Below are 113429 nucleotides of genomic sequence, written 5' to 3'. Positions count from 1 at the left end.
CTGCAGGACTTTGCAGGAGAAAAGGAACTGAGATTACTTTGAAAAGACCTATTGCAATATTAACTGGCTCCAACCTGTTGCAAATTACACCACTGACCTGTTGCATAAATGGCAACTTAAACCAATTAAATTTCGGGTCTTCAAATTTGTCTTCTGAATCCTGAGCCTTTCCCTCACACGGCACATGACTCATGTTTCACAATACTAAAAGCTGTGATGAGCAAGTGATCTGAGACATGATGGAACCATGCAAAAGTGTCAACCATGTAGCACTGCAACCACACACACACACAAAAACCCCCACCAAAAAACAAAACCCCCCAATCAACCAAAAAAACCCAAAACAAACAAAAAAAAAACCAAAACAACAACAGCTTTATCCATCTGAATTAAGAAGGATGAAGTTTGGACTGATGGTAGAATGGTATTGAGCAGGATTGTGAAAAATTCTGGACAGCTTTTTCTGTTTTTTCAGCTTCTGAAGGGTGATCCCAATCTCTGCAAGTTCCCTACCTGGGATGCCAGAGAGGGTTGAGAAAGAGATGGAGCCTGTGAAAGGAATGGTAGTGAATGGGTTCATATGTTGACGGAGGCTCGTAAAGAAATCCTGTTTATTCTTTGCTGTTTGGATTGCTGCCTGAAGGTATGGATGCATGTGGTCTTCCGAGCAGAAAATATGAATAGATACATAAAAACTGCTGGACTGAGACAGGCTAAGGAAAAAAATTGTCCTGATGGAAATTATGTGGTTTTTTTGCAGATTTGCTCTGCGCCTTTCTTCTCTGTAGGTGTGAATATTTACAGCAAAAAAGGCATGTTTCAATTCTCCAGCAGATTACCAATGGTATTTTAGAATATTAATTTGTAGTAATATTACCAGCTTTGAGAAATCAGCCTCTCACTGGGAAACATCCTCTGTTCTTACTTGACAGAGCAGCTTATTCTCCAAGCCAACAAGAATCCCAAACCCTCAGATGCTCCCCTCCCATACACACACAAACATAAACTGATGTCTTTCACATTCTTGAATGTTTGTGGCTGGCAGCACTGAAGGTCTCTGTTCCTTCAGACCACAGGGCTGTGTGAACTCTGTGTGTTGCCCCCATTTTTCCAACAGACTTTCATACCCTCTCCTCTTTTCCCCTCACTTCTGTTTTCTGAATAATATCTCTTCGCACAGACTCAGGCTCCATTTCTCCTTACCATGATGCTTCATATGTGAGAGGCAATGCCCACTATGTGCCATCTTCTCAGCTGGCTACCAGCCTCACTGCAAGAACCAGCACCAGGCTGTCAGTGGCATTTGACTCAGATTATTTATTTTCCCTCCCTCTCACTGCCCTGGCTTCTTATATTTTCACATTCCTTACAGCAGGGACTTGTGCCAAGCAAATGTTTAGTGGGACCAAGCATGACCTAAATCTAGCTCATAAATGGAGCCTCCTTCTTCCACTCCTTGGCAGCCGTGCCCTTTTTGGCAACTGGGGAAAGCCTCTGCAACTTGTGGTATGCTGGGAATCTCCTGCAAGGACTCTCCCTGTAATCTCAGGCATCTATCTTCAGGACATCCATCTGCATGAGGAGCTGAGGATGATTGCTGAAGGTTTATTCTCAACAGCAAGAAAAAAAAGGTGTTTCTGACTATGTTAGTTGCACGTGAGGTGAAATTCCAGCACAGACAAGGTCATCTGCAGTTCTTGCACATTGACTATTTGAGATAAACTTCAAGAGCTAAATGATGAGCAATGAGCTGCACTGGCTACCCAGGTCTGCTACTGACTGTGAGGAGATGCAGGACTGAAAACCTTCCCTGTGTATTTTTCACAAGGCAGTGCTTAGACTTAGCAGGGTACTGGGGCTAGCACAGAGGCTGGAGAAGTTAAAGCCAAGCCACTTCAAATCATATCTGCTAATAACCAGCCCAGCATTTTCACATCCCTCTTCTACTTCCATTCTACTCCAAAGTCTAATCCACAGCATTTTAAAGCAAGTTGTCTCACAAAGCCAATTGTGAGCACCTGCTTTTTCTGATCCAAACTTCTACCTGCCTCTTATGAGGGAGGATGGAAAGAAGAAATTATTTTTCAGGTAGGCTCAATGCTATCTTATAGATGTGTTTGGGTTTGGGGGGCTTAAGTGGTTTTTTGTTGTTTGGGGGGGGGGTTTGGTTTTGTTGGGGGGTTTTTTTGTCTGGTTTGGGATTTTTTTGATGTGGTTTTTTGGGTTTTTTGGGTTTTTTTGTTTCACTTATCTAGAGACTTTCCCTGTTTAATAACCATCATGTGTGTTATTCTTCTTTTTCCAGCTTTTGTTGTTCCCATGTTCCTGATCATTGTGGCTCATTCTTAAGCAGCTACTAAGTTTTCTTTGAAATCATTTCCTCTCACTGAATTCTGGTATTTCCTGGTCTTTTCAGATAAGGAGGCTACATGATAGAGAGATATGTGTTCCCTGCAGCAGACATGACATTGGAAGAAAAGATGAATCTGGGCCCAAAGTGCATAACAGAGTTTTTATGAATGTTCTAGGTTTGCAAAATGGGGTCCATCTCACTTTGCAGCTTGCAAATAAGTCATGAAAAAATAGCTACTTTTTTTATTATGGAGTGAACCAAACCTTCCTTTTTTAAGTCTCATACTATATCTAATTCTTGGAGACATCACGAGCTGGCCAGCCCTTAGCTTTGCATTTCCTCCCATTCATTTCTAATCCTTAACTCTGAAACTCTCCATCTTTTAACCTTGTGGTGAGGCGTGTGCTTTGAAAAGTTTATACTGCTATGGTGGAAATTAACTCAGAAATCTCGCTGCCTTTCTCTATCTTGACCATTATGATCCTATTCTTATTGCTGTTGTTGATGTCTTGTGCCAGCTGGGCCTAAATCTTTTTCACTGGGCTAAATTTCTTTCCCTGAACTGCCTGTCTTCCCCTTGCACTTAGCTGACCTTCCAGGTCCATCCAGTGGGACACCATGTCTGGTAGCCCAGAGCTGCTGGAACTCCCTGCTACAAGAAGGATGCATGAAACACCAATATCAAATGCTCTTTGGTGATAGGTTAGGTTGTTTCCTGGTTAACAGCCAGTCTGGAAATTGTTTAACCCTGGTTTTGGTTTGTCTTAAAGTAACCAAGATGTAATAGCTGGTGCTTCAAACATCCTACAGACGTATTTGTCCTGAGTCCCACTTTCAAACTCAGTGGGAAAGCAGGCAAAAGGAATTGACTGAAATTGTGTTCACATACTTCCACATGTTTAAACACCCTGACTTAGGGCACAGTGCTGAGTGGAGCATGAGCAGTTCTCCTGTGTGCCTTTTGCTTGGTTTTCATAACCATGGAAATGCTGAGGCCAGCTTGAAATTCTCCTCTTGTGTTATGGCCAAGTCATTGCTAGACTTTGAGGCACAAGGAATACAAAAATACTGTTTCTTGTACAGTGTTAATGATTGGCTATGGCTAACAACAATTCCAGAGTTCAACATACATGGCTTTCTCTCTCACTTTGTGTGCCAGTTGCCATGGTAAGCAGGAAGCACAACCCAAGCATTTTCCTAAAGGGAAATTGAAGTAATGAAAGAGGTAGGAAAGGGAGTCAAGCCCTGAGTTCAGTTGCTGAGTAGGAAAAAGAAAAAAAAGCATATTTCATTTAACCTAATAATTCATCAGGTCTCAGGCAGAACAAAGAACAGACTGAAATGCAGTTATGTCCACTGAAACTAAAGCCACAAGAACTCTTCTTTGGGGGGCTGGGGCTTTTTTTGATTTTTGGGGTTTTTTTTTGTGTGTGTGTGTCTCCAGGGTAGAGCAATGGACAGATGCTAATAATATTCACTCCCATGATACAGCTCAGAAACTCAATCAATGAGGGCACTGCAAGAATCCTGAGAATCAGAGACTTTAATTCATACTTTTTTTTTTTTGAGTTCTTGCTTGTAACTTCTCTTGTTCCATCTTGGCTTCCCCTCTACAAGCACTGGGACCCCAAAATGTTCTCTACTCTACTCTACTCTACTCTACTCTACTCTACTCTACTCTACTCTACTCTACTCTACTCTACTCTACTCTACTCTGTGTTGCTCTACATTATCACAGGCAAGGCAGAATTCTGCAGGAGAAGTGCTAAATGGGAGGACATCATGTGCATCACTGGAACTTCAGCCCAGTAGAACTACAAATGGTAAGAAAAAAAGAATCTTACCCTTGGAAATTTTAAAGTATTTCAGACAATGGTAAGTCTACAGAAGTCAGCCTTTAAACTGTGACAGTCTCTAAGTCCTCACTTAATTTCAGAGACACAGAGCAGCTGCAGCCCTCATAAACTCCAATCAGAAAAGTGTGAACAGGCCCTAGTAAGCCTGATCAAGCCCTTCAGTCCCACAGTGAAAACCTAGACAAACACAGCCTAGTGCCCTGGCCACTCACACAACAAAAGAAGAGTTCAAACCCCATGTCAGAGAAGATAAATGCATTTTCTCTGCATTCATCAACAAAATACAGGAAAAAGAAAACATTCCAAAACATCAGTAGGGTACAGGTCTGTTTTTATAAAAACTCCAGTTTAATCTCATGGTTGAGACCTGGCAAAACATCTTTCTTTTATGGCTGTTGTTTTACTTTTTTTTTTTTTTTTTTTTTTTAAGCAATAAGGCACAAATGCAGGCAAGTCCACACAGAGATCAAAGCTTAACAAAAGTACAATCCATCAGAGCTAGTACGAGAAATAATCACAAACCAAGGCCAGTGGGATGGGTACAGTCCTTTTCACAGTGCCTGACTTCCAGCCCTTCCCTTGACCTGGCAGCAAATAATATTTCAAGGGGACCAGTGCCTGCAAGAACAAGATCTACAGTCTGGGCTGCTGCATAGAGCCCTAAGGAATTTCTTGGCTCCTGCCATTCCTCCTTTCCAAAGCTATTGAAGTCCTGCTCCAGCTCCAGTTTAACTCAGTGGCAAGTTTTCCATTCCTTGCTTGGAGCAGAATTAGTTATCACCAAGTCTTTATAGATTAGGAGCAAGCAAAAGCTAAATCAAATAGCAATTGGCTACAGCTCCTCCCTCAGCCTTAGACTTTTTTTTTTTTCTAGAGATGGAGAGAAGCAAAAACTGCAAAACCTGAGCATATCTGAAAGATAATATATGCTCCAATAGATTGTTTGCATTTTCAAGAACTGGGGAGAAGTTTGTGGTGAAAAGCTTAATCAATTTTTGCACTCCAGTCTTCCCTGATCTCATCCCTCCTCTTCCAAGACAAGATCCTTCTTGGGAAAGAAAATTTCAGGCCTTCTGCCCACCACAGATTAGCTAGAAGTAATTAGCTTTTCCTCTTGTGGGCAAAAAGCCAGTTGATCTCATACCTTTCATGCTACAACAGTTTCAGCAGAAAACAGTTCCATGCATCAGCCCAAGTTACAGAATTTTACAGGATTTAAGCAATTCCTTCATTTTAATTACATTTCCTTTTAATATATTTATATAGAATGTTTTTTATATATATATACATAAATTTAACACTACATTCACTGCTACAGGCATTTTAGAATTCACAAAGAAAAAGATTTTGATTGCACCATTTGGACTCTGAATGAGGGAAAATGTTGCAGGGCTTCATGGATGCTCTCTAATACAGATCTAAGTTCCTCTGAAGATCTAAAGGTGAAAAAAGAAGTGCTACAATCCTTCTGAAGTGATAGCAAGGGATGGACAGAGGAATGCGGTTTGAAAGGTAAAATAAACCCCTCATTTCTGTTCACTCTCTGGCCAATAAGGCAGTTCCCACATGAACTAACATGTCCCTCCTTTCCAAAAGGGATTTCTCATCTTTGCCAGCCCAACCATTTCATATTGAGCTACACATTGAGAAGGTGCACAACCATCTCCCATAAATCTGATCTATCCCTCTCCATAATGCAGCACAGAAAGAAACAAATTCAAAACCAAGCAGAAAACACAAAACCCTTTCTTAAAGACTCTAGTATGGCAGGGTTGTGATGGAGGGCAGGAGTCTGGTATCTGAACCGTATCACTGCAAAACCCTTACCTTCAAGAGACCTTCCAGCCTGAGGTTCAGTCTGCTACTGTGTGGTGGCAGAGGACAACCTAAGAGCTCTGAAACAAAGATTCCGTGGAGTCTGACCCTGAAGCTGACCTCAGGAATGGCTTGATAAAGCTGGATCTCACAAAGTTCCAACCACACTGTGAGAACCGTTCAATGGGAGATAACTTCTGACTCTGTCCAGCTATCAAGCTCTGGTTCTGGGAGCTGACTGCAACTCTCAGTGTCAGCATGGATCCCATCTTCAAACATTGCAGACTCTGCAGAAGTGTTATTCTGGAGTCAGGAATGGTGGCACCTGTGCAATTGTGCACCTTGGAACTAAGCAAGTACTCTCAGCCCTGCAAGATCTGGGGCTATATCTCAGTGCCCTTGATATGAAACCCACTTGTGATCATGGAGCTATAGTGATGTGCCTGCATGAAGCCCACTTGGCTAGGATCTTGGAAGTCCTATGCATCAGCAGAAGGCTGGAGATGAAATTGTAGGTATAGATGAGATCAAGCTACAAAATAGAGATGTCATGAATCTCTATTTCAGATGATGTCACAGAATCTCTGCTTAATTAAGTCCAGGACTTGGATCTGAGTTCAGGCTCTGAAACACCTTTAAAAAGTGTAGTCTGGATGCATATTTTATTTGAGACTGATCTTTAATATAATGTAAAGTTTTCTAATATTTTTCTCTTGTAGGAATTTCACCACTTTTGCCAAAAGCACTATTACTTACTGGAATGCTGTTGAGACAGTGTATTATATACAAATTGCCAGACTTCATTCCTTGTTCATAGATCACCTTATATGAAAATAAGGAGGTGAAAAAAAAAAGAAAAAAAAATTTTAAGGTGCCAAGATTTAATCACATTTTCTTTTTCTTTGGATACATTACTTTTTGAGCTTCACTGGCTCTATTCCAAATGCCTTGGCAGTCAAAGCTTCTAGGAACCTAGAAAATACAAATCTGTGCTCAACGTAAACTGTCTTGTTGATGCCAAAAAAGCCCAGGCATCATTTTCACAACTTTTACTTTCCACAAAGCCTCACCACAGTATCTCATATCACACCTTCCCAAGTCATTTGCCATTACCCCAGACATGATGGTGAAAAACCTTCCCATGAAGAAGCAAAAAAAAAAGACATTTGGGTGCCCTGTAAATATAGCAACGGGCTGTGTTAACTATGAGAAGCATGGTGGACTGGCAGTCCCCTACTTTTAATGAGAGGCTGCACAGGCATCTTAGGGCCTGAGAGGAGAATACTGCAATTTTCATGAAGCTGCATAATCTGGATCTGCTGTCTATGGTTTGCCCAGATAAAGCATAGACAGATATCTTTGAAAGAATGGACACAAAGAAGAACTCCAGGGTCTCATCTGGTTTAATAGTGTCCCTCAACAAAACTGACAGCACAGAGTCAGTTCTCTGCTCTACTCCCTCTCATATGGCACACCAATGAGGAGTACAATGAGAAGGATCAAAGGTGACAGGGAAAAGCCCTCTTGTTTTTTCACATTCCCTTTGAATACACCAGAGAATTCTGGTGAAGATACATTCCTTGCATTTGTGGGCCCAGAACTTCTTAAAATACTCTGACTCTTCCCTGTAGCAATCAAAGAGTGCAGAAAAAGCACTGTACATATTATGGACCCTCCAGCCACAATGACACATTCACTACAGACCAAGAGCTCATGGGTTGATCTTGCTCACAAAAAAAGCCCTAAACATACATCCATTGGGAAATTCTGACTGACATTCATTGTGGTGGCTACGGCTCTTCCTGCCAGATGCTTAGTTACTGCTTCATCTATAGCCCTTAACACCCATCCAAGGGCCCACAGACTCAGACATCTCCATGAATGGTGACTCCTGCAAACACCATTACAAGGACCATCTCAGTGCTGCCAGCAACACCTGTGTTCCTGTCCCCTCCACGGTCACTAGTGACATTCACATTGCAGAGACAGCATGATCTGTACCTGTCTTTGCAAGCACTCACAGACATATACTAGGCAATAGATGAGCCTGTGGTTAACAAAGAGTTAGAGACTTTATCAAAGAAGCTTTAATTCTATTCCCACAGCAGCTGTTGGTCACATGAATGGGTATTTGCCTCTAACAATAACAGCCCTTCAGGAGAGAGTTTAATTCATTACAAATCCCCCTCTCAGGATCTGTTCTGGGGTCCCACATCTCATCCTCTTTACCATACACTTTATCACTTTGAAAGCGCTGAGGGGCAGGAAGGTGACAACCAGCCATTTCCAAGGAGAGGAATTTTAAAGTAAGAAGCACCTGAGGACATGCCACACAGTGGCAATGAAAGACTGAGGGTCAAAGACATGTCAGCCAGAGAACAAGAGGGCAATAACCCAAGGACATGGAGACCAGAAGACCTTCTTGCTTTTCTCGCTGCTGACTGTGTGGAGCACAGCTGAAGACAGCTGGAGATGCTTTAAGCAACAATGAAAATAGTTGATACTGACCTTTATTAGGACTGTATCTTTGCTTTCATTGATACCAGTCTGAGAAGTCTCTACTGCTGGAAAGCCAGCTACACACTTATTCTCCTGTCACACAGATCTTGTCTGCCCAAGGAATGTGTGTCTGAGCACAACACAACTTATAAAAAGGACCTGGAAGATTTTAAAGAATAACTAGGCATTTCCTGTCCAGCTACTTTCATTCCAAACTCTGCACATGCTGGAAAGAGCACATCTTTGATGCAAGGACAGAGCTGGAGACATCACCTTCAGGTTGTGTTTGTCACTGGAATATCCTCAGGTGTTTCTCACCCTGTGTGACATGCACTTCACCATCCTTTTCAGCTATCCACAGTCTCCTTGCACTGTTTATTTACACTGTCTAAATCAGACAACAGACATGGCTAGGCATGTTCCTTCACTGGTGGCTGGGAAACAATGGAAGGAGGTCCCAAATATCTGGAACTATATCCTCAGCAGATGCTCTGCCCCTGCACCCTGGGCTGCAGTGCTTTGGAACAGTGTTTTCTCCCAGCCCTGTATTCTTTTTATGCGGAGAATTATTTTTCCTTTTTTCCATATAAAAATGAGACCTTCACTGGGCTTATTAGAGAATAAGTATCAGGAAATGTAAGTTCCCTGGGACTGGTTTACAAAGGAAAAAGCAGACAGTGAGGGACTAGGCGAGGGTGAGAAAGGGATGAAAAAGCAAGACAGAAAGACTATGACAATCCATAGCAAAATGCTTTGCAGGAAACCACAAAGGATTTGGGTCCATCTTGCACAAAACAGTTATAACACCAGCAAAATGGCAACAGAGTTGTCCTTGGACACCACCATCCCATCCACTACAGAAAAAAAAAAAAAAAACCAAAAAAAAGAGAAGTAGTTGCTATTCAATCTGCCTCCCACTTCGTCCATCCAGAATCACAGATCGCCTCTGGGGCTGGTAAAAGCAGCTCGTAGAGGTCTCCAGTCTCTGGCCATTCTTGGGGATGGTCATTTTGTTCCTCAGTGTCACCCCTTCAGGTGTTGTCCACGAAGTCTCGGACAGATCACCACAAATGGGGCTTGAGGAGGTGGTCTGAGTGGGGCTCCTTATGGGTGATAACAACACCCTGGAGTCTGCCGAAGAAGAAGGGTGGTCCATAATGGGGAAAGGGGGACTGAAGAGAATCAGACTCTGTGGCCTCCCAGGCCTAGATCTATAGGAAGGCTTGGAGAAGCCCGATGGCCTCTCCATCTTTGAGGACTGGGGGTTATCTCCAGCTGTCTCCCCCTCAGAGGTGCGCTTTCGACGCAGAACAGGGGCGTCCAGAGCTGAGTGATGACTGGAATGAGATGGCTCCAGCAGAGAGCTCAGGCTGCTGTGCCAAGCACAGGCTGAGTCCTTTTGAGCTGGGTTGCTGTTTTCTTTCTCCGCTTTGGCTTTCTGCTCTATCAGCGGGCTCTTGGGGGCCTCCAGGTGGCTCCATGCCACTCGCTGGGGCTGCTTGATAGTCTGTTTGGCTTCTTCTTCCTTCTTCTCAGCTGGTAGGGTGGTGTTCTGAGCCTGGAGGGGCTGGGGGATCTGGGTGTACTGAATCTTGGGTGGTATCACAGGCACTGCTCTAGCCTGGCACATCTTAATCATGAAGGAGGTCCTGACGGCTGACACGCTGACAGGGGCAGAGTTACGGCGGCCTGTGGTGGCATGGGCCACTGCCAGGTAGTCCAAGTCCAGATCCATGTGGGCATTGAAATGAGAGCCCCAGTCTTTACTGAAAGCAGGGCAGGCAGTCGGCAGGGAGGGGACAGAATCACTGCTTTTTACTTCCTTCTGCCCGCACAGGAAGCTCCCAGGAGCAGAGGGCATGGACAAGCTCTCAAAGGTGAAGAAATCTGGGGCTGGAAGGAGTGAATCCAAGTTGAGGGATGATGGCCTAGTCTTCACTTTGCGAGGTGTTTCTTCACCTTTATTACTCAGCTGTGACTCAGTGGCAGAGCACAAGGCTTTGGTAGCAGTCTCTCCTCCCACGGCAGTGTCCTGAGACATGGATAATTCCTCCTTTGTGTTCTTCACCTGTGAAGTACAGCCTGGGCTATTTTGGTATTGTAAAGACACTTGAAGCTTTGAGCTCCAAGGGTTTTCTTCGTTTACACCCACTTTGGTTTCATCAGGCTCTGAAAGAAGGACTCTGGAGGGTCCTTCTTCATCAGCTGGTGCTTCCTCTCTGCTAAGTGGACACCTCAGCTCCTCAGGTTTCAGAGATTCTTGTGGAGGACTTGTGCCCTTCTCATCTTGCTTACCTTTGCCAATGCTAGAGGGTGAGATGGGTTGCATTTTGGGCAGTTCACAACTCAGTGGCAGAATGTCACTGCATGGTTGCTGCTGGTCAGTGGCATCTATGAAAGAGAATGGGATAGTCCACAGACTCATCACTGTGTCTTTACTGTCCAGGGAGAGGCTGCGACTGAATCGTGGTCTAGAAGAAAGACCTGTCTCAGCTCTCCGGCTCTGTGGCTGAAATTCTTGCATCATCTTCTCCTGAATGCCCTTAAAGGTGGGGGAATGAAGTGGGCTTGTAACCCACTGGTGATCCTCCCATGGCTCCACAAGTTCTAAGCTCTGCACATTATCTATCCAGGTATCCTCATCATCCTGATCACCAGCATCATGGGCTCTGCTAATGGCACTGCCCTCCTTCAGCTCCTGGATTCCAGCTCCATTAAGCACCTTGGAGGAGAATGTGTCCCTTTCCTCAGCAGTCAGTATCTCTGGCTGCTCTGCCTGAGTCTGGACTCTGAAAAGACCATCCTTTTCCCTCCTCAGCTGGTAAGTGCTATTTTTTTCTCTTCCTGACTCTGGACATGCTCCTTTGGAACAAGAAAACTCATCATGTAAGGCAACCTCATTGCAATCTGATTGTCTATGAAGCTTCTGGTCTGGTGGAGGGGTGAAACATTCACTTCTGCTGTCCTCCACCACTGGGTGGTGGCTCTTTGAAGTGGCTGTGCCAGTGGGAAGAGCACTCAGTTTGGGTAGGGCTGAAGCACAGCTCTGCTGTGCAGCCCCATCAGACTGGCAGTTGTGAAGGCTGCCTTGTCGTTCTATGCCAAATACAGGCACCTGAGTTGTTGTCTGTGGTGTTCTGCTTGCAGATTTCTGCTCAGACAGTGTTGGACTCCACCCTGGGCCAGAGGAATTGCTTTCTGTTTGTACTGAAGAAGAGGGTTCAGAAATCAGGCCTGTCTTGGGGACAGATGCTGGCAAGAGCAAGAGCTCCTCTTCAGGTTCTATAATTTTCAGTTCCTGCTGCATCTCTGGCCAGAGAGGTTCTAGAATGGCTTTTGAAGGGTCCTCCTCAATCTGAAAAACAGAAGAAATGCCATGACCTGGCAGCTCACAGCTCACAAGCAAACAACCCTTCCTTTTCTTCAAACAGCCCTCTTACAATAGGCAGGCGCCTGGATGAGCACATTCACGAGCAGGAGTACACACATGCAAACTGCTACCAGTGCAGGGAAAGAAATACATCTATAAACAAGTGAGTTTATGGAGGAGAAGATCCAAGGTCCAGCCAAAATGAGGCCTGGAAGTTGTATTGAAAGAGTGAGGTGAATGAATAGCTGGAATGTCCCAGCCTGTTTCTCAGCTCTTCCCATTCAGGCTTGCTTGGCCTTGCCAGAGAATCTGCATTCCCAAATTGCACATGAACTGGAATGAATAATATACTCAAGGAGTTATGCCAACAAATCTTTAAATAGCTGTCCAGAAATGAGTATCGCTATAAGAAACTTGATGAAAAAGCTCTGATAGAGATACAAAGGAGCCAAAGAAATAATTAAAAAAATAAAATAAATAAAAATGTGTAGAGAATGGAAGAAAAAAGGACTGCTCAGGCTGTCCAGGACAAATTGGACAGGGAATTCAGAGACCATAGGTCAAACTGCTCAGACATCGGGGCAGTCTCACATCTGGAGAGTCTACAAGCAGACAGATTGTACTGACTGTAATGATATAGTTACAGGAAAAGAAGACCAAATGGGAACAGTAAGTAGTTGTGTAAAGATAAATCACCACAGAGTGGTATAGACAGAAGTGAAAAAAGTGCATGGTCAATTCTTGATTCTGCTTAGCCTTGGTTGTAGGCTGAGTTTTTCTGAGTACAGACACACAATGACACTTTAAACAACTTCCCAGTCACCACCATGACATTGTCCCCCATCGCTTTTCTCATGCCTTCTTCCTTACCACATCTCTTAAGTGTGACTCTTCTTCTGTCTTAGCTGCCTTGATCTCCTGCTGGCCACAGCTGCCTTCTGAGGAGACATCCTTTGTCTTGAGCTGTCCTTGCTCTGCTTTGTCTGTGGGGAGTGGCCCCATATGAACCTCTGAAGCTGGTGTTTGTTCCAAGATGGGACTCTGCTCTAAGGATGGCCGGGGGCTGCTGGTGCTGCTTGTGCAGCTGTTTTGCCCACATAACATCTCCTGATTTTCTGCTGCTGGCTGTGGAGTTTCTAAGGACTCAGATTTCCTGGCTGCCACCAGCTCCTCAGGGTGAGAGCCTGGATGAGAGACACAAATGAACAATGCAACTACTTGTGACTGAAAATATGTGCCCTGAGACAAAGCGGTGCTCTTTTAACAAAATGCCAACTAACAAAGCCTAAGAGCTCCTTCCCAGTGCAACAGGACATTGCAGAGACACCACCCACCTTCCCAGTCTCACTGCTGCAACAAGCACAAATCTGACCTATCAAACACCCACCCTGCTATAGCTTGGTGTCCTTACTGCCACAAGAGCAGGCTGACAAGAGCAGGCAACCTCCAGACCACTGAGCTGCAGGGCACCTCCTGTAGCCCAACAGAGGTCCCACACCACCCTCATTAACACAGTTTTACCTCTGGATGCTGCTGCTGCTGCTGCCAGGGTGGACCCCAGCTGTTTCTCCTTCCTCTCCTGCACCTGCTCTGTCCTGGTGTGGATTCCCACTTCTAGGGAAGAGAGGCTTGTGCTCTCGGACACCAGGGAAGACAGCTCCTCTAGGCTGGAGAGGGAAAGCTTCTCCCTGGCAGGCACACGGCAAGGGGTGCTGTTGGTGCTGATGACTGCGGATACCCGCAGAGGGACAGAGACAGCAAAGGGCTCTGAGATGTTCAGGGCTTTCCTCTGGTGACGAGGGGAGGCCTCCAATGGAAAGAGGCTGCTTGGGAAGCCTGACTTGGCATTTGTTTCAGAGGTGTAGAACATGCGGCTGCCTTTGCTGGAAATCTGCTCATTTTCAGCATCCTCCATTGCCCGGAAGACCTTCAACTGCTCAGGAGGTGACTTTGCTTGTGGTGTCCTGGGAGGACCTTTCTCCCCACTCAGCTCTGAGCTTCCTTTGGCCCCCATGGCAGATCCTTCCCGTTCCCACTCATTCTCCTTGCTGAGGTCATATGCGCTGCCTGTGCCTCCCGTCCGTATCTTCATCACCGGGACAAAAAACCCTCCAGTAGTCACTGCCCGTTTGAACCTGCTCTTTTCATCCTCCCCTAAAGGTGGGAAGAGAGGAATGGGTCAGTAGGAAGGAAAACACAAGGAAGCAACATTCCTCTGTGAGCAGTCTCCTCCAGGGATGTGTCCTGCACTGGCAAACACTCTTCAGTGCCAGCAGGCACTGAACACTTCCCAGGCTCCAGTTCTGTGGCCATCTTCAAGCTGGGAAGGCAGGCCAGGAGAGAATGCCCTCCAGTGGAAACCACCTGAAACTTTTTTATTACAGGCCCCTCTCAATCAGATGCTGCCAGCATGCACTTCACACAATGATCAGAGAGTTTGTGGGCTTATTGCAAAGGCTTCTCACTGCTTTTATACTTTTCCTTAAAAATGGGAATTTCATACTCAGTATAACCAAGAATGAAACAGAAGTGATTTGACTACCGGTAAAAATGCCACTAGGCATAGTGGTAACTCTCAAGTGCATGCACCAATACAAAAGGCTCAGAAAAGGGTTAAAAATTCATGCTCACAATGGTGGGGCACAAGCATACAAAGGTAAACAGAGAGAGGCAAGGAAACAAACCACCACACCCATGCAGGCACAGGGAGAAGCCCAGAGCACAGAGGTCCAGTGATACATCCTTACAGTGTAGGCTATTGATGTCTCACCTTCCACTGGCAGGGAACACAGGGAGTCCATGCTCTTTGCAGGCCGAATAGTTGCTTTTTCTGTGGAAAAAGAGTTTTAGAAACAGGCTTCAGATCCTGCAGTTTTGCAGGCTTCAGCCCAGAAAGACTAAAGGCTACATAGAGATGGGCATGCCAGACAATCATCAAAGTTATTTTCCAATTCCAAGCATTCCTCCTCTGTATCCACACCATGTGGCTTATTACCCACAACACTTGTCCACACAGCTGGGGATCTGCTGGTGCTAACAACAGCTTTGCACCTGCTGGACATGTGGAGAGCTATACTTAACCCAGCCAGTCAACACCATCTCCACTGTGAAGCAGTTAAGCATCCCCAAAGCTGTTAAATGCCACTGCACACACACCCCCTACCCCACCCCCATCAAGTCAGGCTAATAGTTGTGAGGACTTTTTAACGAAATTGACATATAAATGCCTTCTCACCTCTCATTTCTGATAGCAAATGTTAGGTTATTTTTATGTTGTACTCCCAAGCTCTGTGCTGGCATGAGCATACCCTGCCTCTAGCAAGTAATCTGGGAAATTTATGAGGGCTGTAAGCAACCTATTTGCCTGGTCATTCTCGATGGACATGCTTGTCCAGAAATGAGCTGTCACTTGTCACCAGACACTCTACAGGTCTGTTCCTGAGAGGTTTTGTAAGCATGTGACTGGTACCACACAGAAAAGGGGATATAGAAGGTAAGGTAGCCGGTGAAGAAGACAAGTTAGTCTCTGGCAGCCCAAAAAGGACCCATGGAGCTCTGGAAAATGTCTGGGAGCAAGGTTTGCTGTTTATAATGTTGCACATAGGAGGTAAGGCAGAAAATGAGCAGGCTTCTTGCACATCCTTTTTTTATACAATTCAGGCTGGGACTGACTTTCACATGCATATAGGAGAAACTCCAGCTACTTTTTGCATTTATATGGAGTCCTGACTACCTTTTACAATCACGTCATGATGTCTTGAGCACTGGCTCCACTTCCCAGGGAAACAGAATTCAGGCTGTGGAGCTCACGTTTTATGTTACCTACAGACTTGTGAGCATTGGACACAAACCGTGTCAGAGCATGTGCTGAGTTTCAACAGCAACTTCATCTGTTTCCTCACATTAGGTTGTAAGCAGAAAGCACACAAAAATACAACATGGCAGTGCTTCTCAAAACCACCACTTCAGTGCCTTGATCTCTGTGTGAAGTTGTGCATTTTTATGTCCTGCTGATGAAAATGTACAGCCTCCTGTCACTCAGTATCATGCTTGGAGCAAGGCTCGGCCCCCATGATCACTGAGCTCCCGTCATTCCTGGGCATTCTTGGGTTAGCACTATTCTGGGAGAGAGTATTCCTTATCAAAGTGAGAAGGTGATCCCATGATCAAAATAGGACGGAGAGCTATTTTGAGGTCTGCCATGGGCACCCTATGCGAGGCCATCTGTACATGAAAAACATGGGGGAAGGCAGGGGTCCAAAGAGAGCTAGAGCTGGCATTCGGCTTCGGACTCACTTCTGATCCAAATACAGCCTCTCTAATATGTGGTGGTAGGTAATTTTGCCAACATTAACTATTTTATTTTAAGTCTTGCAATGCTTGGTAGCTCTCATACAAACGCCAGATCCTGAAGTCATGAGATTATCTAAAAAATCCCACCCTTCACCTTCTTTTTAAAAAGTAGATTTCTTTTCTTGGAGATACTTGGACAAAAATCTAGGACATAAAAACCCCAAATACTTCTTCATTAGCTCAGGTAAAAAAAATTATATGCTCTCCTTTAAAAATTGTGCTTAGTCTCCAGCCAACTTCATGATTTTTACAACTTGAGTCATCATTTCTAAAACTGGGAATTGAAACTTCCATGTGATTTTCTAGGAAGCACAGTGTTTAAAAGATTGCAGCTCATGAGGGGCTAGAACTTGGGATTGCAGCCAGGAAAAAAAGATAATTTCTCTCTTGTAAATTCTGCAAAAGTAATAGCTTTCTTCAAAGTCCTGAGAGAGGGGAGCCATTGGAACTTCTGGCACCCTGTTTTTTCTCAAAGACTCTGAACACAGTTGGTTCTTTAATGTCCTTTAGTGGTAGGACACCCATTTGCTTAGTGCCATGTAAGGAACATTTGGAGCCAGCGGCTGGCTGGGCTGATGCAATATATACCTACATAGCATTTCCTAGTCCCTGAACTAGACAGCTGGATAACAAGAGCCTGTTTATTATGTACTAAAAAGTAATATTTAATGTAGCTGTCTGGCATACCCTCCTGAAAGGGCGCTTCTTGCCATCATGTGAAAATGAGATGTCCATGAAGCCTGGCAACAAACGTGACCCCATTAGACCATCTCAAGTCTAATAGTTCTAGTTTCCTGAGGATATAGGTTGCCCCGTGCTATCAATATCCCAGGCCAAAGATACAGAGAAGTGTGTACGTCACCAAGAAGTGTGTTCTTACCAGAAAGCTTCTGTGCTCTTACAAAGACACTCCCGTTTCGACTCAGTTTAGACTTTGATTCTGAGCCAGAACGGCCCAAGTTAAATATTGACTTCCATTTCTTGGACTTGGTGGATAATTTTCTCCTAGAAGGAAAAAAGGTTCAGAAGGTTACTGTACCCCAGAGACTTCTGTCATTTTAAGATCCCACAAATGCCACTGACCTCTGTCCCCTCAATACTCTCCTGTTTTTCTTCTCATATCTCTAAATTCTAAGGCATGCATGGCACAGCTACACAACTAACTCTTCCTTTTTCTGAGTGATTTATCTGTATTGATGATTTAACTGTGTCATGGATGGAAAGACACTTCAGCCAGCTCTTCAGAGAGACGGCTGTGGCATCACACTACAGCTACAGTGACCGACTAAACAATCAACCATGCCTGCCTCCAGAAAGGAAAGGTTTTTGAGGATAGACCTCTCCTTCAGTACAGTAAAGAGAAATTGGTCTTTAAAATGGGTTTTATGACAAAATGCAAGACAAATTCCAGAGAACTGATGGAATTGGAACTATCACCCAATGGATAAAGCTTTCCCTTAAAGTCCTCATGTCTTATAAGTATAATACACTTTCAAAAATAAAAGGATCTCTTACTACTAACACTTCTCAGGCCAATATGAATCATGGGTGCTACATGATCATTGTAATGTACTAACCAAAAGGAGGAGGCTTAAGAGAATAAAATAAAATTCTAGTAAATGTCAGAGGAAGTGGGTCACCAGTTGCCTGTGTCACTTTGAAAACCCCAGCTTCCAACAGAAAGAAGCTGCTACTCCTGATACCAGTTTTCTTCTATGCATATTGCTAAATGAAGCTGTTTCAGTTCCCTCACATACCCATTTTGATTTCTCTTTCAATCTCCCCTCTTCCAGAGCAAGAACCTTTTATCTCCCTATATTGCACTCCAAAATAGGAATACTACCCCCATAGTTCTGCTTTTCTTTCATATGAGTAATCAGAAGAGCACAAATCAGTCCTGAAAAGAGGATTAATATCTTGGGAATAGTTCAAGTGACAAAGGAAAAGACACTCTAGAGGGACAATACATCCTTTTGCCTTAAACTGGTAATCCTCCTGCCAGTATTCTGGTGGATGGCTCATTTTTGCTTTAATATATCATGTGTAAAGGAACATCTTTGGTACAGTGCTTTATGGGTCAATAGATTAATGAGCCTCCTGCTGCAGAGGCTATAAACTCTCAGAAGCAGGCAGTAGAATGCTAACAGATAGACAGACCAATAGAAAAATACTTCTGCTGGGCAGCACTTCCAAAAGCTGCAGCAGTCTCATCTGAAATTGGGCTTTCTTCCTGGCATATGCACAGGTGGCATAGGTGACACTGTATAAATATCTCTCCATACCAGGAATGAAAATTTGGCCTGTTGATTGGCTGTGAGTGCAGAGGAACCTTAAGAATGACAAAGATGAGCAGGTCAGTGTCACCAGGTGAGCCATGGACCAGCTGCCAGCAGGTGGGTGTAGTGGAACAAAGCAACCAGATGCCTCTAATTGCCGAGGAGTGGGTGTGAGCTGATATCAAGTCCACCTGTGCCTAGTTAGAGCAGGCCTCCTATTGAGCATGTACAGGACCAGGGGGCCAATAAAAGGTGAGGCTCACATCCACAGACTAGCTCACTCTTGGGCTAGGTAAGAGAGGCTGGTAGCTCTTTGAGCAACAGACTGATCTAGGCTAGTTCCATTTCGTGAGTGATAGACTTAGAGCACAGCTCATAAGTCTCTATTGCGACACCTAGTTAGACCTTGAGGCACCGATCCCTAAAGAAAGGTTCATCTCGCAACAGGTGGGACTCGCAGGAGAGCTGTGTCTGGACCTGCTTCAGGCAGAGCCCACTTTTAAACAAAACCTGACCCACGGATGCAAAGAAATTAATTCTTGCAAGAAGTCTGCGAGGCTCTGCCCTGATGGAGGGATGACGACTAATGGAACTATGAACACAGCAACTGCAATGCTTCTCAGGAGCAGCTGTGTCTCCTTTGAGAAGGGTGCAGAGTTTTTTCTCAATGTTGCCTATAGATTCAAGTGTGGTGGTATCACACTAACAGAAGTTTCACTCCCCGTCATGCCCGGAAACCTGCACTTTTTTTTTATTATTATTTGCACTTTACATTCCTCTTAACACTTACTTGGTGTCAGGGAGGTCAACAACTGTGTGGAAGAGGGACCCAGTTACAGGGACAATTTCAGGCAAGCTGTTCTCTCTCCTCTCCTTCCGAGCAGGGTGGGAGGCTGACAGACTCCGTGCCTGTGCTTCTTCCAGACTCACCAGTTTCATTGGCAGGGAGACTGAGGGGAGGGTCAGACTTTTCACAACTGATGTTCTCTCTGAAAAGGAAGAAAATGCATTCCAGCCTGGGTTGAAGAGAGATGAGAGCAAGAGATTCACGTCTTTGTTTGACTGGAACATCTCCTGCAGAGGGGGGAAAAGGAACAGCACGTGCAGGGAGAGAGGCTTTTTGTCAGATAAGTCCCCAGCAACCTTATCCATCTGAGTGAATTCCCAGTGGGGGTCATGCTTACCAGCCAAAGACTGCATTGCACAGACTTGCTGAAAACATCTCTGAAAACCACCATGATTCACATATTCTCCTTCCCCCTTCCCTCCCTTCCTCCCAAGATTCTGAAGTCCTTCTATTCCCCTTCTAAGCCTGGTGCCTAATTCTCTCTCTCACTTCCACACTTTTCTCCTCCTTGTTTTGTTCCTGGATGGTTAATATTCTATTATTCAGCATTACTTTACCTTCCTGATGCACTTCAGGGCTATGGAAAGAAGTGTGACAGACAGCCCTGGGAACTAAGGTCTCTGATTACCTGGGAAGTAGCAAAGCCAACTTCCCATATGCCAGTTCCAAACAGACTATCTGGAGGTGCACAAATGAACCTCAGCATCTGGAGCCCAGTCGATACTCAGCCCTGCTGCTGAAGCAGAGCCCAAGATCCTGCCTGTGGAGAGTGTCAAGGTGAAGGAGCATTTCCCCACTAGGAAATAAACTGGGCCCCTCAGCATGTTTGTCTCCTTACTCCACAAAGCTGTTAAAGGACAGAAGCGTTCAGCACTTATGCCAGTTTTGGGCCAGTGACCGAGAGTACAACCAGAAGTGTTGGAATTTACTAGTCAGTGTTTTGCTGCAATGCTTATGCACTACAGGTGCCTTCTGCCAGGGCATAAACAAGGGCATAGGAATGGCATCCACACCAGCAAAGCAGGGACATTACAAGTTTAGCAGAGCACCACCCTGAAATACCATGCACCAAGGACAGACTACAAGGGAATGCTACATGTTAAGGGAAGGGTGGATGGGACCAGCTGACACAGGGCTGAAAAGCAGGGTGTAAAACAGAACAATGCATGTTTTGGAAATTATATGAGGTCATCGTAGATACCTCTTGCTTCCCAGGTTTAAAAGCATTTGGACTACAAATATGTCACTAAATAACAAAAATCAGCATTTCTCAGGACGGTTAATGTCTCAGAAAGGAAGAAAAAAAATCTCTTTTTATAAAATGTCCCCAAGTACAAGACTTAAGTTCTTAAAACATAAGCTTAAGCTTTATTTTGGGAGCATGACTCCTGACTTGGGTGGACATGGTGGCTGCAGGGCAGGTATCATTGGTATGAGGAATTATAATTGGAGGAGCCTAAGAGAAGAATTGAGACTGGGACTGATGGGCTTAGAGAGAAATCTTAGGTGAGGATTGAGAAACAATCAGCCTGTCTTCTAAAAGACTTCAGCTGAATGAGATCATGCAAAAGATGAGCCATGGGGCAATCTGGGAGCATACTGAATGAGGTTAGTATTCAAAAAGAAGACACTGAAGATGGGGACTAAGAGTAAAAGAGTAACAAGGGATTGGGCTAAAGGTTTGTTTGGGGTAGTCTTTGAGCACTTGTAAGGGTTGGTGCGCTTCAAATATTAGTGGAAGGGGATAGAGTTAGAACTGGAACTACATGGCAAGTGACACATATAGTGGTTCAAGGAGGTTGTTACCAATGCTCTCTGCACAACTGGCTTTTCTGTTGTTGTTGAAGAGCTGATCCACATGATTCAGGATGAATTCAATCACCAACTGCTGCACCCGCACCTCCAGGAAAGCTGCATCCCCATTACAGCCAACTGCCTCAATCTCCTTCGACCTGCACCAGGAAAGAATTATACTGGTAGCCAGTATTGCCACACACAGCCAGTGGGGAAGAGAAGGAAGCTTTCTTCCTGCAACACTTGGAACAGGGATGTTTTTCCCACTCTTCTTATACCTCTTGCTCTCCTTCCCTCACAGGTCCTCATCCTCTGCTTTTTCACTCTCTTAAAAATATTTTTTCCTGTTTTCCCTGTCACCTTTGCTGCTTTCTTTCTTGCCTGTGCTATTTTTCCTACTTCACTTCTACATTCTTCAGCAGTAGATAAAACTATGACTCCCAAACTCCACTCTGCTGCCTCTGTGCTCCTCTGTCCAACCCAAATTATTCTATGATTCTATGATAATAGCTATCTAAAAGTTGAGCCAGAAGGACAATCCAGGACCTTCAAATACTGCTTCCAGATCACTACTTAATGTTTCAATCATCTCTTACTGAAATCTCTTAGAACCCTGCTCAGGAGTTCCCCATGCCAAACCTTTCATTTCTTTGCCATATGCCCCAGTACTCTCTCCTCTGCCCCCATCACTCCCACATTCTCACTCTTGCTCTCAGCAAAGGAACATTCCTTATCTTGACATGCCAAAGTGTAGCTGAAGAAATTATCTCTGGGCAATGGATCCTTTGTAAAGTTAATGACTGGTGTGTTAGATAATAGCCTGGGGCATTGCCAAGAGGATAACCCTGTAAGGAGGCTCTAGTTGCATTTCTTGCTCCTTTCTTATCCTCCCTAGGACTCACACTTACAAAAGATTGCAAAAGGAAACAGACATCAATTTTTTTTTTACAAGGACAGATGCTAGAATGAAAATGCCTGTAGTAAAGGTCCTCTTTGTGATATTCAATAGACTCATCATTTGATTCATTCTCAGAACCTCTCTGAGGTTCTGCCTGTTTGTGATTTAAACTTTTGTGATTTGTAAGTCAACTTTTCAGAGATTGCTTTCAGACCTCTATCTCTCTAGCCAATGTTTCTCCCTCCCATCCTCTGCCAGCCCTCAATCCCCCCACCAGACCTGCCAGCAACCCTCTCTCACCCCAATGCACTCCTGGAGTCTCCCTGCATAGTTCATTCCTCTCAGTTCATGGGTGTGGGGTGGATGGGAAAGGGAATTTCAGCAAGACATAATTTTTTATTCCCCAGATACTATTTTTTCTTGTTCTTCTTATCTCTACAATCTATCAGTCAAAGCTCTGCATCTTATCTGGGCCTCTTCCCATTAGAGTACCAGCCATAGCAAACATGATAAACTAGCTAGTAGCCTGGAGATGACACTAGCTTCTATCTTAAGCCCACTAAGCTCATCTCACTTATGCTCAAGCACATCTGGGCACAGGCCTGTAGTGCTATTGCCCTGTTGCACACCCTTCCAGGTCCTGCTGTGTCTCATCATCCCACTGCAGAAGCACTGACACTGTTAGAAATGTCAATTCCATTCCACAGTGATGAGCTAAGCCCTCATTTTTAAATTGATGTGCTCAACTTGCAAATAAGAGCTTTTTTTTTTTTTTCATAAGAAACACCAAACCACAAGCTTCCTTGGATGCTGGCAGTAGCACCTTGTCTTATTCAACCTGGAAGAATTTTTTCTTCTTTCAAAAGCTGTTTGCTCTGCTCTACAGTTCCCTTTCGTTGTGCTGCTTTTTCCTGTCTTTACATTTCCTTGATCTCCAGGCTCAGATGCTGGAGATCCCCTTGGGGCTCAGCATGGTGCTCTGGGTGAGAGGACTCTCTACTGTACCTGAGGAGATTGGGAGCCCACACCAGGGCCAGGTTTCTGGTGTGCATGTTGGTCATGTTGCTGAAGGAGGCCAGGTGAGTCAGGTGCTTGATCAGGTATTCCAGTGTTCTGCAGTGATTTCATAAGAAGAGAGAAAAATGTGTCAAGTGACCCATCCCCACCCACATCTGGCCTCAAAATTGTCCCATCCTCAAGGAAGACAGTCTTTGCAATGGCATAACAGGCCCCATAGGGCAGAGAAATTACAGCAACAGCGTTTACACAAGATAGCAGTGAACAACTCTGTTCTGGGGTGGCCAAGGATGGTACACAAACCAAACAATTCCTTGGGTGTGAAGAAGATGACAAGATGGGCAGGAGAGGGAGGGGGTTACTGCAAAGGCTGGGGGCTTAGCTCTTGTTCAAGCATCTCTGGCAGATCATCCCCTCACCAAACCCAAGACACTGTCCAAGGTTACCACAGGGGTCATGTGCAGGGAAGGAGGGCGACAGTCTGCAGCAGGGAGAGCTTGTTCAATCTCTAACAACAGTTTGTTCAATGATATTTAAATGCCAGATAGTTTGTTGTCATATTTGGAAATTATGAGTCAGCTTTTGGGAACTGACTGCTGGAAGTCAACTTCAGGCCATATTACCTGATGGTCAAGGTTACCGTACTGTTTCACAGTACCTTGTTGTACATGTTCTCACCTGTAATGCGATGGTGGGAGTTCCTGGATGACATTTTGGATTCGTGCCAACTGCTCGTCCTCGGGGAAGCGTGATACTGCTTCCTGCAGAGATATAACACCACTGTTCACCTTGGCACTGGACTCAGGGAAAAGGAAAAGGGATAAGGAGGAGGACAGGAGACAGTCAGTCTCAGAGGGAATGCTCTTTTGTTACCTTACAGAAGCTGCTTTGTGTTCTCCGCACAGCAGAGATTTGCTGTGCTGTTATTTTATGTCTCAGTACATTCCTTCCCACGTGTTAGGACAGGGTGGTCAATGTTTTGGGGAGAGGACCATTTAAGGACCGAGAGCTTCAATTAGGTCTTATGTTTCTTTTTAAAATTATTTTTCTCTTTAACTGGTACAATGATGGGTGGAATAGAAGGAAAGGGAAAGAGAGAAATTAAAATAATTTAAAAATAAAAAATATTGACACACTCATTGCCTAAACTGGTAATACCAAAATAGATCTTTCGATTTCTGTGCTATGAAAACAGCTGGGATATGTATGTTCCACAGTCATCAAAACATGCACTATCTTTGGTTGCTATATGAAATTAGCTATGGGGAATAGTGTGCATGATTTTGCATTTTTTATGATGGAAGGAGCCTTAGCAATATCACTGTCCAAGTAGATCAATAAATTCTTACTCTCAGGGTCAGAGCAGGTTAGACAGAATCAAGGTTACAAGGTTTGGTGTATTGATTGACAGCTGGCTAAATATGAGCCAGCAATGTTCCCAGGTGGCCAAGAAGGCTGTTGGCATTCTGGCTTGTATCAGAAAATGGTGTGACCAGCAGGACTAGGGAGGTAATCCTGCCCCTGTACTCAGCATTGGTGAGGCCCTACCTTGAGTACTGTCTTCAGTTTTGGACACCTCAATACAAAAGGGGCATTGAGGTGTTGGAGCAAGTCCAGAGAAGGGCAACAAAGCTACTGATGGGTTTGGAAACCATCTCTTGTGAGGAGAAACTGAGGGTGTTGGGGCTGTTTAGTCTGGGGAATGGAAGGCTGAGAGAAGACCTTATCACTCTTTACAAATACCTGAAAGGAGGTGGTAGGGAGAGTGGGGTTGGTCTCTTTTCACTGGTGAAAGAAGGGGAAATGGCTTCAAGCCTCATCAGGGGAGATGTAGGTTGGATATGAGAAGAAACTTCTTTACAGAAAGGGTTGTTAAGGATTGGAACAGGCTCCCCAGGGAGGTAGTTGAATCTCCATCCCTGAATGTGTTTAAAAATTGCCTGGATGTGGTGCCTGGGGAAATGGTTTAGTGGTGGGTCACCAGGAATAGGTTAATAGGGTTAGGACAAGGCTGAACTCAATGATATTGAAGGTCTTTTCCAACCTGAGCAATTCTATGATTCTACATACCTTAGTCCTGAGCAAGTCTCAATGGACCAAGAGAGTAGTGAGCCATGATAAGCTTTTGTATGCATTCTGAGGAGTTCACTACATTGGTATTCATCTGTTCAGCTTTTTTCCCTTTCAGTACTTGTGCCAGGGGAGGACAAACCACCAGTGAGTTCAAACAATGCCTGACTGTCTGGGAACCTCCCACCTACCCTACTGCCACTGGAGTTTGGAGCAAGTTCAGAGAATGATGCTGGGACCCACGCTGCCAGCAGAAGCTTTGCCTACAGACAGATGTCAGCACTGCTAGGAAAGGAAGGAAGTAACCCATAGCAAACCACCCCTCATTTAAACATAATGAACCTGAAATTATCAGCCACAACTGGAGAACTATCTTCTTGTCCTTGCAATTACTACTGCATCCACACTGCTGATGCTGCCATCTCTGTTCTGGTCACTGTCCTTTTCCCAGTAGACCAGTTCTCATATTCAACCACTGGCAACTAAAACATTGCCAATTTCAAGGCCAGATATGAATATCAACCTTGTTTTATTCCCTTAATTGAGATCTATTGCCTCTAGTTTGAGCTTACTCACTGGTGCGATGGCAAACAAAAGCAAGTGAGCTCACTAGTTGGGTGTATAGGGGATACAGATGCATTTATTTTGCCCAAATTGAAGGTAGGTTAACATCTTGTATTTTTACCCATAGCAACACCTCTTTTTAAAAAAAAAAAATAAGGTAAAAAGAAAAAAGCTGTCTATTATCATCAACCCAGAAATCCTAAGTATAAGACCTCTCTGATCTTCATACAAGTTTTCCAGGTATGGCCTTGTCCAAAGATGGATAAGGAGAGAAATACAAACTAACTGGTGCATTCAAAATGTTGTATTTCAACCAGATTGTACACAACATTTTCTCCCCCAGTGCTGATTTTCATTCGCATTTTTATCTTCCAGCTCTCAAAGACCTAATGGTTAGACAGCAAGTGAATAGACAGTGAGGCTTTCTCAGGTCATGACCCACTCAGACCTCCAAGTCACATTTCTGACCCGCATGTGTTGTGCCTTTGAAATCTGAGACCCTTCCCAAAACTCAGGATTACTGCAGAAGAATAGAGAATTCAAAGAAGAACAAATAACTCCATTTATTACATGACTGTTGAAGTTGAATTCATGTGTTTTAAATTTTCATCATACCAGGGAGAGGAGAACAGTGGGAGTATAGCAGGAGGCATGTAAAATGCAAATAAAAATCTGGGATATTTTTACTCCTATGGTGATTCTGGGAGTACACAGTTCATAAACCCTTGTTAGCAGGTGGAGTAGAGTCCTGAGAGAGAAAGCAGCCTTTGCCTCCTACAGCTGATTTGCTCTAAGGGAGTACTTGGTCATTCTAAGTCCAGGTTTGAACAAGCCAACCTAATTGAAGTTATCTATCCCAGGAAACAAGGATCCACCACCAGAATACAAAATAGCAAACTGAAGAGCATAAGAGTGCATAGTTTTGCCAAAGTTGATAGCCAGTGAGGTCATGACTGGGATGTTACATCTGTGAACTTGACAGTAAATAACCCAGAAGGCCAACCCCTCCCTAGTCATTAAGAATTTAACTTTCCTTAGCCACAGATGTCTGAATCACTCTGGTGACTCAAAGTGGAGCCTATCCCACCTCAGAGACAGCTCTGGCTGAGTCAGGCTGGGATTAAGATGCATCCTTCACTCCTACCAGAGCTCTTCTGCTAAGGCACAGCTGCCACCCTTCCCTCTCCAGACACCACACTCCCAGTGGTTTTTCTGCTCCTTGGGGAATTGCTCTTTTTTCTTTCTTTCTTTCCTCCTGGTATCTGACTGTGCTTCCTGTCAGCTGGGTTACCCATTATAAATCCCAACTGAGTAGACTTACGAGAATAATGGATTTCGTGGCTATGCAGGCAAACTGAAAAGCCGGAGATTAAAAAAGAAAAAAAAAATCCCTTTTAGGTCAATCCAAAATGATAATATTGGAGGGAGCTAGCACAAGTTTTAAAAAACAATTGTTCAAGGTTGACCAAAGCATCAAAACAAAAAAAAAAAAAACAACAAAAACAAAACAAAAAAAAAAACCCAAAAAAACGGTGAAAGAAACTACCATTTAAATTTGGGGCTATTTAACCCTTTTCTGAAATACGTTTTATTTACAAGTTAGATGTGTTGATTTAATGTTGAAAGATTTCTAAAAGAAACATTTAGACAGATACAGAAGTGTTTCCTCTGTTGGTTTTGAGTAAAAATATTTACTGAATGTATCTAACAAAAATCTGCAAGTCATCAACTCAAAACTGCACTTTTCAGCAAACATTTCTTCCTTAAAAAGTTTCCATCTAAATCTTCATGTTTCCTTTAGAGCATTTTTCTTTCATAAATCAGTACTGATAGCCAGAAAGACAACAGCCAAATAGCTTCAAGAAGAATGAGACTCATCTGTTACTGTGAATGGTGGAATAATATCATATATTTTCAAGGTCCAATCCATCTTGACTGTCCCTAGTTTAGAGATTCCATCCTATACCATCAGGATCCCTATACTGACCTACACATATGACAGTTTTTCAGATCTGCTCAGAATTTTGACTGAAGCTGTTACTATACATCACACCTTCAAACACAGGCCAATATTACATAAAATTTGGCATCTAAACAGCAAGATACCTAACAAAACTCTGTATGTTCCAGGCAGCACAGCCAGTCAGTTCCCACCCCATGTTTCCCAGCTCAGTTGTGGTCTTTAAGAGCTACTAAACTTCTCATAGCAGCTTGCTGCTTGGCTAGTCCCATGGAACTGCCCTGCAGCAAGTCCCCTTGCATGGCTGTGCCTGCCTCTTCCCACAGAGGGCAAGAGGGAGTCTTTGGAGGACATCATCTTCTTGCATAGACCTTGTACAAGACCTCTCCCAGTGCTTCTGGTGCCATGGCATTGCCACTTGGAAGTGCCTGATCCAGGACAGAGGCACTGCAGACCTCAGCTCCTGAAGCTAAGGTTGCTTGTCACTCTCTGCTTCGTTCTGATGTGATTTTGCAAAACTTCTCTTCTGCAACACCTGATAGTTCTGGCAATATCTGTCCCCTTCACCTCCCCACAAATGGGAAAGAGTAGGATGACAGAAATTCTTAACAAAGGACGGATGTTTCCAATACTGAGGAAACAGTCTTTCCCATCCTCCCACCCCAGTTGTTTTAAGAAGCTACTGAATGCTTTTAGCTGAAAATTCGCACCTCTGGCACATAAAACTTCAGCCTGAATGACTGGATTTAAATTCATTGGTGGCATAAACAACTGAAAGTAGATTTAGAGTGGTAAGAAGCAGGCAATCTTAAAAAGCATCGCTTGCTGTGCCACCTTTTAATAAAATATTATCTGTCATCAAAATTAGCCAACCCTCTTAAAAATTCAGGCTTTGTGGTCTTGTTTTTTTGCTCTCCTGCAGCCTGCTCCTAGGCTCCAACTGCATCCATGTATAATCTATGGTTGTTTTTTAGAATTGAGTTACTACTCTTTGAATTATAATCCTTTTAAACAAGGTTAGAGATTTCTTCTTGGCCAGCTGCCACTTTCCACTTCCATTTGTATTTATGACATGATCATGAGGGACCTGATATGCCATAACTGGTATAACTTGTGTCATCATTTGGGCTTTGACAAACTGTGTGAAAAATGCTACAGATGCAGAAAAGTCAGTGCTTTACACACAGGCTAAGCAATCAGTTTACACAGGTGTCAGAGACTGTCGGAGGGATAGGGAACAGGAAACCACACCTTGTGATTATGATCACAAGCCCCAGGTGACCCAGAAGACTCTTGGTGATTGACAGTAATGAGGAAAAGAAATAAAATTGGTAATTCTGGGAAGAGATACACAGCGGAGAGAAAGAGTAACAGCAGGGAAGCCACACTGTGGAAAAATGAGTAAGACAAAGGGAAGGGAACAACAGAAAAACTGAGAGAAATAAACATGAAATGGGGCAAAGAAACAAAGAGAGGGGGAAAGATTCAGCACAAGATGAGAAGGGAAGGGCTTATAGCAATACATGCACCAGCAGCCCAGACACTGGAGATAATCCCAAACATCTGTCGTGGGGGAACCTGTACCCCATCCAACTGTGAGTTAGTGGGGAGCTAGAACAGCAAGGAGTCTCACCGTGAATTTCTTGTAGAGCTCATAAGTGAGGAGAGGGTTGGGCAATTCCCTGAAATACAGCTTGCAGAGTGACCCCACACAATGGATGTCCTGGAGGTAAACTTCCCGTGTCAGATCTGGGCACTGGTCAGAAACAAACTCTTGTCTGTAACAATATGGAGATATAACAATGTAGACTGTTGCATCCCAATACTCCTCCCTAAGTATTCATTTACAACTAGAGAAAAAAACAAACTGGAAAACAAAGATTTCACTGCAGCCTGGCCTAGATTGTCTTCCAGGATCAGGCTCCAGGGTTTCAACTGGCCTCTGGCTTCCCTTACAGGGAAATCCTGGGAGTGGACCCCACACTGATGTAAAGAGATTGCATTGTCTTAAAGTGAGAGAGAACAACTCAGCACTCGTGCTGAGACTCCCCAGGCCTTTACCATTAGTACATGGAGAGGGAGAAAACTTTTTTCTTTGTCATGGACTAATCCCTGAAATGTTGTATTTCCCTGTTAGCAGCTTATCTCCTGCATCATCAGCACGGAGATCTGTTGGCCCTAGTCTATGGCTGAGGGACTAACAGCAGAAATATACCAAGCCATGTCACCAAGCTCTCTGGCACTCAGACAGGTTGCCCTTACCTCAGCTTTTGGATGTTGGATGTCACTCCCGAGAGCCGGTAGATCCCATCCACAATGCCATGAGTCTCAATGAACTCCGCACAGCTCTTCAGCACGTAGGGGACTAGGAGAAGAAAGCAAGGCAGGATGCCTAGTGAGTATACTCTAGGAATTTCCACAAGTCACCACAGTTTCATGAAACAACTGCAGATGTAGACAAGGGTACAGCAACAGGAGAAATACAGGGCAAACAAAGAAGAAACCCCACAGAGTGGCCGCAGCCAATTTGCAAAATGAGGATATGCTTCAGATGTGTCATGCCATGTTCATTGACATATGACAATGACTGATCCTGAAGTCCCAGAAACATTGTAGGAAGAAAGGTGGAAAGGTTTTCTCCCTCTCCCTTTTTTCATTTCTTCCCAGAAAAAGCAGCAATTTCATTCTAATTGAAAGCATGAGGTAAAGCATGAAGTCCTGGGAACCTCCCCCCTCCCCAAGATAGAGCTCCAGCCTCGCTGAATTGTGCCAAAAAGACTGATTGGCTTGGATAAAAATCAGAAAGGCATTCACACTTCCATATAAGCCTACATACCCACAGTTTAGTGCTCATAAACTCCCTCAGAGGGGGTATGAAGTTCAAATATTGACTAGATCTGCACACTGACAAAATCTGACATTGGCTTCAAAAGAACTCCATCAGCATATCCAGCCAAAGACTTAACCAGCCTTAAAGCCAAGCCTGAGGCACTACATTTACATCCAGACCTGGACCCAAAGCTTATGTTTATTTTTTCCCCATTATGTAGGTATAGGAAAAACCCATCCTCTTGGTCAGGCCAAGCCTCCCCATCCCCAGTACTATAACAAGCCCAGCTATAACAATAACAGTAAGAGAGCCCTTCCTTATTAGGTGCTAGAAACTACTGTATAGTTAATGCAGTGCTTCCCACAGCCACAAGCACTGAAGTCAGTAAATGCAGAAGTTAAAGTCCCCTGCTATAATTCTGACTCCTCAGCACTGTGTATTCGGAAACTTGTGTGGAAGAAGAAGACTAAGCCAAAAATTTGACTGGAAAGCCAGGCATAGCAATTGCTGCATCTTTGCATAACCACAGAGATAATGCTTCTGGCTGGGCTTTCCCTGAGTTGTCCTGCTTGAAGTTCAGGACCGCACTGACATGTGCTGCATCAGGTGGGATCCAAAGGCAGCACCCCTAGGATAGCCTGAACAAAAAAGAGCTGAGACATTATTCTATTTCTCATGGGTGCCACTGGGGCCAGTGGTGGAACCTCTTAGCAGCCCAGGGCACAGGCTCTGGTGAGGAGGGCTCTCAAGCTGTTACCTGGCTCAGCAACACACTGTTACTGAGCCCAGCCAGTCAAGGAACCCTTCTGCCTCCTAATTCATACTGAAGGAGGTAAAGAGGTCCTTCCTGTGTGCCCCTCTGTTCTCTTTTGAGCAACCCAAATGCAGAAATACACTGTGACAGTGATTACTTGGAAGCCTGAGTGATCCCAAGAGACTAATTCTGCTCAGTTAAAGAAGCCCCTGCAGAAGAACAGGGAAAAAATCACTTTATATACTTTTGAGCAGGTACTTTAGTCATGATGTGTCACTCAAAGGCCTTGGACTGATTTTTAAGACGCTCAAGATGTTGGGCTAAGACTAACAGCAGGGCTTTTGGCCAGGGCTCTAGCCTCCTACAACAATGTTCATGGGAAATCATGTCATTGACATAGAGATCAGGTGAAGTCTACAAAGCAAAAGCTTCATCCACAGCAGTCACAGTGTCACAGGATTCACTCCTCAAAGACTTGTGAGGAGAAGGCACATCACCACCTTCCAGAAGGAACATGGGAAACACTCCTTTCACTGCCTACAGCACCTACTTCCTACAAGGACTAGATGATGTGGAAAGAGACAGGGCAAAAGAGAAGTATGAAATTTCCTTAAAAGCCTTCCAAGAAAAGCCCAAGTGACAAATCAAGAAAAAGGACTTCCCTATCTCTGAGTAAGTAAGAGCTGATTATCTGTAACTGCAGCAGTCAACTCAGATCATATGATGGTGAGTATGCTAGAAATTAAAAAAAAAAAAAAAAAAAAAAAAGCAGGCTATACTGTCTTTGTGGCAGGAAATATGTATACATGGCATATGCAGATTTCAATTTTGGTAGCAGTCTCTGGGAATAAATCTAACGTAAATAATAAAAAATGAAAGCTATTCTGATACATGTGTATTTCACATCTAGTTGGGTATGAGAATGGGTGAAGAGCTCCATGCTACCTAGAAAAAGAAGACTTAATTTAACAGAAAACCTATTTGATCAAGACAGCCACATGACAAGGGTTGTTTAAAAATTGAACAGTCTTTCATATAGACAAACTTCATATGATGGTGCCTAGCTGACACAAAAAATGAATCCAAGTCCATGCCCACAGCAACTTATATTAGATGCTTATTAAAATCTGGGTGCTAAAATAATCACACCAACTTAAAATACGTCATTGATGTTTGTTGTGACTAATTTGACCTCTTGAAAGGAAGACCTATTAAATCACACTAATTTTTTTTTGCCTAATTTTACATTTCCTTGTGATAAATCAGGTCAAGAGGCCTCAAGCAGGTAAGCAAACCTCATACACAAACCTGAGAACACTAGATCCATTTGTTGAGGATGGGTAAGCAAAAAAAGGGGCCTGAGGTGAATAATCTGTAGCAAACAGGGTTGGACTTGATGATCTCAGAGGTCCCTTCCAACCCAACTGATTCTATGATTCTATGAAACATTTAGAATTAAACAAATTTTTTAAAGTGGGTGAAGACTTCATAGTAGAGACAACCTATAGACTGTAAATAGACAATATGCACCAAGCTCTGCCAGTAGCTCTTACTCCACCCCTGCAGTCTTCATGGATTTCCCAGCTCTTCTCACATATGGCCAGTGCCTTTCACTCATCATGTATATGATTTCCTGCAATACCAAGTCTTTAGTTCTTATGAAGAGAAACAGCAGTTACACCAAAATGTGTGTCGGTTTTGTGATGTCAGGAAAAAAAAAAAGCAAAACCAAACAAAAAAACCCCAAAAGCAAACAAATAACCAATGCAAACCACATAGGACACATTTCACTTACAACCAGAAATTACAGACTTTGACCTCAGATCCCTGGAGGTGAAGGGCCTGCATCAGCTTCCCGCAAAGCAAGCCCCTAAATGCAGAGCTTGTGTGAAACTGGAACACAATAAATGTTTTCTTTGAGCAGAACCTGCAGCTCTGAAATCAGCAGTTCTGATCTCCTACAAAGCTGAGTCTTTCGGTCATTTTGGGGGAGGTGAGGCTGGCATGGCAGTGAGCAGCTCCCTCCCACTGCCAGGCGTTTCTGAGGTGTTTGATTGTTTCAGACGTGGCTCCTGATGGACTAAAAAAGAGGTTCACCCTAAAAGAGGTGATCAACCCTGAACATGAGGAAGGACAGACTGTGGCATGTGCTTTACAGAAGGACTCTATCGGTGTTACAGAGCACACGTAAACCACAGAGCTGGGTCTCTGCCAAAAGAAGATCGGACAGGGATGGGGATTTGTAGCTGGGGCTGTGCATGTGCGTGCAAGCACAGAAAAAGGGGTGGGGGGGGGGGTTGGGGGGGTGTCCAATCTTGACACTTCTATAATTAAAACTGTGCTGGAGGCTTAGAAGTTGGAAGAGACAGCTGGTGTCACACAGACCCTGCTTGTTCTGCCAGACAGCCAAACTGTCCTCATTTAAAACTACAATAGAAACCAGATGGAGGAGGAGAAGAGAGTGTGGAACAAGGCACCAGTCAGAAAGGAAATTGAGTTATAAACATGCTGCACACAAAAGACAATACTTCTCTTCCCCTAGACAAAAATAAACCAGAAGGGCAGTGGCAGTAACTCGTTCTACTCTAATTGGATATGATCTCCAAGCTCAGTGTATGCAGACATTCACCTCCACCAGGGTCTTTTCTATGACCACAGCTCATGTCACCTCCTTTATCCATGTGCCCAGCTTCTGCTCGGTCAGAATCAGCCCCAGTCTCACTGATTTCCAATGCCAAAAATGTGCACTGAGCTTCTCACCTCCCAGCATTGCCAGGTGAGAAATCTCTCTCCCTTCTCTTTTTCCTTTCCAGCCATGGTGCTACCACCCACACAATCCCCCCACCAGCGAGCAGGGTGCTCACTCTTTGACTGCTTGACAGAGGGTTGAGCACAGGGTTGAGCATTTTGCATCAAAGACAGGGACATCTTTAAGCATACACCCAACCAAATCACCAAGCAGTCTTAGTAGGAGGGAACACTGAGAGGAGAAGGAGTCACTCCTTCTAATGATGGGTGGGAAGATGGCTTCCCGCTCTCTCACCAGAGCCTGGTCTAAGAGAAGTAACCAGCACCCTGTAGCCTCCAGTGCCACCTTCCAGAAGAAACATTTGGTCTGCAAAAGGCTACAGAAGGACCCTTGAGAGAAGTCTGCTAAGTCAGCTACCCAACTGACTGGCTACCCAGCCAGACTGACCTTAAAGCTACCTAACCCAGACTGGGTCATACATTCAGGGCACACTCTGTGGAGCTGGACTGAATAGCAGTGTCTTTATCCATCTGTTGTTCTCTCAGAGGGCTCTTTGCCAGGATTAAAATTAGTGACCAAGCTGCTAAGGTCCTCCATAGTGCTTGGTTTATGCCACATGGAAGAAGTTTCGTGTCCTCACTAATTTGTTGTTTTGGTTTGTTTTGGTTTTTTAGTTCAAGAAACATGACAATAAATGCAGACCTTTCTTTTCACCTGAAACACCAACTTTTTGATGTTTGACTTGGAGGAAATAGTTCGGGGCATGTTTTGTATTTATTTCTCCCCAAAATGAATGGTTTGTCATAATAAATAAGAAAGTTGTGGGCTTTTTTACTTCACAATTTTGGTTTTGTTACATATTAGTATTTTTTTAAATTGTTTTCTATTGCCCTTAATAGTAGTGCATGCTTCCTACCATGCTATGTCAATAAAGGTCAAAATAGAGTCTTATTTCAATCTAAATTACTAAATAAGGAAATATTTCCTCTATAAAAGTAGGTTTTTCAGTTTGTACTAAGCAAGAGCTGTTATTTTGTACAAAGAAAAGTAACAGAACAGTACACATTTTAGCCATACGAATATATTAACTTGGCCTCCTAATCACAGGAAAGGAACAGCATTGTATAAATGGCAACTTACTTGAGGCAGTATCTCTGATGTGACATTTTTCTGCATTTCCTGATGCTTCCTACTTTAAATCACGAGCTTAACCTCTGCAGGAGGTCATACTGTGCTCTCCTTCCCTCAGCTTGCCAAAACCCTGGTCCAGCAAGACACTCATGATTCCAGTTTGCTTCCTAAAGCAAAGCCTTAATCCATGTCAGCTAAGGATAAATCCTGTCTTGCCTCCAGGTATCATCTCCTTCAGCTTCCACTGTGTCCTTTCCAGTGGTGGCCAGGGGTGGAAGGGACCACAGAATCTGAAATCACTGCAGAGGATCTCTGCTGCTCAGAGATGAAGGGTGTTGGCAGAGCTGGAGATGGGGAGAGTTTGCGTGTCCCAGACCTAACAAGATTAGGCTTTAGGGTCCAGGGTGTCTATGCATACTTTTCACCAGCACTAAGTTCATTGTACAGAAGGTAAAAAACCCACATAAAACAAAACAAACAAACAAAACAAAAAACCAAAATAAAGCAAACTGTCTTAACATCAAATTCCAGTGTTTAGTTTGGCTGTGAGTGCTGAGCTACCACAGCTCCCACTCACACTCCCCTCCACCCCATGTGCATACACACACCTGTGTTTAAATAGCATGAGGTAGCTAAACACCACCAACCAGGTTTAAAAACAGATCACCTTGTTAGAATTCTCCTTTCCCCTTCCCCTTTAGCTAACATAGACAGAATTAAACAAAAAATAATAAAACCAAACCAAAACAAAAAAACCCAACCAAAACCAAACCAAAAACCAAAAAGCAAACAAACAAAAAAATCCAAACCATAGAAAAAGAGATGAGTAGCTGGCACTGAGGTGATCCTGTCTGCATGGACAGCATAACTGAATCACCATGTAAGTCACACGCTTCATTTTTATGGTATTTTTTCCCCCCTCTACTTCTGTAGGAAATGTCTCTGCAGTGTCATGAAGGTTAGCACAACAGTGCCCCTCTCTACCATGAAAGCACTATCCTGAAAGCAGTTGTGATTCTGGGGGGCAAAGACATAAGAAAAACAGATCCTGAATCTGTCAGATGCTGCAAGCCATCACCCTCTGTGGCCTGAGAGGGAACTGGAACAGCTGAGCACTGTTTTGGATGTGGCACACTGATTCCAAGCAAATGCATTTCAACTCAGCCCGCAGGCCCAGTGTGAGTTTGAATGAAGTCAATGGCACCACTAACAAGATTTTTTTTCCCCATTGATATTATTCCCAGCTTACATCTCACACATCCAAATAAGACATGTAGGAACACCTGATTTTTCAGAGCAGATCTGACAACTGTCATGTTCCAGGCAGAAATGAAAGAACCTGTGACACACCTGGCCAGCTCATTGACAACATGTATCAAAGAAAGCCTAAAAAAGCATCACACAAGCAGATGTTCAATGCTGACTCACAACCCCAGCAATCTCCATGCCCCTTTGAAACGTGACTAGCACCTTGACATAGCTGGCAAATTCTGTCATGCAGGCACTTTTGAAAAGAGACTGTACTAAGTACTAGAACAGCTTTGTTAGGAAAACATCCTGCTGTGGGTTTCCTGGGAAAAAAAAAAAAAAAAAAAAAAAAAAAGACCAGATAACTGAACAGGATATCTCCACTCCTAATTTTTATGACTCTGTAGTCCAGCCACCCCAGAAAACAGTGGCTTAGGTTCTGCAGGGCAGGTCATGTCTTAGCTATGCATGTCTTCAGCTAGCCATTTGAATCCTAACAACTCTGATCCACAGCAGATCAGGGTGGATATCATTCACCACTGCACTCAGGGCACTTAATTCTGGCATTAGCAGTAACAGGACAATTTATGTCATCTCAGAAAAGGGACTTGGGTATAAGTATAAAAAGGATCATAATATATTTGAAGCTGCACATAATGAATTGATATCCATCTCAGTTAATGCTTAGATACTATAAGCACTGTGAGACAGAAATTCTGCCAACAGCTTCATTTTTGATGACACATACTAAAAACATTACCAAATCCAAAGGCTGCATTAGCTCTGACAGAACACAGGAGTGAGTGGGGCAATGCATCAGCATCTCACAAAAGCCAAAAGAAGCAGCCTGCAAAGGAAGAGTGCAGGTAAGCATTGAGAGCTGGGAGGGACAGCCAGTGATATAGGCTCTATTTCACATCTCTTGCATTTCCTCTGTCTTTCATCCATGAACAAGCTTATGGTCTGCAGGTGTCACACAGTAGCGTATTTTCCTTCTTTTCTCCACGCTCCTCTTAAGCACAAGCACCAATGTAAGCCACACTAACCTACTTAACTTCTGGCAACTAAGTGAGGAAAATATATAGGCTTTCTAAGGTTTTTTTCCTTCTCTCAACAGATTTTGACCTATATGTTTTTGTTTACAAGAGTTTCAGGAGAAAGTGAGAAAACAAACACTGCACAGTCTTTATATTTTTCCTGGACCTGCTAGAGGATGCAGACTTGCTCAGTTTCTTACAGTTCCAGAATTACTCTATATGTAATTTGTATTCTATATACACCCATTTCTTGACTGTAAAAAGAGTGCACAAACCAACAACTCCCTTGACATGCGAAAACTCTTACACAAGACTGTTAGGATCTCAGAATCTGGAGAAAGGTAATTCAAGGGGATCCACATATACTTACTACTTGACTTTCGGTATTAGTTTGTTCTTTATTCCTTTTTGACACACACTTTAGTGTGCCAGAATAGGGATTAAAGGTTTCTCTTTATAAAGAATCTTTTTTGGGTTGTTAGAAAGAAATCCTGTGTGCTTGGATCTTGATGTGCACCTGAAAAAAATGCCAGCTACTAGGTAAATACTTTTGAAATGTACTGCACCTTTCACAAACACCACCTGAACACACTGAAGTCTACAGCAATCTCTACAGGATATAGGATTTGTCTGCAGTTTCTGGGCTGTTCTGTCATGCCATCTCACTGTCAGACAAATCCTGAGTCCACTTTCATAGTGATGACATACTGGTGGCAAAGTAAGCAATTAACTCCCAAATAGGTGGTGTTGCAAGACGAACCTTTCTTAAGGCACAGTGCTCTGAGGTCCAACAGGTGTCCCAGCAGAAGTGCACAAATAGTGGTCTGAGTCTGTCACCCTCAGGACTGGTTAGCCTGGCTCAGTGCTACTGCTCCAGATTCAACTAACCTCTCTGCTGGCTTGCTCAGGACTGAGCTGAGCCTGTGCTTCAAGCCTCACCTTTTATTGGCCCCCTAATCCTGCTCATGCGCAATTGGGGCCCACCTTAATCAGGCACAGGTGGGTTTAACACAAGCTCATGCCACTCCCTGGTAATTAGTGGCACCTGGTTGCCTCATTTCACTACAAGGTGGTCTTGAGAAGATTCAGGAAAAATTATAGAATTACAGAATGGTTTGGGTTGGAGAGGACCTTAAAGATTATGTAGTCCCACATACTCTGCCATGGTGAGGGATACCCCCCACAAGATCAGGTTGCTCACAGCCCCATCCAGCCTGGTCTTGAACACCTCTAGGGAGGGGGCAGCCACAACTTCTCTGGCAACCTGTGCCAGTGTCTCACCACCCTCACAGTGAAGATTTTCTTCCTGATGCCTAAACTAAATCTAACTTTTTCCAGTTCAAAGCAATTAAAAAAATTGCACAGCTGCATCTCACTGCACATATTTTTATCTTTTTATTTTGCCTTCTGTCACACTGATGAACTGATGCAGACTGACACTAGTTTATGCAGCAATGTTCTTTAACTCAGGCTTCTCACTGATCTTGCCTCTAGGGCTCTCCTAGTGAAGAGTGGATATAGCAGTTTCCAGGGGTTATTCCAAATGGCCTGTTTTATGGATAGTCAACAACTACAGGCAAAGAGCAGGGAATATTGCTGAGGAACGTTATGTATCACAGACAGATGAGGAGCCTAAATACAAACCTGTAAAGACTGCAAATGAGAAGTGAAAGGCAAATGAAAACAGACTTCTGAGAAAAAGTAAATAAGGCTTTATGATGTCAATTTGATTGAAAACAAACATGCAAAGGCACTAGCAATAATCAGTCATTACAGTTTGAAGCCAAGCAGGACAAAATCCATTCCATCTTTGCTCAGTTGCTGAGGATATATTTAGTCTGCGAGTTTTCATTGCAAGGCTGTCTGGGCCTGACCCAAAGAACCACATTCATACAAAAAAAAAAAGCCAAAACACATTGAATTCAGTAGCATTTTCCACAAGGATTATAAAAAAATAAAATACAATAAAATAAAATAAAATAAAATAAAATAAAATAAAATAAAATAAAATAAAAAGCTGTTTGTTCTACTCTCTCTTACCTCTTACCACGGCATGCAAATGCTAGTAAATAAAGTGTAGAGGAGATAGAAGCATTCTCACCAGCTTTATGGGAGCATAAAATGATTGTGTGAAGTTCAACACAGAGTAGAGAGTTAAAACTACTGCTGGCAGTGGAAGGTCACCTAGAAATGCTCCTCCCAGGCCTGCTCAGAGAAGGCTGAAAACAAGTCAGTCTTTATTTGAAGCGGATTAAGCTGTGGGTGACTGGGATTGCTGATGTTTGTCTGGTGAAATGAGATGCTGTTCTACCCATCCCATGCAATGCCCAGAGCACAGGATCACCACAGCTTGTGGGCTCCATTTCTGTGTCAAAGCAGCATGGAGAAAATTCTGCCAGAAGCAGCACCTGGTCAGACACATAGACATGCTTCTATACATAAATAAATGTATATCTATGTCTATATCAATACATATGTGTGTGTGCACACATATATGCATGTATTTTTACCTATACAAATATATTTATTTGTGCATGTATATATGCATGCATGAGGAATTTCATGAGCATTAGCGGAAAAACCTTCTTAGAGAAATAGCTTTTTAAAATAAGGTGTCAATCAATGCCTAAATCCTGAAGGTGGTATGTACTGAGTTAAAAGTTGCAAAAGTCTCTCTGGGCTGATGGCACAGGTCTGGGAGATACATCACTACAAGCTGATGCTCTTGCTTGTTGAAGCTTACCTACCTAGCCAGGGAATAAGTCATTATCACTGATATTTTCCGTGTTCTCCAGTCCCAGGCAAAGTGCATCTAGCAAGTGCATTGCCCTATATGTTGCTACTGTGTTTAAGGCCTTTCAGGGTGAAATAGTTGCTCTCAGCTAAGGAAGGCTTTTGGTTTGGAAGTCTATTCCATCAGCAAGTCCAGAGCCTTGGACTACCAGTCTCAGTAGATAGGTTTCACTCAGTAGTTTAGTCAAGAAAGGTAGCCCATGGGGTGTGGGTCATTTTGGCTACACCTCTTCACCTTCAGATGCTGCAGCCCTCTAAAGCATACCTTACAGCCTTGATCACAGAGATCATATTTTTCTTTCCATACATCAGGGAGAGTAAAGAGCTCTAAAAGCAGCTGATGAGCAGCCTGACACAAACATCTGGACATGGTGCTGCACCTCCAGGGCTTCTTTCAGAAACAGCAGGGAATCCAGCACTGCTCCATCTGCCAGCCTTGTGGCAGATCATCATTTCACATATGTTGCAAGAGGGCAACTTGCTTACTCTCCAAAGCCTGTGAGAATCATCAAGGACAGCAGAGGAGGCAGAACAGCATTTGCAGATGGTGTCACACAGCTTCCCAGCCTTCCAGAGGCTTATGCTGGGCTGGGATTGTTTAGAAGAAACTATTTCCTGCCATGCTGTTTGTGTCTACCTCCACCCCAGGATATCAGCACATAACTGCTGAGATGTACCCAGAGCATACGGCATGGTTTCTCCAGGGCTAACCTGCAGGGACTGCTCCTCTGCCACTGCCTGCCAGAGGGGTCAGGGTGTCACAGACAGACACTACTGCTATCAGGTCAGTGGTGAAAGGAAGAGGTGCAATATGGCTTTTACAGACCCTAATAAGAGGGGAAAAGAAACAAAGCTGAGTAAAATATTACAGCATGATTTTGTCTTCTTGTTCCCCTAAGAGACCTTTATCTGCTCACCTAGTAGTGACAAGTCAGGACAGATATCTTTCTATAGGTTACTCTTTTTTGTACTCCCTTGTCTTCCCAGTGGGAGCAGTTGTCCCCATGATTTTTCCCCCTCACAGAAAATTCCCCTAGTTCCACATGGACTACAAGCCTCCTCCTCACTTCATCTCTCAATAAATATGCATGCCAGGGGTTATCAAACTGAGGGTCATTCCCAGTGCTAACAATGGAAAAAAAAGCAATACCCAGCTGTTCCTAAAGTAGTAAATCCAGTCACTTCCCAACTGCACTCTCAGTTTCCAAGCCCCCCAACAGATTCCTGACACATTCCATATTTTGCTCTTTATTTTGTTTTCCATTTGATAAAGGACATCCTCCGAACCAGTGTGAAGAAAAACAACCTTTTTTCTCCCCTCCCCCTTCCCCTTCATTTTTTTTTTTCCCCTTCTCAGCGCTATCTCTACTCCAAGTCAGACCAGGTACTGCTTATCATTTCCTCTGCACTGCAAACACCAGCGTGCGTGTGTTTCCTACACCATGAGCTGACATTGTTTCCAAGGCCCCCCTGGCTCGGAGGCAGGAGCAGCTCTGCGGCACAGCGCTTCCTGTTGATGTCAGGCCCCTCATCCTCCCAAAGCAAATGGAAATGGGCTTCCTGCCGGCATATGTCTGTGTGTCCTTTTCCATGAGGACTACCAGGAGCCATTTTCCTACATAGCGGCGGGTGGGGGAGGGAAAAAAAAAAAAAAAGAAAAAAAAACCCAACAAAGTGGTGGAGACGAGGATATAATGGGGAGAAGCAGGGATGGATGATTTCCTTTTTTTCATAGGGATGTTGAAGAACATCTGGGGTCCCTCTCAATGAGGAAGGTAGAGAAGAGATAAGGGGTCAAAACAACAGAGGTATGTGTCAGGGATGCCAGTATTTCCAAGTATCAAAGAAGAAATCACTTATTAGCAGAGAACATCAGAGACTAATTACAGCTGCTGATTTCCCACTGCTAAGGAATGTAAGCTCACAAAAGCAAAGCTACAGCCACGGTCCCCGTGCTCTAGCAGCGCTGTCACAAGCTGTGGGAGATGCCAAGACCTTCACACAAGACCATTGCCTTCATTTTTATTCTTTCTAATGAAGGAGTTGCTACTGCTGCCAGAACTGTTTCATCAACAGTGAAGAAATTAGACTGCAAATGCAGGATGGCTTAGGCCAAGCTGAAGCATTTCAGCTCCCCAGACTGCCATTGCAAGAGCCACTGCCCCAGCAAAGAAAAGAAAAATTAACCAGACACCATCTCGGATCTCCCCACGTTGCAGGGCATTTAAGGTTTGTATTTTGCCCATTAAAGAAGCTGGTGGGCTTTTCCCTGATGCCACCAGGTATTTATTAGTTGCCTGCACAGTGTGACAAACAGCCCAGGAACATGTGACTACAGGTTCCCCCTTAGGGGGGACACAGGATGGGGCAGGGGACAAGGAGCACAGCCAGCTAGGGCAGTGGCATTGCCTGCCTTCCACAGCATTTCAGCCACCTGCCTCTCATCTCCTCCTGCAAAGGGCAAAGACCTGGGTTGCCTTAGGACATGTTTCCCTGCAAGCAGCTTTTCTCTGCCTAGGGAGTGACTGGAGAAATAGAGTTTCTCAGTATTTTCCACACCTAGTTAAAACTATGGCCAAAATGGGTGGGGTGGGAAAGGGGTTCACAAAGGACTCCCTAGCAGTAATCAAACAGGTAATTAGATCCCCTGGTAAAAACCAAAAAGGGGCACCTTAGAGTCTCAATGGTCCTTTGGGATGACTTTCATCCCATACATTTCAAAATATATATATTGCTCTAAAGTGATTTTTCTGCTTCTTTTCCTACTATATCCTGGTCACCTTCCTGTGTCACTGTATAAACTAAGCTAAGGGTTACACTTCCAGTCTCTGGGTGTAAATTGCCACAGAAGCTGGCAAAATTACTCCATCTTTATGCAGCTGTAGCCAGCAGCAGATGTGGCCCCAAGTCTGGCAGAGCCTGTGGAGTTGCAAGACAGTAAACTGGGGCTTAGCTTTCCTCACTAGAAGAAATTCTTACTCAAGGTGCAGTTGCAAAATCTGGATGACTGGTGTGGGTCTGCTATGCAAAGGGAAAAAGCCCAGCTATGTCCTCATAGCAGAAGTTGACCGGGACTGCTGAAATTCACAGTGCTGATATTTAAGCAAGCACTCCTGGCCACAGAAGATGTGCCCTGCACAGCTAAAATCATCTGGAGCTGTGCTGCTGCTCACATAGAATCACATAGAATGTTCTTAGGGGTTGGAAATCATCTAGTTCAATCCCCCTGCCAAAACCAGGATCACCTAGGAAGGTCACACAGGAAAGTGTCCATATGGTCTGTATAGAAGGAGTCCTCACAAACTCTCTGGAAAGCCTGTTCCAGTGCTCTATCACTGTTACAGTAAAGAAGTTTTTGCTCATGTTGAGGTGGAATTTCCTGTGTTCCACTTTGTGTCCATTGCCCCTCATTCTGTCACAGGGCACCACTGAAAAGAGATTGTCCCTTTCTTCTTGACACCCACCCTTCAGATATTTGTAAACATCAATAAGATCCCATTTCCGTCTTTTCTTCTCCAGACTAAACAGCCCCAGGTCTCTCAGCCTTTCCTCATAAGACAGATGTTCCAATCTCTTATAATCATCCTTGCTGCCCATTGCTGCACTCTCTCTAGTATATCCCTGTCCCTCTTGAACTGCCTGTCCCAAAACTGGATGCAATACCTGAGATGCAGTCTTGCTAGGGCAAAGTAGAGTGGGAGGAGAATATCCCTTGATCTTTTGGACATATTTTTTCTTCTCAATGCATCCCACTATACCTCTATAGTAGAGCAGGATGGGGGACTGGGAGAGGAGACCTCCCCATGCTTTTTTAGGAGCTCCAACCTATGTGATCCCAGTCTGAAAGTGGCTTCTCTGAAAGGTGCCTAGGAGCTGGCAGTGCCAGCTAAAACCTGTGAGCACTCTGGGGGATGGGACCTCATTTCCAAAGCAGCTCTGGGAGCAAAACCTCACTTTGATGAAGGACTGTACAAGAGAAAGAGGCTCCACTGAGCTCACATTTTCCTGTCACTCTTTCCCTCTCTTTCACTACTGGTTGCTGCCCATGAATGAATTACCTCAATCTCTCTTAAGCAAGGCACTGACCAGGAAAAGGGCGTGGGCATTATAAATGGAAAAATCCTTGAATGTTTTAGCCCTGTAGCATGACTACAGTTACAAGGAAAACAGGATACTGTGCTGAATATGGGGAGGAGGAAGAGAAAAGGAGCAGAAACTCTAATGTTCTACAGGGACTGACTTGCAAGGAAGAAGAAAGCAGAAGTGATAAATAGGCACAGCTGGCCCAAATTACCAGGAGAGAAGCAAACATGCACAATAGCAGCCTGCACAGGGCACAGATACCACTGAGGGAAAGGGCCTGATCTATATGATCAAGGGCTTGTCACTAGGAGTGCCTGAATGAAGTCAAAAAAAGGAAAATTCAGGCTGAATGGTATTAAAAACCTCCTAAGAGTGAGACACAGTATAACGCTGGAGAATTGCCTTACCAAAGGAAGGGTGGGAGCCACGATGCCTGGGTATTTTAAATTAGGCAGGAGATTACTCTGTAGGGAATGGTTCTGCACAGGCTGCTGTGACAAGGACAAAACAATCCTGCCAGCCTTCCCATGTTGTTATCAGGCGATGCCTTTTAAGCCAGAGTGAGATCCCCAGGACGAGCTTGCTGTGCTGACTGTACAGGAATGCACGTAGTGCCAGCACTCACTACAGCAAGGGACAACCACAACCAGCAGCTGGAGTTAAAATTGGATACTAAAGCATGTGGGAAGAAATGCTACTTGAAAGTCATCCATTCAAATGAATTTCCAACGGGAAAGCATGCATTGCAGAGAATCAACATGTTGCACCAAAAAGCTGGGATTCGGTTCCATGTTTCGGATAAGAAGAAGCACTCGAATATTTTGGGTTTAGACAGTGAAAAATATTCACATCCATATCATTATTTTCAGTGTATTATAAAGTTCTGTAGAATTATTCAAGAGAAGTTTCTACTTTTTTTTTCCAGAGACTGGCTAGTGTTTGCTCCTCTCTGTCCACTGCTCGTTGCAAGCTGAAGCCCAGAATATCACATGTATTTCTTTTTGATGAATGAGAGAAAGAGGAGGCCAGGGTCCTATGGTTTGCTTTTCAACCCTCAGGATACAAAAAACTCTCATTTTAAATCTTGTTTGTATCTCACATCCCCCATTGTGAGGATAAAACCCCAGCACAGTCTCCCAGAATGTGCTTTGCTTCCATCAGCAAAAATCTGACCTCTTGGCAAAGAGTCATGAATTAGCAGAGGATAAGTATTTTTTTCATCCCATAGGTGCAAAAAATGAGAAACAGAAATTAGTTGGCAGCCTGAGGTCATGCAATGAGTTAGTGGAAGAGCTCATGTTAAGGGCCACAGATTTGATTCTTGTTCTGAAACTAAACCACATGGACAGTTTCTTGTGTCTGAACTCCTGGTAAATGGAAATTTACTTTCAAAAGTTCAGAAGTTGGTAAAGCACAGAGAGATTGCAACTGGCTTATCAGCATTGCTGACACAGAAAGTCCAGTTGAAAATCTCACACAGATGTGTTTTTCTGAGAGAGGCTCAATTCCTCCTAGGCATCCACCAAACCAGAAAGTCCCTTCCTACTCAAACTTTAAGCCAAAATCTGGAGACATGTACTTAAACCTCAAGAGGTGCTGAAGGTCTGGACGTGCTGATAAGACTGTTGGAGCAACCTTTTTGATTTCATAGTCCTAAAAATTAGCCTTGTACCAAAAGACCAGACTTCAGTACCCCTGTGCCTAGGAATGTCTGGAACTGGATTCACGTTCTGTGGCTTTGTCTTACTTCTAATTATTTTCTTTTTTTTTTTCCTCTTGAATGGTTCTCTCATTACCAAATACCACAATAATGGCAAGAAGCTACCCAGAGGCCATCTGGGGAGAAATTGCACTATTTCTGATCATTTCAGGGAAGGGATGTTGAGGGGGTGGGATGTGGGAGGCCTGAATTAATTGGAAAAGATGTTCTGTTTGTTCACCAGTCACTTACACCAAACTTCTTGAATTCTTTTTCTTACAACTTCTTTCATCTCCTCACAGATTTTTTTTAATTTACCTTCAATTTTTATTTCACAGGGCACTCAAATTTCTGCATAATTTTCTTCCCATGGGGACCAAATTCAAACCCCACCTTTGGTACCTGAACTGAGGTTTAAAATCACTTTCCAGCAAAAAAGGCACTTAGATCTGGTATTTACAATTCAGGCCTGTATCTCCCGACTGCAGCTTTAGTCTGGATCAAAGACTTTTCTTCCTATCTCCTGTTCCCAGCTTTTGTTCCCTTGAAATATCAGCAAACACGATGGCTTTGTTGATGCCACCAGGGTGGTCTGACTGCTTCTCACGCTGGGCATGCAGACCGAGCAGCCGCAGAGCAGTCAGCAATTCACTGGGTGCCTCCTCTAGGATGTTGTTGTTCCTCACACCAAGGCAGTGGCCTGAAGCAGCAACACTGCCATGAAATCAACAGAAAACAAATCCACCTCCAGCTGCCCTGGCTCTCACAGGGACACGCAGGCTGTTTGTTCCAAACCAGCAGCTGCCAATCCTGCCAGAAGGACAGGAAACCATGCTGGGAACTCAGGGCTCTCCTCAGATATTAAGATGGATATCCACCCCTTCAGACATACCCTGCTTTGTCTGGAGGAAGGCTAAAAACACGTGTTACTGCTGCCTCCTAAGCATACAGACTGCAGGGCTGTCAGAGCTCAGAGCCCTCGTGGTTGCCCTAGCTCTCTGTTAACTTCCAAGTGGAAATGGTTTCTCTCAAGCCCAAGAGGGATATGGAAGTGTGGACATCAGCATTTTCTACCTGACAGGACACCTCCTATCACCTCTCCAGATGCCCCAGAGGTGACCTCAGACTTCCCTGGCTACTGGCCATTCCTTGGTCAGGACTGACAGCCCTGCCACCCATCCTGACTCATGTTGTTCCCTGCAAGGTTGTGACAAACTCTGTGCAGAGCCCAGCAGGCTTTGGCTGGTCTCTAGGAAGTATCCACAAAATGTGTCTGCCTGTTGTCACAGCATCACAGAGCAGTTCACAGAAGTGATGGATAAAAAGATAAGCTATGAGTGAACTACAAACCACAGGCCATATTTCTCTGCCCCATCACAGGAACCATTTTAGCCTGCACTGGCTGGTAAAGGAGGGGCTGGAACCTGAAGGGTTCCTCAGAAGGATCCTCAGGGCTCCCAGGATGTTTGTGCTGCTCTCTGCTTTGCCTGCCATGTGCTGCAAAATATCAGTGCTGGTTTCTCAAGTGTTCTCTAACCATGTGCTTGGCTTCAGCCTGAAGAGCCTGAGTAGTGCTTCTCTACTGGACTTCCCTGGAAGCCATTATATTAAGGATGCGATCACATTTAGGAATGAGCTGAGGCTCTTCCTGCTCTCTGCTCTGCACCTCTCTGCTTCAATCCATATTTTCCTACCACAAGGCTTTTTCCCACTGTTCATTACTAATTCATTTTCTGCAATTACAGCAGAAAAGGCTGCTGGCCAAAGAGGGCATCACGTTTCAAAAAAGATCACATTTGCCTGCATCTTGGCTTCATTTGAGGAAGGTCATTCTGTGGTCAAGCACTCTCAAAATAGACAATGCCTTGTCTTCAGGTCTCCAGAATGTCCCATCCAAGCACTGTCATCAAAACTTTCAATTTGAGTGCTTCTCTGATACATACATATCAAATCTCACCAATACTATCTCAGCAGTCCATCCCAGCAGAGATTTAGGCCAACACAATTTATTTCTCTTGGAGTTGACACTACCACCATCTTCAGTGCCAACTGAAATCAATTACAGAAATGCTGTTGACAAATTCATCTAAAATTTTGTTCTTTTTTCACTCTTTTATACCAGTTTTGTCCTGATGCATTCCACAGACTTCTCTGGAGCTAATTCTTGGCTCACCCTGGTCGTAACAGGGAAACGTGTAGGTGTCACAGGGAAGATGCACTTTGTCACAAGGTAGATTCACAAGTACCCAAGTCACACAGACATTGCTTTGTTCTTCTGTTTCAACAGCCTAAAGCATAAGCCCCTTTATGGCTGGGAGCATTTGCTGTATATGCAGATTTAAGTACTTCCACACCAGTTGGCTGCAGCATCCCAGATTTATACTGGTCAGAAGTTGGCTCAATGCCAAACAGCCTGTTCTTCTCGGGGAGCTCAATGGCAAAAGGCAGTATGCTGAAATGAAGGGAAGGTGTCAGAATGCTGCAAGTTGTTGGAAAATTTTTCAGAGCCTCAGGAGCAAAATGAAGGCACTCCCTTTCTCTGCCAGCTTGTGAATCCTTTCCACTTCTTTTGTCCCACCATGAGAGCATGTGTTGGAGCACTTCAAAGGATATATAGGGTACCAAAAACCACATTCTTGGGAAGGCCTGTCATGCTATGTTGAGCCAAGGAGCATGTTCCTAAATGGATGCTTTGGCTTGTACAGCCCTGCACCATCCAATTTTGCCACACAGTCCTGCCCATTCTTTCTGCTCCATAGCTTCATATACCAGAGGAGAGCTGGGCAGGGGATAGCCAGTCAGGTCAGCTGTGTCTCTGGGCCCACCTGAATGAGTGGGAAGGGGGTTGCAGGGAGATGCAGCAATATGAATATACAAAATTCAGACACAGCTGTCATGGAGTATAGACCAATGCTCTCATCCCCTTGGCACAGGTGGTCACATCTAGACTTAGATACTGGTTTCACTTCAAGTGCAACAGACACCTTTGTACACAGACATACATGCAGCATTAGGGCCTTCCCAGGTTTTAGGAAGGTTCCCAGGCTTTTTTTAGGTTCCCAGGTTGTGGGAAGACATGGGAGTCAGTTGTATGAATTCCACGCATTATGCACTATCCTTGATAGGAAATGTTGAGTGCAACAGCATGATTTAGCAGCACAGCTCAGCTCATAACTGTCCCCTTGGTTTTGCAGTGTGCCAGCAGACATTTGGGTAGATGATGTCTTGTTGGACTCAAACTGGTAGGGGAGATGTCAGAGTGGGTGGCAATCACACTCAGGGAACTGCTGGAGAGGGTAAAACAAAGGGCTACAAAGATGGCTAGGGGACTAGGACATTTATCTTATGAGGAAAGGCTGAAGGACTTGAGCCTTTTTAGTCTGGAGGAGAGAAGACTGACGGGGGATCTTATCAGTATTTATAAATATTTAAGAATGGGTGGGTGGGTGGGTGTCAGGAGGATGGGGGACAGTCTTTTTTACAGTGGTGACCAATACCAGAAAAAGAAGTAACGGGCACAAGCTTGAACAGAGGATGTTCCATCTAAACATGAGGAGGAACACCTTTACTATGAGGTCAGCAAAGTATCATAACAGCCTGCACAGAGATGCAGTGGAGTCTCCATCTGTGGAGATATTAAAAACCCACCTGGACACCTTCCTGTGCAACCTGCTCTAGGTGAACCTACCCCAGCAGGGAGGATGGCCTGGGCAATCTCCTGAGATTCCTTGCAACCCCTAACATTTTGTGATTCTGTGTATCAGCAAGCTTGTTGTGCTCAGAAGAAACAAAGGAAATGTTGCAAAAGATAGTGATGTTCTCAGGGAATCTGCTTTTGAATCTGTCTTGCCTGGCCGTGACCTGAGACTCCTTTATAAATTGCATCAGGAAAACAGCATTAGCCAACAAAACACAACAGCTAATCATAAAATCCAGAGAATATCCATTATGTGCTCAGCTAGTGACGTTTTAAAGCCTCTAATTTTTTGCATCTGCAGAGTCCTGGCCTGGAGCACTCACTCTCCCTTCCCTTGGAGCCAAGAGAGGGACAGGCTCAGATAAAGACCCTGCAGCTGAACACTCTGGATTTCAGGCAAATTTACCTCAGGCACCTGTACTTCAAATTCAACCCTGATCAGAGCAATGTGAGAAGAACCAGTTCAAAATGAGCTGGGCTCCAGACAGGCATCTTGATCTCCCATTTTGGGCGGGAGACAGTGGAGCCCAGTGCCAGCTCTCCAGAGTATAATCCAAGCAGGCTCTTGAGCAATGAAAAACTCAGGTGCAACTGAAGTCACCTCTGTCAACTTGCAAACCCTTGTAGACAAAAGGGAGAAGATCTTTTTCTTCTGATTTCAAGCTTTGTTGGGAAAACTTCTTAACTTTTATTTGGTAGCGCTTGGGTAACCTCAGTACTCTTTTACATAACAGCCTGGGCAGTCCTGACAGGAATCTTTACACAGGGTTTGAAAAAGAGAATTGGAAAAATATGAATTCAGTAAACAGGAATGCTATAATCTTGCTAGCGTGAAAGCAAAAGCCATTGCACTCACAAATTTAGAAGTAGCAACAGCAAAGTCTTTTGAAAGAAAATAGCAGTGGTTTTTATTATTGCGTTGTACGAGTTCATAATGTTGCAAAGCTAAATAAAGCAATTATATAGCTAAGCATTTAAAAATACTTAATGTTCCACAGTCTCCTTTGACTTGAATCAGGTATCCAAGCATCTGGGGACTGCAAAATCCATCAGGAAACACAGACAGATGAGACACATCAAGACAGGAAGGTTCAGGGCTGCCATTGGAGAGACAAGGAACAGCAGGAGGTTCCCACAGCCTCTTTTGGTTAAGAAATATTAGTACTACATGGATGTGTACACTAAACAAAAAGAGGAAGAAAAAGAGGGACTAAAAAAGGTTTTTGCAAGTCTCCTGCTGTTTTGTGTCTTTCTCACTCTGCTCTGATCTCACTGCACATGTCACTGGCTGGCAGGATGACTGCTTCCTGCTTCATGATTTCATATTTCATTCTCTCTATATAAAAGGAATTTAAAGGAAATTATTACAAACACTTTGGCCACACTGCATAAAGTCACTGGAAACTATTTCATTACCCCTGACATTTTCTTTTCCTTTTTTTTTTTCACTCCTTTTTTTTTTTCCTGCTTTAAGAGAAAAGTTAGTTTCCTAAACACTTTCCAGACTTGAGCTTTTCACAGATTGCGTGTGGAAAGCAAACACAGCACAGGCCTGGAAGAAAAAGGCTCTCACGCTGGACACCCCAGTAGCTTGGGGTGTTGCAGGCGGTGTCCTCGGCAGCATTTCCTTTCAGAGAGCCACTGCTGCTTAAAAATCCTTTGGGTGTAGCAATTCCGTGCTCATCCCACAGGCACTTCATGAAAGAGGCAACTGTTCCATGTTGGGAATTCAGAGAAACCTCTGGCCAGCAGCGGCTGCTGGAGGCACCCTGATTAAAGCCCCATTGTTTTCCCCTCTCTGGCTAAACGACTCCCTGATGAAGCCCCTGTCTGTCCAGTGGTTTGGGAAGAGGCAAATAAGTAAATGCAGTCGTTGCTGGGAATAAGAAAGACTGGGGGAAACAAGAAAAGAGGAAACAACAACAACAAAAAATCTTTTAAAGCACCACATTTCTTCCAAGGCAAATGCCAAGGAGCTGGGTTTCTGGGCTGTGTTTCTTTTGTTTTTTTGATTCCTGGATCTTGCTGTACTAAGGGCTTTGAGACACTAACAAACACATTGCAAACACAAGAAGGGGCGTTTCAGGAAAAGGGTGTTGAGATCATGCTTAATCAAACTTCCTTACATTTTGATAGCTACAGTACCACTGAATAAGTCAATCATCTCCTTGCCTTTGCAGTTCTCTGCAGCCAGCAAAGCCAAGCCACACACAGAAGACCTGTATCCTGGGGCTAGTACATGGCTGAAGGGCTCCAGAGGCAAAAAATGCAAGGCTTATTTCATCTCCTTGTACAGGTCTATCCCAAAGGAGGACAAATTGCTTGACTGAAAAGTGGGAATTCATTTGAGACTATAAAATTAGAGAAGTTTTGATTCACATCACAAGCTTCCAAAGCAAAGGCGGCTGAAGCACTGCAAGCCCTCAGCAGCCAATTAAGCTGAGCACATTTAAACGTTAAGTATTGCAACCTAATCCAAGCGAGACAAAGCTGATCTTGCTCATGCCCATAGACTCTGGAACTGTTCAGAGACTGGAGCTCATTTAAATATCAGTTAAGCACCAAAGGAAGAATGAAAAAATGTAGTTAGCTGATGAAAAAATGCAACATTGCCAATGCAGTAACTAAACTCCTTGCACTTTCAGAACCCAAGTTTTTTTCAAGGGCTGCAAGAAGCCAGAAATAATTCCCCCACCTCACCCTAGCTCAGTTTTGGGTGAGAATCTGGAAGAAGAGTTTGAGATGACAAGAGCTGTTGGCACTGTGAACATCTCCACTGTTTCTGATGAATGCTATTCCCATCTATCCTCTGGCTGTCTGTACCCAGAAAAGCATCTATTCATCTGCTCCTCCACCACCACTAAAATGGACAGGATTTTGAATTTTACTCCTTCTTATAGCCCTCTCTCATCTGTCATTCATTGGCAGTCTCCAGCTGTTCCAATATTGTCAGTTTTACGCTCAGACTAGTTTTTCTAACCTCTCCCTCCTCTGTTTCAGGCACACTGGGATTTCTTCAAATGCTTTCTCCATTTGCCTTTATTCCTTTTCCCCATTAATTCCCTCAGGTATCTTTTTTCATTTGTCTGCCACACTTTCTCCCTCACAGCTATTTCTTTGGATGCATTATTACTGCTTTCTATCAATAACCTAAGGTTAGGCCTGGTCCTAAAACCAGTATCAATTGAAATTGCCGCCAGTGACTTGCAAGGAGCAGTCCTTTCCACAAGCCAGTAACAAAACATGCCCCATAGCATGCAAAGAGGAAGCTGTGTCATTGCATATTCTCCCTTTCTAAATCAGAGACCATAAAATGAAGATTGCAGTCTTGCAGAAAATCTTGGGTTTTGGGGTTTATTTTTGTGTGTGTGTGTGTTTTGTTTTGGGTTTTTTTGCAAGATTAACAGAACTAAAGACAGCATCCGGGCCAAATTCCAGTTTAGGATAATATCTTCTGCTATTTCAGATAGATGCAGCATAGTTTTCCTGTTTCCTTAGGCTCAGAGGTTAGCTGGTAAATGGCTGTCATGTTCTCTTCAAAGCTAAAACATCAGATATTGGGATAGAGGCCTCACTAACTCAGAAGGAAGTGCTAGCAACCTTCCTTAATAGGTATGCAATGCTACCCTGATGCTCTTCAAATGTCCCTCTGAAGCTCTTGGTATGGGACTTGCCTGAGGCAAGCAAGCTGGACAAGCACCATTCTTTTCTACCCTCATTGTCATCCAATGTGGCACCTCCCCAACAGCTGCAAGAGCCCACTTTTCAGTACTGGGTGATGAAAACAGCTGAGACCACTCACATTTAATAACATTAATACAGACAGTAATAATACTGAGAACTCTTCGGGGGAAGTAAGATGATACCAGCATCATTTAACCACTGAGGGGGGAAGCAGAAAAAGGAGTGTCCCAAGGACTCTCACTGAGTCAAACAGTGGCAGGAGCAGAGCTTGCTATAGCCTGTGGCTACCACGGGCTTTGCTCTATGCTATTCAAACTCTGATTTGAGCAACTCAGCCTTCGTTAGTGCACAGAGAAATTTAAAGAGAAAAGCAAAAAGTGTGCTTTTTTTAAGCTGCTTTCATCTCCGCTAGTTACCAAGCCAAACATAGGATATAGGGAGCCAAACTGGGGGTTACAGAAATCTCATTTAACATGTAATGTCCATTTTCCCTTTTAGCCACCGGCCACTGTCTCAGCACAGAGCATGAAGTGAACAGGACTGGCCAAAGGGCACATGGAGCTCTTCCCAATATTTTGGACAACCATGCCACTAGTAGCTTGCAAGAATGCTCAGCCACAACTGCTGACACACATCAAACCTCCCAAGAGGCATGAGTGGCCTGGCCAAGGGTGTTTGAGGAACTAAGGGACACAGAGCCCACATGCTGGGGACCAGCCTCTTGCTCCCCAGGCTGGGATAATTGGACATTGTTCAGCTGCTGAATTGCAGCTCTGTCAGGCTGCAGCCTGGTCTTGTAGGGACAAGCTACTTAACATGCAAACTGCCAAGGGAAGGAGAGGGTCAGAGATGACCCTCACCCCTTCTTTCTGCTCCATAATAAGCAAGAGGTTTGTGTGCAACTGTAACACACTGACACAGGGAGAGGAGAACGGATGGGGAAGGGGAGGACAAGGCAGAAGCTTCTTGAATACTTCCCAGTCAAACCCAAATACGAGAGCCCTCATCAAACATGGGAGAGGATTCTCCTGCCATACCCCAGTTTTTATTTGCAGTCTCTTCCCTGTGAATTTGTGAGCAGCATCCAAAGCAGCCCAGAGAACTCAGTGGTGTGCAGTGTCACACTTGCTGCCTTCTGTCCCTTGTTCCACATCAGCCAAGGCCACTATTTTCACCACCACAGTCCAACCAAAGAGCTGAAAGCACTGCAGGGGCAGGACTGCATTGAACGCCCCAGCCTTCACAGTGGTATGTCCATGAGGCAGGGCAAGTAGCATTATTGCTATCAGCCTCTTTTCAAGGAGGCAGATTTGGGAAAAGGGATAGAAATAAGGCACTTTACAAGCAAAAATATCTTTCCTGAAGAACAGGAGTTGATCTTAGATGTCCTGCGCTGTTCCCAGAATCACAACTATACAAAATCTTTTCGTATCCTGCAAACATTCTCTGTCAAGAGGCGGGAACACATTTTTCTGATTTTTTTTTCTGTTCTCCCAGAGAAAACATGCATGTCTCTTTCCCCTTTTTCTACCAAGGCTCAATGAATTTGCTTCATAGGTACATAATGTTGCAAAGAAAAGCCCTGCAGTCATCCTTCAGTAAGTTCAAAATTTTAGTAAGGGGTGCATGAAAAATCCCAAGCAGGGAACCATTATTAAGGCATGGATAAGCCTCCAAAGCTGATAGGATCCAGAGCTGCAGTTCATGTCTGTCTTTAATGCCCAAGGGCTAATATCAATAATTTAATGAGCGCCTTACATCCTGAAATATTTCATGAACTGCAAAAACAAGACTCACTCCACCCACCTCTAGGCTGGGAGGTGGCAGCTGTCGAGCTGGGCAGAGCAACACTACGTGACAGTTTAGGACACTGAGTGAAAAAAAAACAAATCACAGCTCCAGCTAAAATTGCTTCTGGATAGAGAAAGATACAGTACACCATTTACATTTGTAAAAAAGCCCTGTCCCCTAACACTAAAAGATAAACCAGAATTTTGAAGGATTGAGGCCTTTGTTTTACACTCTGTCCAAACAGCAACACTTTCCATAACGATGCCGCGGAAGAAATGTGACTGAACTGATACTACACTTGACATCTCTGAAGCACCCACCCCATTCTTGCAGCAGATTTTTGGGGGAGCAACTCCCATGCAAGCACTAACCAGGCATAAACCTGCTTAGGCTATAATTGCTGCAAGCAGGTTTTAAGGCTGAACAGTAGCATGCTTATTGAGCTGCCATGTTTAGGAGCCTAAGTGGTATCCAGTTAATCTTCTCAAATCCCTTTATTGCAGCAGAGTGACAGATGGGTGTTTTAGCAGGCTAGAAATGGGGACTAATTAGGACTCCTAGCCCTTCTTTGTGATTACTACATTGGTTCGTTCCCCACCTGTGAAGCATGTTTATGAGCAGTGTTGGCAGGATGCCTCTACCACCAGGCTCTGCCTGCCACCTTGAGGATGGGTTGCCTGCACTTGGATGATTTAAGGACAGGGTTGTAGGAGGATATCTGGAGGAGGACCCCAAAACAAAGTTCTTGGGATCCAGAACTGAATTCCTTGACTCAGCCCCCATTTGTGGGTTTACACAGCAAACCTTGGGCAGCACTATGTGGCTGGCACTTGCTATTGAGCCAGGAAGGAAAAATAATGAACTCAGCAGATCATAACCAGCTCTTCCCATTTACCTCTCTTAGCCTGACTAAGGTGCTGATGCTTGATATATTGACTTTGGCAACACGTGCATGCTGCCACCCTGGCGATAAAGTTATTTAAATGGACACAGAGAGGAAAAAAAGAAACAAAAATACCCCAAACAAACAAAGCTAAACAAGCAAAAATAAAACAAGAAAAAGCAAGTAAGGAGAACTGAAAATGCTTGAGAGAAGACAGAATCCTCCAGACCCCCTCTGTAACCCTGAGCTGTTGCCTCAGGCCAAACCCCATTCTCCTTTTAGAAGTTCCAAGACATTTGTTTTAACTTTTTCTGCTGCATTCCTCTACCTTGTTGTACTTCTGATTTCCAGCCGGGACTGGAAGGCAAAGAGCAGGATTTTAGAAGGAAGCCTGTTGCTTTGGTTTCCTGGCTTGATTAGAAGCAGAAGATGTAATAAATTTCACAAGAGTTTGTTCTCATATAGCCTGCTGTGTATCTGAAACTACCTGACCAAAGCAAGGTTAAGGAAAATGCAATAACAAATGAAGCCTACTAGATAAAAAGCGAAAGAGCAAAATGGTGGAGCTTTTCCCCTCTCGAATTTTGCATAAGAAAGCAGTTGAGTCCCGCCGACAGCTTATTTATTTCACATAAACTGCAGCAAAGACACAAGGGATTCCAGGAGGCTCACCCTGCTTGATCACACCTCTGAACTTCCTGAGGTGTGGCTGCCATCACTACCAGCAGCACCATGACGAGAGATGAACAGAAAAACAAGCACAGGTTGTGCATCAAGCAAAGGATTTCCCACAGGCTGCTGTGCTGCCGAGCTGCCTGTCTGCAGCCACAGGACTGACAGCCACATTCACTGCTAGAGATGGCAAACATGGAATGCTTACAGTTATCAAAAATATCCTAACTGAAACGTGCAGATCCAGATAAACAAATGCCTTCCTTTTGTCCCAGCATTCTAAGTTTGCTAGATCATCGTGTTTTTATGAGCCATTGAATATAGACAGTGAAATCAGGCACGGATCTAGCCTGAATTCTCCTCCCAAAATCCCACATATAGAGAAAGTTTGAGAGTACAGCACCTTTCAGAAAAAAACCCCAACACTACCAGTGCTGCTGTGTTTGGTGAAAACCACGGTGATAGCCATTAAATGAAGCTTGTACTGATGAATCTAACCTGTCCTCCTAACACTCTGGAGGAAATAAGTTACACAGCTTAGTTATAATATGAATGTCTCACGGTCCTTTGGATATTTAGTCCCTGTTTTAGAGATGCAGGCATATCTCCCCTAACCATTTCACCATGTGGTAGCATTTAATCACATTACAGAACCAAACATACACATGTTCTTAGATGAGAGAAAGCAAAGAAAGAAATGGAGACAAAGAGAGCTTTGCGTTTGGTTTGGGGTTTGGTTTTTGTTCTTTCTTTAACAGCTCTATGCTTTACAGAGCTAAACAAAGCCTCCTGTTCCAGATGATAAATCTTCTAGCTACTCCTGGCCCCAGAGAGCACAGGAGATAATAGCATTTCCAAAGGCATTTAGTTAGCTGAGGCTTGAGTGCAGAAGAGGGCAGAGAGAGGAGCTGGAGATAAATGGCTGTGAACCCAGCTCAGCTGCTCAGGGCATATTTCTGAGAGCAGCAGCCACAGCTGAGAATCCTGCACGGGGATGCACTTCCCAATACTACCCACAACACATCCCCCTGCACCACAGCCTCCCCCCCCCCCTCCGACCTCCTTGCTAGAGAAGGTCATGCAATGCAGCCAGTGCAAAATGAAGAATTCCAACCAAAAGCCCTCCAGTCTGGTGCACAGTGCCTTTGGAGGGGCAACCACCACCTGAGAAAGGTGTGCTGCTTCACAGTGTTATTTGTAGGCTTTCTGTGAAGCCAAGGCTCTGCAAAGCTTTCTGCAGATACAGCATACCAGTATATTACAGAAAGCATACACTAACTCATTTCAGCTGGCCAGCAGCAAGACTACAGCAGCCCTTTATGAAAAGACAATTTGTTTTCAGTATTAACCAGAGCAGAAAGAATCCTTAACACTCTGCCTGTTGCATGTTAATTATTGACTGAAACTACAAACCTAGGCTTGGAGACCAAGGTCAGTTTGTGATAGAAACTATAGGAATTACTAGGAACATCAGAAGAATTAAGAAGAATGTTGCCAGCATGTTAAGTGATGTGATCCTTCTACTCTGCTCAGCACTTGTACACCCACACATGAAGTCCTGTGTCCATCTCCAGGCTTCCCAGTACAAGATGGCCACCGACTTCCTGGAGAAAGCCCAGCTCATGGACACAATGCTTAAGGGATAGGAGAACCTCTCATATGAGGAGAGGCTAAGAGAGCCAGGACTGTTCAGCCTGGGTAAGAGAAGAACCAAGAGGGATCTTTTCAGTGTGTACAAATACCTGATGGGAGACAATGAAGAAAAGGGAACCAGGACCTTCTCAGTAGTGCCCACTGACAGGGCAAGAGGCAGCAATTGAAAAATGTGAGATTACATCTGAACACATTCTTTTTTTTGCTCTGACAGTACTCAAAGGCTGAACAAGATTGCCCAGAGAAGTAGTGAAGTCTCCATCTATGGAGATACTCAAAACACATCTGAACACAGTCCAGGGCAACCAGCTCTATCTGACCTTACTTGAGCAGGGAGCTGGTCTAGATAGTCCCAAGAGCTCCCTGCTCATATCAATAGTTCTGTGATTCTATAATATTTTCTACTGCTGTTAAGGTAGCTCTTCCTATATCCATATTAAATTACCTGAGACCAAATGGCCACCCAGTCAGCCCAGCATTTCTTGGAACTGGGGCTGTCACACAAAGCACCAGCTGCTGGCACAAGGCTGGTTTGAACTTCGGCCAGACTGCTGCTCCCAAGCAGAAGAACACCAGCTGAAGCAGAAGAATGGAAGACAAGGGCAAAAACCGTGGGTCTTGCTTTATCCCTTTTGGCACACTGTTAAGATCAAAAATGCCTTCATCAGGCTGAAGAAATCTAATCCAGTTGCAGGGTCATGTTCAAGGCACAAGGATGAGACAGAAGAGGACTGGGACTCACCTGTCTTCTTAAGTGCCTAAAGTCTTGTAGCATTAGGGACTGAACTCCTTGCTCGCACACACAAGACAGCCTTGTTTGGCACTCAGGTGATGGTGAAGTTTAGTATTGGTGTCTGTAACTTCATTATATGACAGGGCCTAGACATTTTTCAACAAGGTAGATCTCAGGCCCATGGTAAGTACTTTTATGTCTGCAGTCACAGTGGTGTAGGAGACCAGAAAGTCTGCTTGTGGTTCCAGATCAATGTAGAAAATAGTGGTCTACGTTATTGAATTAAGCATGAAAGCTAATAATACAGTCAGCATTGTTGCCCCATGTTATTTAATTTAACACTGAATTTAGTTACAGTGTTCTCTGTGTCCATTGTAAACATGCTGCAGATATTTTTTTTTTTTTTTTTTTGAGGATGCAAAACATATTCACTGAAGTCATCATCAAAGAAGCTGAAGGCTCTGGCATACAAACAAAGGACAGATGAGGCTTGAGGCTTTGATACTGTATGGAAAGTAGACACTACTAGGAAACTACCAACACTAGTTGCCCTTGTAACAACCAGTAGTGGAACAGATGAGCAGCTTTCATCTTATAATAAGGCATCTGTAGGTTTCCATGTCAAAGCTCTAAGTGCAGCTGGCACCCTATTGGTGCTCAGGACTGATGGCAGACGCTGGAGCTCTCCATCCTTTAATCACCCTCCATTTTTATTTCACACTTCATCCGGCGTGGATCAGAATTCCAGTTGAAGCAGTGATGTGGGCAGTCAGTCTGACAGCCACCCCACCCAAGGCCCTTCAGAACACAGCTGGCTGTACCATTATTGACAGGCTGTTTGCATTTCCCCTATTACTGTTAAAGGAGAAACACTAGAGTATACATCTTTGGCACTACCCTAAATGCCTGCAAATGTTGGTGCTGTAGAACTATGTCATATATGCAAAGCTGCATATATGACTGATATGATATATATATGATATATATGACATATATGAAGCTACTGATACAGGCTTTCTAGTATTTGGTTTGTGTCACAAGATCTCCAGACTAAAAACAGGCCTAGAACAATTGCTTGTTCTGCTCATGGATTGCTTGCTCACCATCTCTGTATCATTCTGTGCAGTACGACCACCCTGTGCAAAGGCAGCATTTCATGCACTGCAGTTATTTCCTTGAACCTTTGAGAGCTGTGCTACCACGAGCAGTGAGGTCCCTACTCCTTGGTTTTCCAAGTCCATATGAAATCAGCTGTTGCTAACAAAGAGAAAACATTTGCTAAATCAAGATACATTTTCAAATCGAGAGTCTGCAGGCGAGATATGTGATTCACGCTGTTCACAGGGGGTGGGGAGAAGACAGGATCAAAGTGGGCCTTAGTGCATGCAAACAACACATGTGCCTCCTGCAGAGCTTGGTAAGAGAAATGTAAAACAGGAGGCAACATGGGAGAGCTCTCTGATAGTCAGGCAGTGCTAGCAATGCTAAGTCACAACAGAAAAAGGAGCTGAGCTCGCAACATGAATGTATGACTGCAGTAACACTGTGCCTCTAAGACACAAAAATCAAGCTCCCAGAAACCAAAAACAGATTGAGGAAGACAAACATCACCCTAAACAAGGAGGAACAGCAGAGTAACAGGAGAAGACAGATGGCTTTTGCTCCTATTGTTCCCAGTGTCTCATTGCTCTCACTTTGTTGCCATAGCGTCTGATACCTGGAACTCATAATGTGATGCTCTGCTTGTGAGAGCAGGTGGAGGAAAAGCAACCTTCATGTTATTAATAATTTCACCCACACTATCCCTTTTGGCAGTAATGTTTCTCGTTCCCTTGTCAACTGGACATGCCTTGGCAGACTCTGAAAGGCCATGGAGCTGTTTTGCCCCAGAGCCTGGACAAGCTCCTCCACCCACCAATTCATGTACTCAGCCCTCAGGGCCACTCTGTCACAGCTCTCCTCCGCTGTACAATAATACAGTCACCCTTCTTTTGCTCCCAGATTTCAGAGCCCAGCTCTCCCTTTTGCTCCTGTCACAAAGACAAGGGGCTCCAGATTAAGTACCCACAGAGGCTGCATGACTACAGCCAGGGATAGCCTCCAAAGACCGTAGGTCATGAGGGTGCTTAGTGTGAAAATGGGGAGCAGACTGAAGCAGCACAACAGATTAAAAGGAGGATTAATGCCTTTCAAGCCACCCCAAGCAGTTGTTCTTGTTCCCTTCTCCTCCAAGCCCTCGCTGCTTCCTTCCATGCAGGAAGACAAGTGTTTTCATAGCCTCAGAGTGAGGTAGGTCAGGTAAAAGATCTGGACTGAAAGCAATCTGGCCACAAAGAGACAAAAATGTTTCTTTTCAGCTGAATCAGTTCTTGAGATAGAAATCCCCAGTGCCACAGTTTCTAGTTTTGAGAGAAGAATGAATGCAGTTCTTCATTCTTCTGCAGCAGATTAAATGAGCTTGGGGCATTTTCAGTTTCCAAAGGGACATAAAAAACCAAAAAACCCCATCTTTTTCCCCCAGATTGCCATTAGTTATCTTTCAGCAGTTTTCCCAAGACTTCACACATTCACTGCTAACCAGAAGCACCTACCCAAAATCATGGACACACATTCACTTCAAAATATCAAAACGGGAAAAGTAGCTTAAAAAAACATCCTAAGTGGACACAAATGCATCTTTGTGGGGTGGACACATGTACTATGGGCTTGCACGCACCATCATGCACATTCCTGGGTGCTCTTATCCCACATGCAGCTGCACATCCAAGAGTGAGGAAGTAAAGCCACATGACCCAGAAAAGCTGCTTCACATCTGAGTAGCAGGTTCAAAGACTGGCACGAAGGGGAGCCTGCTTGCAAAGCAAACTACTTGCTTCCTGAGTGACAGGTCCCCTCATTCACCTGTGCACAGCCAAGGCAGTTTCACAATCAAACACACTACATCAAAATCAGGCAGAAGGTAGCATGCAAAGGGGCTGCACCAAAACAGCCAAAGAGTACCCAAGGACACCTTTTCTTTGTACAGAGTAGTAGCACTGACTTACTGTTAATTTTTTCCCTCAGAAATACTTGTCTATCCTACAGTAATGTCCTAACCTACTGCAGCTCTCAAAAGTGGTTAAGATTCAACTTGGGAAGCTAGAGCTCCCCTGTCTTTATGAGACCAGTAACTCTCAGAGAAAATTTTCCTTACTCTTTCATTCCAATACAGTTGAGATAAGACAGAAGTGGTCATTTCACAGCCACAGAGAGTAGAAGAATATCAAGTGGGCTACTGGTATTGTTGTCTCATTCCCTGCATTGCAATCCAGGGGTTTCCTCACCCGTCTCCCTGTGCTATACTTACAGACAACAGCTCCCTTTTCCTTCCCTGGCCTCAGGGAGAGCTGCTCTGTGCTGCAGTAAGAAGGAGCCTCAAATGGAGAGCATGAGAAGTGGTGGCTTCAAAGCTCCTCAAATGAAGCAGCTAAATTTCTACAGCAAATAGCAAACAAAGCCTATAAGCAGCATTAGGCAGAGATTGAAAGTGCTTTGGGTGCCTACAGACTCAGGATGAGAAGACTTGAGGGAGCTGTGGGGAGTGTGGGAGGGGGTTAAGGGGAAAAGCTGATCTCATTGCATCCCAACCAGACAACATCAGGCAGGAAACAGATGTGCAAGAAACCACAGAGGGGTACAGCAACAACAGAATTAACTCTCCAGCAAATAGGGGAAGTTAGGACTCACAGAGATGACCTGCACCCTGAGAAGAAAGCATCTAATCTGAGATCTGTCTTTTTGCAGCCCTGGGAGCACCCTCTATCCCAACATCTGGACTCTCTCATACTAAAAATGAAAGAAACAATTCAGCCTTTATTGAAGTCCTACATGACTCTAAGCAAATGAAGCAAAGGTAGGTCTGACTCAGTAGTCCAAAAGACTGGATTAACTTTTACCAGCCCATTCAATTTTTTTATAGGTGCTGTGTTGAATTTCATTTTTAAAAAGTGGAAGTTGCACCTTGTTGTGTACAAGAAATCACTGTCTTAAACTTAGTCCCTCTCCCTTTATTATCTTTAACTTTTTTAGTGACATCTTATAACACCTCTTTGATAAAACCAAAAACAAAACTACTCTTTGTGACTGTTTTCTTAGGTGGTGCAGATTGTCCTGCCTCAACTGAAGTCTTTGCACAACCTTGAATCTTGACTTCTCTACTGGCTCATCCGTCACCAGAAAATTATCCTTTTGTTTTCACAGGAACTGGGGGCCTGACGTTCAGCTCCCATTGACTTCAGTAGAGGTGCTACAGGCTTCTCCCCTCTGGTAACCAGGCTGGTTATCAAGAGGCCAAAATATGTCTCTGATGTTGATCCTTCAATGCTAGTATCTGTTAGCTCCATTGAACCCATACAACACTATTAAAGTTTGACACAGGAAAATGTTTTAGTAGAGGAAATTACCACCAACTTCCTCCTGCATAGGTGCCTATCCATGCCCAAAGCCTGACACTGCTTTCTAGTGAAGCTCTGACACTCCAAAATATCATTCTCCTCCACGTGTGGATTCAGTGTGAGCAGCAACAGAAGGACTATGTGAAGTTAGACAACATTTATTCATTGCTATTGCCAGCTGCCACTCTTTTTTGTCTTATGTCAGCTTGTCCTTAAACCCACTGCTATTAAAGTCATTGTTTGAGACTTTAGTGGGAAGGAAGAAAAACTAATTTTTTCCCAAGTTTCTAGCCCTCGCGCCAGGAGAAAGACTCGAAAACAGAACTCAGATACACACTGAAGTTTCAGAAAACAGAAAGCAGGAAAAGAAGTCAGCACTGATTTTTATTCTATCTCATGTTTTTTTGCTGCCTGAGTCATGATTTTAAATGCTTGGGAGTATTGATAGCAGTCTGCCCCTGTAAGAAGCATGACCAGTCTCTATGTGGAGACTGACAGCAGGAAAAGGCCAAGCAAGGTCAAATGCAGTAGTGACAGGAACTGATTTGAAATACTATAAATTCAACACATCTGACTTTCTAACCAGCCACCAAACAGTAACATCTGTCCATCACGGGTCAGATCTGAAGAATCAGCTTAGGGCTAAAGGCTTTATATTTCATTTTTAGTCTTCTGAGCTACCTCACTGTATCTGCTATAGTATTTCCATCTACATGGCTCTTAAATATTTTGTAGTTCTGCCACAGCTTTAATTGTGTTATCATAAAGCAGTGCCTTAGGTACATCTGTCTGGTAAGGGAGACAGCAGGATCTTTTCCTCCTTCACTGAAACATAGCTACTCTCTGAAGCAGACTACAGCAAGTTATTAAACAGTTAAATGACAGGAGAGGAAATGCTGATACCTTAAGCAGAATATAATTCTCTCCACTGGAATTTGGCAACAACACAGGGACTATAGTCCCTGCAGAATGCACAAGCTGCTCTTCAACAACCACAAGCATGTAGGGACTCAAATTGTGCATCTCTTCCACCAAGCATCACACAAGTAGCACAGCACCCCCTGACTGTAGCGGCCATGTACTCATCCAGACACAAAAAGGCAAACTGAACTGTCTACACTTGGCCACAGCTCTGCTCCTTTTGCCATCTCCAGCAACATCAAAGCAGGTCTCTGCTGCTCTTTTCCTGTGCCAGTGTGCAGGACCGCTCAGACAAAGCTGCATTGGAGGTTGGTGTAAAGCAGACCTGAGCATGAAAGCACAACCAATCTGACTTGTGTCCTGCCCGCCCTACAGCCTCTTCCTCTTTTCCAGTTAATCCTTCTGGGTGCATTTTAAAACGCGCTTTCACAAAGGACCACAATAAAATGTTTTCTGGACAGCAGCCAAAGTGCTCTGCCCCTCCTCATCACTCCCAGATACCATTTTCATTGCTTCCAAGTAGGGAACAGCTAGAGCCTGTATCCCACCAGTTAAACACATAATACTATCTGAAGCAGAGAAAGTTATTACTTTTCTTCTCTACCAAAGCCCTTACTTGCAGGAGCACTGGCCTGGAACTGGAAATAATTCTTAGCAGGAGAATTCAACTATCCCCAATTCCGCTATCTTTCATACCCTAAATGCTCTTCTAATTTTGTTTCATAGTTACAGGTTGCAAATGTGTGATGTCCTGGTGACATGTGAACCTTTCTTCCCAAGACATCACTTTGGCATACATGGTCACTTTCCTATTGATCCTGAGAGCCCCACCAGAAAAAAAAATAGCATCTCTAATTCTCTCACTTCTCTCCCTGTCCTCCTGAATAGAATTGTACCAATCCAACTTACACCCTCCCAATAAACCTATAACAATTGAGTCTTTCTTTTCTTGATCCCACAGCACTGGGCAATGGGATGTACTATTCAGCAAATTGCAGTGGTGCATAAAGGGAAAGGAACTTCATATTCTACCCGCTGCACCTCAGCACAGTGAGATAAGTAGGTTGGAACTGTGAACCATCCCACAAATGATACTTGAGACACTGCTCTTCTTTCTTGTGCCCCCAAAAAACTATTTTAAAAACTATAGGATTTTGAGAAATAAATTTTGCTATTCTGGCCTAATTTTAATTGCAGTAACTATGTTTTTCCCTTTAAAATTCCTTTGCGGCTTTAGTTGAATATATTGCCTGCCTTCCCTGGGTTGTTTTTCAGTGTTCCTGTAAACAGAAGTAAATTGTTCCTCTACCACCATGGCAGCTCATGTTAGCACTGGATGGAATCTATCTACTTGTATATCACACTGGCAAAATGGTCTCAGTTCATTAAGTCTGTTATTTTTGCTATTTCAATTCAATTGCCTTTAAGGGCTATGTAAATTAAGAGATTCACTAATTGTTATGGATGACTCGGAGTGAAATTGAGTGACTGGTTTTCCCCCGTACCTGAATAAATGCACATATATAAAATTTTAGCTTACTGACCTATGTACTTCCCTCTTCACTGTGCAATGGAAAGGACTACTCTTATGTAGTTTGTTTCTCTGCCAGTGTAGTTCCACACAGTACTTCATCAGCCATGCTCATCAGCAAATGAAAGACCTGATTGTACATCCATCCTTGTACAAAGCTGACATTGCTGCTGGAAGCTTTTTTGCTGGGACTAGCTTGGCATTGGTAAAAATTAGATAATTCAAACTGGAGCATAATGCTAAACCTGGAACATGATGCTCACATCAGGGATGGTAACAGACATGTATTTATTTTTCCTCTTCCTAAGCTGCAGGTCTTTCTGTGTGCCAGAATCTCAACTGCTTCTCTCATCATCCAACACCCTTTAAGAAAAATTGTTCTGTTCCTTCATCCAGGACTGACCATTTCAACATTACGATCCTCTGATCTTATTGCAGTTACCTCTTGTCTGAGATACCATATTCTCATCCAGTATCTGGGGGCATGGAGGTCAGGGGGAGGAGGAGATAATAGGCAGGATAGTGAAAATATTAGCTCAGCTTCCCCCTACACCTCACACCCATTTCTACTCCACCCCATCCCCCAATCTCTGTCCTGTCTCCATCCAACAGTGAAAGGATAATATGGGAACTGTAGTGGAGTCCGGGAGGGGCAGATGGGATGTTTCCAGTTCTCCTGACAATCCTGAAACACTCCGATCTTGACTTCAGGAGGATTTCCATGTCCCAGAGGAGGCAACGCTAACCCCAGTTCTGATTTCTGAACCGAGTTCCCCTAAAAACCTGCTACCCCCTTCCACAGCCAGGTGGGTGGGAGAGGGAATCACAACACACAGCTGACCACCTCAGTCCACAGTCAGGCAGCCTGAGAACCCTATCCCAGTCCTTTCCCCACATGCAGTGCTACTCATGCAAGGGTCATGCAGACGCGTCACTGGAGCAATGTTCGGATTGTTCATTCATTGTGAGCAACCACCAGGCAGTGACTACACTTCCTGGGAATAAACCAGCTCCAGGTTGTCTAGCCTTCAGCCTTAGGAAAAGTCTGGTTTGTAGTCCTACCAGTACAAAAACAAACAAAAAACAACAACAACAACAAAAAAAAAAAAAAAACAACAAGGGGGAACACATGCTCTGCTCCTCTACTACCAGAGTGAGAATAAAGAGGCATTTACCATCCTGCCCAGAGCTCTCCAGATACTCCGTCAGGTCGCAGCCAAACGCGCTCGCGGCTCCCTTCCTCTTGAGTTTCTGCTTGGCTCCCTTGTTCTTCATGAGGTTAGTCCCAAAAGAGGTTTGCCCCCCTCCTGCCTTGCCCCCCTCCCCTCCGGCCTCGCGCTGGGTGACAAAAATCTTGCTCTTCTCAGATCACCACCCGTGCCCCGCTCCCAGGGAGCAACATTGGGGGTCCCGCACGGCGTCCAGCTGGAGAAGTAAACATTAATCCCCACCAGATGTTGGGTTGCTCCTGTAGCGGAGGGAGATCAGGGCAAGAGGAGACTCCCCAGGCGGTAGCAGCAGCGATCATAGCCCAAGCCCGGAAGGGTTCTCATCAGAGGAAAGTGGGTGGTGGACGGGTGCCCACATAGGAGCTGGCAAGTTGGGGACAGGCAACAGCGTGGGGAAACGTCTTTTCCCTCAGCACGGTCCCGGGACCCTCCACAGACACCTTCTGGGTTTTGTCAGCCACACTGTTGCCACTTCCAGCAGAAAGCGTCCCAGCCTGGTCTTCCTTCTCTCAGCTTTTGGAGGAGACTGGAAGTTCAAACAGACTAATGAAAAGGGACCGGGGAAGAGTCTGCACAAGGCTCCTCTTTGGCTCCCCCCCTTCCCCTCCTCCTGCCTTCGGACAGTTAGAGGAATGAGAAACCAGCTTCCTGTTCTGTCTCCTGCTCGTTCTCTCTCTCCTTTCCCCCGTTTTACAAATCCTAGGATTATCCAGCTCAAAAAAATTGCTGAAAGGAAGTTAGCTGAGGAGGGGGGCGGAGGACGGTTTTTGGCAGTGAAGTACTTGTGTGTGTGTGTGTGTGTGAGGGAGTGAGTGAGAGACTGAGGGAAGGCGGGGAGAGGAGTTGGGGGACGGGGATGAGGACCAAGGGAGGAAGAGGGAAAGCCTGTCCTGACAGTCAACAGATAACGGGCTGCCTGAGAGGAAATCACTGCTAGCCCAGCCACAGCCCGCAGCACAGTCAGATCCTTCCTGCACTACCAGCCCTCAGCTCTGCAAAGGCCCAAGGAGGGGCTGCTGAGGAGAAGAGAGACCAAGAGTCACTCCAGTAAATCTCTGCTTCTCTGAAATCAAGTCCTTCGGCACAACACGCCTTCCTGACTCTGTCACTTCAGGATTTGCCTTCCTTTGCAGAGGTGCAAGATGGAGCTACTAAAGTGCAAGAAGGGGGAAAGAAAGTTGGCAAACTCAGGAGAAAAGGGAGGAAGGAAACCTTCAGCTCCTTCTACTTAGCTCCCTGGCAAGCAGAAACAGAGGCCATCCAGGTATCTAAGTTCACATATTTTTGAGTTATCTCCCAAAAGAGGCTCCCATAAGCTGATGAGGGGGGTTAAAAAGAAGGAACAGAAATAACCCAGTAGAGGCAAGAAGGGAAATAGGACAGGTCTGCCCTCTCTCTCACCCTGAGTCTTGCCTCCCTCCCACCAACACCTTTCTAGTCTAACCTTCAGCACACACATATCACTGTTAGTAAAGGCATCCACTTGCACTTTCTCCACACTTTTCACCTCAGAAATTCAATGTCTCAATAGGGCTGGGCATGAAGGCAGCACTTTTCACCTAGGGAAGTTAATGTAACTGCTAAGGCTTCACTGCCTCCTTTTGCTCCATGCCAAATAAAACTGTATGGGTCTGGCTGAAAAATAAACAAACAGGAAACTGCAGCTTTTCACCAAAAATCAGGCAAGGAGAGTAGTGTTGGTTTGGAGGAAAACTGGTCAGGAAATGGGGCAAAGAACTACCTTAGCCCACCTTTCTTTTCAGCCTTGGGCTCTGCACCCTCATGTGGCAGAGTAAACCCCATCTCCCACAGACCTCTGCAAACTCCCCGCCTTTATTTTAACATAAAGCCATTTTTCAGAGAAATCAAGCCTTCAGCTGTGATCCGACCGCTGCCAAAGGAATTAATTCTGCCTGTTGGCATGGTGACTTCCTTTTTTTTTCCCTCAGAAGTGTTGGATGTTACCACTTCACATACAAGAAAAAACACCAAGAGCCCTAGAAAAGGACCATGGGCAATTATAACTCCTATTGTGCATTTTATCACCGTAATTATCATCATTATCCCTGTTTTACAGCTTGCTGGCTGATGGGTTAAGAGGAAAATGATTTGCAGAAGGGTGCCAGGGAGATGTCTGGCCTGTTAGCTCCCGAGCTCCTACTCCCAGACTCAGGGGGGAAACTGAGCTTTTACCACGAGCCCGATGGTTGTTCTCAGGGACCCTCGGTGCTTATTTGCACTTAAAACTTCTTTGAGTTAATCCTGTGACTCTCACAGCACCTCGACGGCGATTCGGTACATGAGATCCCTCCCCGTGCCGCCAAGCCCATCGCGTGCCGCTGTGCATCCTGCTGGCCTGCCAAGGGGCAGACTTCAAACGGGTCGGAACAGACAACAGGACGCTCAGTCCTGCATGTCTCGCCAGGGCATCCTCCTGATACCCAGGCAGCTGTCTGCCTTCTGTAGGAAGAATAAGCCCTCTCCTTACCCTTTGGGAACAAGGCATGCCCTCCCACTCACACTAGCCCTCATGTGCAGGACTGAGCCCCAGCACCAGACCAGCAAGAGGAGAACGAGCAAGTAGCCACACCATCTTCTTTGAAGTCCTCCAGCTCCTCTCTGCAGACACCCCCCTCCACAAACCAAGCCCTATTCTGGTCTTCACCATCACCCTGCCTCAGGCCTGTGTCCACCACTCTTGCCTATCCCCTCTGTTTGGTGACCCACTGCACCACATGCCTGCTCTCACCTCCCTGCCCTCCTTCACTTCAGGTAGTTTCCCCTCTCCTCTCTTGAAAACCTATCCAAAGAGGATGTCTTCAATAGCAGATTGTCTATTTTTAAAAAAAATTAAAAAAAAAAAAACTAAAATCAACCCCTGCATGAATATGGCTTCCTCACGTCACCAGCAAGGGAGCTACTGCCCCAGGTGCAGTGGAGAGCACTCTGGCATGGCTGCCATGTAGCATGGGACATCCTCCCCTCTGTTGCACAGCCCTGCTCCAAGGGGCACCTGTGGGCCAGCCTGCTGAGTCAGCCCATCTCCCTTCCCTTCCCCCTTGGAATTTCTCACAGGCCAGTAGGAATTTTCAGCTGAAAGTAGCATTTTTTGGATTCAGCTCTGTGACGGTTCCCTGCAGCCACTGAAGGAAGCACCATCTTTGAGAGCCATGGTGGTAGATCTCCCCTGGCTGTGAACACTGCAGAAGTCAAGCACTGATGTTTGATTTGGGTTATCTGGGGGCTGGCTCTGCTACCCTGACCCCAGCTGGGCTGCGAGTGGGTGATGGCTGCCCAGGGCCAGGCTGCAGAACCACCACCCACTATTGCCACCAGAGAGCCATGGTGGGGCGAGTAGAGATTGCCACCCCACTTCCAAGAAAAAAAAAAAAACACTATCTGAAACACAAATCCAGCAAAGAGGAGCTACTATATTCATAGACAGTCTCTTGGGTATTAAAATTTGCTGTCCTGTTGCCCCGTGTGGGTAAAGGACAGTGTGAGGAGCTCTAGGAGAGCTCTTGCCAGGCAGGCTGGGCTACAGGCGTGGCTTTCCTCATGTCATGATGAGGTTCAGTGGATGAGGTTCAGTGAGAGGACAGAGGGGAGGTTGCTGCAGGATTGCCTGGGGAGACCAGGACCAGGAGAAGGAGGAGGAGGACAAGGAGTAGGAGGAGGAGAAGGAGGTCAGGCAAGGTGATTGAGGACTAAACAAGGGAGGCTTTACAAACAAAGTGGTTCATATCAGAGCCTGAAATCAGTGCTGAGCCAGGAGATTTTAATGAGGGAAAGGGGCAACATTCTCTACCATAGAGGAAAAAATAAGTCTGGATTTGCACAGCCCAAGAGGCAGGGGAGGTCTCTGCAGCAGTCAGGGTGAGTGACAGGGCTAAGGAGTAAGCTAGTGTCCCTCCTGGAAAAGCTTTCACAGACAAGAACAGGCAAAGTCAGAGAGGAAAAGAACTTGAGCCAGAAGTATGAAGAGCAAAAAGGAGTTGAAAGCTGAAACAGATGGGAAAGAACGGAGAATTACTCTTCCTCCTAAAAAAAAAAAAAAAAAAAAATTAGGAAAAAAAAAAGTGAGTCTGCAGAGTAAGAGCAGTACCAAGCCAAGACAGAGCTCTCACAGAAGCAATCACTCCACAGAGATTATTTCCTGGTCCCCACTGCCATACAAGGGTGTGATGACCAATTGCCCCACAGAACCACAGCCCAAATCAAGAAGTCATGGTCCATGGCACTTACTTTAATCCCTTTCCCTTTGAACCTCCAAAAATAGGTCAGGATTTGAACTTAGTCACAGGGGCCTCCCTATCAGAGAGGGATGCAGGCTCATGCAGGAAGGTGGGGCACCTTCCCATCCCACTTGGCTGCTGATCTGTAATGCCTTGGCCTTCAGCTTGAGAGCAGGTGTGGTGAGCCAGCATTTATGTGTGAATTAAAGCAGAATGGATAATGCAGCTCTCTCCGTTCTCACAGAGATGCTATCAGTGACTCAAGAAGTACTCACAGTTCTAACCGGGGAGCAGCTCTACCCATTATACCTAAGTATTTCTTCCCTTTCTAAGGGCTGAGGGCCACAGCGTCACACCGGCTATTTCTGGGCACTCATCTCTCCCCTCCCTGCTGCGTTTCCTTCATTGTGTTTGAGCTCTTTCCTCTCCGTAGCTTTAAAATCTCCACCGATCTGCCAGGCGCCACTCAGCACAAAAGAGCAAGGGGGGCCAGGGAGTAGAAGACCTAAGGAGCAGGGGGGGGGGTGGATTTGAACCCCTAAAAATAGCCCTGCCGCTGTTTTCCTGACACAGACAGTTCATTGTTAGGCACTGACACGCCGGTTCACCCTCCCTCCTTCCCTCCCCGCCCCTCCGCATACTCTCTTTCCTCTCCTACCCCTCTCCAGCCCGGTTTCCTGCCTGCTCCCGTCTCCCTGGCCGAAGCTGTTGTGTGTTTTGTGAAGTGTAAAGCCTGCCCTAGAGGCTTTTGTTTCTCCCGGGTGCACATCGGGTGGCACGACTGTGGAGCTGCCCTTTGGCTCGCCTTGTCACAGAACACCCACTACTCCCTGTTCCTTATTTCACCCAGCCACAAGCCCTCTCTCCCCCCTGCTCTCACCTCCTTTTCTGCCTTCCAGAAGGCTCTCTTGCCCCAAATCACGACACACCTTATTCTGTGTGTCTGTCTGCTAGCTTCCTATTAGCTACTTTGCAAGATGCAAGCACTTCAGCTGCACACAAAGAAGACACCTCACACTTGGGAGCTACCAATCTCTGTTATTTTGCTAGCTGCCTACCCACAACCTGACACTGTAACTAGAAGGTGCTACCTATGCCCAGAAGGCTGGAGTTATGAGTCTGCTTTATGATGTGATGTCATCATGGTGATTTCATAGAAGACAACCAAAAGAGAACAAAGAGAGCATCCCTTCTGCCAGGAAGGTACTTTTCTCTCTCTTTGCTTGTTAGGTCCAAGAATGGCTAGAGGGCTAGGTGTAGTCACAAAGATATTAGTAGCAGATATATACACCTTCCCATCCCACCTCCTTGGGTATTTCCCCAGATGTAGTGAAGTATGAAGTATGTAAGCAGCCTAATATAGCATGATATTCAGTTACTGGCTATGCACACCACACTACAGAACATGCAGCTATGTTTTTCACCAGCCTGCCTGCTGACAGTCATTTCAGTTGTGTTTTGCATGCAGAAAAACAGATGAGGAACACATCTCCCTTCCCTCACTCAGAGCACAAACTTGCCTGAACGGTGACAGTTCCTTAATCCTGTCTTTGTACAGGATTTAGCACAAAGGAACTCTAATTCTTGACTGGGGACTTCAATTTTTCTCTATTTAAACAAGATAAGACTGTTATAGCAAGGCTTTATGTCTCACAGTGTAAAACTCAATTGATAGCACAATAATTTACGATACTCTTATAAAACAGACATTCAGAGAAAAACTCTACCAGACAAGCCACACAGCTAGCAAAAGCTGCCTTCATTTCAGAGGCATGTTCTCAACCTTCTCCAAGCATCTTACCAATAAGATGACCCATTTGGTGAGGCAGAAAGGCCACAAACCCCACACAATGGAGCCATTCCAAACTCACAGAGGCCTTTTCAAGAGCATCCTGTCAGCAGCTTTTCGGATAACATCGAAAAGGCTGCTGGCAGCCCTGTGCTGAGTACAAACATGATATCGTGACATAAAGAGAGAAGTGATTTCCTCAGCACATTGCCTCACTGCAAGTAACAAAACTAAGGATTCCCACCAAACCAGGAAAGGTTTTTGCGTCCTTTTTTTCCCCTGATCAGGCAACCAAAGAGAACTATGGAAATTAAACAAATTGCTTAAAACTAAGTTGTGACTCTATAACAAAACAAAAAAAATTGAATCAACTGCAGCTATGAACCTGGGAAATGCCTTAACTTTAAGCCCATTGCTTCTCATATTTTACCAGCCTATGAACACAAGCACTAAGCAGATTCTTAAGCACAGCTGGGATCTCTAGTAGCTGAGGAAACATAATCAGGCAAGAAAATCCTGAGGAGATCTATCACCTCAGGCCCTCATTAATTAATCACTATGTCCAGCAGCTATATTACAACACTCTTAAGGAGAGCAGAAGACTCCAGTATTCATTCCTCCACATTTGCACCCCACTGCTTTTGTAGGAATTTCCCCCATTATTTATCCTATAAACACCCTTCTAGCAAAAATGAGAAATTTATTGAGCTAGAGGCCTATAAAGATAAAAGAGAGACTATTTAATCTTTCCTGCTTTCAATTCTGCCAACCAACAGTACTGCTGGTATACTGTAAAGGACCCTATATGTATAATTTCTGATTAGCCCAGATTACCACCACTCAGAGAATGCTGATACCAACACCCATTTCACTGCCTGTATTTCCATCTTCAGATGTCTCTTTTTTATTATTTTTTCTGCTCATCATCTTGCCATGAAAGAAGGAAATTTGTAGTTAACCTAATTGCATAAAAACTGCAGTCCATTGCACTTGCATTATTTTAATGTTGATGCAAGGCTAAGGACTGAGAAAAATCTCTTCTGTAAGGGCTAAGCTGCAAGGGAGGAAAGAAATTAGTTTAGGTGTTCACTCAAGCAATAATCTATTTGGAGCACTTTCTGTAGAAGATAAGGGTTGCTTTGTAATAATCTAATTTGCTGTGGAAAAAACCCCAACAAATAGCTCAGGGGAATCTCACTATTTTAAGGATAAAAGCTAGCCTGTTCTGTGCTATTTTTAAAAGTCACTTACAACCTGACTTCTTTTATTCTGGGGTCTTGATCACTTGTGAGAGTCATCTTTTCTATGAGAGAGTTACATCTTGTTTTAGTACAAGCTTTCAACTCAGGCTCTTTTTATTGCATCTGAACATCCAGCACCACAAGAAAGACATCCTGTGAAGAACTGAGGTTATGATGATGGTCTTCAGTTAGGACAAACAGTACCTTCACTCCTTGTCTTTGTCCCTGGCAAGGCAAAATATGATTTGGTGACAGGAAGAGGGAAGAGAGGAAATACAAGTTTGCAAAAAGCTCCATGTCCCCTTTGCAAACACCTCTGCAAAAGGGCTGTCAGCTGAGATGGGTAGAGTGCTAGCAGCTGTGGCAGGCAAGGCCAGGTGTTCTTGCAAGTGGTAGGTTCCAACACATTTGTTGATTCTTATTTCTACTTGCTGAGCTAAGTCCCTGTAGGGAAAGCACTGGTGGGTCTGCACAAGTGATCTCCTATTGTCTTCTCTGGAAGGGTAACCATATCCTCTCTTCCTTTTAGGCTTTTTCTTCCTGCCTTGCACCACATCCTTCTTCACCATTAGGTGTGTACCCAAGTTAAGTGGAAAAACAACTTGCCTTTCTACAGTGCTCTGAAATGCCGATGGGTCCAAGCACGGATATCACATATGTAGGGAGATTCCTTCTGCCTGAGATTTGAGTTCCTCCTTTCTCAGGATAAATAATGTCAAAGCTCTCCATATACTCCCCCTGGGAAAGCCATGTTTCTTCTTTAACAGTTCCCTACTGGTGCCCTGACTGTTCTAGCAGGAGGTGTTTTCTGTAGGGATGTGCCAGGTTGTGGAAGATGTTTTTAAAGTTCTTTGGCACATTTGCTTTCTCTTTTCCACTGCTTTCAGAAATGTCACCAGCCCTGCAGTGCTGTCAGCAATGTTATTTAGCCTGAATCCTACTGAGTCTCAAGACCTCCAGGCAAAGGTGGCACAAAGTTATCTTCTTTCCATCACAGGCCTAGAGGACTTGGCTTGCCTTCATTCTGACACCTCATTGTCTAAATCTGTAGTTCAGATTATTTCCTGACTCACGCTGAAGTTATATTGGGTGTGAATTATAGCAGAAAGTACTCAGAAGTCTTCAGGCTGGAACGAATAATATTCTCTCTATGCTTTGCCATTACTTATGCATCTTAGGAGGCTGCTTTCAACTTTTATGGCCAGAGTAGCATCGTTGTAGCTGGCCCATGACAGGGACATCTGAGGAGCCTTCTGTGTAACTGGGGTGGCTATAGCAGGGCTAGAGTGTTTTCTGCAGACAAGCAGAGGGTATTTATTATCTTTAGAGTAATCCTTGGTTAAGAAGCCTGGCTCCCTAATGCTGCCCTGCTATATTTAGACCCTCTTCTGGTGTGCCCACCCAGTGCTGTTCCCCTTGTTTGTTTCCTACCAAACAATGAGACCTGAAAGAATTGCTTGGACAGGGGCCAAAGCTCTTGCAAACGAAACTGTCAGGCAGCCAAGCTTTGCAACAGCCCCCAGTAACATACTGTACTGGGAAGTGGGAAGCAATTGTCCCTCTTGCTTCAACCTTCAGCACAGGCTTTTTCCCCATACTAAGAGCTCTGTGATGTGATCCTGCTCCAGGGGGTGTCTTTGAGGAGGTGTCAGGAGACACGGGGGGGTGGGAGGTGGGAGGAGGGCGAATGCCAGGAGGCAACAAATCAGGGTAGCAAGGAGCAATGGAAGATCTGCTCTCTGTTCTCCCTCACCCCTAATCCTGTATTTCTGCCAGTGCATGTTTTAGCAGCAGGTTGTTCCTGGAAAGTCTTTGCTATCTGCCCTGATTGTAGTGGAAGCTGCTGATGTACATATAGGGTTACAGGTGCAATCAGATGCGCTTCTCACTCACCCTGTGTTTCTCTTCTGTGCTCTTGTGGTGCTTGGCTACCATTTTCTACAACCTCAACACTGTAGTGAAAGAAAAAAGAGCAGCTTCAGCCCTACTGGTAAGCACAGCAAGAACTATGTTAGGATTACTTTTGCTTGGTTTAGACAAATGGAACCAAAGGATAAACCAGGGAAGGAAGAAAAGCCAGACCAGGAGAAGAGACAATAAGCAGAGATTTCTTTAAGACAGCAGGGTCTGCCTGATCCACAGCAGCCTAAGTGGTGAGAGCCTGGAAATTGCAGATTTTAATCCAAAATGGATTTTGTTCCATTACCTTAGGTTGCTTTTTTCTAGTTGCTTTCTTTTTTTGTTCCATTACCTTAGGTTGCTTTTGCAACCTTGTTGCTTCTTTTCTGCCTCCTCAGCCAAACCCTCTCCAGCCAGAAAAGGACGTGTGTATCCCTGAGGGAGATTCCAGGAACGACCTTCAGTTGAAGCTGGGTTGGGTTTTCCTTCAGGCCCATAAGCATTAGAGCTCAGAGCTTGAAAAACAAAACAAAACAAAATAAACCAAAACAAAACCAAAAAACGAAAATAGAGAAGAGAAAAAAAAAAAAAAAAAAAAAGTGAAGAAGAAGGAAACCCAACCAAACAAAAAAACCCAGCCAAACCAAAAGCAAACAGATGCCAACATTTCCAGCAAGAGAGGAGAAGAATGGTGGTGAGTAACAGAATCAGAACAAAATTTAGACAAGAGAAAGATCAGATTACAAGGTACGTGCCCAAACCATACAGGCATCTGCTGGTCCTGCCTGAGAAGAGAGGTTTCAGTCTTCTGTGAGAAACAGGGTAAGGCTGCGTGTCCCCAGTTCCAGCGTGTCACCCTCTCACTCCACTGATTACCACATACATGCTGTTCTCAGGCGAATTTTAAAACGTCAAATCCAATGGTTTGAGTTATGGTTACGCAGCATCTTTGTAACAACACCATGTATTTGCAACTTGAAAATGGAACCAGCTTTTAAGAAAAGCTTAGGGTAATGTGTGCTAGCATAAAAAATGCAACAGAGGGGTAAGTAAGTAGACAGCATTTTGAGACCTTGGGCGCACAGCATGGATTCATGGGCACTGTAGGACAGCAGTCCCAGGCAGAAGTTGTGTAGATAAGGGGACAGTAGAGGGAACAACTCAAGTGTTACAGCAGGCAAATCAGGTAAAAGGGAGAAATTAATGCATCAAAGAAAGGCTGCACTTCAGACTGACCCCTAGCAGACAGGCTCTATAGGATAGGAAAACAGGATACTGTTGCTCTTCAATGTAACAGAGAAGACAACTTGAATACTTCAAATGCCACTAAGAAATCTGGAGGGGTCAATTAGAGGTGGCCCTTGTCATAGTGAATAAGGCAGTTGTATGTTCATTGGGTTTTCTGAGTTCTAATATTGTCATACATTGCAACTGTCTTAAAGTCCCAGCTCACTGAATCAGGGGATTTCTTTCAGTATAAATATCAATAGTAACAAAAATCTGTTGCCTTCATTAGTGCACAGAGACACTTTTTTTAAGGACTCTAAAAGACTGGAAAATTTTAGATGGCAGGCCAAAAAAACAAAGACCTATCTCTATAGCAGCTCCTGATTTGGTGCACACAGGCTGGCCAAGAAAGCTGTGATACTCTTGGTTCATGTTGCAATAATAAAGAGGGGTTATTTCATACTTGCTGTTTATTGCAAAACACAGATTCACTGTGCTTAGTGACTAAAGATCATTTGTGAAGCCTTACTAGTCAACAGGAAATGATATTCTTATTTTGCCAGATCACTTTATCTTGGTGTCATTATGAAAAGACTGTTAATCTATTTTAATGGTTGCTTAGGAGATGCAAAAGAGATTGGGCTGCAGCCACTTCCCTCTTCTGACTCTCCCCAAGATAGCACTGCAGACCCTTCCCTAGAAGAAAGCCACTGGGTGACTGCTGGGACAGCCAGGGATATTTTACACTTGGGCTCCTTGTGTGACCTGTTGTGGCAGCACGGCCAGGTGGAGGAAGTCGTGAACTTCATCTTAAGAGAACATAAAAGCTGACCAGCAGGGAGGGTCAGGGGAAGAAAGTGGATTAATGATACCCTGAAAAGCTGAGCAATGGCAATGAAATGGCTGTTTAGGTGATGGCAATTCTCTGAGGAACCAGGGACAAAAACTTTGCAGTTGGCAGTTGCATGGTGGACCCTGTTCCAGGAGAAGCCTCTTGCGGGAATTTTTGTTTAAACGTGTAATGAAGTAGGAGCAACTGGAGGATTCCTGCGGAGGAATAATAGCTGCCTTTTTTTTTTTTTTAAGATGTTTTCAACCTTTCATTGAAATAGATCTTCCTTTCAGAAAGTGAAGCTGTTTAAGAAATGAATGTGAAATTTTAACATACTGTCTTAAAGGCCTAATCTCACTCCAACAAGTGCCAGTGCAAAGTCTAGAAGTTTGCTGATGTCAAAAAGGTACCTTCCCTACAATTTGGAGCCTTTTATGGAAGTTCTCGGAGGTTTTCTTAAGTTTATTAATTTTTTATTATCATTAATATTCAATAACTAGTGTTCTGATCCACACTAGGAAGATAATAACAAGCTGAAAAAACAAGGAAAACTATACTTTCTTTTTTTGGTCACAGTATAAATGAGATTGGGAAGGCTGAGATCTATTAGCTCGACAATTTTGTAAGGCATATTGACCAAAAAAAGAAACAATTCATTTCACTACCTACAGTTAATATGTCCTTTCCTTGCCTAATCTGTTCTGTTCAACTTGTCTTGTATTTCCTGCACAGCTACTGTGTAGCTTCATTATCTAATAAAAAACAGAATGAAAATGCTGGCTTTCTGTATCTTAATTGAATTCCAGTTCTCATCCAAAAATAGCTTGACACAAATCAAAGTAAAAAAGTAATTATCATGTAAATAAGCAAAGCCATACACTATTTTCTAACATAACTAAATGTAAATTATGGATCTGAATAAATGTGTGTGATTAGACTGTTGTATTTACATGTGCAGAGCGCCCAGGCTAGCAAAAAGTTACCAAAATTAGTGCAAAGGCTATATTTAGTTTCAAATCAGGACACTTTAATTACGAGCTAACAGGAAGCAACCTTTTTAGTTCAGTTTTGCTTTCTGGTAATTTTTATGGAGTTTTGGAAAGAACTACAAATATGAAGCATAATTAAAATAGATTGCTCCAATCATCCTTCTTTGCTATCTTTTTTTTTTTAAATCACATCATCTTGAGCAGACATTATCATGCATTAGTCGCATGGAAACTTTACAGATGCTTTTCTAGGAAGCACCAGTTCATGCCAATTCTGCGTTGTCCCCCTTTTAAAATATCTGGGCTACCCACAAATGAGTCTGAACTGGATCATCTCCTTCCAGTTTAACTTTTGCAATAAGCAGCACAGTTTCTCATGACTTATCCAGTTTGGCTCATTCTTTATGGCCAGGGCAGAAGCAGATAAGAGTGAAGACCCCCCAACACAATGCTTAGCAGCCTCCGGACAAAAGAAAAAAAACCAAAACAAAGCAACACTTTTTCTGTTCAATGTAGTCTAACACTACCTCCTGGTTCTTGCAGGCATGTGAAACCTCCGTCACTCAATACCTGAGGGTTATTAAAATTTTTTAACTTGCTGCCTAAGCTTTGAAGTGCCACTGCATCTGAGCACAGCTCTTGCGGCAGGGATAGGCAGGCGCCGCATTTCCAGAAGACCTTGGAGTCTCTGTCACCCCTATCAGTCCTCTTGCTCTGCCCTTTCCTGGTACAATGCTTCCCATACTTCAGCTTTTTGTGCTGTCCTTGGGTTCCCAGAGCCAATTTGTAGGCTGCAGAACAATAGCCATTGCTGAAAATATGAAATGGGAGAAAAGAAAACATCTCGGTAAAACACTCACACGCTGGAAGTAGGATATAAAAATAAAAAGTGACAGCTCAGCTCTGGGGCCCCAGGATCTATGGGCTGTGGATAAAAACTGCTTCTATTTTTCTTCTATAGCCTTACCTCTTGTTCTCCTTCTGAAAAATGCCAATAAGGAGACAGATCATCTTTGTCATTGCTCCTAGGAAGAACATTTCTCCTGTGCCAATGCCATCACAAGTTCTACTACTGTTGCATGTTCTGGATCCTTCCCTCCTCTTTTATTTGGCACCTAGAGCTCAGTGAATAATTTTGCAATGAATTGTTTACTCTGTGAATGTCACTTCTTTTTTAATTTGTGGCATATCCCAGAGCAGACTAGATTTCTTCAGGTCCTTTATTATTTTAAGTTGTCTGGCAAGATTTCTTTCATTTCTTCCTCTTGTCCATGGACTGTCTATAATTTTGAGGGAGATATTCAGCTAATTGTGGTTTCAGGCACATGGGTCTGTTGCAACGGGTGAGACTACACGACTTGAGAAAAAACAAGAGCATAGACACTTGCCAATGTTTGACTGCAAAAAGATAGTCATTATTACTTAAAGTTGCAACTAATTTTTACACCCATGTCTTTCATTTGGGGAGAGCAAATCTGAAAGAAGGATGCTGAAGAGAGAATCATTATAATGTAAACTACATGTCATCAAAGGGGAATAATTTTTTCATTATATTCTGAACAGGATATAGCCTCAGATATAAAATTCAGGGAGAGAAATTATGACCAAGAAAGGATTCTGTCAAACTGCCAGCAGCCACTTCATTTCATTGCTATCCTGGGACACCCTGGTGTTTTCCATGCCCCCCAACCCAGCCCCTCCCAATTTGTTGCTCAGTTGCAGGAGGTGACTCTAAAGGGAAGCAAAGCAGGTAGTCATGCAGGAAAAACAAACAAAACAAAACAGAACAACCATCCTTCCTCTGAACACCATGTGGGTGGGGGTTACCACCGTAAGGAAATCCCATCAAAGGGTGTCCCAAGGTTGGTATGGTATGAAGGAGGGCCCTTGAAGGGAAGAGCTTGTCTTGGCTGACCTCCTGGGCTGTGTGCTGGCCCCACCTTGATGTAATGAGAGGCTTGGTGGAAAACACAGGTTTGCTGCAGGCAGCTGTCATCCCTGAGCTCCTTAATTTACCTTTCCACTGAAGGAAGGAAAAGCAGGGAGTGGAGAGGAATAGCGATGGTTTCTTTGAGTAGGCACTGACCAAGAGTCAGAGTACTTTGGGGAAAAAAAGAAGAAAACAAGGGAACTCCACCCTTTTACCACAGAAGCGTTTCAACCACATCCCAGACCCTGGCTAGCTGGAGTCCTTCCTCACACTGAGAAGAAGGCTGGAAAGTGAGCCAGGAGAAGTGGGATGTACAGGGATCCAGAGATATTTTTAAATGTGCTGGAGGTCTGGTTGCATAGTTTTGGCCTTGTTTGTTGGCACAGGGCCCTTTCTTCCCTGGTTTTGATAGATCACACTCACAGAGGAGGCCCTCCTCATGTGTCAAGATGAAGTTTTCTGGCTGATGGGACAGCTCTGGGGACAAGTAATCAGACCCAGCAGCTTTTCTAACCACTCTTGTTGTGCATCCCCTTTGGTGAAGGAGACCTTCCTCTCTGACCTGCTGCTCCCTACACAAAAGCAGGGCTGCCAAAGGGGACCTGCTCTGGGCCTTCAGATAATGCCCTGGGTTTGACTGAAGAACTTCAGGCCAAGTCAGCCCATCCTTCCCACACAGGTCTTTGGCATCCAGAGCCTCCATTGCCTGTGCAAGAGGCAGACCAGAGCTGCACCTCAGGGCTTCTTCCCAGCTTGCAAGTCATGGAAGAGGACCACAGGAAGGAGGAACTGAGGAGGAACTAACAAGCAGCATGAGCCATGACTAAACTTTGCATACTTCAGTGTATGTGGAGGGTGGACAAGGAGAGGATTTGTGGCTGTATTCAGGGAGGGACCTTGGGCACCTTACACCTCTCAGAGGTAGAAATCAGTATTGCTAAATAAAAGAGATCAAAATGAGGTGATGAAATCCTCCCGATTAGGCTGTGGATAGAGCACATACCTGTGCTGGCTCTGCACCCAGGGTACCTGGTCACCCTTGATCTCCTGGGACATGAGGAGAAGGAACTGTAGACAGGAGGGACCCGGCCACTTCCCCACACAAGAGAGGACTGAGCTGATCTCAGCCCATGTCATGCTGTGGTGATGTGCTATATATTGTGGTGTTGTGGGACATCCTGTGACACAACTTGTGACAAAGCCAAGAAACATTAAAAGTGCTAGAGAAGAAAAACCTTGGCGTGTTTATTTTTGGTAGAAACAGGAAGGATGCTGGTGGGGCTAAAAAGAGACCAAGTGTTGTCCTTTCAGAAACCTATACCTAACAAACTGTATTTTCCTACATATGGTAAAGACAAGATCTCATCCTGTCAACTTTCATGGAAGAAGCATTTAGTCAGATGGGAATTTCTTCACCTCCTGGTGAGAAGCAACCCTATCTGGGTGGCATCAGACCTGTCATTTAACCACAAAGGTGAAGAAAAGAAGCACATATCTGAGAAATAGAACACATGGAAGGTTGTGAGTTCAAATCCAGCAAAAGTAACAGTGCCACAGGCCTTTCGTGAGGAGGGAAACCCAGGATTTCTGATAAACACCCTTCATTAGGCTCTTCAGAGTTCATTTTTTCCAAAAGGGAATCACTCAACCACTTCCAAACTAAGTCACTCAAATAAATCAGCTGCTCTTTTAGGTTTTGTTGCATGCAGGGGGAGTCCTTGATCCCAATGCTGATCACAACTTTTGAGCTTCTTATATGAGTGCTGCCGGAGCTGCTGTCCTAAACTAATGGCTCCCCAGCTTCTTCTCTTACTGATTTTGATTTTAAGCAACTCAAGCTGGCCAAGAGGGAACAAAGAAACCATGGAGCCTCTGTTGCTGATAAGTCAACTTTTTCTCTATGGACCTACATTAATTGCTTCTTTCACTAATGGTGTGAGCATATAGATTTAATTTTTGAACAAAATCACGGTTGGTAGCCATTAGTAACACCTCAGCCTGCCTCTCTGGGCAAAGAATCCCTGTGTCTGCAGTAGCTAAAGTCCTTCAAACATGTCAATCATTCTCCCCTCAGGAAAAATTAATATCTACCCTGATGCTGCTGCTGAGGTGGCTGCAGCAGGAGCAGCATGAGGGCCTCCACTCCTGGCACAGAAGGCAACAGTGCGATTTGGGACACAGTTTGACATCTAGTGGTAACGTGTGGTATAATCTCTGAGCTCACACTAGGAAGTGCAAGAGGTCACAGTCCTGGATCAGGCAAGCTGAGAGAAGATCCTTCCATCAGCCAAGTATGCTACACACCTACATTTTCTTATCCTGCAGCGACATTTGATTAAATGCAGCCAAGAGGTGGGGCCAAGTCATATTTCATCCAGAAAAGCAACACCTTTTAAGATTTGTGTTTTGATCTCTTGCAGCACTAGGCATGCTTTTACCACACTAATGAAGTAATGGCAGAGGAGTCTTAACCCAAATAAAGCAACAGAAAATGCCAAAGAGTTAATTCTGTAGTCTATTAAGCAGATGCATTTAAAGAAATTTGGGATGTTTCAGCTTCAGATTTGTTCGGTGCCGTTTAGGGTTGCAACCAGGAGAGTCTCATGGAGCTGATCTGCTGGTAAGAACTCAATGATGAATGCACAGATGGAGTCAACACTATCAAAAGAAAATGTAGGGAAGAGCAAAATGATTCAGGTGACATGAACTAACTTAACACTTCTGGAGGGTTACAAAGAGATTGAAATCTTCCTTATTTTTGTACTTCTCCAGATCTCTTACATCCACAATGGTTAAACATCATTATCCTCTCAGAAAAAAAAAATATTTTAGCCCAACCTACTTTCAAAATCTGATCAGGAAATGGGATGCTCTCATAAAGTTTGGCTGACTTCTAACACAAGGAAACGTGTCTTGGACTACAAGGGTGAACAGATCCTCCAACCTTGCAAGGTCTGCTTTTTTACCACTAAATTCATCCTGTGTTAATCAATAGTGGTCTGGCAGGTACTGTATCTCCCTATAAATTTGTAGAATGAGTTTGCATACAGGGGTTATTAGCAATTTACCAGGGATTAACTTGGCCCACCATGTACAGATGCCAAGATGAAAAGAATAAATGTTAATTAGAAATTATATCAAGAGTTTTGGAGAATTTGAGGAAATTCTTTTCTTTCTATTTATTTTTAGAGTGATAAAATAAAAACAACGCTTAAATCAGAATAACAGTTCTAGTTAGAGCTCATAAAATTACATACCCTCTGCTCCAGATGTGGCATAGCAGAGAGATTCCTTTCCCTCCATCTCTGGGAAGCAAACCCATTTTCTGTGTGCATTATAGCAGGGACAGTGCCCAGTCTCTGCAGTATCATCGTATGAACCTATGTGCTACAGTGCAAACCCCATTTGAAGTCACTTTCTGGCACATTAAAATTATTATTTCTCCCTGGGGAGCAATTTTTCAGTCTCTGGAGCAATTTCTCAGTCTCTGGAGTGTGTTGAAGTGTGCAGTTTTAACTCCCCTCAGAAGGTAGCTCAGCTGGTCACCTGGAAGTTGCCTTTTCAGCCTTTTCCTGGTAGAAACAAACCCAAGGTTTGTAAGAATCCAAAAGACACATATGGGGACGTTCAACTGAGAAGGCCAAAAGTTTTGGCTCTCTTTATTGGCCTGCAAGTTTGGAAGCATTCCTCTGCTTACAAAGTCAAGCAAAGGGCCTGGCTGGCTGAAGATGCAGGATGGTTTTGTTTCCCCTGACAGGTGGATGGGAACCAGGGATTCTCCAGTAAGTCTCCAGGTTGCTACAGTCTCCATGAGCAAGACCTGGAAAGGAGTAAGAAGTGTCAGTAGGTTGGTTTGTGATAAAGGAAATTTCCTATTTACCCTGTTCTTGATCTGTGCCATAGCCCATTCACACACTATGAGCAGCCACAAGGTTTGAATGCATCTTAGTCAAGGTATCAGACTCTGTTCACAGCCCTTTTACACATTTAACAGCTGCAAGCTTCCTCAAACAGTCAAATGGGCTGGTAGGTTTTCCTAACGAGACCCCTAATTGTGAGGACAGATACAAAGCATCCACTTCCCAGCTTGAGCTGAAAAAATGTGAGCAAGCAATTCCCTGAAAGCCTTGCATTTCACTGTCTGCTTTCTATCCTCAGGTTTGTATCTTTTCTTTTTTCTTTTATCATTTTCTTTTATCATTTTCTTTTCATTTCTCTTTCCTTTTCTTTCCTTTTCTTTTCTTTTCTTTTCTTTTCTTTTCTTTTCTTTTCTTTTCTTTTCTTTTCTTTTCTTTTCTTTTCTTTTCTTTCTTTTCCTTTCTTCTTTTCTTTTCTTTTCTTTTCTTTTCTTTTCTTTCTTTTCTTTTCTTTTCTTTTCTTTTCTTTTCTTTTTCTTTTCTTTTCCTTTTTCCCTTTCCCTTTTTTTCTTTTATTCTTCTTCTTCCCTTTTCCTTTCCCTTTTTCTTTTTCTTTTCTTTTCTTTTCTTTTCTTTTCTTTCTTTTCTTTTCTTTTCTTTCTTTTCTTTTCTTTTCTTTTCTTTCCTTTCCTTTCCTTTCCTTTCCTTTCCTTTCCTTTCCTTTCCTTTCCTTTCCTTTCGCTTGCTTTGCTTTGCTTTGCTTTGCTTTTTTGCCTTGCTTTGCCTTGCCTTGCCTTGCCTTTCCCTTTCCCTTTCCCTTTCCCCTTTCTTTTTCTCTTTTCCTTGACATAGCTGCAGCCAAGAGCTCCTCAGGGCAGGAATTATTTCTATCTCCCAGGAGAATGCCACAAATATTTTAGGCACAAGATGAACAATGTGGTAGTGTTGCCTCTAGAAACCAGGCACTACTACAGAAACAGAAGAAAGTCTAGCAGTGACAGGAGATCCAGGGCAAAACAATTAGTGTCCTGGACATTGGCAGCTCTAGCATTTTCCAGCTAGTAGGGATCATGAAATAAAATCTTGTAGTAAATATGTGCATGCATGTATAACATGAAAGGAAGAATATCAGACCAGAAGAGTGAAAGTTTATTCATAATCAAGATGAAAGTATATCAAGGTGGAAGTATATAGGGTTCATCTGGAGGCAGGGGTGAGAAACAGAAAAGCGGTAATTGTTTCATAAAAAGCCCTAAAGCCTTCTCCTGCATGTCCTATCATTGCAATCAGACTGAGTTTCTGCATGTCCATCTCAGAGCCTGGGGACAGCCAGTGAAATCCTCACTGAGGACTACTGCAGAGGAGCACAAATGCTAAGTCTAAACTGTTTAAGCATTATTCAGAAAATGTATAAATCTTTGGGAACTCATTATAAGCACTCTTAACAAGTTTCCATGGACATATTTTGTTAAATAATACTTGAATGTTTTGTAGAGTGGCATCTCTGGATGAACCCAAAAAAGCCTGCGTAGGAGAAGGTTTTAGAGCTTAGTCCTTTACAAGGTAACGCCCTGTCTTCTGTCTTCCAGCATATAACACAAAATGTTCTTGTCTTGTTAGTATTATCTTGATAATGATAATCAGTTCTGTTCTTGCCTTGTATAATATTGTTCCCTTGAATGCCTTTTGCATTGTGCTGCATCTGTACATTGTGTTAAACCAAAATGACAAAGAAAGTTTTAAGGCAAATTTATATAATATTGGTGGGGCTGAATACTGATGTCCCCAAGGTAAGAACTGTCCTGGTGTTGGTCTTCAAAACAAGAGGAAGAACTTGGGGTTTTGTGCCTTCCTCTTTCTCCCCATATCATGTCTCCTCAGACAGCCAGACCCTGTTGTCCTTTCCAGCTGGGAAGGTGAAACCTTGAATCACCAGGTGAGTGTTGGCTCTGCTGTCCAGAGAGGAGATCCTCATCCTAGTGGTTTACACTGCAAAACCCTCAGCCTTGAGGGTGTGCTATATTGCCTGTACCACACCAGCTCTCTATGCTCTTGTTCTTCAGCTGACCTGTTACATCCTGACAAGCAGAGTAAAACAAGCAAGAGGTCCCATCTCAGCACATGTTTAAAGAAGTAAACTTCAGCATCTCCAGGACTGTTGGGTGAAATGTTTCTCCTGACAGATTTTCAAAGGAGCCTTCCTGTCAGGGAAGGATCCTTCTCCCCCAGCTGTGTGGTGACAACGTCAGAGCTTGTCATCTACAATATCTCTTTTTATGATCAACTGAAAGAGGCACTCGAAGGGCATGGTTCATTTCTTTTTGCTGACTATAAAGGGAGTCCATGATGAGGAGCCTAGCTGCAAACGTCTGCATTCAATCAAACTGAGGGAGATTAATTCTGTCCCAGTGCCCAAAATTTTTGGAGGCTATAAACATTTAACCCCATTGCTTAACATTCAGAAAATATTCCACGGCTTTTAGGTTGGAAGCATTTCTCTTTTTTTCTGGCAAGTTCTGTCTCTGCCTTCTTGCATGCTTTTTAAAAAAACCAACATCATCTTGGCATCATCTCAGTCTAAAAGAGGGGATGCTAGCTAATTATCTAGCAAAATTGATTGATTAAATTTTTATCTATCTATTTATAAAACTCTTTTAACACTATGAAGTGCTATAGAAAAGCCACGTTGTTCTGAATAATTAATGCAGAAACATCTGGTGGACGCAAAGATGGATCACCGTCCCACAAATTAAGGTACACTGTGTTGAGCTGAACACTATTTTTAGGTGAGTGCAGCTCATTACAAGCCTTCACAGAACAGTTTTGCTGAAAAAATGGTCCTTGCCTCTAACAGCTTTTATTGTTTTTCTTGCTCTGGCTAAAATAAACTGGTAGTCCAACACTTTGTTTTCATAATGATTATTCTAGATATTCTTTCTGCTCACACCATTCAGCTCAGTTTCTGGAGCCACCCCAGCAACTGGGACACCTGGTCTACTGCCAATGCATCACCCAGCATCTGCATCCTTGGTCCTGTGTGCCTCTTCAGTACCCTTCCCATGAGGTAACTTCTGTGTATGTGTGTGATGGTAATGAGAGGCATGTGGCTTCAGTTGCTAAGTCCAGAGAAATGTGTTGTGCATTTGGGTTCCAACCAGTCCCTCCTTTTCAAGGCTGCAGGAAGTAAATCAGTCATGTTTTAAATGATCGCATGCTCCAGCTGCTGCAGATTTGGAAATTGTCAATGAATGCTGCTCAGTGTTATCTGCTTTTGGCCATATGGCTCTGGAGGGAGAAACTTCCATCCTGAAGTATTCTGTGCACCTTTCTCATGTACTTGCAGTGCTGCTGGAAGGCAACCAGCACCCACAGACTGGAGGGTGACAAACAAGTTGTGTTCAGTAGCCAGTGCGTTGCAGCTGGGAATGAGGGAAAGTTTTATTGTTTTTTTCTTTTTACACCAGCTACTGGGCCAATTTTCTTGCTTTCTGTGCCAGTGCAGAGCAGACTTGCAAAGGCCTTGACTCCTAATGATACGTGGACACCATTCTGTTTGGCATACTGATGAACCCTTTCTGATTGCATATTCTGACTTGGAAACTCTCACATTCCCTTCTCAAGGCTCAAGAACTTTTGGAACAAATGTCCATTCCTTCTTGTATTCCAGTGCCAAAATCCTGTTCCCTTTACATGGCTAGTGTGAGGCTTTACCATAGTGGTCGTAGACTAATAAGAAAATAGAGGTTAAAAGGGATCTCAGACATTCGTTTTATCCATTTCCTGCCCAAAAGAGAATTGCCTACATCTGGGCCATTCCTGGCAGATATTTACTTAAATTTACCATGATTTCCATTCCCCCATCCCAGGCAATCCACTTCAGTGCATCTCTAACCTTACCCATAAAACTTGAACGTCCAGATGGAATTTGTCTTGCTGCAGTTCACTGTGTATCCTTTTTGCAACACAGATATGAAAAAAGGCTTATTTCCACCCTTTTTTCAGTGGCCTTTTATGTGTTAAAGAGCATGCATCACATCCTTCTCAGCCACTGTCATCTTCTCTAGATGAAGCTAGCCCAGTACTTTTTGTCTTCTCTCATAGATCTTAACTTCTTAGCTATGGACCTTTGTTGGCAAACAGTTCCCAGACTCTGCCCAGCTGACCCACAAGTGTTTTGGGTGTGATGCCAGTCGTCGAGCTGGGTTCATACCAATACTGGTGCTGAAGGACTACTTCCCAAGGTTTAACAGGAGCATAGCCATGCTTCTTGGTATGGCCTTACACTTTTGATGAGTCACTGTCTTATTCTGATCTGGTGGAAACCCTCCCCAGCCACCCTTTTCTCGAGTCCCTCTATGCAGGTCTGTTCCATAGATGCTAACAAACTGTTACTTTTCAGTATCTAAGGGACATAAGGACTAGGGGGAAAATACCCTTTGGCTCCCAGAGATACCTTAGAAGAGCAATCTCCGAAATCCTTAAAATTACTCCACATATTTGCACAGGTGTTAAAAATAGGCTTCTTCATGTGAGGTCCTTTTAACCCCTGTAAGAGGTTTTTCACCCTCTTTTGGCTGACACCAACTGGGTCTTCTCCCAGCCTGGCAGCAGAAGGGAGTTCCCTGCCACAACGGGCAAGTCAGGAAGGGTTTTGCTTGAGCTGCAGCAACCCATGGGTATGAAAGAGGGTTTTGTTGCCCATCTTGCTGGAAGGGAGGACTCAGCATAGTTTAGAGGGAGAACACTCATGAAAGCCCCTTGTTATAAACCCAACAGCACAGTTACAGGATCCTCTCATTGCTTCCTTGGGCAGTGGGGAGCTGCAACAATCCCTTTAACATTTCACTGCAGCTTCAAAAGAAGGTTCCTGGGAGTGTTGTTCCAAGGGCTTCAGAGCAGGCCAACAAAAACGGGCAGGGATGATTAAACTACAAACCAGCTGATGTGAGCTTGGCACAGCAGCTGATTTTCAGGTCAGCCAGTGCTTTTCTCCCCTCCAGAGGATTTTCCCTTTCAGGTCATCCAGTGCTTGTCTTATCCCCCAGAGGATTTTCCCTTTTGTAGAGGAGAGTCCTGCCTCTTGTCACACAGCTCCCTAGGCTGGAACAGGGAGGCAGTGCTCAGAGAGAAGCTCCTTACTGACCCAGGAGAGGCAGATAACATCCAGAGTGGATGTTCCACCATTCTCATGGCTATTAGTGTGCGTACATGGGTAGAGGTGAATGCCCAAGGGAGGGTCCATAGCAAACACTGGTTTGATCAGTGGGTGAGGAGGACATGACAATGTTTAGAAGAAAAAAATGAGGTGGGTTATTCCTCATCTCCACAGCTTCCTACCTGCCCATGGGTTCTTTTCCCTCCTCCTGCTACAAAGCTAAAAAGTCTTTGTCCTCTGTGCTCCTTGCTTGGCTGAGAGGAAAACAGCCCTGCAGCAAGGCCAAGGACAAGGCAGAATTGTCAGCCTCCAGTGCTGGTGTCAGGGTCAGGCCAGCTGGCAGACAAGGAACCACTTGAGCTCAATTTTTTGGCAAGCTAAATGAGCAGTGCTGGGATTGATCACACACAGGCCCATAGATACTCATCACGGGTGAGATGCACTGTTCCCAGAGGCTGGTGCTTCCCACAAAGGGCATCCCTGTCTCAGCCTCTGTAGTTGAAGAGTTCAGGTTGGGGAGAAGACCTGCTCCAGGAATGTTAATGCCCTCCTGTGTTTAAAAAAAAAAAATATCAAAAACACACACACAAAAAAAAAAAATGCACCACTTTTTTCCCTCAACAGAAAATCTATAACTCTTTTAAAATTAAGCTTCTTGCTGATCTAATTCTGAATGCTCTCTGCTTGACTTGAAAGTGATTTCAGCAATGCTTTGATCTATACCCAGAAGCCACTGGGAATAGCACCAACTGTTTAAACAGACCATAGCCAAGAACAGAAAGGATCCCTATACTAAAAAAAAAAAAAAAATTAAAAAAAAAAAAATCCTTCAGCTCCACCCTGCACCCAAGCAAATTCACAGGCTCTTGGGAATGCTTCTATTCTCCAAACAACAATATGTTCTGGAAGGTCATGTGCTGTTTGGACTTTTCTCTTTCCAGAGCTCTCTATCCATCCTTCTAATTACAGCTGGCTAGATTATTTTTACAATATAAATTATTCGAATAATTCAACCTTTTATTCAGCTCATGAACCATTAGCAAATAGACTTTGCTTTTTGTTGCTCTTGGTAATTATTTCATGAATGGTTCATGCAAATAAACTTCAGTCTGGGGGAGGTGTCTGCAGCTTGCTTCCTTCCCCTGTTTAGGCGGTGTAAGTGGCTCCCTTGCTGATTTGCTGTGCTTTACTGCTCTTGAACTGCATGTCAGGATGCTTTCAATTACAAGATTTTGCCTTCCTCAGGCAGAGAATACCCCTGCCACAGCTGTGTCCCAAACATTACACACCAGGCAGAACCCTATTCACACCAGTCCTCATGAATAAGAAACAAAAGAAAGTGGGGGAGGAGTGGAGATGAGCAGCTGTGCAGAATCTGAATAAATATTCACTGATTCCCCTTTTCTGAAGCATCTGCTGTGTAAGTCTCCCTTCTTCATGTGAAAATAAAACACAAAGTGTGTGCAAGAAGCTCCAGAATACAGTGACAGGCCACATTTTTCTAAGGGCTGACCCACAGAAGTTAACAAGTCCTGATAATATTGCTGGACATAAAGAAAGATCCTTCTGATTATTATAACCCCTGTTTCTGCCTCATCTTTGCATCTTATATATTAGGGAAAGGAGATAGGGATGGCGATTAGGGTGGAGATGGGGTTGCACCATCCCCATCTCCCTAGGGCATGCAGCTTGGAATATCCAAAGGAGCCAGAGAAATAGGAGTCTTCATACTAGAGCAGCTCTGTTCATCATCTGTCATGGTATCCTCTCCTGAAGAACGAACAGACAGATGTGTTCTAAGATGCAGTAAAATAGCTGATGACACATCTCATGATTTCATGTACACTTGTGAAAGAAATGCTTTCCTGATGGTTCACATCCCCTTTTTCATGGTGCTCTGCCTTATTTACAAATATCTTCCATTCAAAACAAGCCATAAGTGGCTATGCCTTGTGGATGATGCTGTCCTGCTGCTCTTGAGTCACCATCCAGGTCACAAAACCATTACCACAGTTGTGCCCCTTAAACCAGGGGCAAAATGTTGCTGGAATATGTTCTACATTTGGAATCATGTCTTTTGTAGAAGATGGGGGATTTCAGTCTCAGTTGTCAGGTTGATACCTTTCAGCAACAAAAAAGCTAAATAAAGAAAGTGAAGGGCACTAGCATAGACAATTAATCTGATTTCAGAGAGAAAATAGTCCTTATATGCATTGCAGCCATTCACAGAGCAATTCCTGACGTGGTATACAGATTCCTATTGCACAGTAGCTCTAAGCTGGAGGTGGGAGAATGTCTTGCTGAAGCAATTTAGGAGCCTGCTCTGTCAAGTTTCCCAGTCCATAAAAAAGCCATCACACAGCGTAGCAGGATGAGCCTTTCTTGCTCCTGAGGCTCGATGAGGTGCTGACCTCTCCATTGCCTCGCACCAGAGTGAGCTTTTTTCTGTGGGTGTGTGTCCCACCTTTATTGGCCCCTGGTCTTGCTCATGCCCAATAGGGGCCTGTCCTAATCAGGCACAGGTGGACTCACACCCACTCTTTGACAACTCAAGGCACCTGGTTTATCTTGTTTCTCTACAATCACACAGTTCCTTAAGAGGCTATTTGGCTCTTTTTGCTTCCAGAGGTTTTGTTTCTTATTGTGGTTACACTGAGCTACTAACATATTCATCAAAGGCTTTCTTCTTTCTTTCCTTTCCTTCCTTTCCTTTCCTTTCCTTTCCTTTCCTTTCCTTCTTTCCTTTCCTTTCCTTTCCTTTCCTTTCCTTTCCTTTCCTTTCCTTTCCTTTCCTTTCCTTTCCTTTCCTTTCCTTTCCTTTCCTTTCCTTTCCTTTTCCTTTCCTTTCCTTTCCTTCACAAAACCTGAGTTTTCAAAGGAATGAATTCTCATAAGAATTCTCCCTTTGAGATTTTAATTCTTCAGTGTAAAGAAAGCACTTGATTCTTTTCCATTTTTTTTTTGTTTGTTTAGTCTGAGGAAGGGGCATTAAAACAAACAAATAAACAAACTTTTTTCTATTAGAACTGAAATAGGATGAAACTGCTTGATGTGACCGAAGAAAGATGGTCCATGAAATGAAACAGAAATTATGATTTGGTGTTCTTTCCTAAATGAAACAAAGTTCGGAATGGGGCAAATTCTGGAAAAAAAAGGAAGGCTGTATATCTGGGAGACGATGTCATGTGTGGAAAACAGCCACTGTATTTTGCTAGTCCTAAGGAAAGGAAAATGTGTTTGGGTCAAGTGATGGGAGTTGGTAGCTGATGTTCATCAATTTTAGCCTGACCTCTGGCTGTGCATTTTCCAGGCACAGATTCCCTGTTGATGTTCTTTTTCTAGATCTTTAGTTTCATTGAATGCAGAAAGCTTTTAAAGTGTTCATTGCAAGAAGTGAAACTAATAGCAAATTGCCAGACTGTGAAGATGTTGTGGCATCAGATCATTGATTTGGGACCCTGGCAACACAACCTATCAAATAACTCTGATTCTGAGTCATAGGCTCTTAAACAATGCAGATTATTCTTGTTAAAGGTAAAAAATAAAATCATAGGGTAATTTAATTCAAGTTGAAAGGCACCACAGGAGGTCACTCCAATCTCCTTTTCAAAGCAGGGTCAACTGTGAGATCAGACCCAGGTGCTCAGGGCTTTGTCCAATCTGGTCTTGAAAAACATCCAAGGACAGAGACTTCAACTGACCCATCAGACTAGTAAATTAGTGGTTAATGACCTGATCCATATTATCCTGAACCATATGATCCATTTTATGCATCTGTTTTTCTAATCATCTTTGGACCACAGCAATATATCTGATTATAGCAGGAGAATGTGATGTTAAAAAATGTTCAGAGAGGAACTTTCTCTAGCAGATAACTACCCTGCTGACTGGCCACTACTTCCCTTCTGTCTCACTGCAAGATTTGCTTGCTTTCACTGTTAAATATTCAGATTCTTTGCTGATAAACAAGAGCATGATCAAATAACAGACTGAACAGCTCTCAATGTCTCTTTAAAATGCATCATGTCTAGCAAACTCCAAGATGCTGTTTAATCCACAGGTGTCTTAACCTCCTCAGACATTACTTCTTTAGATCCATGTCTGTTAATCACCTGTAGTGCTTGCTGATAGGTAGGTAGACATCAAATACATGCTGTGTAAAATTCAGAGGCACAATGGTTATAAATCCCAAATAAACACTCAGTGTTAAGGATTCATATTTCACACCTGCAAGTCCATTATACTCATTCAAGCACCTGGGGAAGATCTTTGTATGTGTAGGAGACCTGTGTAATAAGAGTGGTATTAAAAGTGAATGTTAAAGTTCTGCAAATTCCTAATGTTTATTTTTGAAGTCCTGGCTATTATGGAGGCTGGGGTTACTCTCCAGGATTCAGTTCTCCACTAATACCCATTACTTCAGGTGGTTTTCAATAGCCAAAAAAATACATAAATTCGGTGTGTTCATTATTCACACAGCTGCCTATTTCTATTAGGACTAAATCCTGAAGCAATTAGTGGACCATACAGTGTGTCTGTACAGGGAGTAACTGTAGTATTGGACACTGGAGAGGACAGTAGATGGAGAGATGGATGCAGTGTCATCTTACTGACTTTTTTATGATGTAATCTGTGGGACTGAGTTCCTGGTCAATGAGGGTGATCTTTGTTGTCTAGGAGGCACTGGGTGATAATGACAACTGTTAGATCTTTCATTTATTTCTTGGTTCTAGCAGGCAGCTTCAGTACATAGCCATATACTCTTTTATCTACCCTGGCATGTGCCAAGATAGATAGAGTCTAAGTGCATGTTTGTCCAGAAGCTTCATCCTGAAGTCCTTACAGGAGCAGAAAAGCCTCAGAGTCAGCAGGAAGGTTGCCAGCACTCACTCCAAAGCTGCCTGTGAGGCAGCTGCTGTCTGCACTGATGCTTTAGGGACACAAGGAGCCCACCCCCCCTACTCTTAAAGACGAACTGCACCTCTTAGGGATGCAGGAGATGGCAGAGAAGAGCATGACAAGAGATGGCCAGAAGGGATCAGTCACTCTCGACTAGATAGAAGTTCTTGATTCTTATTTTCCACAGGATACAGAGGGGGTGTTTCTCCTACCCTTAAAATGCTCTTGGTTTTGTTTTGGGTTTTTTTAGGGCATAGCATGCATTTGGTCTACTGATAAGTCCCATTCCAAGGGCTGGTATATTCACAGGAGTGATTCTTACTCAGGCAGAAATTTCAAAACATAGGCCCTAAAGAAAAAGAACTTGCTAATACCCAATCTGAATGCACCTGTACATATTCTGGAACTGATCTCAGGAATTCAGCCTTGGTATATATTTTTATGCCATCATATTTATAAGACATTACATTACAGAACTGCAGAATCACAGAACGTTAGGGGTTGGAAAGGACCTGTGGAGATCGTTTAGTCCCACCCTCCTCTTAAAGCAAGTTTACCTAGGAGTGTGTTGCACAGAATGGCAGTCAGGTAGGTTCTGAATAACTCCAGAGACAACTCTACCACCTTTTGGGCAGCTGGTCCAGTGCATCTTGCAGATGACCTATATATTTTACATGAAGAAATAATCCTGTGTTAAAACACTTGGAGCTGCCTAATGCTAAAATCTACCTACAGAAATGGTTACTGGCAAAGAAAAGTCTTTTAGTAGCTCTTTCTATAACATACATCAGCCCAATAAAAGATATGTATATTTTCTGATAACTGAACCCAACCTCTCTAAATGAGAGACAGGTACATTGAAAATGTGCAGTAACACAATAAATGCCAACTTTCTTGAAAGTCACACTGAAAATCAAAAGTTCACCTCCCTTGAAAAGTGAAGATGGATGTACATTTTCTCTGCAGCACAAGAGGTGTCAGATGTATTACTCTTCCAGGGGGAAAGAAGAGATTGTGCTTGAGGTCTTTCATTTCAGTGCATCTAAGAGACATTTTTTATCCATTTACTCTTCTAGAATCTGTAGCAAGAAAGTGTGTGTGAAAGAGATTACTGAATATATAAAGCCATTCAATAAATCAATAGTGTGCTTTTCACTTGGAATACTGTGTTCAGTCCTAGTCACCAGCCCTCAGGTGGGTTGCAGTAGAATGGAAGAAGTTCAGAGACAGATAATATGAAGGTTTATCTGTTTGGTAGGCTGCTGCTAAAGAAAGATTGAGAAGGATGTGATCCTTTAGTTTAGACAAGAGATAAATAAGGTTAGGTTAGGTGAATATAAAACAGCCAATGGAACAGGAGAAGTAGAATTAGCATTTACTGCAACTCTTTCCATTGTGAAAAGCACTGTGAAAATCCCCAGCCCAGATAATTTTTGCATCTGGCTTATTATGCATTATAATAACAACAACTAATATTTAATATGACATAATTTGAAACCATGTGCTTTGCACAAGAAGCACCCACTCCACATTCAGACTCAGCATCCTGTAGGTCAGCTGTAACAACTCCTGCTCAACACAAGTCACCACAGAATGAAAATTCTGCAATCACAAAGATAAGTTGCAATAAATATTTCTAACATGTATGGAAGTGCTGTACCTCTCTTCCTTCCTCTGTTTTTGATTAACACTGCAATGAGGCACAAGTCTTCAATAAACAGATTGTTATAGACAGATAATTTAGGTCCTGCAACATTCAGGGTTCAGCAAGGTGATTCCTTTAATTCATCAGTGTTCAGCAGCTGATCTTTCTCTGCCAGTATGGCAGGTTTTGCCTCTGTTTGTTTAGAATGCTTCAAAATCTTTCATAGTCTTTTGTGGGGAGTTCAAGGGAGAGAGAGGGGTCAAGCCACATAACTACTTGGGACTTAAGCAGTTTATAAGAAACATTACTTCTGTTAGCAGGGGCTAGATTAAGTTGCCTTGGAGAACTCCTGCATTCATATGTTCCTAAATAATTATTGCACATCTAGCTGCAGAATTTTCCAGCTGTCTAGTTAAAGTGTGTCTAGCATGAAAGCCTTCAGCATTTTGCCCCATTTCAAGCTGAACTTCTGGTGATATTCCTGGTTTTCCCTGCTGCAGGCTGAACATCTTACCCATAGGACAGTTTACTCATCTGAGCTTCCTGAAATGTTATCTGCTATTTCTTCTATTCACAATGAATAATATCTTACCCCCTCAGCTGTCCTGCTGAAATAAAGACAGCCAGTACTGATGGAGAGAAGTGGTGGAATTTGTGAGACATGGTTGAAAATGCAAATTTGTCATATTATCTCAGAGTCTGGTAGAATAAATCTTGACACTTCAGTCTTGAAGGCACAGAACACATTTGCACAGCATCGCTTGGGGTGTAAATCATGCTGTGCTCAGGACTGAAGCAGTATGAACCATGGTGCCCATGTCCTGAGGTGGCTTCCCTCAAGAGAGCTCTTTAAGCACCACCAAGGCATGCTGCAATGCAATGCCATGTGTTTTTTTCTCAGTAGCCTTCTCTGGGACATCAATATCCCATGATTCTGATGGCTGGGAAAGGTAACAGCCACCTGAGACCATACCCTTATCAGTCCAGGGATGCACTCCAGAACTCCCTGTCACCACCAGGAACTCCTAAGCTTTTGTGACAGATATGCTTCTCTTCAGCCTCACTACTGTTGAACCTTTTTGCTCACAGCACTGCTGGCAATTCAGCCATGACTAATACTCTTCAGATGGAGCTGAGCTCCTCTTCCATTTTATCATGCAGGCAGCAGTATGAAAGGCTGAGGAAACAGCTGATGTGTCCTCTCCTCTGATGTAATCTCTTTTAAATGCCTGACTCAGCTGAGAGATGACCAAGCATCTTCTGAATGATTTGCATTGGAACAGACACCTGAGCTTTTCCTCAGCCCAGAGTGGCACAAGTGCTGGTACTTGGTGACTTGATGTTCACAATCCAATGAATGTGAAAGAGGATGAGATGACTCATAAGCAGGCAGAGAAAGTGTTTGCAGTCTAGGGTGAAGTAATAAGGTATCTACCCCTACCCATGTTCAGTGGCAATGGAAACTCTGGCTTGCAGCAAGCTGGACAACAATATCCCACACAGTTTTGCATAGAGGCTGTGTTGTGAACATATAGTGGGACCAGATTTTAGACTAACTGTCAGTTAAAACACTGCATTTTCTAGATAAATTGCTCATTGCCTTCTTGGGATTTAGTGTTTGCTGTTTATGCTGTGCAAGAGCAAGATGAAGCATATGAGTAAATAAGAACTCTGTGTTGCACCTTGTGATAGAAGTGTCAGAGACTCATACCTGAGAGTCTAAACTAATAATAAACATAGATCAAGTTTCTGATAAAGGTATGCCTTGTGCTAGTAGATTTTTTTTCCTTTGATTTGCTCCCTATTAGCCACTGCTGGAGGAACACCAAGCAACATAACCAATATGTCTTTTTTGTTACAGAGGAGGTGAAGAAACTGGCTGGCTAAATGCCCGTCTTGGTAGAGAAGGATCAACATTGGTTCTTGCCCCACAGCCTGTTCCAGGACCTAACAAGCCTGCTATGGGTTGGGAAACCACTTGTAAAGTGTGTCAACTTCTCTTTCCTGGTGAGCCCAAAGATGTGAAACTGGTGAGTGAGACCTCAATTCTGCAGGACTGCCTTTTTTTAAAACCATTCAATTTTTCAAGGGGTTATACTGAATTTTTCATCTGTATTATCACTCTATCAATAAACGCATGGCTATCAGCGTTGCAAGATCTCCTGTCTCAAATGTATTATTTGGTATCTGATGTCCTCTGCTGCAAAAGATTTTTTTCTCTCACCTAACTGTCTGTCCCGTTCTCAGCAAACAGCCCTTGTAGCCCAGCCCCCAGGAAGGTTACAGAGGACACATCCTGTTTTGATGGATAGTTGCTCATCTGCCTCAGAAGCTCCTGCTTGCATGACTTAATATGCTACTCTCTGAAAACCCTTGGGAGATTGAAGAGATATCACTGATTCCCAATCTACTGCTAAACAACTGTGCACATGACCAGAACCACTGGCCCAATTTCAATGAACCCTGTGATATTTAACTAAAGGGAGAGCAGCTCAGGCAAGAAAGACATTTAGCTGGAGCACCAAGGGAAATAATCTGACTTGCCTTATGGCTACTAGCTAAGGGACTCTCTGCCTTCCAGAGCACTTGCAAAGATTCAGCTGTGTCCTGGATGCTTTACCTCATTGTTTACCAAAGTACAGGATGTGACTTTTCCACTAACTTCCCACGAAACTCCCTGCAGCTGTAAATATGAAAAGCAAAGACATTTTTGCCTTCCTTTACTTAGAATGTCTTGGTATTAAATATCGTATCATGAACTTATTTATTGCAGACAGACAGACTTGACAAAGGCCAAGCTCCCATGCTCTAGGTTTTACAGTTCTTACAGGCAAAAAAGCAAGCTATCTCCAAAGCTAGTCTCTAGCACTGCTATAAAACAAGGATGCTGATACACTCCTGATACCAGGTTACATAGTGCACACCCTGAGAGTCCAAGCCACAGTGTGCAGGAGTGAAAAAACTGACACTGAGCTCAGCTCATCACAGACAAATTGCACTGATGCAGCAGCACACATGGGAAGAAATGTTTCAGCTGCTCATGTTGCAGAGCAAAGTGGCTCTGTAACAAGCAAAAGAAATTAAAAATTGGCATTGATTTAACTGGAATTGCTGAAACCTGGTGGGACAGTTCGCATGACTAGAATACTAAAATCCATGGGTTTAATCAGTTTAGGAATAAGTGAGTTGGTAAAAGAAGTGGAGGTGGCAGTCTACACTAAAGACGTCATTACCTGATTTAGAGTTATTGATAACCCACAGCCAAAGGATGGTGAATGCATATGGATAAATGTGTTACCTAATAAAATCCAGGAGGCATGCTGGTACAGGGATGTTCCAGACTGCTACATCAAACCAGAAAATAAGATGAGTTATTCTTTAAGCACCTGTCTCTTCTTCATACCTACTGCAAAGGGAAAAATGAGAGCACTGTTTTAAGGAGCTTTGATTGTAAGGATATATGCTGGAGCTGCCAGAGTTTAAAGGTTTCTAAAATTGCAGATGATAATGACTGTGAGATGATTGCATTAAATGTGGGCAAATGGAGGGCAGTTGCAAAGAGCTAATTTCTCAACAGCAGAAGAAAAATACAAGTGAAATTGATGGGGGAAAAATTAGGCATGAAAGATGACTGAAAATTGGAGGGTCTTATGGAAGAGTTTGTTAGAAAAAGTAAGGCTTTGCAATCAACAAAAGGCATGCTTTGGCTGAGAGCTCATCATCCTTATTCAGCTGCAAAGTTAAAGCAGCAATCAGAAACTGGAAAGACATGTATGATAAATGGGCTGTACTGTATCAAGCAATAGATGGCAGTCAATATAAATTAGAAGTCATTAATACAGAAAATTGATACAGGAAACTAAAGACAAGTTGAATATAAGTAAGTAGCAAAGCTAAGGACAGTAAGGAGGTGTTTAAGTGTTTTAGTAACTAAATAAATCCTGTCATTTGCTTGGGACCATGACTAATGGAAATAATCTTTTATTACATATTGGAAAAAGGGAGACTGACAGAAGTTTTTCTTCTGGGCTGTATTAAAAAAAACCTCAAAAAAATACCACAACATCATACATGGATGGAGAAGTACTTTCCAGCCCCTTACTGTCTGAAGATATTAAACATCATCTGCTGGGATTAGATATTTTAAAGTTTGTAGATTTGACTGACTTGCACCCGAGAGTCCTAAGGAGTTTACTGTGTTACTTCTTGATCAGAGGCAGTAACCTATGGTAAACAAATCTTGGCATGGAGGAAAAATCCCTGATGACTGAGAGAACATTTATGCTGTGTTAATGTAGTAAAAGATGCAAGCTGTTTGTTCCACGTAATATTAGGTCAGATAGCAAGAAGTCAGCTGCTGACCAAGTAATGAGAAGAAATATAATTAATGCCCACCAACATGTTCTTACTGATTTTCTTGGAACTGCAAGTTTCACTGATAGGGATAACCACACAGATTTCTGGTCACCTAGTAGTGCATCATATTCTGCTTAAGAAACAGGCTTGCAATGATTTTACAACATCCACAAAGCACATCATAAATGGGTTAAGAAAAAACAGCTGTAAGGTCTCTAAAAAGAGCTGCCAGGAGGAACTACTCTTCAAATGAGGATGGTGTCTCACACACCTCCACAATCAGAGCTGGGCCTGATGCCTAATGATCTAGAAGTAAATAAAAAATCACAACCAATAAAGTTTATAGAGGCATAAACTTTGGCAGTGTAGTAAATATAAGAAAAAAGGCAGTCACGGACCCTGAATTGCATTCAAGATCAAGCGAGTGCTTGCAGACAAAATCCATTTTGATGTGCTCAATGCAAAACTAAGAAGAAAGAATGCAAGCCATTCCTACCAAAAATACTGCAGTACATATTGGCTCTGCATAAGATGTAGCAGCTATGCCAGACAAGTAATCATCATCTTCTACCATCGTGTGATAAAGAGGGCTAATAAGATCCCTGAATGCAGAAGAAGAAAACAGTTTTTACTTCCTTGTTGTAGGGAAGCTATTTTATGTATGTATAACAGGTAGTGAGACTAAGCCTAGAATAATACATTCAGTTCTGGTGTCCATCCTTTAAAAGGGGGCTGAAAAATCAAAGGAAAATAAAACAGCCACTAAAATGTTCAGAGGGATGGATAAAGTGCCTTGCAATAGGAACCTCAGTGTTTAGCATATCAAAAAGAAGACTGAGGAGTGACTTGATTGCAACATACAAGTACTCTCACAGAGAGAAAATGCCAACTACTAAAGGGGTCTCTAATCTAGCAGGAAAAAAAAAAACAGAGTGGGAATTGCTGACTGGAAACTGAAGCTGGACAAATTTGTGCTGGAGACAAAGCATGGATTTCAGCAAGAAGAGTGGTTAACCAGGAAACAGCTACTGGCGCAAGATACAGAAATTCCATCCCCTGCTGTCCTTAAATCAAGGCTAAACATTCATTTGAAAAAAAGATGCTTTCATCAAAAACAAGTTCTTCCTGTCATTACAGTGGCAACACAGTAAGAATGCAAAAGACCCACAGTGCACAGAAGGTCAGACTGCTTGATCAAACTGTGATTCCTTTTAGCCTGGACTCGGCAGACCCAGGAATTGCATTTGCCTTCACTTGGTCAAATGAGCTATGCTGTAAAAATCTGATCTCCAAGAACTAAAAAGGTCTGCTCCTGCCAGCTGTGAATGTGTTATTCCTCTCTGCTGACCACCTGACATGAAAGCAGATGGGGAGCTTGGAGAACCACAGCAAACTCTGTGCTGCTCTTTGACCTGTCTTCTTTTTGCTGCCTTTAGAGGCTTGCGGAGCAATCCCTAAAAAAACCCCAAAACACAAGCACAAGGTCATCTGTGGCATAGCACTCAGGAGAGTGTTGAACACATTTCTCTCACCTGGAAGACTGTCTTTAGCCAAAACCCTCTGGTATTACTCAGTAATATTGTGTTGTGTTGCAGAGTAGCAGACGAAGAATCTGTACGATGCAAGACCAGGTAAAAGTAGCTGCAGAGCCATGAAAGATCTTTTATTCCCTGGACAAAACAGCACTGCCTTCCAAGATAATACTTCTAAAACAGTTTTGGCTGTTTGAGTCATCTAGTCAGACTGGTTGCATAGCACAGACCACAGGAGGGTAAGAATTGCCTACATTTATAGGGGATCTCCACCACTGACAGACCATACATGAGTGTTCACTAGCCAGAGGACACATCATCTCACCTCCTATTTCAGGGACAAACATGTGTGTACTGGCTAACTTCTCTCTGCAACCTGAAAAAAAGCCAAGGAGCGGAAAAAGCCAAAGGAAAGAAAAATGCAACTCTGTTTCACACCTGATTATTAATCACATGCCATTTACCAGCATTTCCAAAGCAGCTCCTCAATCCCCTCAGGACTATGCCTTAGCCTTATGAATCAGAAACAAGTGTTTCTCTTTCTCTCTCTTTTGCCACATGTTTTTCTATTCTTTTGCCTCTTTTCCCCTCCCACTCACCATACACCTTCATTCCTATCTCTTATCCCTTTTTTTCTCCTGTTTTCCAGTTTCTGTTCTCTCTATCTCCTTCTCTTCCATCATCTCCATAGTGTTTTCTCTCATATTCCCTGTCTCATACCTCTACAACAGCAGTGACCTGACACAGAAAAAGTGATCTGTTCCTATAAGAATAGTACAGATGCAAGCCCTGGCCTGTTTAATGAAAGCCTTGAGTATACGGCAAGAACAGCTTGTGAGTCCCTGAGGTAGAGGTAATATTTTGTATTAATACTTGATAACTTATTTAGGATGCTATATCAGATGCATGAAATCTCCTGGGACGAATTGAATGAGGAGTTCTGTTTAAATTATATAGTGCTAAGTCAGGCTGCTGGACCACCCCCTGTTGTCTTCCAGCCAGCACTCTCTGAGCTGCCCTGGTTTTAGGAGGAGCACAACCCCCCATCAATCTGAGAACCAGGAGAACAGCATTTATAAAGCCCCTGCAATGCTTAGGGTAAAATTCTCTGCAATTGTGCCATCCTCCAACTTTTGTCTTGACTCATTTCTTTCTCTGGTGAAGTGCTTAGCTCCAATTGCTGTCAAATCCCTTGCCACACACTTAAGGACAAGCAAAGATGATTGTGTGCTTTTTACTCTCTCTCTCACACACACATGGACTTCACCGCCTCTCTGCATCCATGGATTTTTGACAGGGGAATTTACAAACCCTATCTCTCACCCTTTCAAAACACATAATGCTGAAGGGAGTTGGCCCCATTAAAGACTAGGATTTCCTAGCTTTCCCTTCAAAGTTCCAGCCTCTTAGTGCTTGTACTGTCCCTCATGTTAGTCCCAAAACCCTGCTTTTCTGCAGGTGATTCTGAGACCCTCAGCTCCAGTGCAACCTCATTCTTTCAAGATCTGCTCCCACAGCTCTTGCCTGAGTTCTTTTCTCTCCTTCCTGAAACCCTGTATCTCAAGGTGGGACTTGCAAAAGCCTCTTTCCCTTCCCTAGCCTAAAAGTGGGGGGTAACTCTGGGTACATTTTGTTTTCATTGCATGTTTCTGTACTTGGACGGGTGGCAGGCAAGGTGTATGCCTTCTCTGTTTGTCTCTTTTCTTCCCCTGCCAAGAAAAGTATTTCCTTCATTCCTGAGAGAAGATGATGGGGTTGGAAGGAGTAAGGAACAGAGAGCAGAAGCAACCCTGGTATCTCTCTGGAGCCCTCATTGTCTTTTCTGCCCCAGAGGGTAGGCAAGTTTGGGACATGCAGTCAGACAGGAATCGTGAAGCTAGGGAAAAAATTATTTCTCTGGCTTGGAGTTTTGGTCTCAAAAGGTCAGAGATATAAGAACCTCTGATCTTTACATGCCACTTTTTGAAGCAAAGCACTTTTTTTTTCCATCTGCTTTGACCCTCGAGAAGCCGCAGCACAGTGGCTACTCACTGCTTGCCCTTCATCAAGACACTTTACAAAGATGCTGCCTCTGACTGCATTCCTGTCTTGAGGATGCACTGTCTCAGCATAACAGCCACCTCAGAAAATGGAGTAGTGGGAGAAGGGAGGTTTCCTGCCCTGCAAGCATCCAGAAGGGCAGTACCAGGAGCAGCAAGAAAAAAACACAACACAGTTTTTATTTTCCCTCTGGGCTTGAGAAGACTGACAGGCACAATGAAATGTGTGGGTGTCACTTGGCAGGTGTGAATCGTTCAGGCAAGCTACAGTACACATATTTAGTTGTTTTAAACTGTCTTCTTACATCAGACCTCACCACCCCTTACACAGATTTATTGCTGCAATTTTTCATTGGAAGGATTAATGTCATCCAGAAGCAAATGGCTGCTTTGGCCATTTGCATCAAGGCTGACAGCCTGGTATTCTACATTTCCTCCATAGTCATTGCTTTTCCAAGTCATTGAGAAGAACAATGCAGGAAAGGAGAAATTCTGGGACTTTGCTTCCAGCATCCTTCAGGTGACGTGGTGTCCTAACAGTAAAATGTCTCTCCCTGGCCCCTCTCTGCTAATATACAGTGCATTGCCTCAGTTGAGCAGAAAAATCCCACCCAGTCTGGGAACAGGTTTGGAGAGGGGGTATAGCCAGAGGTCTGGGCATGCATCTGGAAAGTCACACATTCTCTTGTTTTTTAAATCCTGAGGCTAGCACACTGCATGGCAAACCACCTCCCTTTGCTGAGCTTGTTTTCCTCTGTGTGAGTTAGGGCTGATGGTAGTGACACAGCTAGGTGCAAGATAGGGAGGATAAAGTTACCAGAGTGAGCAAAATATCATTGTTGATATTGAGCAATTGCATTTGTGTGCAGGATTTGGCAGAGTCCAGTGTTAGATCTGACTTCATATAATCATAGGATTATTTTTTTTTTCCCCAAGAACTGGTGATCAGCTTTATCTCAAGAATAAATCAGAAGGACTTTGCAGTTCTTCTCATTTCCTTGTGGAATTAACATGAATGTTTTCTCACCCCAGAGATAGCAAGCACTTCCTTCTCTCATTCACTACTGGCCCTGTGTTTCCTCACCTGGCTACACAGGAGAAATTAACTTTCCTTTATCAAGCTGCCTGCCAGCATGGTTAACTTAGCAGTTCCTCAGAAGAACCATTACACTTTTGAGGAAGCAAAAAAAATATTGCCAGCAAAGACAGACAGCCCTACCTCCCTTGGTCCCCAAAGTGCACATTCAGGGTTGCTCCCTGTATGCATGGATTACATCCTTCCCATAGTTTGCTTTTTTTTTTTTTTTTGGCCTTCTTGTTTGGTTTTTCACCTCAGGGCCATGAAATCAAGAGGCGCCTTTTTCTGGGAACATCCCTGGCTCTCTGCGTGTTCAAGCAAGCCAGAGGATGCTGGCCCCTCACTACAGCAAGCACAGACCTGAAGGCTCTGCAGAACTGTGTTCCTGCCAGAAAGGCTCTCTATAGCACTGTACTGGGGCTCCCAAGGGCACTTTTTCTTCCTGATATGAAATACACTGTTCTTCACGTCCTGCTCTTGGCTACTGCTCCCACTCCTATTTTGGTCATACCCACTTGAGCTATAAATGGTCTCCTAAAATCAGAGCTTATCAACATTGGCTCTTGGCACAGTGGTTCTTATATTGCATCAAAGGTGTATTGACATTCTTCCATCTAATTTACTTCTCGTCTTTTTTGGCTTTTTTTCAGCAAATTGGTCAAAGAGATACAGTAATAAGCAAAAATTCAAAAATAGATCTCTTATAATAACATTTTACCCCTAAATTTGCCATGCTTTTTGGAGCTTGGAGTTCAGCATTCCCCCTACAACTCCAGCTTTAGAAACTATTTGGTTTCAATTTTCATAGTGCCCACAAGGTGCCTTAGGTATTGGCTCCCTGAATCAGCTGGTGTGTTTAGTGGGTAAGGTAACAAAGATGAAAACTGATAGCCATTTTCAGTGACTATTTTGTGTTTGTCTGATTTCACTGGGGTTTAACATTGAGTCAATCAGTTCTGTAAGGGAACATGCCCCCTAACTAGGCAGTCATATACTCTACATAAATAAATCCATGTAGAAATAAATCCATGAGATGCTGCAAGGCTTCCTGTGGCCCCCCAGAGTTCAGAGAGCAGAGCAGCCTTTTAGAGGTGGCAAAGCAGGTTTGCATTTGCATCCCTAAGGCAGAGCAGTCAACCACACACACTGCCAAGGTCTGGTGAGGAAATGTGTCTGGCTCTGCTTTGCAGATTTAGCAGATCACCTGCGTGAAGCAGTGGGTAACTGCCTCAAAGCAGAACTTAACTCTTGGCAAACATTGAGTGCTACAACCAGAAAACAGAGGCAGTGATTCAATTAGCTATGGACACCAACACTTGTGCTGCTTTCTTTTATTCACCCACTGTTTGGAGGACTGTCTGTGGGGTTTTTATATCATGCATTGCCCTGTAGTGATCTGCTTTTACCTGCCTAAGAACACATTGCCACACTTGTTAAGGCTGGGAGGTTTTCATAGAATCATAGAATCATAGAATTGGCTGGGACCTCAGAGATCATCGAGTCCAACCCTTGAACCACCGTTGCGGTTGCTAGACCATGGCACTGAGTGCCACATCCAGTCTCTTTTTAAATATCTCCAGGCAGCATGCCTCCTCTTTTCCCTCATGCCTGTGTGCTTCCACCTACAAAAATTAGAAAAGGGAGGGGCTTTTTTCCCCCCTTCACTTCTGAACATTTCAGAGCTTCCTGGGATTTCATTCAAGCCAGAGTCATAGTAAATCAACTTCAAAGTTTCTCCTTGAACTGCTCCATCCCATAATCTTCACATCCCCTTTCCCCGTTCAGCCCAAGCAGCTCTTGCCATTTTTCCAGTAGTTTATCTTCAGCTGCAGGTACTAACAACAAAGCATTCCTCATTGCCAGCCTGGTGAGTTTTATCAACCAACCTGCCCTTCTGCTTTTGTCTGAATTTTTCCCCTACAAGCTTCTCTCTTTTATCTGTTAGCTGTTTGGGGTTTAGTTTTGGATTGAGTCTTTAAGCTGTCAGCCATTCAATACATCAAATGGAGATGGACCTGCTGAATTCTGTGCATCTTCCCACTGAACAAACAAAATGTAGGACAAAAATCATCTGAACTGCATCCACCTGCTTACCTTTCTTCTCGGGCCTGATTTTTCTCTGCTAACTTTTCTCTCTCCTAATTTTTCTATCCAGTGATGATCAAAAGGCATTCAAATGGCATTTCTTGGAGGATGAAAGCCTGGAAGTAGTCCTCTTCTCCATCAGAGTTTCTCAGACTACTCAGAAATGTTTAACTAAGTCTTGCAGAGCTTTTTCTGCCGTAGTGCTGTGTAATGGAGCTCCCTTTGGCCATCAGGTCAAATTATCACAGCTAATCAGAGCATATCAGTTTCACACAAAGCTCAGCCAGACAAGCAAAACAAGGAAGTCTCCAATGCATCATGAACCTCTCACTCACATCACACATCATTTTGCTTTTAGCTAGACCACCCTGTCACAGCACATAATGTATAGTACCCATCTTACAGGGCAGCAGTGCAAAACAGATTATAGCTGTAAAATGGTTTATTGCTGAGGCCTAGGTTATTTGTTTTGTCCTTATTTGGAGTCTGAGTATCTCAATATCTGTGTTTCTGTGTTTGATTTCATGCCTCAGGAAACACCTTCTTCTGCTCAGTAACACCCAACAATAGAGCTTTTCACACTGAAGCTGGGGAGGATCCAGTGAGCCACATTACAGACAATCACCAGGTAAGGAAACATAGCCAGGAACCAACACAGAATGCAAGAGGTTTCTTGTCCAAAGGGAAGTCATGCAGAGGAACAGGGTAAACTTGTATCCAGTTTCCTCTTTACCTTTCACTCAAAGCAGCAAGCAAGGAAGAATCACGTAGGATCACACAGATTTGGTGGGATGTAATCCACAACTTAAGCCATGGTCATGGATGAGCTACAGGTTGTTTAGGAAGGACAAGCAAAGGAGAAGAGGATAGGGAGTTCAGTCCTATGTAAAGGAGCTCCTTGACTGCACAGTACTGCAATGACATGATCAGTGCCTGAATCCAGTTCAGCAGAGAAAGAAACATGGAGGTGTATTGGGCTCCGTCACAAACCACCTGACCAAGAGGATGGAGTGAAAGAGGATTTCTGAAAGCAGATAACAGAATTCCTGTAATTGGAGGTCCCAATCCTCACAGAAGGTATCAACCAGCCAGAAATCTGCTAGGAGGGCAACAGGAAATTCAGGATTTTCCTAGGAAGCTCAAAATGCTACAGGGACAGAGCAATGCTCTTCCTCTCACTCACAGGGAAAAATGGTGATGAATGTGGCCAAAGTGAGTAGCTGGGACCACAGGAACCATACAATAATTGAGTTTAAGATCTAGGGGTGTCTGGGAGGTAAACAGTAGTTAATACTATGGACTTTCACAGAGAAAACTTTGCCTATCTTTTAGACTTTTTATGCAAAACCACTCAAGAAGTTTCCAGGCAGAGTTAAGATACCCAGGGGGACCGTCTGATTTGTTACGAAAAATTACTGAGAGCTCAGGAACAAACAATTTTGTGGGGTGTTTCAGCATAAGGCCCATCTGGATAAGCAAGGAACTTCTCAAAGAATTAAAATGCAAAAGGAAAGTATACAGGCAGCAGAGGCAAGGATAGACATCAAAGGAGGAGTATAGAACTGTTTCTTGGATCCTTGGGGATGAAATAATGAAGACCAAAGCAAACAAGGAACAGAGCGAGAAAGATTGGAAACCTCAGCAAGAAATGTCCAGATGGGATTCATTTTAAAAAGTCAAGGCTAAAATATTGCTAGCACATACTCAGCAAATAGAGGATATGTGGAATGTTTCTGGTGACAGCGTAGGTCCTAGGGAGAGGAAGTACCAACTAAACAGAAGGTTTTAATATAAAAATGTGCTGAAAATTGTCCTTGTTGCTTTGGGCACCTAAGAAAGATGGGGAACAATGTGACTCTGGCAAGGGTTTACATCAGCTGTTTACTTGTAGCACTTCTAGCAATTTCTGGAACTGGAGATCAGAGAAAAATTATGTGACCAGAAGGTCAAATTTGCAGCAAGTATTAAAGAAGTTAAATCTATATCTGTGGGATAATAGATGTCCAAAAGGGAACACAGCTATTCATCAATAGCTAAAGGGCAAGGCTTCTAAGGAGTCAGGGAGACAAGCTGGCAGAAGTAGGAACACCAGAGGATATTTCCATCTTGGTGTCAGGAAAGTTACATGGCCAAAGCTGCACTCAGTAATTGAAAAGTTTCCTATTGGCAGAGACAGAAACTCTCTCTGTTTCACTTGTACAGGTTGCTTCTGTGCTGGGAAACACAGTGTGATCTGTGTTGGCAGTGTTTTGGAGCCAGTATTTGAGAGAGGCAAGGAGAAAATTTTGTTAGGTCCTAAGAGGGGAATAGTGCCACCATGTTTGATTGCCCTGGGTTTCTACATGCTGTGCACTCTTCTACCCTCATCAGAACCAAAACATTCACCATTGCTGCAGGAGATCAAAGATTGGCTCAGAATACAATAATGATTCCTCATAATCTTTTTTTCTTTTTCTTTTTTTTTTTGGGGGGGGGGTGGGGGGTGGGGAGCTGATTGTGACAGAGCTGACTTATCTCTGCCTAGAACAACACAGCACAGTTGTAGCTACACATATTTCCCATGGACTTACTTCCTCTCTCCAGAGTGTTAATGAAGCCATTCAATTCCTTGGCAGTCCCATTCAATCAGATGAAAGGGACACAAAAAAGAATTTGGATTAAGAAGGTGTTGAAAAGGATTGGGAAAAGGATGCTGGATGTCTGGGAGAAGTTAATACTCTGTCACAAAGGGCCATCTGGGGAGAAAAAATCAAAGCAAGACCATGTAGACATAGACATCAGGAGAGGAGAGCTGAGATGAGCTGAGTGCTATGTAGGGTAGGGAGAGGCTGCATCATGGTTCCCCAGTCCTGACCACTCTGCCCAGCACATTACACCCCTTTCCCAAGGCACTGCCTACTCTGTTGCATCCGATCTCCTGGCCTTTCCACATTGGGCCTACAGATGAAGATTAAACTCTTAACACGGCTTCAGGAAGAAAGGAGAGTTTGGGGCAATTTGCAGTGTGGTCAACTGCAAAGCTACCCTGTCCGTGCAGATGGCAAAAGGCAGGTGATTTCCCCATCTCCCCCAGCAGGCTTACACTTCACAGTGCCCTGACTGAGAAGAAAGCTCCCAAGAGAGGAATCCCTCACTGGCTCCTGAGAGCTGCAGAGCCATTTGAGAGAAGAGCACTTGGTAATGATGTGTGTGCTTTGCTCTGTCAACGCCAAGATTTGTCCCCCTTCTCCCCTCCCTAACCTCACCCCGCAGCTGGATTTCAGCCAGCGGAAGCCCTTTAGAAAATGGAAATGGATGCATCTTTCACAGTCATTAGTGTGGATCGTGCTAATGGGATGTCATGATAAATACTGACAGTTAGCTGAGGGCAGCAGCGTTCACTCCGAGACTCCAAATGAGAGGGCAGCAGATGCTATGACAAGCTCCAAAGTGTGCCCGTGGAGAGGGAGGATGTGGTGGGAAGGCAGAGGGGTGCTGGCGGGCAGACAGGCTGGTGAGGAGAGCACAGAGCTTGCTGCTTCAAGGTCACCAGCCTGAGAGAGGTCCTGGGTACCAGCAAATGGAAAGCAAGGAGGGTAAAGCCCAGCAACAGATGGCAATTTTGCATATTAGAAAGGCAAGGTGCTGCTGAAACCTCAGGAGGATCCCAGGTTACAGCAGAAGACAACAGATGCAGGGAGCCTGGGGAGGGCAGGGGGCTGCAGGGCAGGAGGGGGCCACAGATGGGATGAAATAGGTGCTATTGAGCATCATTAGCAAGGGTAGCTTCAGGGAAAAGATGAGATGCTGATGTTCAGGGAAGAGGATGACTTGACTTGCATTATCATTTGAGCTCACATGCACACACAAGAAACGAGCTCAGAGCTTTAGTACCTCAGGGAACTGACCAGCATATCTATAGTTAGCTAATTATACCATTAAATCTATGCTAATACTACTAAGGCTGGTCATTAATTTTTTAACAGACCTGTGTTTCATTAGAAAATACCAACTGATTTTATCAAAGATTAAGCTTTTCTCAAGGACAAGCACATTTCCACTTTAAAAGAAAAAAAGGAGAGACACAGTAAGAGTCAAAATATGCAGTTAGCCAATGAATTGTTTTCAGGGCATTTATCTCTAAGCAGGATTTCCAGGTAAATGTCCATCCATGAATCGGATGGTTAGGAGACCTCAAACTGCAGAACCTTCACCCGTAACAAACACTCTGATCAGCATGCTGCTAAGGAGCCCTTCCTGACTGCTCTGATTTATTTTCCCTGAAAAATCTCAAAAGAAATCTGATTTTCATTTAGTGCAGATCAGAAAACAATTTTTGCATCCCGAAGTTTAGTAAGGCAAGGAAAACTAGTTCATTCTCTGCTCTTAGTATAATTCACCCTCAGGGAAATGCTGTTCTAGAAAAAAAGCATTCTCTTACTTTGGAGTAATTACTCGTATTCCAGAATAAATTATGTACATGAGGGAGTTGAAATAACATAGCCAGAGCAATAACTGTTATTCTATTGCCACACTACTTAACTTCCCACTATATTCAAGTCTTAAAGGATACAAAAGTAAATGTGTATTCTTTTTCTTAATGAGAGCATAAGCTCTCAGTGGGTCAATGTTGCATATAAATTCCCTATTGACAAGATTAGTCCTGCCTGACAAAATCAGACATGCAAAGTCAGGTGAAAGATGAACCATGGCTTGCTCAAGCAGTTAGCATCAACTTCATTTGTTGAGCAGCGGTGGTGTGCAGTATTGGTGTGCACACACATCCATGTACAGACACACACACACACACACAAAGCCTTTGAAAATTCATGCTTATTTCATGTCCATGGCCTGATTCTTGGCAGATGCTGAGATGGGAAGTGGAGAAATAACAAGGAGGACTTTCATCACAGATGAGGCTGAAATAAGGGGGGATATGAGGTGCATGTGGTGTCAGCACATTGCATTACATCCACCCATCATTTTTCTCCCAGTACTTCTCACTGGAAGTAGCTCTGAAGGCATCACAATAATGGTAATTGGCAGGATTTGTGTGGGCGAGGCACTGAGAGCCAAACAAACCCAGAGTCTGAATTGCTGTTTGAGTCGCCCACACAGAGTGGCCTCATCAGTGCTGAGATGAGGTCAACAGATGGAGGAGGATGGAGTGGAAGGGAATTCCATATTGGTGCTCATGAGCTTATCCCATTTCTTTGCACAAACTGTATTTTCACCTGTTTCAGGTTGGGTGGGCCTGCCTTTTGGTCTTGTATGCAGCCCATCAGCAGGAATATAACCCATACAGGGGACTCCAGCGGTCTGAAGACTCTCTGAGCTCCTTTAGAGCCATTGCCACATCACGTTGTCCTAGCACCACTTTGTGATGCACAGTTTCATGCTGGAAAGAGAGTTTCATGTTGCAAAAATTTCTTAACTGGA

At 43.8% G+C, this 113429-nt stretch overlaps 1 protein-coding gene across 1 annotated transcript; it reads right to left on the bottom strand.

The window, feature by feature from the left end:
• Positions 1–4613: 4613 nt before the first annotated feature.
• ARHGAP31 (Rho GTPase activating protein 31) lies at positions 4614–67913 on the bottom strand. Its single transcript, XM_008498609.2, has 12 exons — positions 67170–67913; positions 29935–30037; positions 29306–29450; positions 23757–23839; positions 23067–23174; positions 21176–21321; positions 19313–19511; positions 17127–17251; positions 14664–14723; positions 13415–14047; positions 12764–13077; positions 4614–11878 (listed from the first exon to the last, which is right to left on the bottom strand). The coding sequence occupies exons 1-12, from the start codon at positions 67267–67269 to the stop codon at positions 9422–9424; spliced, it is 4473 nt and encodes a 1490-aa protein (XP_008496831.2). The 5' UTR covers positions 67270–67913; the 3' UTR covers positions 4614–9421.
• Between the last annotated feature and the right edge of the window lie 45516 nt (positions 67914–113429).

Source organism: Calypte anna, chromosome 1, assembly GCF_003957555.1.
Source record: "Calypte anna isolate BGI_N300 chromosome 1, bCalAnn1_v1.p, whole genome shotgun sequence".
Lineage (NCBI taxonomy): Eukaryota > Metazoa > Chordata > Aves > Apodiformes > Trochilidae > Calypte > Calypte anna.
This window is presented reverse-complemented; position numbering and strand designations above follow the sequence as displayed.

Excerpts from the sequence above, each read along its gene's own strand:
- ARHGAP31 (XM_008498609.2), bottom strand. The coding sequence starts at position 67,269 with ATGAAGAACAAGGGAGCCAAGCAGAAACTCAAGAGGAAGGGAGCCGCG. Across the intron at positions 23,175-23,756 it reads CTCCCACCATCGCATTACAG|AACACTGGAATACCTGATCA; the intron begins GTGAGAACATGT and ends AAATCACTGCAG. Across the intron at positions 19,512-21,175 it reads CAGTTGTGCAGAGAGCATTG|AGAGAACATCAGTTGTGAAA; the intron begins GTAACAACCTCC and ends CTTCCTTTTCAG.